The sequence below is a fragment of the Canis lupus genome, chromosome 8 (assembly GCF_011100685.1).
Source record: "Canis lupus familiaris isolate Mischka breed German Shepherd chromosome 8, alternate assembly UU_Cfam_GSD_1.0, whole genome shotgun sequence".
Taxonomy (NCBI): Eukaryota; Metazoa; Chordata; class Mammalia; order Carnivora; family Canidae; genus Canis; species Canis lupus.
In genome coordinates, this window is record NC_049229.1 from 64258322 (window position 1) to 64401367 (window position 143046).

At 44.0% G+C, this 143046-nt stretch overlaps 1 protein-coding gene across 6 annotated transcripts; it reads right to left on the minus strand.

The window, feature by feature from the left end:
• Positions 1 to 37202: 37202 nt before the first annotated feature.
• Positions 37203 to 109830, minus strand: DICER1 (dicer 1, ribonuclease III). 6 transcript variants are annotated; one of them, XM_038545644.1, is made up of 31 exons: positions 109735 to 109830; positions 96256 to 96389; positions 87752 to 87815; positions 86741 to 86841; positions 85973 to 86046; positions 82942 to 83129; positions 82128 to 82290; positions 81013 to 81143; positions 79890 to 80024; positions 79283 to 79443; positions 77065 to 77233; positions 75175 to 75647; positions 68757 to 68889; positions 67268 to 67510; positions 66532 to 66686; positions 63603 to 63735; positions 62781 to 62856; positions 61799 to 61938; positions 59877 to 60056; positions 59420 to 59633; positions 59062 to 59215; positions 57480 to 57662; positions 57088 to 57193; positions 56519 to 56694; positions 54778 to 55561; positions 51174 to 51329; positions 47160 to 48048; positions 44948 to 45216; positions 42262 to 42424; positions 42096 to 42171; positions 41575 to 41740 (listed from the first exon to the last, which is right to left on the minus strand). In XM_038545644.1, the coding sequence occupies exons 6-31, from the start codon at positions 83083 to 83085 to the stop codon at positions 41575 to 41577; spliced, it is 5772 nt and encodes a 1923-aa protein (XP_038401572.1). In that variant the 5' UTR covers positions 83086 to 83129; positions 85973 to 86046; positions 86741 to 86841; positions 87752 to 87815; positions 96256 to 96389; positions 109735 to 109830. The 6 variants fall into 6 exon arrangements, with proteins under 6 accessions (XP_038401575.1, XP_038401572.1, XP_038401570.1 ...); XM_038545642.1 differs by lacking the exon at positions 85973 to 86046; XM_038545643.1 differs by lacking the exons at positions 85973 to 86046; positions 96256 to 96389 and having other exon boundaries at positions 109735 to 109825.
• Between the last annotated feature and the right edge of the window lie 33216 nt (positions 109831 to 143046).

Sequence of the window (143046 nt, forward strand, 5' to 3'; positions counted from 1 at the left end):
CTTTCTTTCTTTCTTTCTTTCTTTCTTTCTTTCTTTCTTTTTCTTTCTTTCTTTTTTTGCGAAAGAGACAGTACATATGCACCCATGAGGCAGCACAGTGGGGGAAAAGGGGAGGGCAGAGAGAGAGGGTGAGAATCCTAAGCAGGCTCCACACCCAGCATGGAGCCCCATGTGGGGCTGGATCTCACACCCCTGAGATCATGACCTGAGCCAAAATCAAGAGCCAGATGTCCAAACAACTGAGCCACCCAGGTGCCCCAACATGAGCCAATTGCTTAAATGTCTCAATGGTATAGATAGATGATTGATAGATGAGAGACAGTTACAGATATGTATGAACATGAACACACACACATACATGCGCATGTACACATTATATCCCATTGGTCTGCTTCTCTAGAGAACCCTAATACATGAAGGGTCAGTCTCACTTTGGAAGTGCTAATCATATTACTTGAAGGCAGGAACCATAATATGCCGCTTTGTCTGGTTCTCCACATCTCCCCAGCACCCAGGGTGATATTGGGCATACAAAAGCTCCTCCCTGAGGCCTTGGTGACTTCACTATTAAGCAGTGAACAGCTCTGGGTCTCCTTGCATTTAGACCCTTCCCAGTTGTGCAAGAAAGAAAAAAACAAAACCTATCTGTGCCCCAGGTTTCCAATCTGTTTCCTTTAAAACCAATGAAGTTTATATTATATAGGAGCCTCTTAAAGAGAGCAGACTTTATCCCATTGAAATTGAGTCTGTAAATGTGAAACATTAAAAAAATAACGAATTGGTACTTGATATTCCTATATTTCAATATTCCTTTGATATTCCAATATGAAACTTAAACTTTTGGGGTTTTATGCATTCTTCATTTTTCCTTTGATTCGGTGCAACTCGTTGCTTTGAATATGTTTGCTTTAATCACTGGACCATGGAGCAGGAGGGACGTGCATCTTGTTTGGGGAGGGGCTGGAGGCGCAGCCATCTGGGCCCAGAGAATGACTGACTGCCTTCTGCAAATCATGGAATCTTCCTGCTGGAGCTGGCTGGAGGGGATTGCCAGGCCCACAGGGACGGCTCCCCTGGCCTTGCTCTAAGAGGGGCACTTGAACCTCTACCTTACAGTTCAAAGGCGGAAAAGGAAAAAGCAGCCACAGCAGGACTCCCAGCAGGTGCCAGGACCAGGGACAGGTTCCCAGGACATCTGATTGGCAGCCGATCTGCAACATGAACTTACCGAGCTCTGCTGCCAGGTTCTGTGCAGGAGAATGGGGGGGCGGAGGGTAGGAATATGTGCGAAATCTGTCCTCCTTTGGTTAGGCAGCGCTGGCCTCAAGAAAAGACATGACTTTGATGATCACGGTGATGGTGACGGTGTGGGTGACGTTTAACAAGAGGAATGATAGAACTGCAACGGCCCACATGTTTCAAGCACGTACGGACGCAGGAATCTGTCTTCAGACACTGCCTCACTGCACCATCGAAATAACTGCCTCCATTTGCTTTCTCCAAAAGCAGACCCCGAGGTGGGACTTGGGTGCAATTGTTTATTTGGAGGCTGTGCTATAAGGAACAAGAGGCTGAGGAGCAGAGGGAGTGCTAGTGAGTTAGTCACGTCTGGGGGCATTGGGCTTCCCTTGGAGGGGGACCGCGCCATCTGGGAAATTGCTGAATGTCCCTAGGAACTGTCCCATCGGAGGACATGGAGGCTGGTGCATTTACCCTCTGACCCCTGTCTCCATTGGGTGAGGGTTCCCCCAGGGCAGCAGTTCCCCTGCCATTCTGAGTCGCAATGTGCATCTGGGAACAGACCATCGCTGTGACCTGGAGCCCCAGGGTGTCCTTGGGCGGAGCAGCAGAGAGACCTGGGCCCTTGAGAAGGGGAACCGTCCTCTGCTGGAAATGGTACAGCTGCCAGGGACTCGGAGATGAGCGCAGGAGGTACGGGGCCCGGCAGAAACCGAATCCGCTCAACGCTCTGCTCTTCGGGTAAGTGTTCTCCACTAACCCCATCTGCCTTAGAGAAAGCTGCAGCATAGAGACGTGGCCAGATCTTGTGCAAATGTGACCGGCTAAGAAATGTCCCCAAACCTCAGCAAGATATTACTCACCACCTATGATGTGTGTGATGTGGTCTGAATGCCAAGCAACAGATCCGATCAAGACACAGTGGTGTCCCCAGGAATGTCCCTAAGGACGTCCTGCAGGATCTAAGCAAACAAGCGCCCAGGCCTGAACTATGAAAGTAAGCACAGAAGTAGCAGGGGGTGGGGGGCCCCTACCCTGCCTGTGGGAGCAGGAAAAGCTCCCTGTATTGATGACGTCTATTTTGGGGGTTGATTTTTGTAGTCTTGTTCATTAAAGAATGATTAGAAATATCTATAAGCAGGACGCCTGGGTGGCTCAATGGTTGAGCGTCTGCCTTTGGCTCAGGTCGTGATCCCGGGGTCCTGGGATCAAGTCCTGCATTGGGCTCCCCGCAGGGAGCCTGCTTCTCCCTCTGCCTCTGTCTCTACCTCTCTGTGTCTCCCATGAATAAGTAAATAAAATCTTTAAAAAAAAAAAAAAAGAAATATCTATAAGCAAAATGAAGCTGGTGCTGTACCTGTGTGCCCTGACTTGTGTGCAGATGCTACCGAGGTGCCCACAATCCCCCTGCCTTGGGTCAGAGTCACTCTGGGGGCCATCTGAGAAGAGGAGCTGGTGGCTCAGGTCACTGAGGTACCTCCACACCTAAGTCCAGTACATCTCAGGTACTCTCCAAGGGACCCCAAAAAACCTGATAGGCTGGTGGGAGGTCCCCAAAGGGAACAGACAGAGGAAGAGAGAGGACATAGAGCACAAAACCTTGGCTTCCAGGCCTGACTCTTCCTTTTTAAGCAGCCAGGTGACGGGGCTCCTCCCACCCAGCCTCACCACGCAGCTCTTACTGCGCAACAAGCACCCTGGGGCCAGCATCACCCCAATGCATGCCCGCCCCGCTCACTGCTCCAGATGCCCTTGGGTGCAAGGGAGGTGGCCCAAGCCGAACTAATTTGCACAGAGGGTTGACTGGGCCTGTAAGGGACTTCAAGGACGGCTCTGGCCCTGAGCACAGGGTGTGACAAGAATGTACCCCTCAGTCTGGGCTCTGTTTCCCCCTGTGGGGGTTCATTGCATGCAGCTCTGGACTCTTGGTCTACCTGTAAGGGAACAGCTATCTTCTGGAAAGTTCTAGCCAAGGGCTCCCCTTGGCCCAACTGGGTCATGTACCTGTCCTGCACTGTGGCTGTGGCCAGAAGGACACTGTCCTCTGCTTTCCTGTGGCTGGCTCGCTCCTTCGGGTCCACAGTGAGCTCGGCCCCTGCTGATCCCTGCTCACGGAGACCGCAGAGGGACAGGTCCCACCCAAGTACCCCCACCCCTTAGATAGACAAGATAGAGAAGGACGTGAGCCAGGCCGGCCTAGGGGCTCCAGGACAGAGATGTGGCCCTGCCACAGTGTACCCCCAGGACCATGTCCTTGGGAGTGGAACAGGGCATCACACACCCCGTCCCAGAAGAGGGGCCCCACGTGGAGCTGGAGCTCAGACTCCAGGCCAGGCCCCCACCCTCCACCGCCTCCCGGGGCCCGTGACCCTCCCTCTTCCCACGAGGGGGCTCAGCCTCTGCTGGCAGGGCCGGCTCCCGCCTGATCCCCTCCTGAGCTGAAGACGCAGCCTTCGCTTCTCTTTAAACAGCTCTCACCGAGCCCTCGGGCTCCTCCAGTGTTTATGGGGCAGAAGAAAAATCAAACAAACATTCGAGGAAAGGAATCTGGTGCAGGCCGGGCCTGGGGGTCCAGAAGCCTCCGGCCTCCCAGACAGTTGGGGCACAGGGAGTGCGCCCTGGGCTGCTGCGTGCACGGCGTGCATGTGTCGGGCCATTTGGCAGAAGTGGATGGGGCGGGGGTGCTGGGGCAGTGGTCTGGGGACCAGCCCCCACACCCCCACGGCCCTGGACCTGCGTCCTTCCCAGGCGAGGGCACAGAAGAGAGCAGCGCAAGCATCGCGTCTGTTGGCCAGTCGGGGTTTCCTGCCTGGCGCGATCAAAGAGGTTTGGGGGCAGCAGGAAGGCACATGCTGCGTAAATAGAAACCATGTGACAAAACCAACCTGAGGGGAACAGGGCAGGAAGCACAAGGGGAAGCCCAGAGGCAGGTCAGTGGCAACAGGTGACACCCGGACCGGGCGTGGAGGACGGCAGGTGAGGGCCCCCGCATTCACGGGGCCGACCTTCCTCAGAAGCCTTTCACCCAGAGCCGCGACATAGAAAACAGATGGGGGTGCAGACCGGGGGGCCCAGCGGTTTAGCGCCGCCTTCAGCCCGGGCCATGATCCCGGGGTCCCAGGATCGAGCCCCGCGTCGGGCTCCCTGCATGGAGCCTGCTTCTCCCTCTGCCTGTGTCTCTGCCTCTCTCTCTGTGTCTCCCATGAATAAATAAAATAAAATAAAATAAAATAAAATAAAATAAAATAAAATAAAATAAAATAAAATAAATAAATAAAATAAAATAAAGAGAAAGAGAAAGAAGAAAGAAAAAAAGAAAGAAAGAAAGAAAGAAAGAAAAGAAAAAAGAAAGAAAGAAAACAGGTGGACGTGGGCCTGGGCAGGGGCAGGAACACTCAGGAGCCTGAGCTCCCCCACTCCGTGCCCTGCACCCCCACAGCAGCCCTGAGTCACCCTCAGACCCAGGCCCTGGGGCCCATTGTCGGGAAACCCCTGTGCTGGTCCTCGGGTCCCCGTGCATCAGAGCGAGCCCAGCAGGGGCCGGGGAACCCCAAGCTCTGCCAGGACGGAGGCAGTGGGGAACGGGCTGCTGGCCCCTCGCGGGACATGGCCCACAGTGTCCCCACAGCATCCTGACCACCCTGAAGTAGCTTCCAGGGCTGCTCCTCTGTCCTGCGGGGCCCACCCAGCACCAAGCCCCCGGCCCAGCACCAAGCCCCCGGCCCACGCTGCCCGACGGGCTCCATGCATCCCAGTGGAGGGTACAGAGGTGACAGCTCGGGGCTCAGACCTCTCTGAGGGGCGTCCTTACGGGGAGGGAGGGGCAGTCCAGTGTGTCCCCAAACCACAGAATGGGCCCCAGGAGCGCCAGCTTGGCGGACAACCGTGTCCCCAATCAGAGCGGCCCACGCACCAGTGGGCTCCCGTAGCGCCCCGGCGAGCGACACCAGGTGGCCGGGCCACGGCGTGCAAGGCCATTGCTCCCCGGGGCGGCGGGCCTTGCAAGGCCACCTCGCGTGCACGTGCTTCCCGCCATGTGCGCGGCCCAGACGGCGTCCTTCTGCCGTGGCTGGCGCCGTCCAGGGCCAAAATCCGATGCTAGCGAATGTCTCTGAGCCCAGCGGTAACGACCCCCGGGAGGCCGCGCTGAGGAAGTTATTTGCTACCAAATAATAAAACATCTCCCCGTGCTCTCAGAAGCCTCGGGCAGCAAAGACAGACCACCGGGGACTCCGAAAACCTTCAGACGGCATCTGTCTGGCTCGTCCAGGCCAACTCCCGGTGACTTCATACATCACCGGGAAGGGGCGGCGGGACCAGGGAGCCCAGCGCAGCCAGATTTCCTCGGCATGAAACACCAGCGACTGAAAGATTTAACGACGGCCCTGGAGGGGACAACATCCGCACAACGCCGAGTGGACGACTCGCAGATGCAGGATCCAGCCTGGCTTCACGAAGCCAGAGAAGGAGGGAGAAGGAGAGACAACATCCATTTCAGATGAAGGAAATACGGCAGGTTGTTGGCCCTTGGGACCCGCAGAGTCTTGGTTTCCAACCCCTTCCCCGGGGGCGTGAGGCTTAAAGCTCCGATGGCCAACGTATGTAGGAATCACGCACACTCGGGGTGAAACACGACAGGCCCTACACGTCTAAGGGCCCCGGGCGGTCCCACCTGCCCCCTGTGCCGCCTGCACCACCACCTCCGGGCCCCACAGCCACCCCGCGCTCTCCATGTGTCCCTGGACAAGCAGCCGCCAGAGGAAACTCAAGGAAAGGGGAGAAATTCAGGAGTCTTTTCGCAGCACCTGCCGCCCATCAGGCGTTTGCTAGGGGCTGGCGTGAGCGGGCGTGAGCGGGCGTGAGCGGGCGTGAGCGGGCGTGAGCGGGCTAGCCAACACCCAGATCGCGTCCTCGATGAGAAGGGGGGAGCAGATGGTTATAAACTGATGAAGTGCCTGCTGGGTGCCGGAGACATGCCGCCCCATTCGGGCCTTGCAGCCCCCCACCAGGCGAGGGGGAAGTAGAGGTTGGGTGAAGCTAAGTCACTTCAGGCACACGGGAGATGCACAATCTGCACTCGGCCGCTCTGCCCGGGGCCCACCTGTGCGCCCTCCGCCGCCTCTGGTGGCCCTCTCCCATGACCTGAAGCCCAGGGCAGCGTCAGCAGGCCCACGACAGGGAGGGGCCTGGTGCGTCCCCCGTCTCCGCACGCGGACCACGTCGGGCCCACCTCCTGACCATCAACCTCTCACCTGTCCACTTCTCGTAGTTCCCACTGCCAAAGGTTTGGACCAGGCCACCACCAGGTGGCCATGACCAGGTCATGGCCGTAGGAGGCAACCAGGACCTCCCGACGGCTCTCCCGGCTTCCGTCCTCACCCACTGTGGTCCAGTACCCAATATCGGTGCGATCTTTGTAAGACACAGTCATACAACGCCTCCGTGCTGTTTAAAATGCTCTAACGGCTTCCCCTTGCCCCAGAGATCAAATGCTCCCCCTACGAGGACCGGCAAGATCCAGCCCCACCTCAGCCCAGACCCTGGGTCCTGCCCTGGCGCCTCTGCCTTCCTTCCCTTCTTCCGTATGCACCTCTTCTCGGGCTCAGCGTCCACGCACATGCTGTTCCCAGGTCTCGAATGCCACTCTGTTCCATGAACCCATGCCTCTTCGTCTTGCCCGGATGAGACGGCTCCTCTCTTCGAAGCCCCCGTCGCAAATTATAACTATTAATTTACCTGTTGATTCATTAACCGGTGGCCTCCTCTCCCGAGCCATAAGCTCAAGGACATCCAGAACCGGGGCCATTTTGTTCACCGTTTTTGGTGCTCGTGTGGCACACAGATGGTGCCAAATAAATGTGCTGAGTTGAACGCGTGAATTGCTGAACGGGGACGAAACTGCTGATCACAGTGGTGTCCCCTCCAAAGACCAGGACGTGTTGTGCCAAATGATGTCCTGATTCTGGTACTGCGCTGTGGTCACACGTGTTGTCACCATGGGGGGGAAGCTCACACAGGACCTCTCAGTACTGTTTTTGCAACTTCTTGTGAGTCTACAATTATTTCAAAATAAAGCATAAAGAAAGACAAAATTCATGTACCCTCCCCCTCCCCAGGCTCAGACCCTTCCCCCCTTGCCCTCCCTTGCCCTCCTCCCTCCATCGTTGGGACCCTATCCAGGTGACACCTGCACCAGGTGGCTGCCTCCCCGCTGGGAAACCCCATGGGCCAGTCGCCCACACTCCTGTGCCTGGAAGGGCCCGGAACCCGCAGCCTCTCCAGCGAGGCCAGGTAACACACACACATGCGTCAGGCCCCCAACCCAGTGTCTCTGTTTTGCACCAGATTCTGAGGGACGACCCTGTATGTTTCCAGTGTGATCTGTGACATAATAAGAGAAAACGTTACCCTGATGAGCCGTTGCTCACACGCACAGCCCGGCACCCGGCCTCACAAGAGGCGTGCAGAGAGATGGCGGCTGGAGACTCCACGCTGGAGCCTTCCTTGTGAACCCGGCCCCAGCAGTCTGGGGAAGAGGAATCTTTCGTTGCTCTGCTCTGTCCCAAAGAGGCCAATTTTATCTGTTAGTCGGGCCACGGGCCACAGGCAGAAGAGCCGCTGGTTTTCGTTAAGGGTGGAAGCCTTGCCAGTGTCAGACCATGAGCTGGATGCACCAGGAGGCCCGCGCGGGTTTGCGGCTCAGGGATGAGATGGCAAGTCTTCTTTGAGTGCAGTCCAGATTCTAGCGGGGGGAAGAAAAAAAAAGAAAAGAAAGAAAGAAAGTTCCCGTCTTGTGGCCACACAGTGAGCAGGAACTGTGTCTGCCCGAAAACAAAGCTGTGGGCACCGTGTTGTCTTAACCCTTGGCTTGCCCTCAGCACTGACTGTCTACACAGGCAAAGGGCTGGCAGGGATCCGGGGTCTCCGAGGTGAGCCAGGTGCTGACTGGGCCCGGGCTGGGGAAACGGGCACTGGATGGGGAGCGAGTGGGGTCCTCGTCCTGGCTCCGCCCTGATTCACCCCGTGAGAGCCTTCCCCTCCCAGGGCCTCAAGGAAAGGGAGGGGGAGATGCTTCTCTGGTCACCTGCGGCCCACCCCGAAGGCCCAGCACCCCCCTCTGCATCATAAAAGAGGTATTTAGGGCGCTGGCCACATGCACGTCTACCTTCAAAGTTTCCTGACTCACGAGGTCCTCATCAGAACGAAGCGTTTATCTCCACCAGGGTTTTTCAGCCACTGTTCTGTGAACACTTCGAGCCAGATAGTTCTTTGCTGTGGGGGCTGGAGTGAGCTTTGTAGGCCGTTTAGCAGCATCCCCGGCCTCTACCCATACAGGCCAGGAGCGGTGCCCCAGCCCCCCACACAGCATAGCCACCAAAAATGTCTCTAGACCTTGCCAAATGTCCCCTGGGGGGGGGGGGGGTAAGATCACACCCTCCCCCGTGGAAAACCATTGGCCTAGACTCACAACTCTCAAAGCAAGGAGGAGCAAGTTGTCTGCACTCTCATTGATGGAAGAGGCCCCCGGGCCCCTTCTCCATCAGGCTGTCCCCCATGGGACATTGTTCCAATGTCTTCTGTGTTGGGAGCTCTGGAGCAGGGTCCTTCCCTCCAGGGCAGCAGTCCTCATTCACAAGTTCTCTCTGGCTTGAGCAACAGGTTCTATTGCTGTTTGGAACCATCCAGAACTGGCCCGAGCTTCCCCCGTGTTCCAGGTCAGTGGCTATTTTTTAAAAGAACGAGGATTTCCCTTCTCTTCTCAAACAACACACCCATGGAGGGCAGGTGCCCACCCATGGGAGGACAGAAAGGGAGGAGGAACAGGTGACCCACATCAGGCTCTGAGAATCTGACCCTGCTCCGTCTTTCTCCTTAGCCACCACCACCTGGCACGGAGCAGACATCACGTTTTTGCACCTCACTCATGGTCAGGCATCCCTTCGACGTCAGCAACTTGAGGTGGGTTCTTCGCCTTGCTTGCAGCTGTCTGCCTAACAACCCCACAGCACCACACCAAACAGATGCACAATATACTTTGCTGCACAAATGTGGGGCCACCAGCGAGTGGTGAGGGCCTGAGCACTTGTAGACCAAATGTGTAGAACCCTGATGCTCAGGGCTAGAGACACCAGGCCAGGAGAGGTGAGTAAATGCTTGTGTTGACCGCAGACTTAGAGGTTACAGCAGCCACCCCACATGGATGTGGTCAGAGATTTATCAACCACTACGCTAATATAAATTAGTACATTAATCAATATGTAAGCACAACTTTGCAAAATATTTAATTTATTCCAACATGCACATGTGTATACAAACAAGATGATTGGAATTATAGTAGAAGTTGCTCAAGCATCTGTTCTAACAATTCCCCCAACAGGTGGCTGGCTTTTAGGGACCATCCTTTGCCATGGCTGTTACTAACTAAACGCCATTGCCGTCTGAGCCGTGGTTTGAGATGGGGAGCCCTTGTCTGCATCCGCTTGGGCTGCTCTAATGGGATGCCACGGACTAGTGGTGAAAACACAGACATTAATTTCTCACAGTTCTGGAGGCTGGAAATCTGAGGTGGAAGTATCAGTAGATTTGGTTCCTGATGAGGCCTCTTCCTGGCGGGCAGGCGGCAAATTTCTCACCGTGTCCTCACCTGACCTGTTCGTGTGTGAGCACAGAGAGAGCTCTGCTCTCTCTTCCTCTTCTCATAAGGGCACTAATCCCATCATGGGGGCTCCACCCTGATTGCCTCATCTAAACCTACCACGTCTCAAAGCCCCCACCTCCTAACACGTCACATCGGGGGTTAGAGCTTCAACCTACAGATTTGTGGGGGACACAGACAATTGGTCCGTAACACCCCCCAAATGCTTCTAGCAGCCTGCCCTTTGAGAGCCACTGGGGTGCTGGTGCCCAGCCCTGTGCTGCCCCCAGCAGGTGGGGGGTGACCCGGCCACACACTCAACTGGACACCCGACCCCACCTGCCCGCACCATGTCTCTGACCTCATCCCCATCGCTGTCCCCTCCCTCCAGCCTCAAACAGCTTTGGCTCTGCTGCTCCTCCTGCCCAGAGCCCTTATGTAGAGTTCACGGGGAGAACTACTTTGGGTTTTTACTCAAAGGTTAATTTCTCAGTTAAAGTTTCCTTGGCCGGCCTTTCCTCACTCCTGGCACCCCATTTCCCTCTTCCGTCTTGTTTCCTCTTGGCCCTTGGCCCTAGCTGGCCTCCTGTGCATTGTGAGCTAGGACATAAGGAGCCCAGGGCGGGCCTCTGCCCTGGGGAGGCCGGCTAACTGGGCTCCATACAGCGGCCTGTGACACCCCCCCCCCGCCCCCCGCCCCAGAAGACCAGTCGCGGAGAGCCCGCAGGCCACCATCACACAAACATAACGGGCTTTTAAAGGAAAGAGGCAGGGCGATGGGAAGGAACTTTCTCAACTGCCCAGAGCCTTCTATTAGCTCACTTGTTCCTCACAACGACCTGGAAGACAGGTGTTTTCACTCCCGTGTTCCAGACGTGCAAACTGACGGCGGGAGGCTTTAAGTCAAGGTCACAGCAGCATTAAGCACGGAGCCCAGGACCAGCCCCAGGTCGGCCCTGCCCCAAAGCCTGTGACCTCTCTCTGCACAGCCTCCGTGTCTAGGAGGCAACAGAAATGCAAGACACACCCCCGACCCTCTGGGCCCGAGAGCCTGCTTCTGCTTCTCCCCCACATCCAGCCCGGGGACCCCAGCAGCCTGGAGCCTTCGGAAGGAGGGTGGCGTCCAGGACCGGCCCCTGTGTCGCCAGTGGCTCGCGTCCTCCCCGCCGAGAGGAACCGTGCCCCACTCTGCGTTCCTGCCCATCAAAGCTGTCCGCTCCCATCAGGACGGGGCCTCTGACGTACAAAACCCAGGCCCTGCCTCGGGCTGGTTTCAGGTTTCTACAACACAGTAAAGCGGCGGTGTTTTTATTTCTCCATCTGTAAACATCTCTCCTCCTAACACGGTAACTGCTGTTTATACAGAGCTATAAAAACAGAGGTCAGAGCACAATAAGATTATAGTCTTACTTCAATACATCCAATCCATAATAAAATAAAATCTTACAAACGATCCAGAGGACCCGTTTAGGGGTTCTCGAAGAATTAATGTCTGTCGTACGTAAGGATTCTATTTGGGCATAATATTTTCCACAGCTGTCAGGGCCTATTTAAAAGGCAATATCCTTTCACTGGCATTTGATTTAGACTCTGTTTATACCATGCGGAGGATTGTTAATTCTGCAACATCTGACTCAGGGGTGTTTGATTACACGGAGGCCACCGCCAAGGGGACGACACACGAGGTAGTGTGGGGTCGGGGAGCGGGGCTCTGGTCTGCAGGGCCAGACCCCAGCCACGGGAAATGAGGTGCCGGGCTCCCCCGGCAGCCTGAGCGGGTGGTGAGCACTGTGGTCTGAGAAGGCCTGGCCATGGTCGCAGAGCAAGCACGCGCAGAGGTGGGCCTGGTGGCGGGCATCCTGGCCCCTCCCCACCGCACCGCCCCCCTGCTACGCTCCTTCCTGCTCTGGAGCCCACCTCGCCCCTCGCAGCTCGCTGGCTTGCCCCCCCTGCCCGGGCCATCTTGGATGCCCAGAAGGTTCCACTCCACTGCATCTCTGGTTGTCCAGTCTTGGGCTCTTGTCCTGACCTGCACTCCCGAGAAAGCGTATTGATTAGTTAAGGTTCTCCGTTGGAACAGAACCATCACGAGATTTGGTTTAAGGAATTGGTTATGGAGAAGTGGCAGGTGTCAAGTCCGCGGGGTGGGCTGGTTCAAGGCCATCTGCTGCCAGAAGTGTGTCGCGCTCAGCGGAGGTCAGTCTCCTGGGCTCGTCGGGCCAGTCAACTGATGAGAAGAGGCCCACCCACTTGATGGAGGGTCATCTGCTTTACTCAGAGTCTACCCATTTAAATGTTAGTCTCATGCAAAAACGCTGCCAGAGAAACATCCAGAACAATGTTTGACCACCTAGCTGGACATCGTAGCCCAGCCAAGTTGAGAGGTAAATTAGCCATCACAGAAGTGAAGACGTCCATGCGACCACGCAGCCCCTTGGGTCCCCAGACAGCACAGCAGCTGGAGCTGAGGGGTCGCTGGCAGCTCCGGACAAGTCACCTCCCGTGTCTGGGGTCACGCCCTCTGCTGACCACGGGGGTCAGAGTTCTGACCCTGGAGGCTGGGGCTCGGACTGGATGGGCCGGTGTCCGTAAGGGCTCGGCGGGGTGGCCGGCACGCAGGGGTGTCTGGAAATGGTCTTCTGTGGCGGCGGCAGCAGTACGGCCCCCCTGGCTGCCTGGCTGAGGGCCTGGCCTCCCCCCTGCACCCCCGCCCTGCGCAGCTGTCACTCACCTGCCCTCTCCACTGTCTCTCCCTCTCCGGTCACTCGTCTGCTCCCAGCACTAGAGGCTGACTCGGCTGGGCCCGTGGACCCCTCCTGGGCACCAGTCCCTGTGGCTGCCAGTGCAGCCCCCAAGCGCTGATCTTGGTTCCCCCCCTACCGCACATGGATGTGCACAACGCACACAGACACACACACACGCACACAAGCACCCAACACATACACACACGCACCCCAACGCACACAAGCATACGTGCACCCCAATATACACACATGTGCCCCAACACACACGCACCCAACACATGCACACATACCCAAATTTGCGCACAGACATGCACCTTAACACACATATGCACATGGACCTCAACACATACACAGCATGCACCCCAACGCACACATGCATATGTGCACCCCAACATACACACATGTACCCCAACACATGCACACGTACCCAAATGTGTGCACAGACATGCACCTTAACACACATATGCACATGGACCTCCACATGCCTCCAACGCACGCACCCCACTAACATACACACGCGCACGCGCTCCAGGATTGGGCAGCTCCCCTGATCTGCAAAGAAAATGTGTGGTGCGCAAGGTCCCATTTGTGCGCTGACGTGAGAGCCAGCCCCCTCTCAGAGGGACACCATCCTGGACCAAACGGTTCTAAATATTGTGCAACTTTGTCCAAATGCTGTTTACAGAGACCCCCTCGGTGTCCGCCCTGTGCCGTGTTCCGGGTCGACAGAGACCGTAGTGCAAATGCGGGACGTGTCCTCCGGCACCGCGACGGTGTCTGCGGGGATGACGCGGCTCGGGGCGGATGGCCAAGGCCTCTCCTGCCCTCCGGGTTACCGAGCGCCCCGGCTTGCTGGGGGCTTCACTGACCCCCTGGCAGCTTCCATCTGAGGATGTCACTGCCCTAGCTGTGAGCTGCCCCGACACCCCCAGGGGCCGACCCCCCTGCCCCTCCCACTCCCTCCACTGAGGCCTGTGACCCCCCAGAATACCTCTCCACGGAGCCAGAGGCAGGGCTCCATCGCTCTGAGGCCAGCAGGCCCCTGGCGCCACGCCATCTGTCACCGATCACCCATGAGCGGCGAATCTGTGCCAGGCCCGGGGACACCGAGAGGGATCACCATGGCCCTGTCCTCAACGAGGCAGTTGGTCAACCCACACAGGGGTTCTCGTCCCCCCAGGTTAGAGGCCATGGCAGCACCGACGATAAGAATCATGAGAGCCCACAGAGACACCCCGCCGTCCCTCCCCGCACCTCGGGGTGCCCCTGAGTCACCGCCGCCTCCCGGCCAGCCCAGCCCCGCCCTTTCCCTACCTGCACCCCAACGGCTCACACTTCCCCACCTGAGTTGGCTGCCAGCTGGAGCTGCATTTGAGGAGAAAGATGCAACGTGTCTGCGAGTTCCGGGGAGCCGGTGCGGAGGCGGGGCTGGTGGCCGTCACATCACCCGGGCCTGCATTGCTTAACTTGCCATTTACTCCTGTTATTTCGCTGGCTGCACATAGCTGGAGAGGAACGGAAGGTGGGTCCCCAGATCACGGCTCAGAGGGACGCCTTCTAGGACATGGGACGTGGTTCTGTGCGGGCCTGCGACACATTCCGCAACATTTTTGGTGTATAAACACGTGCATCGAGCACGTCAGCTGTGCACCAAAGCTGCATGGGCTGCATTTATGTAAGGTATCTGGCCTCACGGAGCCGGGCACCACGGACAGCCTGCCTAGCGCCCGGGGGGCCCAGTGCAGGGGTGGCCCTGCCCCTGTCCCTCACCTCGTCAGCGCTGACACCGAAGCAGATTGCAGGGGGCAACCTTCAAAGCCTCTCTGGCTCTAACAGTCCTACACACGTGGAATGTTCTGGGCCCTCTCAAGAATGGCAACAAGCTGTAGTTGAGAAACCTTTTACAGATAACTACATCCTGGAAACCACAGGGCCCGAAAGGCTTGAGGCGTGCCTCACACTTGAATTAGGGCCTCCGAGGGGTAAGAACCCAGACTCTGGAGTCCGACAGACCGGGATTGTGACCCTGGCTCTGCGCCGGGCAGGCTGTGTGGCCTTGAGGGAGTCCCTCAGCCTCTCTGGGCTTCGTTTCTTTCATCTGCAACATGGAACTGATGACAATCACACTGATGACCACACGGGGTGGGGGGTGGGGGTGAAACCATCCCGTAGAACTTACTGGCAAAACTCCAGACAGTAAGTGTTTTGCACATGTTTGTTGCTTCTATTATTAAAATGTGTACCTGGGCTGCGCCTCCACAGCCACACCCCCGGCGGCGGCTGGGCCCGGGGCTGAGCAGCACAGCAGCCTTGTGCCTGTGAAAACATTTTGGTGCAATTTTCTGACCCGCAAAAATATTTTTACAATGAAAACGCACGTCTGGTGTGGAGCTGCTCAGTCTCACTGGCTTACTTAGCTTTTCAGGAAAATAAACAAAAGCCAATTTGTGGACACCGGGGGATGGGCTCCAATCAAACAGTCATGGCACCAACCTGCCCCCAGCGCGCCCCCCGGCCTGCCCAGCAGAGCAGCTGCATCTCAGGCCGGGCCACCCCACCAGTCTGTCCCTCGTCCGGGAGGCCAGTGGGCCCGAGCCTCGCAGTCTGGAGGAGCGGGGGGCAGCCGGGACCCCCAGGCCACCTGCCCACTTCTCATTGCTCAGAGGAGGTGACGGCCTGCAGTGGGAAGGGGACCAGCCCAGGATCTCGCAGCAAGTTGGTGTCTGCTCACTTGTTAGCGTGTTTAGGTATTTGCTGCGACTTACCGAGCGCGCCAATTCTTTAAGGGAAGCCATCCCATCCCCGTTTTCATAGGAGGCAAATGGGAGGTTTGGAGAGGTGGCCTGATGTGACCAAGGTGAGCGGGCTCTAGGACTCGATTGCTTAACTGGAGCGAAAAGGCCCTAGGGAAAGGCTGTGCCCTGTCCGGGTGACTGTACTCCAGTCAACGGCCTTTGTCCGGCAAGGTGGTGGGACATCGTGGCAGCATCCGGGGCTCCCAGCGTGGCCATTTATTAAATGTGCAACCCTGGACACCCTGGTAAATGTCCCCAAGGTCCACCTCAGTCCCCCATGAGATGACGGGTCCGTGCAAGGGTGGGCTGCCAGCCGCGAGGGGATCGGACCACTCCCCCGGGTAGGGAAGGCCACAGGCCACGTGGGCAGAGGTGCCAGGCGGAGAAGCCATCTCCGGGTGAGTCCATCTGTGTGACGTGCGGGGACAGACAAAAGGCCTAGGGTGAGAGGCCAGAACGGCATTTGCCTCCGCAAGTGGGGGCTGGGAGGGGGCATGAGGGAGCCCGCGGGGGCTGCAGACACCTCACCCCTTGGTCTGGGGGGTGGTTACCTGGGTGTCCACGCCTGTAAAACTCCATCTGGCTGCACCCCAAAGTTGTGTGCACTTTATGCACACCAGGCCTCGGCACAACCGAAATAAAACACAATGAGGATGTCAGACGTGCCATGTCACAGAGGCGTGCTGTCCGGGCGGTACGTGGTTGGTTAGCCACGGTGACACTTCTTGTCTCGATTGGTTGGAAAGCACACGCTTAGGTCCCCTCGCTTCTAGGGGGAGTAACCGTGTGGATGCATTTGTAACTCAGCCGCCCCTTCATCCACCCGGCGCACCTGGGGATCCACGAAGGGAGTCCCTCACCCGCCCCCCCATTTGCTCAGCGAGGTCTGCTCACCGCAGAGGCACCAGTAGGCACCACGGTCCTCGCATTTTCCCAGGCAGAGGCCTCTCTCCTGGGCCTGCAGCCGTTTGAAGACTTGACAGACCCCCAAGAAATCTTGGAGTCAAGTCTGGGCCCCAGAATGGAGAACAGGTGGAGAGTTGTCTCTGCACGAAATGCCAGCGCTGCCAGTTTTCCTTCTCGTTAACTGGGTGACGCAGCAGCGACACGGGCACACCTGGCCCCTGACCTCCGGCAAGCGCGCGTGGCGCTGCACCCACGATCACCCCTGCGACAGGTGCCAGGGACGAAAGGCATGGGGCACATGGGCACAGATGTTGGGGAAGCCCGGCCTTATCTGGGGTGCACGGAGGCCTCCCCGGGGAAGGCAGCATCTCAAGGGTGAGGTAGCAATGAGCCCGAGAAAGGAGCGGGCGGGGAGGGCGTCCTAGGGGGAGGAAGCTGTGTAGACAGAGGTGCTGGGAGGGAAGGGGCTCGGACCAGAGGACGCTAGAGCCCCTAGGAACAGGGAGTAGGGCAGAGCCACAGAAGATGGGCCAGGCCAACTTGGGCCAGGCCCCCAGGCCTCAGAAAGGATGGGCACTGAGGGGGGCACTTGGCAGGATGAGCACTGGGTGTTATGCTAAATGTTGGCAAATTGAACTCCAATAAAATAAATAAATAAATAAATAAATAAATAAATAAATAAATAAATAATAAATAAAATAAAATAAAATAAAATAAAATAAAATAATGATGTTGGAAACTAAAAAAAAAAAAAAAAAAGAAAGGACCTTCTGTAAGACGGCCAGGAGGTGGGGGCTCTGAGGGTCAAGCAGGAGCCTGACCTGGTAGGAATTAAGTGTGTTCACCATCATTCTGGCAGCTGGGCGGAGAGAGGCTTAGAGGAGGCAGGTATGGGAGGGGACAGGCAAGAGGCGGAAGAGACTGGCCCCAGGGATGGAGTGACAACAGGTCGCCTGCCTTGCTGGGCTTGGTGACCAGACCAGCGTGGAGGGTCACAAGAAGGAAGGATTCTGGGTGACCCGGGCTGCTGCCTGGAGCACTGGCTGGCAGCCCGCGGGCCCTGAAAGTGCAGAATGTCCTCTTCTCTTCTTGACGCAGCACCGGCACCTGCACCTGCCGGCTCCCGTGGAAAGCCCAGCAGAGCCCAGAGGCCCGGGGAAAGCAGGTCCGGCCACCTGGCCACGCTCCCCGCACGTGTGGCGTGCACGCGGGGCCCCAGGCGTCCTGGCCCAGTGCAGCTCCGGGCTGGGGGGCCCAGGGCCTGCGGGGACACAGCCAGGTGGCGTCGAAGGTGTATGTGGGGCTGGAGTGCGGGGACAGCGGATCCTAGCAGAGGGCCTGGGCCGCGACGGGCGCCCTCATTTCCACGGGAGGCCACGGTAGCAGCCACACACCAGGCGCCGGGCACCGTGGAAATGCGTCCTCGCGGGGTGCTGCCGGCCGGAGGGCCAACAACGTCAGGGTGGCCGGGAGAGGAGGCTTCCTGGCCTCCAGCCCCCGGGGGCTCCCCTGCGTCCACGGCGGCGCGGGCCTCGCTGTGCGCGTCTGGGTCTCCGTGTGGCCTCAGTGGGCCGCGGTCGTCGCAGGTCAGGGCCAGCTCGGCCGCATGGGCGAAGGCCCCGCTGCCAAGTCGGGTCACGCTCCCGGGGATCTGCTTTAGGGTTCAGCGTATCTTTCGAGGGGACGCGGCTCGGCGCACAACAGTGGGGGAGCCCCGAGAGGCGCCCAGCGAGGCAGGAGCCGGCCCGGCGCGGCCAGTGGGGCCCTGGGCAGGCACCCCCCGCCGGCTCCCCGTCCGCCCTCCTGCAGCCCCGCTGGCCGCTCCGCCCTGAGGTCTCCGCCTGGCAACTGTGCTCCACTGGCTGTAAACTGTTTGTAGGGTTTTAAATAAACACCGACAGCCCTTCTGAAGTCTGCTGGCTTCCCGCTCACCCTGGCTTGGGCGGTTGTCAGCAAACCCCACAGCCCCACACTCTGCAAACTAACCGACGGGCAGAGCCACCCACAGAGGCCAGCAGGGAGGTTCCTGCGGCAGCGGCCCAAGCCGGGGCGCCTCCTGCTCGGGGGCCAGACGGCCCGGGGGGCCGGGGAAGGGGGCGCTTCTTCCCGGGCCCAGACGCCGTCTGGAGGCAGGGAACGCGGCACAGCATCTCCCCCGTCAGCCTCGGTGTCCCCGGGCTCTTTCCCCAGGCCGTATCTCAGTGGAAAGCCCTCACCCCCTCCGACAGGCTGGGCCCAAGAACGGGTCCCTGCCTTTGCCGTAATGGAAGTCGGGGGACCTTGGTTCCCCTGCGGGAAAGACAGCCGGCCTGTTTACCCTGGTAGCTTCCTGCTGGTATCTCGTCCCGGCCAGGGCCACTCGCTGTCACTCGCTGGTGGCCCGTGAGCAAACTACAGCCTCCTCAAGGGGTTAACCAAAGGGTGGTTTTTAAGCAGTGGCCCGTATTTTAAGGTGAGGAGATTGCCAATAGAGATCTGGCTTTCTGGGATCCCTGGGTGGCCCAGTGGTTTGGTGCCTGCCTTTGGCCCAGGGCATGATCCTGGAGACCCGGGATCGAATCCTGCGTTGGGCTCCCTGCATGGAGCCTGCTTCTCCCTCTGCCTGTGTCTCTGCCTCTCTCTCTCTCTCTCTCTCTCTCTCTCTGTGTCTATCATGAATAAATAAATAAAATCTTTAAAAAAAAAGAGAAAGATCTGGCTTTCGAGCTGTCCTTGAACATGCCACGTGGCAGTATGGTGCCGACATTGCCTTCTGGAAGGGAGGCCACAGGCCTTTGCTCTCGGGCCGCTGTCTGCTTCTAGCAAGGTGAGAGGTGGTAACCTGGTTCTGGCGCCCAATATTTAGCCAGTGGGAAAATGAGAGATCAATTAAAAAGTCAAAGTGTCTCAAAAAGAGCAAGTGAGACATAGGTGGAATTTAAGAAACAAAACAGAGGATCATAGGGGAAGGGAAGGAAAAGTAAAATAAGATGAAAATTGAGAGGGAGACAAACCGTAAGAGACTCTTAACTCCAGGAAACACTGTGGGTTGCTGGAGGGGAGGTGGGGGATGGGGTAACCGGGTGATGGGCATGAAGGAGGGAGGGTATGTGATGCCATGAGCCCTGGGTGTTGTATGCAACTGATGAATCACTGAACTCTACCTCTGAAACTAATAGTAAAGAAATACATAAATAAACACATAAAAAACAAACAAACAAACAAATATCAGATATGTTACTGGAGGAAAAGATTTCTATTTCTTCTTTCAGAATGCTCACAGTTGTTGAATCTATGGATGTTTGGCAAATGTAATTATTTGCTTTGACTGAAGGGGTTTTATAGTTTGTATCATAAAAATAACTGATTCCAAGAAAATAAAGCTCAATAACACTGAAAAAAAAAAAAAGAGCAGGGAGATGGGAGGGACAGCCTAGAGATTTGCTGGGCTCATCAGACTCTTCAGCAGCTGCCTGGCCCACCCAGACCTCCGGGATTACAGGCCACCAGTGCTTTCCCCAGCATCAAGCTTCTGGATGCTTCCACCAAAGGGCACCAACTAACACGACTATCTGCCTAGAGGTTAGAACGCAGGTGCCAAACTCTTCCAGAGCCAGAATCCCAGCGTTGCATTCATGAGCTGTGAGGCCTGGGCCAGCCAAGTAACCTCCCTCAGCCTCAGGACCCTCATCTGGAAATAGAGCTCCTGCTGGGGAAATGAAAGGTTAAGTGAGGATGATGCGTGAAAAACGATTAGCGTGCTAATTGGAATCTATTTTTATTGTCGTTATGGTTGTTTCTCTTGCTGCTGCTGTTGGTAGTTATCTCGTGTCTTAGGTTCATGTTCCCAGAAACAGACTCTGAGGCCAGGAGGCAGTGCAGAGGTTTGTTTGTGGGAGAGGACGGACCCCAGGATACACCAGCAGGGAGTGGAAAAATGAGCCAAGGAAGGGAAGGTAGCCCCAAAAGTGTATGTGGGGAAGCCTGTTGCCACTGTGGGCAATTGCACCCCAATCCTGCTGGAGGCTCTGGAGCCAATGCAGTCCACATGCCTCGGAGCTTACACACCTGAGTACATACACCTCAGAGCCCACACACCTCAGAGCCTTACGTCTATCCTACGGCCTACCCCTACCAACGTGAGAGCTGTAGCTCTGATAGAGTTGTTCCCAGAGGCTGTTCACCTCCAGGCCCTCTGGCCTGCATGGGGCAGGAGGAGTGAGCTTCTGCAGCCACAGAAATGCTGGTGCCAGCATTTGGGAGATAAATGGTGACACCTAAAGTTCTCTGGGTGAAGAGATGTGGGTACCAGTGGTGGTACCAGAGCTCATATTTCTCCTTTTGGTGGATGCAAAATCTGCATTTGATTCCATGATGTGTTCGTGTTTGTTTTAATATAAAAATATATTGGAAAGGGTCGCCCAGGTGGCTCCGTCAGTTAAACGTCTGCCTCCAGCTCAGGTCGTGATCTCTGGGTCCTGGGATCAAGACCCACATCAGGGTTCCTGTTTCTCTCTCTCTTTCCCTCTGCGCCTTCCCACTGCTCATTCTCTCTCCCTTTCTGTCTCTCAAATAAATAAAATCTCAAATAAATATATATATATTTGATAAATAGATGATAGACATTGGCCCTTAAGAATTAAGTAAAAGTAATATTATAAAAATGTGCCTCATGTTTACCCTGCAATTCTTTGTACTCTCCAGCGTGCACATACACACTGAGATGGCCAGAACCCTGTTTGTGGAATTGAACCTACTTGACTTCATGCAAACCTCACAACAACCCTGTGCATTAAGCACATATTAACCCCATTTCACAGATGAGGAAATTAAGGCCTAGGGTGCTCAGTGACTTGTTGAGACCTAAACCAGTAAGTGGGTGGAAACCACTGGAAGGTGGCCCTTCAGCAGTGAGACCCCATGGAGCCCAGGCTTCGGAGGGGGCCTCCCTTACGTGAGGAAAGAGCCTATAGGACCAGAGGTCTCCTGGAAGTGAGGGGCGGTGGAATCAGACTTGCACTTCAGCAACATCATTGTGCAACTTGCAGAGAAGGACTCGGTAAAGGCTGAAGTGGGCCGGAGAGCAGTGACGACGCTGCGGAGATGTGCCCTGGTGGGGCTGAGAAAGACAAGCCAAACCAGGAGCTCTGATAGAAGAAGAACCGGCAGGACCAGGACTCCCTGGGAGGCAGGTGGGGAGCAGGGAGGGAGGTGAGGAGTGTGCTTTGGGTTTCTGATTGGGGCAATTGGGTGAAAGGTGGTGGCCTTTACTAAGACAGGAAGCCCAGGAGCAGGAGTGCTGCGGAGGACCTGGGAAGATGATCTGTTCTCTAGGAGTCCCTGTTAAGGGCCATCCGCGGGGGAGCCCCGAGATACACGAGACCAGAGGGGAGCACGACTGCTCCGAACCGGAGATTCAGGCCTGGGGAACCATCTGCACCGAGCGATCAAGGCCATGGAAGTAGAAGATGTCAGGAGAGAATGAGGAGAGGGGAGGAGGGAGGGCAGAGCTCAAAGACCCCTCACATCCAGGGTCAGGCAGAGGAAGAGCCAGTGCGGGAGCCTATGCTATGGTCACAAAGGCCAGAGGAGAACCCGAAGGAAGGGGACCGTGATGGCCTAGGCCTGGACGGTCGGGGCCTGCGGCCTCCCTGGGGCTGGAGCACAGGGGGTGCTCTAGGAGGACCTTCTTGATGCGAGGAGAGCAGGAATGCACAGCATTTCCTTAGTGCTTTGCAGCCTGCAAAGTCCTGCCACCGCTCTGGACCCAAGTGCCCCCTGCAGGGGGCGGGCAAGACTGACCCCCTGCTATAGGTCGAAAGCCGGAGCCATCAAAAACTTCCGCAGTTGGTGGAGAACTGAACTTGTAGGTTCTTTGCAGGGTAATTTCTCTCCCCTGGCTCCCCATGGCTCTGTCTGGCCCTGAGGGCAACTAATTGGTGCCCTGGGGTTAAGCGCTTTCCCAGAGCCCCCTCCGTACCCCTCCCGCTGCCTCTCACACCCCTAAACGCCAGGCTGGTTGCCTGCACCAAGCAGGGATATTTGGTGTGTGAGAGTTGATTGGTTTTTGACAAATCCAGCTTGGCCTCTTTTTAGCACCTACTCATCCCCCAGAGGCTGGAAACCTGATATTTTAATGATTTGCTCCAGACCCTCTGGGGGTGGGGCAGAGATTCTGTGAGGCCAAATTTGGTGGAGGCAGGCCTGGTAGATGTAATTAGCAGGTGAGGGCTCGCTGGGCTGGGAAATAAGGGACAGTCAGCACACAGTGGGGTGTGCTGTGCACCCACCTCCATTCCAGCAGGAGCAACTCCTGGTTTCCCAGAAGCATCGGAGCAGCCTTCCCAGGCCAGGGGTGAGAGAGGCTTCAGCAGAGGTCGCTCTTTTGTCTGGTGACTGAACAAATGTTTCCCTCTGCCCCTATCTGGTCCCAATTGGTGTGTCTTCCTACGATCCCTTTTCTTTCCTTCCTAAAAGATTTTTCTACATCCTTGGAGCCTCTCTTTGGACAACAGAATCTCACAGGAGGAAGGAGGATGAAGTTCCACCTCTTCCTTTTATAAATGGAGAAACTGAGTCCCAGTGAACATAAAAGTCTTACCCAAGGTCACACAGTGAATTAGTGGCATCTTTATCATCATCGTCTTGTCATCACCCTCACCTCCATCATCACCATCACCACTACCACCATCACCATTAGCACCAGTATCATCATCGTCATCACCATTACCACATCACTACCACCATCATTACCATCATCACCAACATCACCACCACCACCAACACTGCCATCAACATAGTAACTATCATCACCACCATCACCATCATGACCACAACCACCACCAGCACCATCGTCATCACCACAACCACCGCCACCACCATCAATCATCACCATCACCACCACCACCAACAACAACAAACAGGTCTTTTACTGTCTAAGTCCCATCCATGTCTTGAAGACAATTATGCATCCACTGCCAGCTGGGCCCTGACCCCAAGCAAGGGGAAAGAGTGCTGCTCTTGGCTGTACCCCCATTTATTTTGGGGCTACTTTGCATTCCTTTTTCTGAAAGGAAATTCAGACCTTGGAGACATGAACACCAGAGTAGTTGGGAATCGCCAGGCCAGGCTGGGGATTAATTGCTGGACTGCGGCATGGCAAGGCATGGGGAAGCCAGTTGTTCCATAGGACAGCCATGCCCTCTATGGCTGTCACACTGCGTGGTTGTTCCATGTTCCATGAGCTTGTTTCCTGGATGTCATCATTGTCATGGCCTCACCTCCTAACAACTGATCCCTAGAAGGGCATCGTGCTGGGCATGGAGTCTGCTTGGGATTCTCTCCCTCCCTCTCTCCCCTCCCTCTCCCTCTTCCTCTCCCTCTCCCTCTCCCTCTCCCTCTGCCTCTGCCCTTTCAGGGTGTCTTTGTTTCACCTGCACTGTCTGGCCCTGTGCTAAGAAACAGAAGAATCCTACAGTGGTGTGGCCATGGTCACTTTTGTGCGACAAGGTCATCTAGGTGCTAAGTGGCACAATCCAGGTGCAAACCCAGCCCTGCCTGACTCACCAAGGCTTAACTGCTGTGAAAGCCAAATAATGAAATAAACAGGAATGTGACAGGAATTTCCTTCCCTCCATTTCTCAAGTCTCTGAACTGGAGGGAGGTGGAAGGTGGGTGAGGGAAGAGAGCTGGAGACAGGTGATAGCTGTGATGGGCCCGCTGAGGAGCCAAGTGAGAAGAGTGGGAGGCAGGGAGTGGAGAAACAGAAGACGAAGCCACCTGAGGGCTGGGCATGGTGTGAACTACTTTTGCCTGACCGCTGCACAGAACAGGGATGGCAGGACAGGAAGGCTGAAGATGGGGCTAGGGGCCAGGAGAAAGGTCCAGGCAGGCCAGTAGGAGAGGCAGAAGCCCTATGATGGTCACGGCGGGATGGCAAGGCGAGGCAGTTCTAAGGGAAAGCGGGCAGAAGGGAGGAGGAGGAAGGGGACCTGATATTTGCAGAGCAGGAGAAAAACAGGTGCATCAACCAAGCAAAGAAAAGCAGAGGAAGCAGTGAGTCCGCTGTGCCCAAACTGGGCCTGGAAAAAGCTGGGTAGGCTTGGGAAAATCAGGGCTAAAGTCAGAGCTGGAATGTCAACCCAGGATCCACTCTGCACACTCGGGGTTATCCATTCATTGAATATACATGTACTGGAAACCTCCAGTTTGGGGCTCTGGACCAGACACTCAGGGAGGCAATGATGATTCGTAACGGTCCTTGCACTGCAGGAGTTCAGACTGCGCCCATCCTGAGCACCAGGGATGATGGCAAAAGAGACTCCTCATTTTTTCCTTCCTCTGAGGTAAGATCCAGGATGCCCATCTCCCCACTCGTACTCTCTCTCTCCCTCTCAAAGAAAAAAAAATGAATGAAAAAAAATAGTCTGAGGGCGGGAAGGAAGGATTATGCTGGAAGATCTGAATGCCCTATATGGCTGTCACACTGCGTGGTTGCAAGAGCATGAGGATTAGGGAGAGAGAAGGAAGGAGCTCTAGTCTCCTAGAGCTTCAGGCATTCCCTGAAGAGGGCAGAGGAAACGCTCATCACAGCCCCAGCCCCTAAAATCTGACCAATCCCAGAGTCTGGGCTGCATCTCCACACCCCACTGGGGGATTAGGGTTTTAGCTGCCAACTCTCCTGACAGGCACTCCTTCTTCCAGATGCCTCTCACTGGAGCCCCTTAGGTGGAGTCCAACAGGCTCATACATGGGAGGTACCAGTGCCCTGATCTCTGCGGGAACAGCCACACTGGCAGTGCCACCCCCAGGCTGTGCTCTCCTAGGCAAACTCCCGAGTACATAATTCCCCAGCCTCCCCTCTTCCAGTCCACCACCCCCTTGCCATGTCCTCTTCCCCTCCCACCCACCACCTTGCCATTTGCAGCCTGGTACTTTGAAATGCAGGTCCAACTTCAGCTGGGTTTGACCAGAAAATATCCATCCTTCGCAGCTGCACCTTTGGAAGGAGAATTCACAAACCCTCCTCCAGGAGCCTCCCAGGAAGAGGCTGCTTCCACTGCCCTCGCCAGAGTGATGAGCAAAGGGACATAGATGACTCCAAGTCATCCAAGGGCCCTCATGCCTGGCAAAGTGAGTCTGACAACACAGCCAGGCTGCCTTCCCCACCATCACCATCATCATTATTATCATCCTCATCATCACCATCAACCACCACTGCCATCAATATAATCACCATCATTACCATGATTATCATCACCACCATCACCACCACCGCCGCCGCCATCAATATAGTCACTGTCATTACCACTATCACCACCACGATCATCACCACCACCACTGTCACTATCATTCCCACCATCACCATGATCATCATCATCACCGTCATCACCATCATGACCGGCACCACTGCCATCAACATAATCATTACCACCATCACCTCCTTCTCTTTGATCCAAGGTGAGTTTCTTTTCACTGCATTGCTCTGTTTGCCTCTGTCCACCACTTCCCAACTGGACTTGCATCACCTCCGTGGCAGGAGCCACCAACCCCCGCAGGATCCATTGTGCAGCAGATGTTCAGCAGTCAAGTAAGACACGCGTGATTACTATACTTACCGGTTATTCAATAAAGATACTCATTGTCAAATATTTATTAAAGTTCTAATTAAAAATAAATATCAAGCAACATAACTTTGAAAACTTGTGGATGAAGCTTTGGGATCTGTTTCTCCATTCTGCTTTCTCATTCATTCCATAGACCGTGGCCACCCCAGGCCAATCAGAGATGACCCGGAGGTCAGCCCCAGAGTAGCTCACAGTAGGGTTCTAGGAACGCAGAGGAAGACTAGGAACACGTGACAGATGCGTATGGTAGGCAAACTCAGGAGATGGTTTTACCAAAATGAGGAATCCAGGAAGACTTCCCAGAGGAGGGGTTGCCTTGTGAGCTGACCAGGGTGGGCCAGGTGGAGACAGAAGGGGGTTCAGCTGAGCAGGGGCAGGAAGACTGAGGCCATGACAGTGAGAGTGTGTGGGGAGGCTGGAGTGTATGGATTTGCTTGTTTGGGGGCTAAGGGTCAACCACTAACCTGTTCATAACTCAGACCAAGCCACTCTGTTAGGCTGACAGGGTCCTGGAGTTTCCTAATCACATCATCGTTTCAAATCAGAAGTCCTTCTGGAACCACTTCCAGCCCTTAAACCATCCAGCACTGGTGCCCAATGGCCTATGAGAGTCCAAGCTCTGTCAGGGAAAGCAAGCTGCCACCGCTGTCCCAGAGTCCTGCCCAGCCTCCAGGGCCACTTCCCTTCCAAAGTAACCCCCCTGATTCCACCCCTACCCGCCTCCCCCAAAACCCAGCTCTGCCTTTGCTCTAACTTTGTGACTCCCGTGATCCCTTCCTTGGGGTGTCAATTGTGTTCTGGTCAGTCGGACATTCACATGCTTCCTCATCCATCTGCAGGAGATGACAGCGGAGAGGGTGGGCGTGCAGGCTCTGGAGGCAGAAGGCCTGGGGAGGGCGCAGAGGAACCGCCAAGTTCCCTGGAGGAGGTGACCAAACTCTGCGCAGGCTAACCAGGAGCTTGGGAGAGGAGGGAGGGGCAAGCAGGGGGAATTCAGGCAGAGAAAGTAACACAGGCAAAGGCTGGAGGCAGGAGAACACTTGGCATGTTGGCATTGAGGTGGGAAGTTGGGTGAGGTGAAGTGGAGGTGCCTGGGGGTGCAGTGGGCGGGGGTTGAAGAGGACGTGGAGTTCCTGGGGCTGGGTCAGGACAGACCGCCCATACAGTGTCCAAGAAGGTGAGTACGGGCCCTCCCAGCCCCGAGCACGCAGCGCACACGGGAGGCCGTCAGTACATGTGGGCCACGGCCCCACCTGGATGACACACGCCTTTAGGTGACCCAACCCTCCAACACCCCAGCACATCTCCTAAAGGGTTTCCTCCCGGGCCCGGGCCCTACCGTGAGGTTTCTGGCTGGACCCAGCTCAGCCGTGCCCACCCCCACCTTCCCCCTCCAGCTCCTTTCCCAGGGCTCCAAGGCTGCCATCCTATCAGCCATCAATTGTTTTTTTTTTTTTTTTTCATTCATTTGCTCACTGATCATTATCCTCCGCCCTTCCGACGCTTCAGACAGGCCGTCCGTTTAATTTTGTAAAACTAAACAGCGCACCTCAGTCCTTTCAGGACGCGTGATATGTTCTGGGGAATGTTTTTCAGAGCGGTGAAAAATTTAATTTTTTCCCCCAGCATCGAGATGTGTCAAACATAATTTATGCCTGGACATAATTCATCCCTAAAGATAAATATTGAAACCCAGGAGAGGAGAGACGGCTGCAGAATTTCCAGGGGCAGGCGGGTAGGAAAGGGGGTCTCCCTTCCTGATCCCACCACCGGAGGGGTGAAAAAAGTGTAAACGAAACGAAAGTAAAGTAGCTAACTCCAGGTCTGTTCCCAGTCTCCTCCTAGAACTGCTGCAGACTACTTCTTCTTCTTCTTCTTCTTCTTCTTCTTCTTTTTTTTTTTTTTTTTACAGGCCTCTTTTGTGTCTGTTGAACTGTTGCTCTGTCTTGCATAAAATCTCTTGCAATAGAAGTCCTCAATTAAAGTCACCTGCTGGTCTTTGTCAGCTGAGCTTGACGCTGTCAAATCATGCAGAGCTCCTTAAGCCAATACAAGTCATTAAGGAGGAGGTGAATTAGAGACCCGCCATGGCGGACAGGAGCCATCCATAATCAATTGATATCTTCCTCTGCTGGAGGCGGGGTCTCGGGGAGCCCCCTCCCCACTCGCCTCCTCTGCAGGGGCCGCTACCCCTGGATCTAATTAGGCTGAGGCTCAGCAGGTCCGAGGCTGTGCTGAAAGGCCATCAGTAGGCGAGCCCATTAATAACTCGCCGGTGCCCTGCGGATTGTAATTGTCAGGCTGCAATTTACAGTAATCCTCCGATGCAAAAGTCTAAACCGCTGCAGCTGATTGGAAATTCATACGCCCATTTGAAAGAGAAAAACACAAGATGCACGGGTTAAAAGGTCAAAGCATGCAAGTGTGTGTGCTGAGTGACAGACATTTTAGTACTAGCCTGGGACCATATTTTAAAAGGTCACTGAAAACTCTTGGCTTGGGCCCTCTGACAAACAATGAACGTTCCATATATTTATTTGCCATCTCTTTGTTTTTACAGCAAGCAGAATAAATGAGTTAAATGACGTTGTGCGGGCCTGCATATTGTCAGCACAGGTTATAAGTCACTATTAAACTCCATCAAATCAAACCAAACCCGGTCAAGGCAATGAGACTAAAAGTTATTTGCATTCCTTCTGTCATAAAAAATCATATCCCCTTACTCAAGACTTTCGTTTCTTTATTAAATGCAGCCACAAGAGTATTTCAGGTCTGGCAATATAAGCTCAGGAAAACCTTCTCGGTATAACTCAGTGTAACAGCTTAGACCCGATTCCACTAAAAAGTCCCAGTTGAGCGTATCTGGGCACTCAATCAAGACATACATATTACTTTTAAATAAGATTAGCCTTTATATTTTGCTGCTTAAGTTAAAACTTTTCATGTCATTCTCTACTTTTATGTAAACTCCAACATAATTCTGTTTTAGCAAAATACTTCAAACAAATTAAAAACCTCAAGTCGAACGTGTCCTTAACAAAAACTTTCTTAATGGCATCGCAATGTGTTTGCTGACACTAAAACACTTTTAAATAAGATGGATTTTCCCTCCATTTCCCTGCATTTGTAATTATGGCTGCGCGGAGCGCGCCTTTGGTTACGATGGCAAAAGCAGTTATCTGTGCTCCAAGTGTTATTTGACCAATAGCTTACTGGTGACCCACAGCAACTGTGTCAAAATGTGTCTTTCCCTATCTGCCTCCTGTGGGGTTCTACGTTAGTGGAGAAATGGAAAGGGATCAACGGGGACTCCTGGGGAGGAGTACCAGGAAGTCAAAGTCAACCACTGGACGCCGCATCCATTCCTAATCCGAAAAACATGTCCGTGGCCATCGTTAAGAGTGTGGGGATTTGGAAAGGCGACTGTTTTCAAAAGTGAACCATAAGCAATGTCGGTGCCCGCTCGGGTCACTGATCAAATCAAAGGGGATGGAAAATTTGTCTGTGGTGTCTTCACTTCTACAAGCACTCAGGGTATTCGGTGGTATTCGGTGGTAGAGCCGCAGATTAACAGTACGCCCCACATCCGGAGCACTGCTTTTCACTCAAGTGCTTCCTGCCTGCCCGAGGCACGTGGCACAATGCACCCAAGGCTTTCCAGGGACCCCCCCGATTTCCCACACGTTATCTCATCGAGGACAAGATCCTTCCAAGATGGGTAGGAATGACCCTTCCTATTCGACAGCCATCAAAGGTAAAGCTCGAAAGTATGGAACGTGCCTAAAGTCACATCTGTGGTGTGGCACACAGAATTCTCCGACGGTCCTGACGATTCCCACCCCTCGGTGTACACGCTGTGTATTATGTAACACCCTCCCCTTGAGTGTGGGCAATATGATGGGATGTCATTGTCACGGTCATAGTTAGGCCATGTTATATGACAAAGGTGAAATGATTTTGCAGATGTCATAAGGTCCCTGATCAGCTGACCTTAAGTTAATCAAAGTGCACATTATCCTAGGTGGGCCTGACCTAATCAGGCGAACTCTCAACATCAGAGCCAAGCCTTCCCTGAAAAGAAACTGAAGTGGGAAAGAAGCTCTCCTGCCAGGCCTGAAGAAGCAAACTCCCAGAAGTTCTGCACCTGAAAGAAATGAATTCTGCCAACAACCATGTGAGCTTGGAAGGATCCCGAGCCTAGATGAGACCGTGGCCTAGCCAACACTTTGATCGTGGCCTTGTGAGATCCTGAGCAGGGAACCCAGCTAGGCTGGGCCTAGACTCTGGACCAGGGGGGTGACAAATGCATACCATTTTGAGCCATCAAAGGTATTTTAATCTGTTACCCAGCACAAGTCCACATGGCTTGTAATGTCCTCGGGGCCTTCACCCCAACATTCACACCGTGGCCATATTTCAACCCCATATGTATATTCCCTTCTAATACTTGCAGTCTAAACATTGAATATAAGCTTACTTTTAAGTAGCTTGTATCCTACCATTTTCTAATCCTAAAATATATTTTTAAATATACTAAAATCTACTTCTTGATTTGGCTATTACTATGAAATTGTCTAAGACCTGTCTTATTATACAAAAAAAAAAAAGAGAGAGAGAGAGAGAGCGCCAAAGAGAGAGCGAGCCTATAATACCATTTCCTTTTTCATTTCAAAGTTCCGCAAACAGCAGCGTACTTGACACCAATATGAAATTTTCTCGGTAAGCCCATAAAAATTAGTACCTTATGAGAGAAGTCGTACCTTTAAAAACACCTGACTAAATATTTCATAAATGCAACACACAGCAAATTCCTACAGTAGATTCACTGGATTTACAACCATCAAACTATATTAAACTTACAATATCAAGATTTATCACCTATTAAATGGAGTCTCGTTTTAGTAATATCTCGCATTTGATCCCAAAGGATCTCAAATACCTTCAACCCTTCACCAGGGCACTCCACCGTAATTCATAATGAGGTAACAGAAACCCTCCGTGTAAGGCTGCCACTGCCACATTTGGGGATTAGCTCACCTATCCAAGAAAGGTAGCCAGGTCTGGGATGGAAGGCAGCGGCCGCTTTATGGACTGCAAAAAGGGTACCAAGATCCAGACCGTGGGGGGAAGCCCGCCAGGGAACCACAGATGTGGAGTTGCAGGGTCCTAGCAGGCTGTCCCAGGGGTTTTCAAACATCAATTTTTGGCAGTAGAACCCCTTCTTCCAACACGATGTTGTAAGGAGGTGCAATAAATAAAACAGATAAAACTGGAATGGCTCTGGCTGAGGTGGGAAGAGAGGAGACTGCAGCCCCACCAGGCTTCCGCAGCACAAAGTTGGAGACCGTTCCCCCTCCCGCAATTCCTCACGCCGGCTACACGTTAGGATCCACCTGGGCCTCACCCCAGAGATTCTGATTTTGTTGTGATTCTAACTCAGATTTGCTGGTCTGGCCTTGTGTGTGAGGAACCCGAGACTCAGAGCAGAAGAGATGTGCTTAAGGAAGTAACGATTTAAAACTACAGCCCAGAAAAATACAGCCTGCTCTTAGAATGTGTGCCAGGATGTCATCATCCGCGTTGAAACTGTAAATTTGGGTTAAAGTGTGAGCTAATTTTGAAGATTTATAGTGATCGCTTACCTTAAATAATTCCTCAAGAAACATTCAGGGCTTTATGATGTAGGCAAGTAACATGAACAAGAAAGAGTAACGTGATCTACTGAAAAGCCTGCACATGTCCATGGTACCATGGGCCAACAATTACTGTTGGTCCTTTATAGACACCCTGTAAAAACTTCTACTCATCCCTCAAAACCCAGTTCAAGCACTTCCCTCTCAGTAAACCTTTCCTTAATCCTCCAGTCTTCTTCTTCTGTGCCTGGTCAGCCCTTTGTCAAAGGGACACTGGATTGAAATCGTTTGGTTATACACCACGGTCGCCACCATAACTTGAGCCCTGAATGCAGGCCCTGTGTTTTGTTCGTTTTCAGGGACGTCTTCGGCATCCCTGCTTTTCTCTACTCATCTGTAAAATGAGAGCAGCAGTAGTACCTACTCCTCCATGAGACACAGGGAAAGTGCTCAGGGACTGTAAGCACTCGATAAATGTTATCCATCACTATTATTTAAACTTGGCCACGCCACTCCGCCTTGCACTCGATTACATTACCCCGTTTTATGGTCTTCCCAGCAAGTACCGTTCTCCAAAACAATCCGCTTTCTTTGAGTAAGATCTGTCTCCCCTCTACACTCCCACCCCCCTGGAATGTAAGCTTCCATGTACACGAACGTGACCAACTTGTCCGGCTGGACCTCACTCACTTCACGGTGCCCAGAGGCCCCTGACCACAGGGGGTGCTGAATCAATGTTCATGGATGAATGCACAAATGATGTGTTAAGCAAAAGAAAGAGCAAGGCCATGAGCTCGGCTTCTAGGAATCTATGGTCTGAACCAGCCATGATTCAACTCTCTCTTGCTTCAGCGTTTATAAATGAAATGTTTGTGGCTTTGAATATCAACTGTTAGCCAGATCCCATGGGCCAACTCCTTCAACAGTATAGGAGTCAGAGGTCGTGGGAGGCTAATGACCTGGCCAGGGAGGGGCAGGCCCAGGGCAATGCCATGGTGCAGGCTCCCGGACCCTGGCTGCCCGACTCGTTTTAGGCATCCTTGGTACATGAGGGTTAATGCTGTATCGCCTTGGGGGCGTGTCTGGGACTCCGGAATGCCAGATGCCTAGAAATGCTCAGACCACTAGTTGACAGTACCTCCCCTTTGTCAACAAAACTGGTTTTAGTGAGCCTTACTTCTGGAAAGCCTAGATTTTCTATTTATAAACATAACCTCAAGTTGGAATTCTGGCTTGTTAAGAGGACTGATTCAGCCCTTTATTCCCAAATAGGTAAATATAAGTAAAAATAACTAACCACCAAACAAAACCCAGAGTGGCCTTACAGCTCTTAAAAGAACTTAAAGCTCAAACACACTTTCCCATAAAAGCAACTCTGTCCCGCTGTGTCTGTCCACGTTGGAGCCTGGGCTCTCAAAGGGAGAAAACAAAGAGTGCCACGCCCCCTGTCACACAGAGAGCCGGGCGGGCTGTCAACTTGTCTTCATGAAACTGTGTGTGAAGTGTGGCTGTTCCCATTTATCACACTGGCCCATAGGCCTCGGCAGCAAAAACCAGCGCCAAGTTCAAAGATGTGACTCGAGTGCTAGCGGCCTCTTTAGGAACCACCTTACTCCTCTAGGTCAGCCCCACGTCAAATACTTACTAGCTGCATAATAAATATATCCTGGACCAAGGAATGCCGATGCGTTCATTACAGCCCATCTAATTTCCCAAAGCATCTGTGGCAACAACACGACAGTGACAGAAGAGACGCTGTTACAGGACAGGGTGGAGATGTGGGGGAGACAAGAAGCTGCACACACTAGGATTTGTCCCCAGGTAACAAGCGGTCGATGTGGCCATGGCCTGTCTTCCCCACTAAGATCCACTAGAACGTAACTGCCTGTAATGAGGGCAAAAACTTCATAGTATTCATTGCTCTGCCCCCAGCACCCAGAAGAGGGTCTGCACATAGAAGGTGCTGGATGACTATTTGAGTGAACAGATGAACTAGATAGAGGTCTACCAGAAATCTGGCTCAGAGTTGCCCAGGAGTCCAAGGGAAAAGGGGAAAAGATCAACTACAGGATTCAGTGTCCATTTAAACCAAATCTTCAGGAAAAGTGCAGGCTCTGTCGGTTAGGTCTCTACTAGGTCTGTAACTCTATGTGAACCAGGTGCGCCTAGCCCTTATCTGAGACTATGGCATAGTATTTAGGAGAGATCCAGGTCCAGGGTGCCTGGGTGGCTCAGTGGGTTGAGCATCTGGCTCTTGATTTCAGCTCAGGTCATGAGATCGAGCCCCATGTCCAGCTCCCCAAATCTCCTTGAGTTTCTGCCCCCCTCTCGTGCTTGCACACACACACACACACACACACGTTCTCTAAAATAAAAATCTTAAAAAAAAAAAAAAGAGAGAGAGAGAGAGAGAGAGACACCCAGGTCCTTTCCTCCTCAGAGAAAACATTGTAAAAAGCAGGGATGTTTCCCACACTGTGATGCTGGCACCACTCCCCCACTCCCACTCCCCTCCTGATCCTGGACTTCATCTGTTTCCTGAAGAATCGCTGATGTCTGTGGCTGGCAGGTCAAGAGCAGCACAGCTCTGGACGGACATTAGTATCTGCTGTAGTCCAGAAGCTTTCGGGACTCAGGCTGTGGAGTGGAGGGTGGGGACCAAAGGGAGGGCACAAGCTGCAAGGTGGCAGGAAGGAGGTGTCCCGGGAGGCTCAGTGCCCAGCTATGCCAAGGAAGGGTGATGCTGGAGGAGCAGAGGAGGAGGTGGGGAGGGCCAGAATAGTTTTAGGCAGAGTCAGCAACACCTAGAAAGGCTCTCTGAAAATTGCAGACTTGGGATTGCAGGGAAGACAATGTCCATAAACTTGAGACAAGGTGCACCCCTCCAAGGGAGGTGAACTTCATTTTTCTTGCCTCCTTTTCCCCGTCTGTAAAAGGGCAATCACAGCCTAACAACTCGCAATCATTATAGGCTAGTGACATGGGGTGCTGCACCCAGCACTGTACACAAACTGTCACTGAATCCAAATGATGCTGTTCCTTACTGTAGAGGCAAGGACGTGAGGCTAAGGGTGGTTAACTTACCCGAAGTCACACAGTGCTAGAAACCAGGCAAACTGACTCCAGTTCTCAACGTGTACCTCCAAAAATAGTCATTTCCATACTTGCAGTGAGGAGTAAATGGCATACAATGCATTCAGCACAGATCAGGCACCTAGCAAATGTTCAATAAACCTTGGCCATCATGGGCTCAGAAGCTCTAGAAGTCCTTGAGGTCAATGTGTTTTGCAATTTAGAATGTTTCCAGAGAGTAAAAGGCAACCCACAGAAGGGAAGAACATACTTGCAAATCACAAATCTGCGTTAAGAGCCTAATATCCAGAATATATAGGGAACTCTCACAAGTCAACACTGCCCAAAAAACCAACTCAGAAATTGGCAAAGGACCTGAAGAGACATTTCTCCAACGCAGATATATGGATGGCCAATAAGCACATGAAAAGATGCCCCATATCACTAAAAATTAGGGAGAGGCAAATCAAAACTACGAGATGGGGATCCCTGGGTGGCGCAGCAGTTTGGCGCCTGCCTTCGGCCCAGGGCGCGATCCTGGAGACCCGGGATCGAATCCCACGTCGGGCTCCCGGTGCATGGAGCCTGCTTCTCCCTCTGCCTATGTCTCTGCCTCTCTCTCTCTCTCTCTGTGACTATCATAAATAACAAACAAACAAACAAACAAAACAAAACTAGGAGATGCTTCCTCATACCCATTGGGAAGATATTACTGAAAACAGGTATTGGTGAGGATGTGGAGACACTAGAACCCTTCACTGCAAATGGTGCAGTACTGTTATGAAAAGCCGTATGGGGATCCCTGGGTGGTGCAGCGGTTTGGCGCCTGCCTTTGGCCCAGGGCGCGATCCTGGAGACCCGGGATCGAATCCCACATCGGGCTCCCGGTGCATGGAGCCTGCTTCTCCCTCTGCCTGTGTCTCTGCCTCTCTCTCTCTCTCTCTGTGACTATCATAAATAAAAATTTAAAAAAAAAAAAAAAAAGAAAAGCCGTATGGCAGCTCCTCGAAAAATTAAATATACAATACCATATGATCCAGCAATTCTACTTCTGGGTACAGACACTAAAGAACTGAAAGCTGGGATTCAAGCAGGTGTGCGCGCACCGGTATTCAAAGCACTGTTGTTATTCACAACAGGCAACAGGTGGAAGCAACCCAAGCATCCACCAGGAGATGAATGGGTAAACAAAATGTGGTGTATATATACACTAGTATACTACTTAGGAAGGAAATTCTGGCACCTGCTACAGTATGGATGGAGCTTGACGCCCTTATACTGAGTGAAATAAGTCAATGAGATGTCAAAGTACAAATACTGTCCGAACCTCTATCAAGTACCTAGAATAGTGAAATTCGTAGAGTGTGGCCACCAGGAGCTCAGGGAGGAAGGCAAAGGAAACAAGCTAGTGTTTCGTGGATGCAAATTTCAGTTTGGGATGAAGAAAAAGTTCTGGGATGGATGGTAATAATGGATGCATGACAATGTCGATATGTTTAGCACTACTAAACTGTATGCTTTGGAAAAATGGCCGAAATGTTAAGTTTTATAAGTGACCACAAAACAAAGAAAAAAGACTGAAGGGTTCTCTGCATAGTGCCTTGCAGGCAGCTAGAAAAGCAAGCTTCTGGCCTGCACATGTCTACCGTAAATGCACTCCCTTGCTCCCAGCGACTTCGCATGGACCATGAGCCAGTTCACATCCCAGCCAGTTCTGAACCAGCATCTACTACCCCATCGTTATGCTTATGGACCTGCAAAAAGAAAAAAAAATTCACCTCCATCTGGATTCTTTTCACTGATCTGCATGGCCTGGCTGTGCTCTCTGCTGCTAGTCAGGGAGGGCAGGGTCATGGCGGCATGAAGGAGCTGTGGCCTGAACCTGTCAGTGAATCCCGGGCTCTAACACCAGCATGCACAGGCCTGTGCTGCTGAAGCAAATTCCTCAGGATTGAAATACATGGGCTTTTTCTCCTTTAGTTTAGAAAAGTTGGAAGGAAGGAAAAGGAAAGGATTAATTTGGACTTGTAACAGAAGAAAACTAAAAATTTTTTTTTTTTCTTGTTCTAAAAGACTTATACTCACCATCTTGTTCCTACGGCCAAGTCATTTCCATTAGTCCTTAGTTTACTAAGTTACAAAAAAAGACTGGGTCAAATCTTGAAAAACAGAATTCTGGCTTAACCAACGATATTAGGAGTATGTCCTAAAAACCTGGAAGCTGAACATTCTGTCTACTTGATTTTAGAATAACCAAATTCACTTAAGGAATGTGTCAAATGTATTTGTGTATAATCCAGGACCTGGAATGCATCAGTCAATGTGGCAGGTTTTCGGAAAAACACGCTGGTATTACTGAAACCTTGAAAAGAAAAAAGGCAACTGCTACTATACAACTCTGCCAGCAAATGGGAAGCAGAGCTCGGTGAGCAAAATTTTTATCATATTAAAATAGATATTTTCATATGACCATGAAGTTAAAAAACTTTACAGATCATGTGTGCTACAACCATTTAAGTATCATCACCCACATGAACAGAACCAAAATAAGAAAAAGATAGGAGGACACAACATGAACAGACCATGACTTTATTGGAGCTTGACTCTGCTACAATTATTACAAAACAAACAACTAAAGGTAATTGGGGCCTATAAGGTGCAGGCTGCGTGTTCCCGCAGCACGATTACGTATGAACGCGTTACAGTATGTTCCTTAGAACAGCTGCAGCATGTGATGGTGAATAGGTTACTTTCAATCAAATTGGGTTAGTTTTTTCTTGATTTTAGTCATTTTCCTTCACTCTATTTACAGCAGAAAAGCCAGAAAGTTTACTTGCTGTTCACCTTTGCGTTTTTGCTAAGTAACCTGCTGATGCAGTGAATTCTGAGTGCATCTGTAAGATTTAAATTGTCTGTGGTTGATGTCCAAATAAAAATGGACCAGGAAGGAAAAAAAGAAAAAAAGCAATGAATGACTGAAATATATTTACAAGTTAGCTTTGAAAGACCATTTTCACTGCTGGTGGAAAACAGCAATGTGAGTCTCCATGGATGTTCCCGCAAGATCACTCCTGGCGGCTCCGACAATGGGTAAAATCGCTTTCATATTCTTGGTCGTAAACATATCTTAAAAACTTCTCGTGTACAAGATAAAATAAGGAAATTTATTTGGAAATAATTAAATTAAAAGTAATCAGTGGTTGAAAAAAATAGACCTATTGAAATGCGATTAAACTGCCCATATAGGTATAGACCGCAGGGTACACAAGCTGGGCAAGGGCTCTAACAGAATCTTGGATGTGGTTTCAATAGAGATATCCAGGTCTCAGCTTGGTGGCTTAGATCCTGTGGGAAAGGATTAAAGACCCTAACAGAGGAAGATGGAGAGTGCCCTGCATTGTGGTAGGGCTGGGGGGCAGGCAGCCCCGCACTCCAGTATCCATCTGACCCAGAAAGACCTGGCAGGGTGTGGTGCTGGGTGAAGGGCCGAACTGATGAGCCGCAGAGCAGCCTCAGGCCTCCGGCTATTTAGGGAGGGTAGTCTGAATCTTTCTGAGGGCAAGCTATTAGGAAGAACAGTATAATATATTAGTATTTTAAGAGATCATTACAGGAGTGTTAGAGGTCATTCTAAATTTAATTACTTCACATGACATAAAAGAAAGAGGGAAAAAAAAGTAACATTTTTTTTTAAAACATAATTAAGAGTTCGGTTAACAAATCGTTGTCATACTTTCACAAACAGTAAAAATGCCACAGACAAAAATGACCTATTTAAGTTGTGCAAGTATATGACACATTGCAGGCATTATAATTATCTTTTTCAAATCCGGTAAATCAAAACAGCAGCGAGGCCAAACCACATTTTTTCCTCTCCATTAAGCATATTTTCCTTGAAATGAGGTAAAGCATGGTACCAAGTGCAATGCTTATCTGTGCTACACGAACAGAACAGAAGGGGAACAAAGCTATTACACAACGCAGCATAGTTAGGACTATTGAAAGTATATTATAAGAGAAATTAAAAATCTTTACAACGAAGGTTCATGCCGACTAACCTCCACACAATCATCATAAAGGAACTTCGTAGTTGCTTCAAGACACACTTCCCCAGTCCCTCACACACGTGCCTGCAGCACCACACACCTCCCACTAGCAGGGCTTCCATATTACATTCGGTCTCACGTTGCAATCACAGGAACAAAAGGATGACACACACAGGGACAGGAAGGGGGGGCCACATAGAGTGATTTTCTTCCTCAGTTAATGGATGCGAAACATTTCAACAAGCTAAACTGGGGGAACTTTACAGCATTAAAAATCAGCAGCACTAAAGCGTTCATAACCATCTTGTATGTCTCACTCAGAGTTTTTATTTTTTAACTTAGTAACCAGGGGATCACAGAATGCGTCCAAGTGTGAGTCACAATTTAAAATTAGCTATCTTTCTCCAACAACAAAAAAAATGAAATCGCTAAAGTTTGCTGTTGATAAAATGTTTTGAATGGTAGCAGGAAATTTGAACCCCTGAGAATGTATGACCTAATCATATCCAAGTCTGAACTTTTTCATATTAACAAAAAAATATTCTTCTTAAGGTTACAAAATATATTGAGGCATTTTTCTCCCAACGGGAATGGTAACTGTGAAACAATCTGGTTTTGGTGCCAGGAGGCAAGAGGATCCCTTAACGCTGGGATTAGTGCATTCGACACAATGCAAAGCCCTAAGCTCCTGGCATCAGGTAGTTTATAAATTAAGAAGAGATCTGCGATCTAACTTTATCACAAATCACCCTCACAAGTAAAATTCACATCCAGCCTTACTTGTTAATTATACACGTTTACAGTTAATATAATTCAAGAATTGCTTGGCTTTAACTTGCTAGGAGATCTTACGCTGAGGTTTTTGAAAAAAAAAAAAAAAAAAAAAAAATCTAAGGTTTCCAATCAGAAACAAGTATTTTAAAAATGAGTCTACCCAAATTAATTTGCTCAAAAACTCTTTTAATAATTTAGATTGCAATTTAAATTTAAGACTGGAGACAACAAATAACGTTGGAGAAGCTTAACATCCCCTTCACTCAGGTCTCCTTAGAAAAAGCAGCGGACAGCTCTCTCCATGCACACATGCAGAGGTGTTTCTCTGGGGGTGAGTGGTGCAGATAAAGCAAGAAGTACAGTATTCCACTGTAATGTAAAACAAAAAATGCAGCATTATATGAAGCATCAAGTAAAGAACGATGTGCTGGAAAACATTAGACACCTCTGCTCAGCTTTCTTCGACTTCAAGCATAATTAATGGGGCAAATTGCAGCAAACCTCTACTGGTGTGTTGGTGGGAGCGCAAGACCGACCCACAGCTTTTAAAAAGGTAAATTAAGAGGTATTATAGTTACAGTGCAAAAAAAAAAAATTAAAATTTCAAGCATAATACATAAAACATAGCACCAAACAGGAGGGAAATGCATGCAAAAGAAAAGAAGAACTGAGGTATTTAAGTGAAGAGTGCCTACAAGTCTAATTAAAGAAACTTCGGCAAATGCCTAAAAATGTCTTTTTTTTCTTTTCCAAAGATGGAAATCATGAGCTTGTTTTCCTAAATTAATGACCTAAATCACAGATGTATCAAAATTACGGCAGTTTATCGCAAACGTTACACTCCCATGGCATTAACAGCACAGCTTTGGTAGGTGAAGAATGCACACGACACTGGGACAAGTATAGTAAGACATTTAAGTGAGAAGACTAAGGGTAAAGGTGCTCTGTTTTGCTTCTTTAAATAAGTAACCAGTCAATTATAAAATCTGCAGCATATTTTAGGTGTGATATGTCTAGAGTTTATCTTGTTAGAGCAACAGCCTCCAGGGCAAAACTGTTTGCCACAAACAATTTCCATCAGTGGAACTACCTAGCAGGAGGTTTTTAGTAAAATCAGGTATTTAACCAGAGATTATTTTTATTATGGTGCTTAAAAAAACCCATAGACTACATATATAATATTCTGGTTTTCAAAATGCCTTCAGGACACGTATGACAGAAACTCTAATATAATCCTGTAATAAGTTAAGTCACAACTACACTAGTGAGTTGCAAACATCACGCTGTCTCAACATCTCAATGCATAATAAAATGAAGGGAATGTAAAACAGTTTGTTCCAAAAAGATCAGAAATTAAAGAACGTCCATGAGGGTTTCACTTTTAAGGCAAGAACCTTTTGTATGTAGGACTATGTGGCATGAGAAAACGAAAATTTGATTCACCAACATGCCAGCCAATGTTCATTAAAAACCTGTCCCTAAAAAAAAAACAAAAAACAAAAACAACAAACAAAAAAAACCCACCTGTCCCTTACTATATTAAGTGCAATGACGACCGGGAGACAACATCTTACATGACAGAATGTAGAAAGAAAAGACAGCACAGGCATTTTCTCCCCCGGCCAACCGCACCATTCTCCTGGGCGCACCCGCCAAGGCCAGACAGGTGCCAGCGCCCACGAAGAAGAGGGGAGGGCGCTCGCAGAACCTAGGGGCTGTCTCAGCTGTAAGCTCCTTGGCCTCCTGGCGCTATGCAAAGCTGACGGAAATTAAACTAAAAAAACAAAACCCCAAAACAAAAAATAACTGTCAATCATTATTTGAACACTTGCTAAATGTCATCATTAAAGCACTCTTGTGATTTTAAACAAAGCAGAAGTGAGGAAAGAAGACAAGATTGTGTTTGCGCAAAAAACTAAAACTACAATTAGTTCCAAAATTTTTATACATATGTTAAATGTTTTATTCTGTAATCTATCTCGTTATCAAACAAACTTTAAATTTTGCCTTCGATTCATTCCGCTCACTGTGGACTTTAAATCATCCTTCTCAATTTAAATAGTTTTCCCCCTTAATTCTGCTTTATGTTTTTTTGTTTTGTTTTGTTTTGTTTTAAAAAGGGGTTTCAGCTGTTGGGAACCTGAGGTTGATTGGCTTTGAGGCTGCGTAGGGCTCTTCTTGCTGCTGCAGACTTGGCGATCCTGTAGCTCCGGCCGACGCCTTTAAATTTCCCCTTCCCTACCACTTCCACCGTGACTCTGACCTTGCCGTCATACGTCCTCTCAGCCGGGCTGTAAAAAAAGCCAAACAGCTGGAATCAGAAGTCAGAACTATTTATTATTATTGTCAATCAGCACTGGGCACGCGCTCTGAGGTGGAGGGCCCGGGTATGAGCTGACGGCACACAAAGGAAACGTGCATTACACGGTGGCGCGGACGCCAGCAGACCGGGCTGAGTTTTCCTCTTTAACCCAGCATTACTTTATAAAAGCGAAAGGAAAAGTCAATCAGACTATAAACGGAGAGTACATAGTGCATGCCCCAGTATAAATACTTCTCCGTATCATTAGTTGATGGCATCTTTGACAACTCTTCCAACTCTTGTTTTTAAGTAACTTAATTTTTTCCATGCACAGTTTTGCTTACCTAAATTTGGCAGTTTCTGGTTCCATTTCAAGCAATTCTCGCACAGGGGAACGGGGCACGTTTGCAGAAAATTTTTCTGTAATCAAAATGAAAGAGCAATGTGAATAATATCCTTATAGTTGTTTTTAATTATGATTTTGTTTCTTTCAAAGGGAGCACACAGTACCTATCAGCGGCCGCATCATAGGATAGTACACCTGCCAAACCATCTCCAGTGACATCCCACTATCCATGTAAATGGCACCAGCAAGCGACTCAAAAATGTCCCCCATGGCCTTTGGAACTTCAATGTCCTCTTCTTTCTCTTCATCCTCCTCAGACCTCCTAAGCTATTTACACAGAGAAAAGTGATTTGTAAGGAACAAGGCCATCTTAAAAGGCATTCCACAGCAGTATGTATCTTTTCTTGGATAGGACTTTTATTATACCTTTAACAAGGGTAACAATACCAACCATTTATAGCAACCACCTAGTACATTGTAGTAAGTTCTTTGCAAACATCTTATCTAGAAAAAAATTTTTTTTCCAACTTCTCAAGGGATAAAAAAACTCTTCCCAATTTAGTATGATTCTATTCTCAGTGAAGGGAAAAAAGAGTACTTCTAAATGAAAACAGAAACAACACAAAATTAGAAATAGTTAATAAATGTATTAAGCAAAGTTCAAATTCACTCGTAATCAAAGAACTGTATCTTTAAACAGTTCTACCCCCTAGCGGCTCCGCAGGCATTAGGCTGAATACTAACTAGTACAGCAGTGACAAGGGTGTACAAACTGCTTCGGCAAGTATAAACTGTCACTTTATGACTGAGAAATTCTACTAGAAGATAGATTCCACTGAGTTCCCTTTTTATTAAACCCCTTAATACGCATTCACTATTAAGAGAGGACTGATACACAGTATTCAAATTAATGTAATAAAAAACTTAGGTATGTTATCAAATGTCTTTTTAAAATTTCCTAACTCGTTGATGCAGTAATCCCATCCCTAGGAATTTATCTTAAGGAAGTATTGGATATAGTCACCACACCCATGTTTACTAAAAACCCGAAATAAAAAGAACTTAAATATCTAGCCACAAAGGACTGTTTAAATATGTTTCATTATAGCCATAAACTGACTAGTGAGCAGCCACTGAAAGTCATAATGCCAATGGATACACGGAAAATGGTCCTCAAAATATGAAGTGAAAAGAACAGGTTATGTATACTATGCATAATATAATTCCATCTTATGTTTTAGGTATGCTTATGTTTATATACATTAGCAAAAAAAAAAATCACAGAATGTTCATTTGGTTATTTCTAAGGTAGTATATTTGCATAACTTTAGTATTTCTTTTTGCTTATTTGTATTTTCTAAAATACTATTTACTTGTGAAAGAAAGAAAAAAGAAAGAGAAGGGGGCACTTGTTTTTTGTTTTTTTTGTTTTTTTTAATTTCTAAATGGATTGTTTAGCCACACAGAACTCTATATAAACCACTTATAATGCTGGCAGCTGAGAAAAAAAGACATTGGTCATACATCACAGTTTTGAGGTAGAAAGGAATTTTAAAACTTATCGAATTTAATTCTCTCCTTTCATGGATGAAGAAACTGAGGCCCAGAGAAGTGGAGAGACTTGCTTAAGATCCGACAGTAAGTTAGAAAAGCCAGACCACTGACATTTCCAATCAGTTTTTGTAACTTCTAATACCTATGTTTACACAAAGGAAAAGAATGAACAAAAATGAACAGAGTCACCATGTCCCACTGCCATCAAAAGAGAACTTAAAACTAATTTTAGCTAATTCCTCAAATTCTTAGCTTAAACATTTCTAAAGAATGAGACGAGAAATAATCCTAAGTACACGAGATGGTTCTCATTCCTAGTCCCACTGGTAGCTGTGCTCCACCTCGGACCATTAACCTTGGAGGAGTACACACGGGGCAGAGTGGGTTCTCCCTCAGCACAGGTTCTGCATTGTTTACAGGGTAGGACACTTCGCCTTGAGGCTATACTTCAAATCTCTCTCACAGCAAGTCAAGGAAATGCACTAGTCTCCAGCCACAGTTTGGTGTGATCATAAAAAGGGAAGGTATAAAAGTAACCAGAGCAATTAAAACAGCCACTAGAATTATGAATAAATTCCGACTCCTAGTAAGAAATCTCCAAAAGTAAGGAAAACAAAGGGATCGGAATGGGGAGAAGCGGACCTGGGAGTGCTCTCCTGGGTACACAGGTATGCAGACGGATGGCAGCGAAGCATCAGAGGAGAGTGGAAAGATCTAAGTGAAATTCTTGCTACAACACTTCCAAATAGCTCACAAACACATTAAAATTAGCTCCATCACCAAAGAACCTTTGGCTGAACTTACAACAGAAGCCTCTCAAATTCCAATGGTTAAGATTTTAGAAGGTGGGTTTTTAAAAGAGATTTTCCTATTTTCAAGTCGAAGCAGACCATACATTTGTGAGGCTTACCTGAGACAGTACCAGCGAATGTTTTCTGCCCCATTTTAACAGAAAGAAAGGCAGAACAAACAGCAAGGAGCCCTCACCAAGGTTCCAGCACCGCTGGGGGCAGGGGCAGGGGCAGGGGGAGGCTGAGCTGCTTTGGCTGCCGATCAGGTGGCGGGAGCAGAAGAGAACCGAGCTGACGGCCCCTGGTCCCTCCTCTGCCCTGGAAGGGCACATGCACCATCGCACCATCCCACCATCCTGGGGCAGTCAGGTTTAGACCCAGAGAGGGCAGCCATCCCTCGGTGGTCCCTCCCCCATCCCGAAGGCCGGAGCCCCCTGGGGCAGGTGACCCCCCTGGGCCAGCTCCTGCCAGCAGAGCAGTGACCATGCACTCCAGCAGCACTAACCTCGGAGTCCATGCCCTGCATCTCATTCTTCTCCAGCTGGAACTGCACGAAGTCATCAATGACATGGAAGAGCTCAGGGGAGACAGCTTTGAAGTACTTGTGGTAGTCGTACTTGACCGCCAGCGACGCGAAGATGGTGTTGTTGACCAGTGCGGACCGCAGGTCGGTCAGGACGCCCGGGGAGTGCTGCCGCGGGTCTTCGTAAAGGTGCTTGGTTATGAGGTAGTCCAAGATCGCATCTCCCAGGAACTCCAGGCGCTGGTAACAATCTGTGGGCGGCCCAGAGCGCAGGCGTCAGCTCACACAAAATGGTAACCCACGGTGTGCCTTGCCCAGGCCCACCCTGAGAATGTTGGTGGGCTATGTTTTCGTGAATATTCTTCAGTGACAAACCATGTGACGTGTCACACTAACTACAGCCTCTGGAAATTAGGTTTGATTGGCAAATTAAGCATATTTCTTATCTATAAGTTAGACTCATAAAAGCCTTTGGTGGCCCAAAGGCTACTGCTCCTACAGACAAGACACTGGCTTGGGGGGGCTCATCAGGATGGGCCCCCTCCCTTGAGCACACTGCTGGCCAAGCAGATAGTGGGTGCCGCCGAAGCCACAGCCTCACTCACATGCTGGCGGTGGGGGCCAGACGCTGTGTGTGCACCCCACACTCAGCCCTCAAACACCCCATGCACCCCGTGCTCTGGCCCTGCGCACCCATGAACCCCCACACACCCATGTACCCTGCGCTCTGGCCCTGCGCACCCACGCACCCCCACATACCGGCCTGTATACCCCATGCACTCTGCACTCTGGCCCCACACACCCGGTGCTCTGGCCCTGCACACCCACGCACTCCCCACACACCGGCCTTGTGTACCCCATGCACCCTGTGCTCTGCCCCTCACTCTGCTCCTGCACACCCCATACACCCAGCATTCTGGCCCCATGCTCTGCCCCCACACGGCCCACCCTCTGCTTTCCTACACTTCCATGCACCCTGCGCTCTGGCCCCGCGCACCACTCCCACACTCTGCTGTGGCCTCTACGTGCCGCCTTACCCCCACTTGGGAGTGAGCGCTCCAGCAGCTATGCCTCATCACCCCAGGTCACAGCTGCCACCTGGGATGCCCAGTCAGTAATAGAAAACCCTCTTCTCCACCTGAGAACAGAATCTGACACAAACAAGGGCCTGACAAAGGAGAGCTGGGGCCGTGCACAAAGGCCTGAGCCGGCATGGGTGGGCTGCCCACCCTGGCCAGCACCCATCTCCTCACCGTGCCGAGCAGAGCCCACTCAGGCCAGGAGGCTGGGGCAGGCACAGATGAAGTGGTGCGTCCGGGGCACCCAGAAGTCCGAGGCAGAGGCCTCACGCCGCAGAGGCAGGAGGAACCATGCATAGCGGCTGCTCCACAAAGAGAAACAGCGCTCCGTTCCGCCAGTCCTCCCAGTCCAGAGCCAGATCAGTTTTCACTTTTTGGTTTTATCCTCTTCTGATCATCTTTTCTCATACAAAATTTATGCTCAGCTTTGGTATTCTAGATTCAAGCACTTCTTACTGATAGAGATAAAACTACACAGCCTTTTCACAAGCTGAAGCTGACTGCAGTTCCAGGCGCCTCATCTCCCTTCTCATCTAATGGACTGGCCGCCTGCCACACAACAGAAGAGGAAAACCTGGAGGGTGATGCCAAGTGAAAGATGGCAGCAGAATCAGAGGAAGCACGCTGAACCTTCCCCCAAAGAAGTTTCTTTTAACCCACTCATCTTTAGATTAACAAAGACCTTAAGAAAGGGGTCTTAGGGAAGAACAATAAAAGCTGTGGAAACACACCCAGGATATACAAATAAATCAAGAATCATAAATACCACTACACAGGCATCAGGAAGACACTAGGGAGGACACCAATGGGAAAAACACAACAAAATACGAAGGTCCAAATTTCTCCAGCTGTGCAGCGTGTGAAATGACATCTCTTGAGAGTAGTGGGTGGCCATGCTGCCAGCTATTGAGGGTAAGGAGCGGTGTGTGCTCCCAGAGAGAAGAGGGAAATAAAGCCACCTTCATTTTTCCTTTGCTCCCTCCCTCCACCATGCATTTTAAGCACCAAGTCTGTACATGCACAGGTCGCTTTTTTTTTTTTTAACAAGACAAAATAATGCAGTTAACACGAGGTCACAGTTTCAGAGCAATGGAGTTTGGTCTGGGGCTCCTTACCAGTAATAGTATTGTAGTGGTAGGAGGCATGGGTAAAAGCCTGTAGAAGATAAGCCTTATTCTTGAATCTGTAGTTGATTTTCTTTTCAAAATTCTCAAAACCCGATATAAGGTGATTCAGTGTTTTATCTGCGTCCGGATGATCAAACATACACCTCGGTGGAATCTTCAAACAGCCATACTCCAAGTCTTTCAACACAGAGGGACGTAAACTGGCCACAGAGGCAGCAGCGCGGCCCCCTGAAAGGTTCTTTTGTTGGCTGCTGAAATTCTCCCTAGGAGGGCACATGGTCTTTTCCCGATCGGTCCTTTTCATGACCGGGAGCACCTTGAGCCCCAGTGAGCAGAGGAAGAGCTGAGCAGCCCTCTCGCCGCAGCTGGTTAAATAGCAGCCCAGCAGGGCTTCCACGCAGTCGGCTATGCTTTTGTCCGCAATACACTGCTCAGTGTGCAAGTCGTAAGAAATGGACTGTTTCCCCGTGTCAACACCACAGTTTTCTTCTGATGGATTCCAGAACCCCACCACAAAGTCATCCTCTTCCACAGCTTTGCTAGGATCCAGATAGCACATGGCATCCCAAGAGCTATAGTCAAAATCCTCAAAATCTGATGAAAATGGCATACTACCTAAGGAGGATTTTTTGGGCATTTTCCATTCGTATGCAGAATCAGTGGTTGAAAAAGGAGAGAGAGAAATTTTCTTTACAAAAGCTCCTGATCCCATTAACATGTTATCTATAAATTTGATATGTTCCTGATCATACTCCAGGAAATCATCTTCATAATCGGCGTCCTCCTTCGGAGCCCTCCACATTAGATCCTCCTCCTCCTCGTCGTCCTCCTCAAAGTCCTCGTCCAGCTTGCCATTAGCCAACATGCAGTCTTTTGTCTGAAACGAGGAGGAATGGGGAAGGAGGGGAGAGACATAGCTGCTGTTTTTAAAAGGGTTTGAAACTCAATAAAAGCAAGGGTTATGGATAATTTCAAATGACAACCACAAATACTAAAAGGCAACTTTAAAATCACGGCCATTTGTTTTCAATTAACATAAAATAAGTTATTTAATCATATAAACAAAGTAAAACATGTTCTTTGAATGTTCATTTTCTAAGTTATAAAATGACCTTTATCCAGTATGAAGCTTTAAGTCAGGGATTTTGAACATGGGTATAAAGTTAAAATTAATGTCCATGAGGCAAAACTTCAGCTAAGAAGTCTTACTCCAGCAGACACACAATAAAAGCACTCACATGCCGATCACAGAGGTCTATTTTGCTGACAAAGTTTTAAAATGTTTCAAAAAGATTTTCAAATTAATAAAATTAAATTCCAGATGCAGAAAAAGCATTATCTGTGCAATAAAGAGTATAAATATGAAAAAAAGATAAATTACTTTAGAAATCTGTAGAATATTAAATATAGGCAAGAGGGTTTCACACAAAAGGTTTTCTCCCCATTTCCATTTCAAATTCAAGTACATTTGCTATAATGTAAAACTAGATTGCCTGCTTGAAAACTAAAAGTGATCACTGAACTAAGCTATGAATCTGGGAAATTATGCTTTCCCCTCCACTGTGCTACAGTAATCAGAGGAACAGATTATAGCATAAATGACAAAAATAGAAGAAAATTTAGACTAACATGAAACACAACAATCCAATTTCTGTCAGAAGATCTTTGCTAATTCCAATTTCTTTGGCAAAAGCTTATTTGTGAATGACAACCTTAATAATGGGCTAGGATTCAGTAATGATGTAACTTTTTTGCAATGCTAAAAGATGCCAAATTTCAATAGTGCAAGAAATAAAAAAAAAAAAAAAAAAGTCAAAGTAAAAAAAGACTTTACTTTGTGGGAGAAAAGGCAAGAGAGTGTGCTTCAATTCTGGTAGTGACAGCTTTCCAGAGATTTCCTGACACAAAAAGTCTTCAAACTTGGTCAGGCATTTTTTAAATATTGCAAATATTTCATTTTAAGCCAGACTCAAAAGGGATAGAGTATTTGTTTGAAGGTAAAGAGCAGTGAATCAAGCCATGTATCTACAACTATGTACCTTTATGGGCTGGTTTGGAGTTTTTTATGAAAAAAAGTTTGTAAAACTTTCCCAAGAACGTGGAAGAGTATGAAGAGAACCTGTAGTGGCAGATCTCTAGGAACCATTTCCTGTTAAAAATCCTGTACTTTCCCAAGGTAACATGAGATGTTTTGGACTACTGTTTGGTCCTTAACATAAAAAAGGCAAATTATAATTAAAAAAAATTAGAGTGAATAATTCTTTAATTAGAAAAATCCTTATGTATCTTTAGTTTTAGTAAGATGCTGCCATAGTCTAAGATTGACAGTACACACACACACACACACACACACACACACACACACACACAATCCCAGGAGAGTAGGTTCTCTCACTAATAAGCTATGTGATCTTGGACAGAGTTCTTTAATGTCTCTGGGTTTCAGTTTCTCTATCTGCAAAATAGCGGGATGCTACTTCATTAAATGGTTTCTGAGAATGCTTCAAGCTCCTAAAAAAACCACCCGCATAAAATGCTTCTCTCCTACTGTTCAAGTCAACCTGAGTCATTAGCCACTTCGGCATTCGTATGCAAAGGTTTCTCTTAAACCTGTTTGCTGAGGAGTGAGGCAGGCAGAACAGGAAAGCGAGCACACTCTTTCCTATATCATTCATCATTCAAGGCCTTATTTCAACTAAGTATAAACTACTGAGTGAAAATATGAATGTGTTTTCAATGTTTTACCAAAACCAAAGTGCCAGGTCATCTGAAATGTTAAGGAAAACACGAAATTTGTTTCATTTTTTTTTTTTTAATCAAAGGGACTTGTCAATGTCACTTTCATGTCAATTTTTTACAAAGCCAATTATATTATGAAACTTCAAGGCAGAATAATTATTACCAAGATGTTTTTCATAGCTTTGCAATATTTTCTCTGAAGTCCTCCAAATCTACACATTTTCCCCCAAGCTTATACCTATTTCTAAGTTATTTAACAAATGTATTTTTCTGCATTAAAATATTCTCTTAATGCTTTTCTGGAGAAGTTCAATTTCTGGAGAAGTTCAATTTCTTTAAACATCAAACGCTGCATGAGTTAAAAATGTACTCCATAAAGGGGTAAAAATCAAAAATCAGGTCGGAGAGCAGTGGACCTGGGGAAAACTTGAGACCAAGAATTAATTAGCACAGGCATATCAGAAAGAGGACACAAAAGCCTGTCTACTTAGAAAGGATACTCTGTGAAAGAAACCCTAGCCTCACTGTTGGCCTGAGGTAAAAATTAGTAACAACGATGCAGTCTCTAATGCAAAATCAACGGCCGCAAAATGAAAGCGGCCACAAGATCGCCTTCGGCTTTGGCAGAGGCACCAGTGCTTTCCAGCGGCCCACCTCTGGGTGGACGGCTTTTCCAGCTCTGAGGCCCTCCGAGGTGCCCTCTGGTGGCCTTCAAGACAAGACAAAACGAAGCAGCTGCATCTAATATTTGGCCCTTAAGCCACTGGCAAGATTTAAACTATTTCCAGAAAACTACAATCTTTATGATTTTTTTTTAAGGTCATCAGAGAAGACCTAGTCCTAACTGAGAAAACCCTGACCTGCAGAGCAAGGCTTTACTGAAATTATTTCACAGACTGAAGATCACAAGTCATTACTGAAGAGTCATCTTACTGAACAGAGCGCTAAGGATAGATGACAGATTCTTACACATAACAGTGAAATGAAATGTTAAGGGAGTTTTGCTTTTTTTCTTGTTTTGAGTCACAGCATCATATATATTTATGCTCCTGAAAAAAAAAAAAAAAGGAGACAGAATCCTCTCCCCGTCAAAATAACAGTTTCTAAAATTCAATGAAGAGACGGTCTATTTAAAGGAATTAATTCACTATACCAAATACCTACTCTACTATAAATACACCATGGAAAGGAAACACAAAAGTTAATAGCACAAAATTCTCCAGTTCACCAAGAAATAAATGCTTCCAGTTACCAAAAACTTACCATTTCATCTTTTTCCCATTTATCTGCGTTACTTTTGTCTTGGTTTACTACATAACCAGGAGGAAGCCAATTCACAGGGGGATCAAATATTGATACCACCATGCGGCTGGGCAGTCCCTTCTTTTTTCCAAGCCGATACAGATTACAGTTGCTGACCTTTAGCAGAAAAAATTTTAAGATGCTTATCTGCATATGATCACTGCTGGAATTCATACCAGGCAAATAAACATATTTTTAGCTCAATGCTCTTCATATTATTGTATCTGATCATCAATTTATTCACGACAGCAAATATTATATTCCCATATATTCTACATCCTTCAGTGTAGATGAGAATTTCTGATTTTAAATGCAGATTAGAAAAAACTGATATGCAAATTCCTTACAAAGTCAGAACAAATAGTTCATACAATTTCAAACATTTGGAAATACAACCTAATGATATTAAATGCAAACTGCCAACTGGGACTATCAGAATAGAAAAAAATCCACATAAAAAGTCTAAGATGTCACAATATTTTCAAAGACATAAACGGGAGGGAATGCCACAACTCTGGCTATAAAGTGGAAGTTGGCACTGAACAGAGCTAAAATAATTTCATACTCCTAGAATCTAAGCCACAAACATAACTTTAATTACAATTATTTTCTCAAATATCATTCCTTTGTTTTGGATGGCATTTCAAGATATTTTTATTCAACCATTTTAAAACAGAGCAAAAGGTAATATTACTCACAACAATAAAATAGCTTCATTGTTTACCCTCTGGTGTGTTTTTCCTATGGACTCCATGTCCTCCCTAACTTATTCAAACTGTAACATTTTTATCCAGAGATGTCTAGTGAAAACCTGGAAATGAGGATCTAGAACTGTCAATCTCATTTTCATTTTCTACAAATGGGGTTCCTTTTTATGCAAATACTTCATAAGCCCCTTTTCCAGGGGAGCTCAACACCACTGAACAGGCACCTGCCACGGGAGAAACACCTGGTCGGGTGCCCCTGAAAGAACAGAGTCCACGAGACTGAGGAGCAGTCCCTGCAGACGACCCAACTGGGAGGGACAGGCATCTACCCGTGGCACCACATGCAGCATGCTATCGGAACAGCTCTGGTAAATGCCAGCATCCCTGTGCCTATATGGGATCACAGTGTCACAGAAGGCAACGAGAGGATGAAGATGGCAATCATGTTCAAAGTTAGATGGAATCGTGGGCAGGAAGGAACAGGAAGCAAAAGCTAAGGGCTCTGAGGTGCAATATGGGTTGGGCAGAAACGGGAAGAGCACTGGGAGAGGAACAGAGTGGGTGTGCACGTGCAGAGCCCATATGGAGACTAGCCAGGGGCTTAGATTTGGTCGGGACACAGGACGTGTCTGGAGTGTGAGCACAGACAAGGCCTTCCTTTGACACTGGGCTGAGGGAGTAACAACGATCTCTACAGGAAATAAGGAGTCAAAGCTTTCCCAGGAGACAAACAGATGAAATTTTTGAAATGTACATGAACTTCTTTCTTACCTAACAGAAAACATGTACTATTCCTTCCTACTCATCCTCAGGCTCTGACATTTTCTTCCTACACCTTATGGAAATCTCGTTTGTTCTGACAGTTTGATTATCACTCTTACAGAGACTATTCCCCCAAACCTTATCTAAATTATCTCAATACTTCAGTGAATATTCCACTTCATTTTCTACGAAGTCTGAAAACGCTACACCTATGTCACCACGAGCACCACCATTGCCCTAATTTCCCAGCTTACACACAGTCACCCTGGCATCAGAGGCCTCTCTGCCCTTCATTACACTGACAGGCAGCAAGGAGGGTGAAGGGTATGGGCTCTCACCTCCATCACCCCCAACTCTCTGATTAGTTAGGTAACCTTGCAGGAACTAATTAGTCTCTGGGTAGAGTTTCTCCATCTGCAAAATGGAGACACAATGTCTATCCCCCAGGGGCTCTCTCAGAAGACTGTACATGCGAGGTCTATAAAACACCCGAGGTAGTGTCTGCTGCTATAGCGTGACATCGGAGATTGAGGAGTGTGGTGGTGAAGAGCTAGGTCCCTAAGCCCAGACTCTCTGGGCTCGGCCACATAGTCTCATGTGACCCGCGTCAAGCGATCGTCTCTTGCCTCAGTACCCTCATCTAGCAACTATGGATAATAGAAGTATATACAACTATAAATAAAATTACAGAATAAAAGTGTACAGAACTACATCAGGCAATTTACAGAAGGTGGCAAGAGTAGTGTCTGGCTAAAGGAGGCACTTGCTGTGAGCTACAACTCGCATTCCCTCTGAAATACTACTCACCTCAGCCCTCTCCTCACTGCCAGAACTCCACAACTAACCCATTTTCCGCTTGCATAGATTCAAAGCCCCAACTGATCGCTCAGCTTGGTTTGGTTTCGCTTTTCCACTCAGGCTGCACTCTGCTGTCAGAGCCATCGTTTACAACCACCACTTCATGAACATTAAGAGCCACTCATGGGGCACCTGGGTGGCATAGTCGGTTGAGCGGCCGATTCTTGATTTTGGCTCAGGTAATGATCTCAGGGTCGTGAGATTGAGCCCTGCATCAGGCTCCGCACTGGGCATGGAGCCTGCTAGGATTCTCTCCCTCTGCCCCTCCTCCCAATATCTCTCTCTCTCTCCCTCTCAAAAAAAAAAGTAGAGGCTCTTGAGCTAAAGTGTCTTCAACATTCAAAATAAGTGCAAACTCCTTTGCCTAGTGAGACTAAAGATTTTCCACAAGAGCTTCACCCACCTGCCTTTTTAATCTTTTCTCAGGTATTTCCACACTTCTGACTGCTGCCACAGTCTAGTCAGAGTGCTAACACGCTCTGCCATTTGTTCATTGTGTTTACACACTATAAATCCACCTCTTCCATCAACGCCCTCTGATTACATGTGATACTCCTTCCTTCTAAGTGTTTAGGGCAAATAGCAGCTTTCTAAGTTATTTGTCAAGCAGGTACAGGTAGCCTTGTGATACCTCTTCTATCATCACTTAAATAGTGTGACTTTGTTGCTTTTCTTCCTTAAATCTTAATTCGCACTGGTTTCAGAACACACTCTTCCTTTGGCCTCTCAAGCACTGCTTGCTTGGAGCTCTGGCATCACTTCCTTTATACTGAAGAGTCACTGAGCTAGAGCACTGCTACTCTTTCCCTTCCTCACTCTCCAAAACCTCAAAGATGAGCTCCTCAATACAAGACTTGTGTTTTATTGATGTCTGTTTGCCTTGTGTGCCAGAATAGCATTCTCCTAAATAAATGCTAAACTGGATAAAATTAAAGCATGAGTAACTATGCCACATATTTCTTTATATCTCCCTCAGGATCTAGTAAGCATGCACACTCTCACAATGGTCCTAGGAGAACTGAATTCCTACCAATAAATAAGGCAGATACGGATCAGCTAACACTCGCCCAAAACCCAAGTGCCTCATCAGTGAAAAAGAGATCTCAGTCAACTCCTGGGTGGGTGTGCCACAGGCTCTAAGCAATCTCTCATCCTCTAAAACCATCCAACAACTTAAGCCACTTTTAGGCACAATGAATAGTTGGCTTGAACCATTCAGAAAAAAAACAGTATCTTACCTTTTTGCTTCTCATATATGAAAGGCGGCCCTCATGAGCATCAGGATAAGTGCAAAATAGATATGTGGTGATGGCATGCTTTAAAAAGGAGTCACCAAGCATTTCAAGCCGCTCCAGGTTAAATCCATCACTAGCATTTGAAAGGGTCAAAGCCTGCAGAATAAGTCCAGGATTTGGGCCAAGAGTCCTCGAGGAGTACCCAGGACAAGGGCTCTGCTCAGAACCCATCTTGTCCTTGAGCGCTCGAACAGCTTCGGTAGTACCAGGCATTGCGGCCGTCGTGGGACTTCCATCTGAGGTAGATTTGTTAGCATTTCCATCAAGGTATTTATTACTCAGTAGAGTACATTCATCGCTGGGCTTGGGCTGGTTCTCGTAATTGTATAAATTCTGAATGGGATATGAGGTAGTTGGTTGTACAGGTATTTCCTGCTTGTAGTAATTCAGCTGATTTCCTTGGCAAAAGTCTCTGTTAGCTAAATCATAACTGCCATTGGCAAGATTTTTATTATAAGAAAGACCATTAATTGCTGTAAGATCTGTTACAACTTCAATCTGGAGCTTACCAGGTGACTCACTGAATAACGTTCTGCAGTTCACAGACATTTGGTCATGATTTTCTAGAGAGGAGGTTCTATTAGCACCTTGACGTGCAGCATTTTCAGGGACGACAATTGTGCTGTGCTTACAGTAATTTTCATTTTCAGCTGAAGAGGAGTTAGCAACTGAGATGAAAGATTTGCTGTCAATAGATTTTTTCCACCCAAAGTCTAGGTTAGGGTATCTGAAAAGACATTTTTATGACTTCATCAGATCCTTCAGAAGAGCTAGGCTCAGAACAAGAACAATGGGAATAAAATAAAGACATAAAATAAAGATCCCTATAAATCAGTTCCTACTTTAGAACAGAAACAAGTTTATAAGGCAGAAATCAACATTACTGGACTTCTGCACAATGTGAATCAGGGAGTGGGACTGTTCATTCACTCTTCTGCTTTCATCCACTGCTACGGCAAGCATGCTGTGGAGGTTAGGCTTGGGGTTGGCCATGGGGCCTGGACCCACTGTGTGGGCTGGAATCCCAGGCCCTCCAGCTGACCAGATGGTCCTTTATGGAACCTCCCCTGCTCCCTGGCTTCCCACACTTGGAAGAGGAGCTAATAGCTTAGGAGACTCACAGGGTTGTTCTAATGATTAAGTGACCTAATAAAGGCTCCAGCATTTAAAACTAGTGTTGGACATTATAATAAGTACGCAATAAACGCAGTTGTGACTATTATTATTTTATTTTCACGTTCCTTAATCCCTAGAACCATCATGTCTTGACAACTAGATAACCAAAATTAATCAAAATGGTTAAGCCAATAATTTCCTGAGGATGTGGCCACTTTCCTAGTGGGAAGAAAATGAAAAAGATAAAGAACATACTGAGGCAATTGCCATTTTATATATATACATTTATAAAAGAGGAAAGCAGGCTTAAAAGGTGAGCAAGTTACAAAGAACTGTTTCCATTTTCACTCTGACTGTCATCACTAGAGAAGGAACCCCTAGCCCTCTGTGACTTCACAAGGACACAGGAGTCAAAGGATGCATTTATTACATGTATTTAGACATCCGTGCTTTCTTTTTAACCTTGTAAGAATTATTTTATATAAAATTAAAACTTGAAATTAATCCAGTTGTTTTGCAAATAGGATTTCATGACCCATATTCTTTCTGGCTGACAGCACAGGCATACCTAAAATCCACGGGAAGTGATCGGACTCCCACGCCAGCATCGCTGGCCGTCTGGGCTCTTAGCTCCTCTGCGGTCAAAAGGCAGTGAAGGCGATAGAGTATACTAGGGAGACAGACTGCTTTTCGCCACAGTGACGCTGGAATTGGGTGTATAGCACAGAGCTCTGGAACCAGTATCTTTGAATAAGGAAAAATATGGATAATATAAAGCAAACACACAAAAGAACAAAAAATTAAATTTAAGACTAATTTCACTAATGGATAAAGACAAAAATCATAAATACTAGTAAAAATCTTATTTATAAAAATAATCCTTTAAGGCCAAATGGGATTTATCCTAGGATTTATAGGGATGAATTGTATCAACAGACCAAGTATAAAAGCAAACCTTTCATACTTCCAAAAAGACATTTGAAAACATGTTAACACACAATACTACCTCTAACATATCAAATCCTAAGAGTTGGGGAACTTTTAAGAAATTCAGATGTCACTCAGTTAACTTGATAATATAAAAGCCAAACTTACCTCACGAAATATTAAATTATCTAATAACAAAGAACATATTACCTGTTTATTCTGCAGACTTTCCCACTTGGCTTTTCTCTTTTCAGCACTGCTAAGAGGAAGCGCTTTCCCCTTCTGATTCAAATGACGAGGTGTCAAAAGATTAAGTCTATAAAAATGTCAAAATAATTTTATCAAACAAAAAGTAAAAATAAGTACATTCTTCACAGTGGATCTACACCTTCAGTGTGCCTACAAGTCACCTGAAGAGCTCATGTAAACTGCAGACTTCTGGACTCCTGGACCCCATTCTGGGCAGTTCTACGTAGAAAGGATCTCCTGATATCAGAGAGTCTACAGGTAGCAGTGGGGACAGTGAACCTGTACATCTGTCTATGGACCTCTACAGATAATGCCTCGAGCAAAATTCAGATGTCATTTCTGAAACCCCTTACCTTGAAGATGTGTGGTCCACATCCAGCAGTGGCTGGTTGAGATTGGTCAGGTCAAGGTTGTATTTTGTTTTATAATATTCTGCAAAAGTTTCATACTCAGGGGAAGGAAATTTACTCAGTGGGGTAAGATCAGTGTATACATCAGCTACATAGAATCGATGAGGCTGATCAAAATTACGATATCTAAAAAAGAAAAATAATACACTTAAGACAACTACTCTCAACAAATTTTTTTTTTTTTTAAAGATTTTATTTATTTATTCATGATAGTCACAGAGAGAGAGAGAGAGAGGCAGAGACACAGGCAGAGGGAGAAGCAGGCTCCATGCACCGGGAGCCCGATGCGGGACTCGATCCCAGGTCTCCAGGATCGCGCCCTGAGCCAAAGGCAGGCACCAAACCGCTGCGCCACCCAGGGATCCCTCAACAAATATTTTTAATATGAAAATGCAAATTATGATTTTAAAGTAAGTTCAAAGATTAAATATAAACAGCATTACTGAAAACTTTGATTCCAAATAATATATTTCAAGTGGATTCACAATGAAAAGTATATTTAGGTTACGAGAAAACTGACTCTTCACTCTACTATCATCCACATTCTAAATATCTGTGCTTCAAAAAAATAAGTAAGTAAGTAAATAAATAAATAAATAAATAAATATCTGTGCTTCACTGACATACTAATGCTAAATAGTACCTTTAAATATCCCTTAATTTCACCAGTACAAACAGGGTAAAAAAACTTTCAATGTCCCACCAACTGAGCAAGCATGCACCCTGCGTAACTAATATGCTAACTGTGAAAGGTACTGACCTCATAAATGCACTGAGGGACCACTTACGGTATTAAGTTGATGATAGCTAACATTTAAAATACGGCTTTAGGGATCCCTGGGTGGCACAGCGGTTTAGCGCCTGCCTTTGGCCCAGGGCGCGATCCTGGAGACCCGGGATCGAATCCCACGTCAGGCTCCCGGTGCATGGAGCCTGCTTCTCCCTCTGCCTATGTCTCTGCCTCTCTCTCTCTCTCTCTCTCTCTGTGACTATCATAAATAAATTAAAAAAAAATTAAAATATGGCTTTAACAAAAAAAAAAAATCAAGAAAGACTGAATTACAGATAGTACTCTAATTTTATGAGAAGTTCCTATATTTAAATTTATTGCTCAAAAACTCTATCCCCTAAGTTTTTACAAAATAAGAAAAAAGCATTCTGATTTACTACTTCATTGTACATAACGCCATTCATTATTCCTTATAAAAAGTTTGGGAAGCTATTATTTGCAATCAAATCCTTTAAGACTTTGGGGAGTAAGAAGATTTTAAGAAAGTCTTTCAACATCACTTAGATTATCTGAGCTGCACAAGGTAAAAAAAAAAAAACCCTCACACCAACAGTGTGCCAGGTATTGTTTCTTGCAAGACAAAGTCAACCAGGGAGAACAAGCCCACCAGGAAGAGACACCTAAACTTCCTATTAAGTGACCTCAATGCTAGAGCCCACTGACATTTCCACGTGAACAAGTGAATCTCTGAAAACAAAATACCACCACCCCTTTACTTTCCCCTTCAATACCCACCTTGGAATGATAACTGCATCCTGGTAATCTTCTAATTTAAAAACAAAAGGTGTTTCTTTTGAATACTTGGTACTGGGAATGCCTATGCGAGCTTCAGATTTCTCAATATCTTCCATGAATTTAAAGTCAATGTCCAAAGTGCTGGAGTCATTCACTTAGGGAAGGAAAAAGACTCTTTAGCTTGTTAAAATGTACCACAGAGAAGATTCTTACTTAAGCCATATAGTCATGTATGTGTCTAATGTAGAGCTTTTTCTAGTAAGAGAGTTCTCTAGTATCCACAATAAACTATTGGTAAGCAAACTTCCCTCTTTTCAGATAGCATCACCGAACACTTTAGAGCCTGGGCTCTTCTTACCAACATTAAGAGGTAGAACACAGTATGCTGAATCAGCGTCTGTGGGTTTAAATTCTAGTGCAGGTTTTTCAAGCCGAAGAATATGTGAGAATATATACTGGTGAAGTCTTGTAATCAACTCAAGCATTTGTAGAGACAATGTGAAACCAGACTTCTTCAACTCAATGGATATGGTAACCTCTCCAGAGCGCGTGTACACAGGAAAGTGCGGGATCTTAGCAAAAAGGGGGGGGGGGGGGAGAAAAAGAGCATCCCCAAAGTTAACAGGTATTTTATGCCATTATAAATATTTAACTTCAGAGGAGGAATGATGCTTTCAATCCAGGAAATAGAAGGGACACCTTGATTTTTAAATATATTAAACATTCTGAGGTAACAAGATAGTTACTATTAAATGGTCATTCTCTTTTCTTAAAAAAACCAGGTATCTGTATCTTAGTCATAAGAAACCGACTACCTGAGGTATAGGTTTGGCTGTTAGTATTCCAAAGCATCGTGTGGTATCCTCAGGGGGATAGAGCTTGCGCCTTCTGAAGTTGAGTTCATCAGGTAAGGGCGTCGTCAGAACCATTCCTATCACATACAGGTAACAGGGCTGATCAGGTTTGGGATAGCTATCCCTTAAACATTCTGGAATCTAGAATTGGAAAAAGAAAACCTAAGCATCAAGATCCAGGGTTAACAGCCTCTTTTCCAGATATTGGCAAGAAAACAAATTTCTTCCTAGCTTTACTAAAAGCTGATGAGAAAAAGGTAAGAAAATACCCAGGGCAGGAGACATAATTACTTAACCCTGGTGGACAGCAAGCACTTCTCAGGTCTGGGCTGCAAGGTGGTCTAAGGTCACCCACCTTAAAACGCACTGCTGACTATACAACTAATACCAAAACTATATACAACAATTGAGCCGTATAGGGTCTTCTCTTAGAGACACTATTCATTTGGGTTACTTCTTATTATTAGAAAGCTCTTTTCTCCCTTGGGACTTTTGGTCTTTCAACACCATAGAATATCAGAAAACAAATGCAAAATTTTCAAATCCCACATAATTTTACTGCTCACATATAACCTTTACTAACTTCCTTCCAATACACTGTATTGGACTTCTTCCTGTGTATAAACGTATATAAACATATTATGCACATGTGTTTTTTCACTACAAATGGAATGGCATAACAAAGACTGTCCTCACCTGATCTTTCCACTTACTACAATGAGAATACCTTTCTCTGTATCATTTTTAATGGCTATCTGATTATATGAGTCAACCGGAATTTAACGAATCTGAGATTGTTTCTTAACTTTCAATATTCATACAAGCCCACTCAGTAGAATCATGCGGTTTCTGAGGTGCAGGGACATTAATGATCGCATCTGTAGTTAAAAGGCACAGAAACACCGGCTAGGAAATGGTTACAGTTAATAGAATATCAGATAATCCAGAAGGTATCTGTTAGTTAAAACACTTCTTGTGAACGACGATGTCTGTCCTATGAAATGAGTCCAGTGGCCTTTGGGGTAAATGTTAGAGTAGGAAGGCTGGGAAATGGGTCATATTCCTAATTTTTAAACAGCCAATGTGCTTCTGAATCTTGAAAATGCTCAAGTGAAACTGAGTGAAAACTTTTTTAAAAGTATAAACTCAACATAACTGCAAAAATGAGACAAAAGAACCATACTTTTAGGCTAAGAAGAAAATACACAGGAAAGTTTTGCTTTTGTTTGTGATCCTTACAGGGGACAAACATCAGCAAATATTTTAAGGCAAATATTCAAGTACCTCAACCCAGTGTGGCTCTAATGAGCAGTCAGACTCAGAGGGACATCGTAGCACATGCATCCTGCCAGGATGCGGCACATCCAGCCAGACCCAGCACGCTGAAGAAACTGGTTCTGACTGCTGGCAGGCTACCACCTTGTTCCTGACAGACCCTGGCTGTCACAATCCTTACACAGGCCACTGAGCCTGCGTGTGGAGGCAGCACTCTTTCGCCTGTCTCTTTTATCATGCAAATCCTCCTTTGTCTTAGCCCCAAACACAAGTAAAACCAAAATCTTACGGCTAATGTGAATGAAACAAAAAAATGTCTCTTTAAAGGAAACACTCATTCTGGGTAGAATCTGACAAATGAGTCCAAACTCCTTTTGAGAAGGAAAATAAAAGCCTGTCCTAAGTAGGAAAGAGCTCACAGTGCACGTGGGAAGGAGGAATGGCTGTCTGATCTGAAAGAAAAGCTGTCATGGGAGGACATGAGCTGAGATCCCAAGTGGCCAAGTGACAAGGTCTGGGAAGCCAAGCAGAGGAATGTCGAGTTGATGTAGCAGGAAATAAAAAGTCAGAAAAGGCTAGATTTGTATGTGGTTCTAACCAATACTAACTGCTTTTGGGTAGCACTGTCTTCGTTTTGTGGAACCTGGTCTTCCTGGAACACTGGTCTCTTCTTCATCATGTAAATCAAGCTCTTCTTCATATTTAACGGTCTCTTTCCCAACTGGCATCAAATGGTCATCCAGTTCACCTAAAAAATTTAAAGAGAATTAATATAAGCAGCCCAGATTTTGCCTCTCTAATGACTAACGAATCCAGAGCAAAGTGTTCTGTTAGAAAGCAGCAAGAAGGGTAATGGAAACTAAAGCATCTGTACTTTTAATAACACAAAGTGACCAGACATGATGCGTCAGGCAGTCTATTTTGGCATTCATATACTCAGTGCAAGCAGGGTTACAGATTCCATTCTAAGATGCAAACATATCATCTAAACAAGGCACAACATGAGGAATGTGGTGCAAGGGACTGTGATAACACCATATGGTAACAGATGGCAGCTGCACTGCTAGTGAGCAGAGCCTAATGTCTGAACTCGTGGAATCACTACGTTGTACACCTGCCACCAACGTTAACATTGCATGCCAACTATACTCCAATCAAAAAAAAAAAAAAAAAACTTCTCAAAATAATACTGAAACAGAAAAACAGCCCATAACCATTGTTTTACAAAATCTATGGAAAACAAAACTTCCCGTTTAAAAAAAAATGGATAAATTTGAGAGACTGACCCACTAAAACAAATGTTCGTGATTCAACAGTTACAAGAAGGCCTTTCCGTACTGACAAGGAGTCAGTACAGGAAGCAAATATGCTATATGCTACAGTTGTTCACAGCAGAGCTCAAAGAGCTGGAACATGTTACAGGACCTTCGAGTTATATCATAGTTACATCAGTCTTCGCCAAAGCAGAGAGAGCAAGGAGTTCAGAATGCCACAAAATCCTCAGAGACTTGTAAAGTCCTTGATATGCTTTTGTTTTACAATGTTTTCAACTTTATTTTTATTTGCATGTGCTTTTTCAAACACTCTTACCAATTTTGTGCAGTTTTTCACAGCAAATGAGAGCTACGACTCTTTCGGCCAATCGTACACAGCTCATTGGTGGACCCTGAAAGTCACAAAAAACATTTCCACTGTACGGGCACATAGCTATCTATCATTAACACATAAAACTTCTATGAAACCAGTATCTTTAAAGCTGAACTTTATGAGAACAAAGTGCTTTATTTTGAAAAATGCCAGCAAGTCTGTTAAAACCATAATCTCCACAGTTGAAATGCCATTTTTAAAAGTCCTGCCCAGTTAAGCCTAGATAAATCATAATGAAGATTTGGCAATTTTAATGATTATAAATTTCAGTTAAGATTTTAATGTAGCTTATTTTCACTAATCTAAAAATAAGAAAAAAAAAAGATTATCAAAATGTGGCTGTAACTTACAGGTTAATAGTACTGACAAATTTTCATGTGCAACAGAAGTTAGTCATCTCATAATATCTGGAAATCAGTACTGGGACCAAGGACGGCAGTTACACAAAGGGAGATATTCAAGTGAACAACAAAACAGCTAGAGAAGCCCAAATATATTTAATAAATTCTGTCCCTCTATGTGTCTAAGCCACAGCTGAATGTTGATATTACTAAGATCCTAGAGAGAACTACAGGTCATCTACTCATATAGTCTACTGAAAGTCTGAACATGTGGCTGACCACAAAAGAGATTTATAAACCTACTCTTAAGGAACAGATTTAAAAAGCTAAATTTCCCTGTTACTTGTGCTGGCATAGAGAAGCTGAAAAACAATCCATTAATGACATACTTTAAAGGCACAATCATTTCTTTTTCTAAACTTACAACAATGGAGGCTCGGAGAGGTGAGTTAATTGGCAGATAAAGAGTTGAATAAAATGTACCATCAGGCAACTCTCGGGTTCTACATTTAGGAGCTAGATGAGTAAACGGATCACTTGGTAATCTAGCACAGTATCTGTGAAGAAAAAGAAATTCTGATGCTAAATCTACACCTGAGAAATGGAGGAAAAAAATCTGTATTGATATTCACAGCCTCAAGTTTAATTTTTCATGTCCCTCTTCCCCTCTACTAGATTGGTATTTAATATGTGAAGTTTGAGCTTCATTGCTTTGAACTTTCAATAAGATGGAACAGTGTTGTCCAACAGAATCTTTTGCAATTATGTTCTGTGTCTACACTAGTCCAATGGGACAGCCACTGAGTGAGTGCTTGAAATGTGGCGAGGCATCTAGGAAACTAAAATTTATTTAATTTTAATTAAAATTAAAATGAGTTTAAATAGATGCGTATGTCCAGTGCTACTCTACAGTGCAGAAAATCCTGTTTAGAATCCATTAAGAGAACACATCACCAATGTTTGTTCCTTAAATCGTATATGCACCCGCAGATTATATCAGGGCCTGTGCAAGAAAGGCATCAGAAGAGGCTGGAAGCACAGCTCAGTACTGACACAACGGAAAGGCATCAAAACAAGATGATCACTCCCACTCCCCCACCACACACCCCCCAGCAGCACAAGGAGAGTGTTTCAGGGCAGGAAGCTAGCTTCAAAGGTGCCGAAACTGAGCAAAGGTGGGTGCTGGGACAGGAAGGCAATCGGTGGGCAAGTAATTGGGCAGGACTCACAGGGAGGGCGCTGGAATGACAGCCGCCCTGTAAGTTCAAGACCTGCGCAGTCAGGACACCCAAATGGTGGCAGCCCTGCAGATAGAGGGCTAGATGTAAGAGTAACAATTTTGGAGGACAATGTGAGTCCTACCTCTCACTATTGAAGAAGCCAGAAATAAAGACGGAAGAAAGGAGAGCTAGAATGAACCCAGTAGTGTGACAGTGAAAGCAGAGGTAACACATAGGCAGTCAGATACAGAAATAAATCTGACCATAAATGTGTATGTGAATATGCACACATATACACATAAATGTAGTTTCTAGCTCTGTCTACCGAGGAGCCTAGAAGCAGCAATACTCCAAAGGCAATGAGTATACCTAGCACTCAGCACCCAGATTTTGGTTTCTGAACACCACTCATCTGCCACTAAAAGAATTTTCTTTTGGAAAAAGAGCCAATATCTAGGCTGGGGGAGAGAAAACATAAGTTGTGTCTAAAAATCTTAGTATGCCATAAAATAATGAAGTGATCAAAGAATAATGGTGATGTAAAAAGAACTAGCTTGAAGGGGTTTCTACTGGCCAAATTTGAGATAATTTTAACATGAAAATAAATAATAAACAATAGTAACCAGACTATAACCCACTGAATAAAACAGAACTCCATCGGTTCATATTAGATTTAAAAAAAAAACAATAAAGAGAATAAATAAATGGAGAAAAGAGAAAGCTCTATCTTCCAGTAGAATGCCAACAAATAGGAAGAATAATGGAATTAGAAGATCACCATTTTGCAGACACCACAGCAAAAATCAATTCAGGCAAGAAATACCAATGGATACTTTTCACTAATGGGTAAAACTGGGAAGAGAGAATAAATTTTATATTGTTCCAAAATATCTCCCCAGGAAATACGCACTCATAAAGGGAGAAAAGGCAACTCTATAGCGGAAAAGCTGGCAGACCTTTCAGATCAGAGCCACCACCACCAGTTAAGAGCACAAACTGACATCAAGTATACCCAGTAGGACAAAATGAGAACACAGCACCACTTCTGTGATGTGCAGGCCCCAGTGCATAACCTTGGGTTAATTATCAGAAAGTATCAGATAAAGCCAAACTGAGAGACAGACTACAAAATGACCGGTCTGTAATTTTCAACAGTGGCAAGGTCATCCAGGTCAGGGAAAGACAAGAACGGTTCCAGGTTGAAGGAGACTAGAGAGATGAGAAAAATGCATACAATCCTTGATCCTGGCTTGGATCCTTTCACTATAAAAACACATTCTCGTGACACCTGAATAGGTCTCTCTAGTGAGGGGTAAATAGGAGTTCTCTGCAGTATTCCTGCAACACTTTAAAGTTTGAAATGGTTTCAAAATAAAACATTAAAAAGAAAATCTTATGTGAATTGCTCTTTATTTTGCCTCTGCACAAAATTTATTCAAATACATAGTCTAGGTATGTATCTGCTTTTCTTGGTCCTTGGAAATGTTATTATCAGTTCAGACAAAGTAAATTAGAACATAATTAAAAACACAAATTAAGGGCCGCCTGGGTAGCTCAGTCAGTTAAGCATCTGCCTTCAGCTCAGGTCATGATCCTGAGGTCCTGGAATTGAGTCCCGAGTTGGGATCCCTGCTTAGCAGGTAGCTCCTCCTCCCTATCCCTCTGCCATTCCTCCCACTTGTGCTCTCTGGCTCTATCTCTCTGTCAAATAAATAAATAAAGTCTTAAAAAAATACAAGTTAATATATCATAATCTTATATTGTAGTTAATGAAAATTTAACATCCCTCAACATTCATGGCGCAAAACAACAAATACCAAAATTAAAAAAAAAAAAAACTAGTGAGTACTATATAAGTAAAATCTAATTAAAATAAGCATGCCTTCATTAAGTCAGCCTTGCCAACAAAAACTAAACATTTATCATTACACAATACTGTTTTTGCCTTCTGATGAAAAAGAAGAATGAATGGGGAAAAAACACTTCTTTTCTTTCTCTCATCAAAATAGTACCAAGCCATAAACAGAGAGACTGGTGAATATTTGCAAAAGGAAAACACTACAATACTCACACGTTTAGACTTAGATCTTGCAATACTCCTAGGCTTTCCATGCAAATGATTTCATATCATACCTATTGATGTGTCCAATGGCCGTGTTGATTGTGACTCGTGGACCACCATCATCAGGCCTCAACACGTATGGTGGGAACACGTCGTCATCATCCACAACAGGTTCAATGTCAGTCTCACCAGTGTCAACTGACTTGGAACACTTGTTTCTTAAGATCTGAACATTGCAGAAACAGGTATTATGATGAGAATAAATATTTTCTTTGTCATTTATCAGTTGTCTGCCTCTGTACCTACAGAAAAAGCTCTCTTGACAAAAAACAGCTCTCTCTCCTAAACACACTGTAATACTCCAAGTCACCTGATGCAGAAACTCCCTCCCAAAGTAGTCCCCCCCAGCTCCAATCATGGGAGACACTCACCATACATGCACAGGGTTTGCATGGTACCATACCCACACACACATACACACACGTGTGCAAACACACACACACACATACAGGGGCTGTGTCATCACCCTCCAATCACTCCACAACTCAGTCATTCAACTGTGACTGCACTGTCCACACTAACAGGTTACTTTCCAGGCTTCTTCCCCTACAATCCATATGACCATTTTCACCAGGAGCTTTCAAAAACTTTGTAAAATACTGCTGGCTCTGTAACTATTTGACTTTTTTATAATGTGCACATTGCACACCCCTGGCTGAGACTATTCTCTGTAGATAAAGCTATTTTTATCTATTTTTCTGCACATAAAAAATAACTCAAAGATACCCTATTGACTTTTGGACTTACCTTTTCAATAGCTTTGTATGTTTTAAGGTCTTCTTCAAAACTTTTTATTTTGTCTGTATCTGCTAACATTATATAATTAGAGATCGGTGCCCTTGCTCTTCCCTTAGATTGAACATAGGATCGATACTCTGTGGGCAAATCAAATCGAACCACCAAGTTGCATTTTGGTATATCAACACCCTCTTCCACAATACTTGTTGCAATGAGAAGGTTGGTCTCATGTGCTCGAAATTTCCTAAGTACCTGAAAAAAGTCCATCAAGAAAAGCAAAGAACTTCTAAGAAATTTCCAAAGGAACAGCATAGTATAAATAAATGACAACTGTCCTTTCTGATACATGCTCCAGATACACTAAATCTTTAAGTCCAGGCTAAAGATGACAACACTACACAAAACTCAGGATGCATGAACACATGGGCAAAGAGAAACTTTAATAACAATTTTTAGCTGAATAGGACTTGAAAAATCAAAGTGACTTTCTACCATACAGAAGTATATACAAATCACAAAAAGCCTTCAGATTGAAAAGGCTGGTTTCTTTGATGGCCACAAAAGAATCTAACCAACAAAGTGACCAAACGAATCCACTTCTGGAGTCCTATTGATACTCTGACCCGTCATGGTGGTAATCTTGCATCTCTGAGACTGTGCCAACAATCCTCCAAAGATGTCAAAACTTTCACTAAAATCCCTAATGCTTGTAATTAAAAATTACAAGGAAGGCACTATGTATTTTCTGGTATCTTGGGACATTTTCATTTTAAGGAATCAGAGCTACCGATTAAAAATAAAGTGAAAATTTTTTTCATTTAAGATTTAAAATAACACCATTTCTCAATCCAGGATAAGTAAAGTAAGGTGGCTTTTAAATAATCTACCACATTGGTTATTGGACTCCCCAGATTTGGAATATTCAAAAAGCTATGACAAAAATGAACTTCAACGTGAATTATTCTACCTCTAACTTAAATATTAAATAACAAACTTCAAATAAAAAGTTTTTGTTTGCCAGCCAGACACTATATTAGGTTTCATATCTTTATGATTGCTGTCTCTCATATTAAAATCTTAAGATGCATGAAAAAAATTAAGCCAAATCTTTTAACGTATCCAACCAAGGCAGGACTTTAAACCGAACACAAAACAATTTCTAGGAAAAAAAATTCATTTTTTTTTTTGCTCAGTCACATGGAGTCAATAGAAGTTATGGTTACACATGCTTGGTTTTTCTATGAAATGCCATCAGTCCAATAAAGGAAAATGAAATGGTTGATGGCAATTAAGAGAAAATTGATTTACCAGACAGCTATTCTAATTCTGAACATATGAATCACTATACAGCTACTTCATAGGAGACAGCTAGTCTATCTACAAGCAAGTATTCTATATTACAAAAAACACCAAGCAATTCTGAAGAAAAGGAGTTCCTATGAGCAGTTTATATATATTCTGAAAATTGTTATTGTACAACGATTTCAACTTAAGTTACCTCTTCCTGTTTTCTGAATTCTGCTTCCATCTGTTTGTTCCGAGGCTGATTCTTTCCAATGCCATGTCCAGTTATAAAATTGCTGCTGATGTAAGCCAGCTCTGGATCTTGTTTGCCAGCTTCCTTTATCAATCTAAAAAAATTATATACGTTTGGAAGTTAAGCATTGATGAGGGAAAAAAAATTTAAACTTTTGTTTGTAAGGTCTCCCTTAAAATGGAAATACACGTATGTTTTGCCAACATACCTAACAAAATGGTCTTGGTGTTTTTTCCTAACTAGCTTAAACAGAAATCACTGCCACTCTTCCCCGTGTAGATCTGTGGACTGAACACTTACAGCATCAGATACAGGGTTGATTTATAATGACGAACACAGTGGTCACAGTACTTCAAACTTTCTAATTTGGCAGTCATGACTTACTAGAAATGTGGCCCAGGAGGGGACAGAGCTAAGCAGAGAGAAACATGGAATCCCTATATACCCTGGCTTCAGGCCAGGATCTATAATGAAAAAGCACATGCACTTCTCCAAACACACACACAACTTGCGGTGGCCATCACACCCTTGTCTCCACGGCCAAGCTTATACACAATGAGTACCAACACCAGATGCCAAGGGGTGATTCTATAGCAAGGGAAACCTTATTCTCCTGCTACAGGTACTAAGAGAGCTCCTGCTGTGTGTGAAATATATGGCATGGTTGTTTCTTTTAGTCTTCCGCAACACCCTTTATCACTGGAAGCAGAGCTCCAGGGCAAGAAATGCCTGTCTACTGAGAAGCACCTCCATTCCCGACACTTTCCTGCCTCCTAGGCCGCCGTCCACAGTTCTGCACAACATGGCAGTGCCAGAGTCCTCATCCCCTCCTGTCATGGAAGAGAGAGGCTTCCCAGCTTGTGCCACTTCCTGCCTGTTCCTCTGTATTAATCCAGAACGCTAGTAACCGAAAGCTGGCCTTCTAGCTACGAAATGGAAAAGAGCTACAGGATGGGATCACATTACACGGGTACAGAAGGTTAACAGTTAGTGTTGCCATTACAGCTATTTTGGAAATATTCACATTCAAAAACTCAGCACACAGGATAAATGGTTCCACACCTGACATAAGTGACTCCAGATGGTTCCTCTGAAGTCATACACATAGTATAAATTCCTAATAGAAAATTGCATTTTTTAAGTCAAACCATTCTTTTTTTTTTTTTTTTAATACATGAAACAGACTAATATCAAAGAGTTGGAAGAAACCTTGAGTGGCCATCTAGAATATCTTCCTGCCTCCAAATGAGCCAAACACTTGCATGTCTAGGTTAGTTTCAGAGTCTGTTCTACATTCAAATACTTAAAATGTTCAAAATCAGGAACTTCTTTAATATGTTCCAAGCTTTGTTTAGTTATTAGAATAAACTTACGATGTCAGTAGCAGGAAGCAATGCTACATGCAAACAAATCTCATGCCCCAAAGTCTAAATTATAAAATTAATTATCTTAGAAATATGTACTTCCAAATGTTAGTTTATGTAAATAAGCATCAATGTGAATGTAACAGAGGCTAAAACAAAATGCATTTCATGGCAAGCATCAGGCTTATTAATTGGCAAAGAATGTATTTTTCTTTGCCAAAATGATCAGCCTAGCAGATTTTAATTAACTAAGAGGCAAAAGCACTAAAGAGTAAATGCGTTTCTCCTTTAGTGAAACTCGCATCGTTACTGAAGAGAAGAGAAAAAGAGAATACACACATTAACGACCCAAATCTCTGGTAAGCAGTAATTAAATGCTATATACCCAGGCTAATGATGATTAGAGGGAAAAATTTCTCTATCTGATAAATTAAGGGATGTCTAAGCACACTCTTCAAAACTACAGGCTTCCAGAAAAACAACAAGGTCTCCAGTGGTCAAGGAGTTTACAAGTAACACAAACTGCTTACAGATTTCATGGTACCATGAACTGATAGGACAAAGTCTTACTTGTTTCTTTTGATTTTTACACTGAGTTTATGTGAGCTGTTCCACAAGCAAGCGGTTCCACAAACCCAGCTGATCTCTAGCGCACAGAGATTCTGAAACTATCAGCAGCTAAGAACCAATTTGTTTTCCTAATTTCAAATCCATCAGAGACCAGCATTTTAAAAAAATTCCATGAAAATTTACAAAGAAAATGAAACTTAAAAGCATTCAAATTCAAGAGTCAATTATATAATATTCAGCAGACATAACTTGCTGTCAAAAATAAGAGTTTCTAGATGTTTACCCTCAATCTGTGTACCTAACTCACTCATCTGGCACCAGTGCACAGATTGTATTGTGTGTGTGCACACATTACCTCCCTGATTACATTAGAAAATGCAAGGCCAGAAATAGGAAATATGCCTTCTAAAAGAGTGGACATATCATGGGAAACTGGAATTTAACTAAATGTGCAAATTTATGCAGACAACCGTTAAGGGGAAAATAATTCAAACACATCATTTGAAACGTCTGCCAAGTACGAAAGCATGTTATCAACAATAGCTTTTAATAGCATCCTTACTCCTTACGTTTGCTCATCAATGTGAGAAAATCCAATGTAATTCCTGTGATCTTACCAAAAAAAATAAAAAATAAATAAATAAAAAAACCCTATGACTGATAGAGTACATGAATCCTATATGCCCTAAATGTGTGCATAAAGCAAATAGCACCTACTATATAGGTGATAAAACACTATTTTTATATATATTGTCAAGAGACAGAAATTATTACAATTTTACAAATGAAGATGCTGAGAGAGAAAAATTTCTCTTTAAAGCTTTAAAAAGTTTAATAACTTTCAGAAAATAAACATCTAAAGCAGTGGGTAGAAAAGAAAGGAACCGGGGATCCTTGGAGAAATGAGTGATTCCATGGCAGGAACAGGGAATATACAAGAGCCTGGAGCATCTTGCAATTCTAGAAGTCAGGAAGCTCTCAAAAACAAAAAACAAAAACAAAAAAAAAACCAGGATGAGGACATGTCCAAGGGACACAGGCACTAACCTTAAAGAACCCCCTCTGTGGCCTAGAGTGGAACAATGTGAACAACAAAACAAATCACCTACTCTCAGATTATTCTAAGTGAAGAATAAACAACTATGAGTCCACAGTGATAAAAAAAAAAAGAACATGAGTCAATAAATATAAATAGAGTATCAAAGAGGTAAGTTTTTCTTATAGAAGAACTCCAGTAATAAACATAAATACACCCCTCTCCAGGAAGAGTTCAAGCCCTCCCTGCCAGGATGAGCTAGTGACTTGCTTCAAGAAAATAGTGAGGAATAAAACAATAGCAATATCACAGTAAAGAAAGCAAACACTATCATAATCATGCAATGAAGTTTCCCATCACGAGTGATGTCTCATGTCCACACCATGAGTCCCCCTGATACAATGTGATGGGAAGGAGGTGCTTCATTTCCATGGTGTTTTTCCACATCCTAAAACCTGAGAAATTTAATCCTGAGCAAAACATCAGGCAAATTCAAACTTAGAGCCGATCCACCAAACTCTTGACCAATACTCCTCAAGACTGTCAAGGTCATCAAAGCCAAGGAAAAGCAGAAAATATAGAGGACCAGAGGAGATCAGGGAAATGCAACAACTAGATGCAGTATGGTACCTGGGTTAAGAAGATGACATTAATGGGAAAATTGAGAAATGAAAATAAAGTCTGAGGTCTGGTTAATAGTAATGCACCAATGCTAGTCTCCCATGTGACAAATGCACATGGTAACTAAAATGTTAACAACAGGTGGGAAGGGATCCCTGGGTGGCTCAACAGTTTAGCATCTGCCTTTGGCCCAGGGCGTGATCCTGGAGACCCAGGATCGAGTCCCCCGTCAGGCTCCCGGCGTGGAGCCTGCTTCTCCCTCTGCCTGTGTCTCTGCCTCTCTCTATCATGAATGAATGAATGAACAAACAAACAAATAAATAAATCTTAAAAAAAAAAAGAAAAAAAACAGGTGGGGAGACCAAGGGAGGGAGACCGGGAAGCTCTGTATTCTCTTTGCAGCTTTTCTGTAAACAAAGTAAGGAGGGAAACAGTGGAAGGGGTAGACCAAGGCTGTGAACTAGGCTGGTCCGACAACAGCACCACACAAGACTAGTAAATTACACAGTGAAAAGAAGACAACTTGGGAGACTGGAAGCCCTTTTTTCTGCCTCTTGATATCTGTGTGACTTGGGGAGGGTCACAAACTGAGTCTTTGCTTCCTCATCTATAATATAACAAAAAACGTCTACCTTCCACCCTCATGGAGTGTTGTAAAACTTTAAAAAGATATCTAAACATAAGTTATAAACTGTATAGCTCTACACACATACATAAGGCAAAAAGGGAAACTATAAACGTAAGACTATACACTAGCTACATTATCTACAGAGAGAGCTATGATTTATTTTTTTAATTAGGAGAGGACAAAATTGCCCATGTATCACAATAGCTTAGACTCCCATGAAACCGTTCACTGAGGGTTTTTCCTATTAAATTGATGGAAGGAAAGAATCTGGATTTCAGGAAGTTTTTCTAAGCTTATTAAAAAGCTTACTGGAACAAGACCTCTATTGTATATTTAATTAGCTGCCCATAAAGTCAACCCTCAAACGGCTCTTGATTCATCATCCGACAATAAATTCCAGCCCCATGTTATGAAAGTTGATCACAATTAATCTGGTCCTCAAAGTCAATAGGAAGTAACTGATTTTTGATAAACCTTCTCAGGCTAATATTCCCACAATGAAAACTGGCACATCTCTACATTTAAGAGCATGTGTAGAGAAGAGGGAAAGAAAAGAAAATATGCCATTTCTTCTTGCTAAGCCCTATAAAATGTATTTAATTCTTAAACCATCCTGTATGGGGGCAAGGAGCATGTCTCTAATGAGGCTTGGAACTGTGCTGATATTAAACTTTTCTGACTCCTGAAATGCCTTTTCTCCCATTCTAAGAAATAATTCCGACGGTCCCTGGTCTCTCTCTGGTCTGTCATGCTCTCCCTGGTCTGTCTCCTGGTCGACTTTCTACTGGAAAGCACAGGTTTTTAGAGTTCTCTGATGCCCAGGGGCATTATGATTGCAGAAGGAACTTGGAAACTCAAAAGTAGGATATCAGGATTCTAGAACTGTCTCTGCCACTGCCTAGTAATTTAACTCAGAGCAAATCACTTTTACTCCTGAGGCCCTTTCTCTTTTTTTGTAAAAATAAGTGCGCTGGATTAGTCAATGAGTCCCTTTCCAACCTTAAACTCCTGATTCCAGTGTAATTCACTACCTAAAGTTATTCTACCTTGTATTCATCATACGGATCAGGCCCAATGACTATGAAAATTACCAGACTAAAAACCACCAGATGACAACCCCAGAGTCCAATTTCTTATTACTCCAGTAAGTTTTCAAAGCCCCCAAAACAGTCAGAAGCAGTTTAGAAAAAGGAACAAAAAAATCCCAAATTACCACAGGAAACAAAGCTGAATTTCTCCTCAGAGATCACTACTTGCATAACTGGCTCTTATAGATCAACTCTGGCCAATTAATGGATCCCACAGAGAAACAGATCTATTATCTGAAGAACCATCGTGAGGACCCTTTCTGGCCCTGCTGTAGACACACTACAGCATCTGTACACACACCAGAAGAACCGTACATTACCTATTTGACACAAATTTGGAGTACAGCTCCTTGGCCGGGTCTATGTTCAGGAACATGGAGTTGGGAATTCATAGCCTAATTTAGATGCACTGCCCTCTTTTGCCAATATTCTCTGAATTCTTCTTTAACATTTATTTTCTTCTGATTCAGAAAATTTTAATATATAGCCTACAAACCAATCCAAATTGCAAATCCAATTGTTCTGAACTTTTTCCACTTCAAATTGGCAAATTTGAATCAATATTGGTTAAGATAAAAAAAAAAAAAAAAGCTAACAACAACAAAAAAGACAGCCACAATAATTCCCAGGTAACATTTATCCTAAGATTACCTGAAGGAGAAAGGTTGGTGTGAAATGATCAACACAACACCTAACACACAGTCACAGATGAACAATATCTGAATCGAATCTAACAAAACAAAACAAAACAAACAAAAAAAAAAGCTTTCCTTTAATGTAACTTCATCTTTCTACACTTACTATTTTAAATGGATTAAAATAGATTAGCATCCTTTGAGAAAAAAACAACCCAGGTCCTGTCAAATCCAGCCTTCAGGAAAGCTATGGAAATACACAAATGTCCACCCTGTGATTCTAGCAGAGCATTACACGTAAATTACGGGGGCCCACACAGAGGACACTTCCCCAAGCCTCTGCCAGGCTCACAGCTATGACAGCTCAGCACTCCACGAAGCACAGGGCTGCCCTGCTCTATCACAGAAAAGCAGGTTAGTTGATCTTAGAGACTTACCTGTTTAAGACAACAGCCGTGTATCTTCTTTCCACAAAAATGATTCCACATAAAATATTGGTAAATGGAGAAGGAAAGTTGGTCTCTGGCTTCTCTTTTTCTTCAATTTCTTCATCCTCATCATCATCCTCAGAATCACTCCAAGACACATAATTATCCTGATTCCTATTATTATACCACTCGACACTTTCAAACTGCTGTCGCTCGTACGGTTTATATTTGCGTAGGATTTCAAGCAGTTTTATTACTTTAGGAGTTACAAATTTCAGGTCAAGTGAGGCAGGAGAGAAGTGCTCTTCACATAGTGCATGTATTTTCCTTAGGAAGGTGTCTGTAAACAATAGAAATTTCCTGTGCAGCTCTTCCTGTTCATGTTTGATATACTTTTGCAGTTCTCTTACCATCATCCCAGCTACTTTATCTGCACACCAGGGGCCCAGGACTACCAATACCGCACGACAGTCTGACAGTATCTACAAAAAAAATGTAAAGAGCCAAATGCCAAACAGTAATCATGTAGCATTTTCATATGAGGTTTAACTGGGATTTAAGTGGTCTTCAGCCTGCCCCTTCAAAATAAATTCTCCTCACTAATATAAACACTGAGGTCAATTCCTCAAGGTTGGGGGAATGGCTCACCCACTGGCCTTTTCAGTCTCTACTTTCTCATATGAGAGAGTGTATATAAATATATCTAGATATATCTATATATATCTAGAACCATTCTTTTGTTGTCCCAGAAAATAATAATAGAAAATAAAAGACAATGGTATAATGTTAATAAAATTTAATTTCGGGTCTGTCATTAGTTATAAGTAGAACAGAGTCATTTACTTCCAGGTAAATATGCAAGGAATTATGTAGCAGAGTAATTTTATTTTAGATATCAAAGAAGAGCAAGACAATTTTCTTTGCACTTTACACCCAGAGTGCCACATCTTACAACTCTAGCTCAGAGCAGAATGTAAATCCATAAAGGGGCTATAGGAATTGTCAGTTCCACAGGCAAGTATAAGAACACAAACTTTATGAGAAACCAAAGATGGAAGAGTCTAGGCATTGCTGCTCCAGAACAGATGAGCAGGAGAGAAACTGAGTCTCAGATTCAACAGCATTATTCACAAATGATTGCAAAGTCCCAGGACGGTGGTTCTCAAATTTTAATGCATTGAGATAACTGGAGTACTTGTCAAACCTCGGACAGCTGGAGCCCTCTACCGGGGCTTGAGCAGGTGAAGGATGGGACCCCTGGTCTGCTTTTCTAACAAGTTCCAGGGGGAATGCTTACACAGCTGAACTAGAGTCCACGCTTGGAGGACCAAAGATCTAAGGGATCTCCTCCCAAAGCTGCGCCACTCAGGAATGATGGGCTCATAATCAGTTATATACAAGGTAACAAGAGAATCCCTTCAGTCCAAGGATTCAAGCAGGGACTAACTCACAAAATGAACCCAACCCATCTTCAATCACGGATGTCTATACTTAATCATTGGATGGGTTACCATAAACTCAACCCAGTATGATCTGTCCAATGAAAACTGTCCAAAGAGATTAAGAAGATAAGACCTTAAAGTAAAACATACAATAGCCCCATTAGAAACATGTTTTCAGGGCAACCCGGGTGGCTCAGCGGCTTACCGCTGCCTTCAGCCCAGGGCATGATCCTGGAGACCAGGGATCGAGTCCCACGTCAGACTAACTGCGGTGGAGCCTACTTCTCACTCTACCTGTGTCTCTGCCTACCCCTCTCTCTCTGTGCCTCTCATGAATAAATAAATAAAATCTTAAAAAAAAAATTAAAACCTTTAAAAAAAATAGGTTTTCATTTCAATATTAAGAATAAACAGCTGCCTTTTATTATGCTTTCTCTACTGACTTGTACATGCTTACCTGTTTAGAAATTAGAGTAGAATCTCTTTCTTTCGAATGCACAGATATGTTACAGTCGTTGATAAAGTTAAGTGCTTCCTCTAGCTCCACCAGCAGTCTGCCATAGAGGCCACTTCTGTCCGTGAATGGCCCACAGTCCACCACAATCTCACAGGGTTGAGAAGTGTATCTTTAACAGGAAACAGAAGTTGTCACTGCCACCAGAAACTCCCTACAGCACTGCGATCCATTATTACGTGTCTGCACCTGGGATCTCAGGCAGGCAGTGGTCTTCCTAACGGGCACTCACTTTTATCCATGCTATGCTTGCTCGGCAGGGCTCAAGGAAAGACTGCTTAATGACATTCAAAGAACTTTTTGAGTCTTGTCATTACCTTATTACCTCAGGGTTTTTGGTTTCAGTTTTTAGGTTTCAACTTTCAACTTTTGCCTCCTTGGGCATCAAGTTATTCAAACTCAATAACAATTATAACAATTACTTCTAAGAAGCAGAAATAGGGATGGGAGGGCAGATCCTAGAGGGAAAGTGTTACCATTAAATCTATCTGCTTCCATACTATTGAAATTTTTAGTATTTGCAAATGTCAGTTTTATTTTAATGTGTTTTTAACATATCCTTGTAAGGAAAGCTCACCTAACTGTCAAACAATTACGGTGTCATTCTTGGATCTCTTACGTCTTTCATGAAATCTGACAACCAGAACAGCACATAATATTCTAAAAGCACTAACAGTGATTAAGGAGAAGAAATATACTAAAGACATATTTAAATACTACAGTTCCATTATTTTTTTTTTTAGTTCCATTATTCTCAATCAGAATTTATACTTAACCAGAGTCAAGCTTAGAGAACTAGGAAGAGCCAGATTCAATAGCTCACTTATCAGTTTTACTTAAATGTTCTAATACCTATACTTCTGAAAATTCCAGGTAGTACAGGCCTACCAATCTAATTGGGGGCAGATAAAAGCGTAAGTACAGCCTTTTACTTCTACCTCAGATCATTTAGGCTCAAGAAAGTCAAAAACAGCATGTTGGGAAGGTCCTGAGATTTGTACTTCATATAGCCATTTGAATCCTTAAGTTCCATGAATATGAAACATCACAATTTAATTTCATTCTACAAAGAGAACTTTCCTTGAGTTCCTATTAAATGGCAGGCACACTGCAAGATGTTTTCCATGTATCACTGTGACTGATGAACAAAGAATCCCCTGAAACCACGTCAATGCCATTTTGCAGGTTCCAGGGCAGTAAACGACTCACCTGAAGTTACACAGCCTTCAGTTAGTGGAACCAATATTTCAAAACCCATCTGACTGGACTCCATAACCTGAGAAATCAGCTTCCTAAGTTGTTGTAACTGTTCCAAGAACCACCACTTGATAACCATTAGCCCTTCTAAAGACTGTATCTAATAAAGACATAAGGATACTTTAATATGAATTGAATCATATTTACTTAAAAACCTAATTTAGGGCACCCAGTGGCTCAGTGGTTGAGCATCTGCCTTTGGCTCAGGTTGTGATCCCGGGGTCCTGGGATGGAGTCCCACATCGGGCTCCCTGCAGGGTGTCTGCTTCTCCCTCTGTCTGTGTCTCTGCCTCTCTCTCCGTGTCTCTCATGAACAAATAAATACAATCTTTAAAAAAAAAAAAAAAACAAACACCTAATTTTATTTAGGCTCCCTTCCACCAACTCAAATCAGAAAGTATGTATGTGTGCACCTTTTACTTAAATTCAAAACAGCCACCTTCTCAAAAAGAGACAAACAGGGAATCAGACACACACACCCATTTTCAGAACTATAGGGTGTTTCCAACCATTTTAAGACATACTGTAAAATACTAAATTCTGTCAATAAGTTAGTGTTCTAAGTATCACATGGGACACAAAGGGCAGAACAACCAAGCACACACAGTGACAGGAAAGAACACAAATTTCCTGTCCGAGTTCCTGGTGCTCATCAACATCAGCAAACAGGAGGGGCTCGCGCTTATGCAATCTTGTCTCCGAATGAAGAAAACCTCCATTCGCTCTCTGTGGAAACAAGGTTAGATCCTTGCCCTCGAGGGTAAGTGTCCCGACAGTTCTCTGACTGGCTCATTCCTTGCAACAGCCATCCGCTCTCTTGAATGGCTACTCTCCTATGGAAGATACCAAAGGCTGCAACTCAGGGGCACTGGCTACACAGAAGCCGCCGAGCCCAGGCACATACCTGTCCAATACCACCAGGTCAGTTGCAGTTTCAGCATTACTCTTCAGAATTTTCTCCAGTTTCTGAATCTTTTCTTCCAATTCCTCGGGATCGCATTTCCCATTTAAAATGGAAGCAGTGAGTCCCAAAATACGAGGACACGATGGACAATTTTCACAGAGCTAACACAATAAAAGAGATTGACAATAAGGAATCATTCTGTGAGGCCGGAACACGAGAGATACCACCATGCTAACACATGTCATGAAGATGGACGGGTACTATAAATAAGACTTATGGCATTACTGTAGCTTGTGTAAAAGATCTGTTTATCAAAAGGCACATTTAAATATGCTAGGAGAGATCATATCATTAATTATAGATTATGTACTTCATTTATTTGTATCATATTTAAAATTTTATTCTAGATTTCAATTTACTATGTAGGTTATTTACTATAGTTCATTATCACAGATTTAAGTGAAAATTAATTTAATATTCATTAATTCATACATAGAACCAAGTTCCCAAAATTGGTAACTAATGGTGCTGCTCTTGATACATAAAAACACTGCTTATTCTCAGTAATTTGACCTGAATTAAAAATGATAAAAATCTAAACATTTACCTTCATAATTTCTCGGTAGGGGTGGTCTAGGATTGCAAGATGACACTCATCAAACACCAAAAGGTTAATGTCTGACAGAGATAAGTAACCATTTTTCAAAACATTCAAGGCGACATAGCAAGTCATAACGAGAACCTAAAAGGAAAACTGGCATCAGTATACAAATATGCCTTTTACCTGCCTGGATATACTTACATCAAATCACATTATGGGACCATTATATTGTGGGTGAGAATTAAGAAATTCATTAGTCAGAATTACAGCAAAAATTCTAAATGTATGGAAGCTTCTATTTTGGAACCAAGAAGCAGAATTAGGAAAATATGGAAACAGAATATGAGAAAAATAATCCTTGATAATAGAGACCATGTCTTTCTGATAAATCTACTAAATTGACTTCAGGTTTTCAGGTTCCTATGGCCATATTTTGATTGATGAGACCTATCATTTTAATCAACTTACAAAACAATTCACACCGAGTTTTCCTCTTTTTTTCTCATTAAACTGACAAGGTTTTCTGGAAGAAGGCATAAACTCAATGTTCTTTTTATAGCATCATCACTCATCACTGTGTGGACATGTAAGTGCTTTACTGACAAGGACTCAACCCTGTGGGTGAGACACAGTCGTCACTGTGGACTGCTCCAAGTTTGTGAGGAAGCAACTCTTAACCACTTCAGACCCACCGACACCAAAGAAGCCCCTCAACCCATGCTGGGTCTGCAAAAGCAGGCCAGTTAGAGGAATTCTCTCAAAGACCCAGGGATCTCAACCAAGAAATGTCTCTAGTTTCAAGACCTTCAACTCAAGCATAAATTTTCGAAAAAGCAGGTTATCTACGAGTTGGAGATAGGTCATCAGAATTTGTATTTTTCAACCAAGCAAATCACAGCATAAAGCTGTTTCTCTTCTATGAAGTAAGAGCAACATACATGACTCCTTCCTTGGTTTTGGCATGAGACCTCCAGTGAGAAAGGATGTAAGGGCTAGTTTCTAGTGTAGTGAAATACAGGGAAGTAGAGTTTTCAAACCTAAGAGAGACAGCCAATGCCAGAGATGATCTCTCGAATGAAGGCAAGAACTTGTAGGGATTTAAACAGTGAAATTTCTCTACAACTCTTACCTGGTGCTTAGTAAACTCTTGGTTCCATTTCTCTTTTGTCCAAGATGCATTTACTTCTAGGTTTGAGTATTCCCCAACCTTGAGATCTGAATGAGTTCTGACAGCTGACACTTGTTGAGCAACCTGGTTTGCTGATTACAAACACAATACTCCATGTAAATATGACAAATCTTACCTAGTTGACTCTCTGGACTACTAATGAGTAAGACAGCTAAGGAAATCCTTATTACTATACATTATACCTAACCCCCAATTTCTTAGATAGCCAATTTCAAATCCTATTTCCAAGGTTATCCACCAGAATGCATTTACTACACTGAAGACCCTACAGTCATTTACTTCAGAGAAACCTATACCACCTTTCTTCTTTACAGTTGATTTTCCCCAACTGAAGAATATAACCTCTAAGCTAGAATGTTAACTACTCCAGATCCACCCCGCCTGTTTTCTGCAGTGAAATCAGATCATTTCACTATGAAATAAGACAGTTTCATATATATTTCAAGTACAGGAGAACATGTACATATCACACACTGCAACAATCTAAAACAAACTAGAGAGCAATGGCAGGATTATTTTAGTGCCCTGGCTGTTTAGGTTCACATTTTATACTTTTTAATATATAATCCCAAACACATAAAAACTAGTATTGTAAACTCTTAGTGAATATCTAACTTTTAAAAAGCATCTAACTTCCCTTCTGTAACTGGCATAGCAAAATCATATATCATAAAATTACTGATCTCATAATCTTTTTGACACAACTTTGCAAAGTTAAAACATCAAAAACAAAAAAACTGTCACAATCTAGATTAGATTATATTTGGAAAAGTCAATCAAGCAAAAAATGCCGAATCAGAATTAAATGCAATTCCATTTAAGGAAAAAGCTGAAGTTTAACACCTGTGAAATAAAATGGCTGACTCTTAAAAAAGGCATACTATTAAGAAATAAGACAAAATGATATTCCTTCTACCAGCATTTCAACAAATACATTATTTCTCAAACTCTCTATGCTTTCAATAATCTAACTTAATACAGAGAGAAAACGTGCTTAACCATAAAATCTAATCCAATTTCCTCCAGGCAATTTCATAAAATAATTTTTTTATTACCAGAGTTGACCAAGAACACCGTCCTTTTTCCATTTCTGTTGAAGTCTCCCCTGATCTGATAGGACAGCTCTTTAGTGAGTAGTACTGCAATAAACGTCTTCCCTGAGCCAGTGTTTAAACAGACTATGGTATTATGATCCAGAGCTGCTTCAAGCAGTTCAACCTAGAAATACAGTGGAAAAAAGATTACACACTTCTTATCAAAGTACAAAGTTCGGGAAATAGGATTTTATTTCAATTCAGGAAATTTTACTGATTTCTAAAATGTCCCTGTGATAAATTTGCCAAAAAAAAAAAAAAAAAAAAAACAGACTTTATCTTCACATAAAAATAATCATCACAGGTGTTGAAATGCCTGTTATTTTATAGCTGTGTTTGTAATTATGCGTGGAATGACATTTACAATTTCTTTACGAATTATTTTTGCAGGGGAAAGGAAACTTCTCAAAAATAATATGAATGACTGAGCCTAGAAGTAACCATGGTCCTGCCAGTTCATGGTTGTTCAAATCAATTTCAATTCCTACCCAGCTCATGAGGATAGACACACCCAAGTGGATATTAAGGAGCAGTGAGGTTTTTTCAGAGGGGAAAAAACAAGAAGGAACTTCACAAATAAAACTATCAAATCAATTACCCGGCAGATGTTAGAAAAGAAAAGGACTATTAAGAACAAAAGTATTTGGAATGAGAAAATTAATCAGAAGAGGAGAGCTTAAAAAGGTAAAATGGGTTTTATATAAGTCGTGTCAACTATATGCTAATTTATTCCATTTTAGTGAAAATGCTCCCGTATTAGTGTTCTCATTAGTACCTGATATTTTCTTGGCGTATAAATGTTATCATGAATTGCTTCTTGTTGCCATGGCAGTCCAAAGAAAGGACCCATTGGTGAGGAGGCAGGGGTCATGAGCTGCAGGCCTGCCATGCTGAGGGGCTGCAAAGCAGGGCTTTTCATTCATCCAGTGCTTCTTTCATTGCATTTTGCTCTAGCACAGCTTACTACAAAAGGGAAAAAGAATACCATTACACCACCATGCAGGGTTAAGAACAAAAGAAAGCACAGAAACAAGAGAAACATCAGAATATCATTCCTATGGACCCTTTCAAACTTTTCCTATAATTGTTTTAGCTTTTCCTTGATCTAAGAGGATCATTTTAAAAAGTCAAGTGTTCTACACTCTCCAACCCAGCAATTCTACACCTAGAAACTTATCTGAAAGAATGAGGTGACTACAAATATGTACTGCTGCATTACTCAAAAGCAAGAAATACCTTTCAAAAATATTAATAAAAATATGAGCCACATAAATTATAGTATAGTTATATAAAGAATACTTTGAACCATGAAGAAAACCCATATCTATATTTAGTGATATAAAACTATGCTTTTTCTCATATATCTTTAAAAGAAAACATGACTATGATGCCTTTTTAAATATATATATACAAAATATGTAGATATATACATAAATATATTTCAAACATCCTTTGTCAATTCTATGATGCCATTATTGATAAACTTATGAGATAATGTATGGAAGGTGCTTAGCACCGTGCCTGAATATAAGATTCAAATGCCTGCCAACATTTTGTGGTTTTATCAACAGACCATAAACACATGAGGTCTTTTTCTCAATTGACAACCAATCACAAATGCATGGCTGACCAACTATTTAAATATGTATCTTTAAAATTACACACATCCTAGATAAATTAAGACAGTGTACCATTCTGTGAGTTTTTTCATGATATGTAAGCACTCTTTTGTGTCTCATGTATACTTTCCCAAAGATTAATCTGATTCTGTAAAAGGACAGAGCAAACTTGAGTCTTTTTAAAACTCCTAACCTGCAGATAAAGGGTTCAGGTCTCAAATCTCAACACGAAAACCGAATTTCTGACTGCCAGCAGAATTTACTTGCCCCCAAAAGAAATTTTCACCCTTGTGTTCACTGTTATCACTCTATGAAACTGGAAAGAAAGAAGCCCAGTCTTTGTTCCTTGACAAGAACCTCTGAATCTCCTGACTCGGGAAATGTACAACTCTGATACAGCACAGTAACTTAAGTGATCTCACCTAATCCAACAAGAAGTCTCAAGTGGTCTCTTTCAGACACAGGCACGATACCAAGTCCAGATTTCAGAGATTAGCCCCACTGACAACAACTCCATATCCAGCTAACAGCAGTGCGGCCCCAGGTAAGCAGTAGGGGGCATGGGCTGCAGGAGCGCAGGACTTCAACAGGGCAGGTGCCACTGGACCAGACACTACAGCCATTCTCATCATCATTCTCAGCGAAGGATTCCAGAGTCCACTCTGACAACTACCAACTCCGTTCCTCACAAGACACATGTGCTCTTTCTCTACCCAACCAAAGCTCAAACAGCCATCTTTTTATCCCACACTTGGCATTCACTTTGCTCAATTCCTCAGGCCCACTGATTGCACACCCTCAGGTTCATCACTCAAGCTTTTTATTCTATATGGATGCCCAGAACCTAAAGTGAAATCCATTTTACCTACCCTCCTAAGACCCAGGCAGGCCTCCTGGGGCCCAGGCAGATCATTCTGGAGGCACATGGCTGAAACTGCAGGCACTTCTTACCTGCCTACCGTCCTTGGGATTGCTCCTCTACATCTTCATTATTATAGGCTGCCTGCTGTCCAGAATTCTTTATGCCAAAACCTGACCTGCTCACTTTTCCTCCAAGCCACATGCTAATCCAAGACCAACCCAAAACAGGGCCAAAGGTATCAGGAAGTAAGCCTAAATCCTGGTAGCTGAAGAGAATAAAACAGGAAGAAGGCAGCAATGTAAGTCCCCAAATACCATTTCCTCTACTATTAAACACCATGTACAGCCAGGAACCTGCAGCATTCCTCCTCCTGCCACTGTCACTGGGGTCACCACTTCTTCTCATAGAGAGAACAGTGAGAATAATATTAATTACTCCAGAGTGATAGTCTTTAAAAATGAGAAAAATGCTCTATTTTTTAAAAGGGATTCTATAATCTTCAAAAATGTACAAAATACAAAGAGAAACTATAGGAATGTTCCAGATTAAAGAAGACTACAAAGACACCCAACAGCTAAATGCAGTGAGTGATCTCAGGCTGGGTCTTGTACTGCAGGACAACACCATAAAGGGCATCATAGAGCCCCTGATAAAACTGTTCAAAGTCACTGAAGCCAATAACTACACTGTGGCTATTTTAAAGAGTATCCTTATTCCTAAGAAACATACCCCAAAGTATCAAGGGGTAAAGTGCCATGAGATGTATACAACTTATTCTCAAATAAAAAGAAACTACAGACACAGAGAATGTGTGGAACCAGTAAAGCAAATGGGGCAAAGTACATATCCTTTGTCCTATTCATGTAACTTTGCTGTACGTTTGAAATTATTTCCAAATAAAGGCTTTTTAATAAAAGCAAATGAATAAAAATGACTGATTAGTCTGGGATTCCCTTGCACACAGGAGCTGTAGGTCTCACACACTTGGATAACCCAAAGTACCAAACCACACCCAGAACATGGCAAGCAAGCAGTGCAAGTGTATAGAATGAAAACAGCGTCCATGTGAATGACATAAAAACCTTTCAAAAGGGGTGCTTGGGTGGCTCAGTTGGTTAAGCATCTGCCTTTGGCTCAGGTCAGGTTCCCAGGGTCCTGGGATCCAGCCCCACATCAGGCTCTCTGCTCAACGGGGAGTCTGCTTCTCCCTCTCTCAAATAAATATACAAAATCTTTATAAAACAAAAAACCTTCCAACAGCTTCTGTCTGCCTTTCAAATTTTATGTCCTCACACACATATGTGCAGAAACACACACGTACACACCTTATTCTTCTACCAGCATGCGTGCTCCCTATAAGCAAGACGCAGGTCATTTTCTGCAGCTCTTCAATTTCCTGCTACAATGTACCATACATACATTTACATAAATATCTGATAAATTCAAGGAGAGAGTCATGAAAGTTGCACAACATACAGAACAGAATCGTCACAGTTCAAAAGATAATTTATGTTTGGGAAATCCGGACCCTCTCCATTTCTACTCCCCGTAAGAGTGGTGGAGGAGAGGACCTGCAAGGGAATGAGGACAGCAACTTGAAACCTCTCAATGAACTTCTCCATAAGGTACTAACAGCCAAGGTTATCTTCACTCATTTCATACCCAGTGGCTGGCCCCAGAAACATACTTTCTATTTAGAGAACACAAATCCAAGATGAAAAAAATTCAAAAGGTAATCCAATAATGTGAAAACCGAAAAATCTACAATTTTGCCAACTTTTACTTTCTTTGACATGTTTAAATATAATTTTTTTTCTTAACTTGGTCTTAATGAAAAGCTCTGAATCCCTGCTGGCCAGTGGAAGTCCTGTAGTCTCACAGAACTATCGTTTGGCTGCTTTCGCAGAGCCGACAGACAATTCCTTGTGACTGTTTTTCAATCACAGATTTTATATTTCTTGCCAGACAATTTACATTCATGAAATCGGCGAGGCTGTTTCATAACTTCCATATATTAGTCACTCAGAAATAATTGAGTAAAACACACAAATAAACTCTCTTCCTCTTTCTATGTAGATAAATCACAGATTTACCGTTTTAATGTTTGAGATCTCTGTGTTGCTGTTGTCTGAACTGCATTGTGACATTGTGATAGCAGTTTATTGGAAAATCACAGCATGCCCAAGCTTCTGCTCTAAAAATAAATGCAAAAATAGCCAAGTGTAAGATTCCCGTACTTAAACTGAATATAAACACATCTACAAGAAAGCCCTATTGATATGAAGAGTTAAATAAAAGCCCATTATTTTGTATTAAATTTTAAACAAAAGACATTTGGATTATTTTAGTGTACGAAGGCTTACTCTCTAAAACAAAGAACAAGAGAACGAGATTCAACAATAGCATGCCTAATTCCCAGAGATCTGGGGGAAAGAAAAAGTTCAGAGGCAAGTCCAAGAAAAGATTTCAAAATGAATACAAGAAAACCCAAAGACAGGGGCTAGGATAATGGGGGAGGGAGAGAGAAGAAGACAAGTATGTGTTATTTCCTGAATGCACACACACAAAAGGAATAACGATCACCAGACGAGGCGCTTGGCTGAGAAATCCAAATCACCTCAATACATGTATGTACTTGGTGAATAATTTCAATTTCTCCAAATGGAATTAAAAGCACCACAGTTAAATCCACACCATAAACTCTTTTACACAATTCATTCATGAATAAAAGAATGCAGAACACAATTCAACAATATTGTTTTAAAGAAACATAAATTTAGTGTGGTTCAACCTCAGAGATTATAAATCAAAAACGAGGAAACCATGAAATACTGAGATGGAAAGCTTCATTTAATCACCCAGCATTGATTTTGTTAGATCTGACCCCAAATCTTGCTTGTGCTCATTTCGCTTGACCACAGTACCTCCACTACCACCAGCTCGGGGAAGGCAACGGTTATACACATCTCTGTCTGGGCTAGTCGGTTCAAAGACATGCAAGCACAGGTTACACTTAGTCATTTCAGAGACAAATTCGGTTTGCTAGAAGGTTAACAAAGCAGAATGGGGAAACCTTAGCACTATTTTAGTATGTACATATTTACCTCAAAATGCTGATTCTAAGTTCTTTCAGTTTCCAAGTCTGTATTAATTCATACCCTAGGTAACCTAAAAGCAATCAGAGAGAATATTTTAGAACATAAAACTCATTTTTAAAAACCAACTTTAAGAAAATTCCTACTTGACAAAATTTTTACATTTGACTTATCAGAATAAGATTCCTGATAACTTATTTTTCTACCGAAAGTCAAGAAGACAGCACATGCCTGAAAGCGCTGCCTTTAAAATTAGTATTTATTATGTTCTGATACAACTGAAAATGTTTGAAAGTTGTTACTACAATCCAATTAGCTATAAGGGAGAATTCTTGAAAGTAAATTACATTTTTCCCTATTAAAATCTAGCTTTAAAACTACTCGAACACTATGTAAGTCCTAAGTCAGGACGGTGCTTCACGTAAACAGATCTTCTCTCTCCTAGTGTCAGTCTGTTTCCCAAGCCTCATGCTTTGACGCTTAATTCCATTCTATACTGCTACCTAATCAGATGCAAACTCAAGACATCAACAGGGCCTGATGTGTCATGCCCTACACCAGTCGAATTCACATTCATATCTTTTTTAGAAACACCATAACCAAAATAGTAACACTGATAATCCTTTAAACTTCAATGCAATTCCACTAGTACAAAATTACTGGTGAGTTATCCAAATTATTTCCCTAGACTATTCTGCACAGATATGCGGGAGAGAATTAACATCCAAGTACAATGACAATTTATGTTCATAAATACAGAATAGGTCAAATCTTCTCATTTTAATTGATGATCATAACTTAGATTGCAAAAATGCAAATTCCTGCTTGATAAGCCCTTTCAGGATAACTGAAAAAGATGTGCCACATCCCAGACACTCAGCCAAGTTTTAGTACAAATCAACAAACTTTACCCACATTAGCACCTAAATCCAGTATCCCCCTATAGCCCTTTAGACAAAGCCCTGTAGCAACAGACAACTTACCCCTGCTCATCTGAAGTCTAAAAGCATCTAGAACTTCAGGGTACACATTTCCAAAACTAGTAACAAAACATTCAATTCAGTCATTTTATCATAATGTGTCACAGATGCTGATACTATAAACTTTGTAAGCATCACTGCTCAGATTTCCTTCCTACTCTCATGAAGCCCAGGCATGACTACCATAAAGTCTCAAGGTAAACAAAAGACACAACACACAGGCACACATAACAGTAACACTGTGACATTAAAAAAAGTATCAAAAGTACTTGGGGGGGGGGGGGGGATCCCTGGGTGGCTCAGCGGTTTGGCGCCTGCCTTCGACCCAGGGCATGGTCCTGGGGTCCTGGGATCAAGTCCCACATCGGGCTCACGCTGCTTCTCCCTCTGCCTGTTTCTCTGCCCCCCCCTCTCTCTCTCTCTGTGTGTCTCTCATGAATAAATAATTAAAATCTTTATATAAAAAAAAAGTACTTCTGTAAGCTAACAGATAAAACTAAGAAATGTTTGAAAAGCCTTCAGTTCATAGTAACAAATATGCTACGGAGACCAGGGCATTATTTTAACCAACCAAGGTTAAAATCACTAGGGGAATCTTTGGCTATAGATGCAAACAGGTTTATACATTGGCATAAAGGCAAATCAAAAATTAGAGGCTTGGGGATCCGTGGGTGGCTCAGTGGTTTAGCGCCTGCCTTCAGCCCAGGGCGTGATCCTGAAGTCCTGGGATGGAGTCCCACATAGGGCTCCCTGTATGGAGCTTGCTTCTCCCTCTGCCGGTGTCTCTGCCTCTCTCTCTCTCTTTCTCTGTCTCTCGTGAATAAAGAAATAAATAAAATCTTTTTAAAAAAAATTAGAGGCTTAATTCTCCTAGTTGATAATAAAGGGAAAAGCCTCCTTCCTTCTCCCCTTTGTTCTCGATTTCTTTCTTAATCCTTTCCAAATATAAGTGAATCTTTTTAAAAGCTTAATAGCCTCTAGCCCATCTCACATCTCAGGAATGTCTCCCTAAGGACCTGAAAGCCACCTCTGAAACATAATCATCAAGAAAGACAATGCCCAATTACTCAGTTTCCTAGAAGAGATGGGCCTAGTCAGTCACTTGATTCCAAACCACAAAACCTACCTCATAAAGGGGTGAGGAAATAAGCAATTCTACCTTGAAAACGTGGATGTCAAGTGTCTAACCACTTAGCTGTACAGAAAAAGTATTTCTTTCTGTTTTTGGAATCTCTTCAGTGGACAGCCTGTGACTCACATCACACTCTGGTTTAATGCTCACCCAGTAATAAAACTGTTTTCCTCCCTCTACCTTTGTGGATAGGTTTCTGGGTGGGGAGGAAATTCTGTTTTTAATTTCCTCAAGACTGGCCTTTAAAAATAAAAAAAGACAGGGGCACCTGGGTTGCTCAGTGGTTAAGCGTCTGCCTTCAGCTCAGGGATGGGGATCGGCTCAGGTTGTGATCCCAGGGTCCTGGGATCAAGTGCCACATCAGGCTCCCCGCAGGGAGCCTGCTTCTCCCTCTGCCTGTGTCCCTGCCTCTCTCTGTGTCTCTCATGAATAAAGAAATATAATCTTAAGAAAAAAAAAGACATAAAATATATTCTCAAATAATATTCATGCCAAATAACAAATTTCCATTTCTTGGAATTTGAATACTAGAGAAATCTTAAAATATGCTGCCCATCTATATTAGGGAGATGAGCTTTTAAGATGAAGATGGAGCTAAGTGTGCAAATACTTAACTGTATTAAAAAGGAATCTGCACACAGAAAGGATCCAAGTTGTTTAAAAACTACTCCCACCAATCTTCCTTTTTCTAAATTAAAGTTGGAGCAGGAGGAGTCTCAGCTGTTTTACCCTCAGAAGCCAAGGTGATACCGTCACCCCTTAATACTTTCTCATATACAGTCACTCCTCAGAGAGGCCTTCTGTGTAGGAGGGGCCCAGAGGAAGGCCACTGGGGATCTGGAAAGCAAACCTTTTTTTTTTTTTTTTTAAGTATCCTTCATTTAAAAATCATCTGAAAGTCAGCAAGGGGTCCTGTGTCAAAAAGATCACGGCTTATCAGGCTACCTATGAGATGGTTTCTGTGCTTGTAAAATAACCTCTGGCTATTTTGAGAATTCAGTAAGATCATGTATGTTAGTTAAGCTCAGTAGGAAAAAAGTCCTCACAACACAAAAAATGCCCAATACATGATAGTATTTACAAAACCACACTTATCTCTATCTAGAACCTTTGTTTTCAAGCAATTCCTAAGACTTCAAGAAACTTCTTAAAGAAAATCTAAAATGCACTATTGATCCTAAGATTCAGCATGGAAAATGCATTACCATTTAAAGTACACAAGATCTTATACAGTATTTTTAGCCAGATAAACCCGAAAACCACCAACCACAAACTACCTAATCATCATGAATTTACCGTAGAATGAAAATCAAGGTTAAATCACAAAACACAATATACAATGTGAAATGAAATCAAATAGCTTTGTGTCCACTAGTTCTCTTTAAAAGCAAAAACTGAAAAATACTATGCTTCTGTTCGGCTCCACAGACATCACTGAAAACATTACTTCACTTAACTGCTGCCAGGCAATGAGATGGTATACTATGGGCAAGAAATCATTAAAGTTTGAGAAGATAAAAATACAGCAAATAGCCAAAATATCCATGGTATATAAAATAAGTATTTCAAGGATTTCTCAACTACCATTTGGTGAATACAGGTTATGAAAAGACTAAGGTTAAACAAAAGATTGAGAGACCAAAGAGAAAAGAAAAGGTATAATAGTTTCAAGAATTTAAATACTGATATCTTCAGATAATGAAATACACAGCACGAGAGAAACGTTCCCACTTTTCATTGTTATGTAGGGGCCAACACAGGACGCATAGAGATGGGCCACTTTGGAGGAGAGATTATTCTGAACTGAAGGCAACTGAGACCGTGTGGGCTCAAAAGAAACTTTTGCCTCTCCATTAAGTACATAAAAGAATCTAAAGCAAGGGTCTTTCTCAGAATCAGGGTTATTAGCAGAGATCAATTTTATTTAATTGACCCATCTGTTTGGCAGGGCAAACATCTAATTACCAAACATCTGCTCTTCTCCCTACGCCCCAGGAAGAGCGCTCCTTTCCTCTGAAGTCCTGGCCCCTTTCCTTCCCATTGGTTCTGGACCACCTACGCACCTCTCCCTCTGCCTTCCTGTCTGTGGAACTTCCATGTCTGTGCAGATTCCCCGTATGTACACTGTGGTATTTGATTTTCTCCTGTTAATCTCTTTCACTCAGCATGAGTCTTAGCCCAGCTTGAAGGACCTTAAAGAACACAGGAATTCCTGCTCCCTGACAGATCTGTCGTTATTAATTTAAAATCCTTGCATATTATCTATCCTAAAATATTTTGGTTTTGTTGGTTTGTTTTTAACCTAAAAGAGAATCATTTCTCTCTAGATTTAAATAATCTCTACACCCAACGTGGGACTCAAACTCATGACCCTGATATCAAAAAAATTTCATACAGAAATGCTCCTTCCATCTTTACCATTTATAAATAGCAGAAAGTGCTCCATGTCTAATACTGAATGAGGAGATGGTGTGGTAAACCGGGGTTCATTTTACCGGATACAATGCAACTGAACCATTAAAAATGATGAGTTTAAAAAAAAAAATGATGAGTTTATAATGAACAAAAAAAAATACTTATGGTCCAACATACAATGCAAAAAAAGCACAGCATTTTTATTTAGAGGACGATCATGACTAAGTCAAGATAAAAACTGAACAAAAGAAGAAAAGGAGGAAGGAGAGAGAGAAAATTCACCCCAAAAATGAGGATGGGATTGGACTATTAACATGAGCAATTAATTCCTTCTTTCCTTAAAACTTTTCCGCATTCTAAAATTTCCCACAATTTGAACAGTTTGTGACTTTAAAACTGGAAAACAAACTTTCACACTGAAAATGATTTGTAGGAAGACAATAGTTAGAGAAAAACGATTCTGGGGGTGCCTGGCTGCCTCAGTTCATAGAGCATGTGACTCTTGATCCCAGGTTTTAGGTTAAAAACAAACCAACAAAAACAGAAAACAAAAACAAAATTTTAAAACTTCTCCAGTAAGCCTTTAAATGTGGCTAAAACTTACCCCAGTTTCTATAACTTAAACCACAAATTCACTAGCCTTCTTTTCTTACACTACTCTATTAACCAAATAAATTTCCGGGCTTCTGTAAATCTGTAACAAATATATTGTGTTTATATTTCAACATCATTATGCCTAAAATTAGATTTATCCTAAACTGAAATTGAATACAGGTTAAACAGCATTTTAACAAGTATCATCCATCAAAATCTCCATACAAGAAATATCTCTAGGCTGCCAGCCAATGGTCCACGTACTTGGAATACTTCTTAAAAGACAATATTCCAACGCACCAAAATGGCACCCAGAACCATCCTACCAAGTTCTCTATAATGACATTTACCCTTCAGTTTTGTTTCAAGAGAGATAAATACTTAATACACCGCTAACTTTCAAGATGAGTTTTAAGGTTAATGTTTGATTCCAAGTTTCTGTATTTTACTCAATAAAAATACTGTTCAACAAATGCTAAAATCTACTCAATTCTTGACCATCTTTTTTTTTTTTTTTAAGATTTTTTATTTATTTATTTATTCATAGAGACACAGAGAGAGAGAGAGAAGCAGAGACACAGGCAGAGGGAGAAGCAGGCTCCCTGCAACAAGCCCGATGTGGGACTCGATTCCGGGTCTCCAGGATCACACCCCGGGCTGCAGGCGGCGCTAAACCGCTGCGCCACCAGGGCTGCCTTTGACCATCTTTTATATACCACGGTCTATCTTCTCGCTTATCCTTTATATACCATGTAAGGATATCTATGAGGGGGGAATAAAAGACCACTATTCTATGTTAAGCTATTTTAATACAATATAATGCATGCACATTAATTTTAATACTAAAATTAGTGGTCAGTCCTGAGACAAAAGGAGTCTGAGAGACTGCTGAATATAATGAGTCTGGAAAGCAAATATATTAAAAGTTCCAGGCAAGGGGTAAAACGCCACAATGTAGCTATGTGCAAGACATTCAACCACCCCTGTTATCTGCTTTCCCTAAAATGCTGTAACAATTATATCCTGACCTTCACATGAGCCTCTGCTTCTGGGCCCCAACTGCCACTCACCCTCACCCCCCAAGGACCTAAAAACCTCTATTATTTGATTCTGCTCTCATACAGCACACAGGGGCCATCTGTACCACCTAAATCAGGGCTTATCTGTATCTTCTGTCCCATAGAAGACAGTATTACTATTGCCTATTTTTTCCTCCAAAATTGTAAGATTTTTCAAAGGAGAGATAATCTCATCCTTGACTTACTTGGAATTGAAGGAAAGTTGGAAATATCCATAAGTATAGATATTTAATTCTATGTTGAGTATAAACCTTATTGATCTAACCTTACGTTAATATGTTATCTTTTTGTAGGTCAGATAAAAATTCAATTTAGATACTTCTTACTTTCAAAAGACTTGAAACAACCCAAGTTATTTTAACAAGTTTAAGACCCCCCATCATTAGCCCCTCCTCTAACAAAGTAAAGTTCAGAGCTGACCTGAAACCACCAAAGTTAGAGGCACCCACTGCACCAGGATAATTCTGATAGCATCCTGCTATGCCGTCTCTCCAGCCTAGTCCTCCCAGATCTCCCAACATCTGCAAAATCCTCTTCCAAGCTAATGCAATCTGATACAAACCTTGAAAATGCTTCAGCAACAATATATAGTTCTATTACAACATAACTAGGGAAACCCAAAGACTCATTTTAGAAATGGTTTTATTAGATTTAAAATCCAGTTAAAATTCTATTCAACATAAACTAATAAATCTGGGGGGAATGACAAAAAAAAAAAATCACCATTTTTAACCATGTTAGTAACTGAGGCAAGACTCATTAATGGATGCTAAAACTACTGGATGACATTTACAAAAGAATATTCACATCACTTCAAAGTATTTCTGCACCGATGCCCTATGAACCCTTGTGAAAAGTGATATATTCACCTTGGGCAAACTTGACAGATAACCACAAAAGTGACCTCACCAATACTGGGACAGACTGACATGTATCTCCTAAACGTTGATGAACTGAGAAGGAAATATCATTTATGTAGTTTTCCAAGTTTGCATTTTCCAAAAGTGCAAACCCTGAATCTAATCATGAGGGAGCATAAAAACCAAATCAGAGATGCAATTTACAAAACTGGCTGTGCTCCTCAAAAATGTCAGTATCACAGACACTAAAGGCTGAGAAGCCATTCCAGATTACAAGAGTAAATAACCATGTCAACCAAATGCAATGTACATTACATTCCTGGACTGAATCCTGGATTAGAGAAGGAACACTGCTATGAAGGACATTACTGGAATGAAGGGTGATCAGAATACGCCACCTGAAAATATGCCACCTTGGCCTAAGAATTACTCTGAGCTGAAGGCAACAGAGAAATAGCAGATACCGGAGAAATTCTCTGCCCCTTCCCTTTCTGTGTAAAAGCAGGACATAAATGTCGCTTTGTGAGTGTCCCTCCTCCGCACTCCAGTACCAGGAAGAGGAGAGGATAATTATCACTACAGACGGCATTGATTTGCATCTGCACAAACAAACCTTGCTAAAATAATCCCTATTATTTTCCATCATCTATTCACCTTCCCACAATTTACCACCCCTAGAAGCCCCAATTCTCCCGTTCTTTTGTCACTTGTCCACGATACATGGCCCTTTACTAAAATGGTATATAAGCTCTCTCAAATCTAACCACTTCCTTGGGTTTCCACTCCTTCAGGGTGAATCTCCAGTGTGCATGCAAAATAAATCTTTCCTCTCATTAATCTGTCCTTTGTTAATTTAATTCACAGGCTCCACCCACTAAAAGCACAGAGGGAAACCTTTTTCCTCCCCCTGTAGGGACACTGATGAAATTTAACTATCACCATCAATGCTAAATTCTCTGCATTCAATAACTATATTGTAATAATATAAGAGAATGTTCTCATTCTTAGAAGATACACCTTGAAAATACTCAGTAGTGAAGAGCATAATACCTGCTACTTATTCTTAAAAGGTTCAGAAAAATAATGATATGCGGAGAAACATCCAAATGTGTGGCAAAATGTTACCTACTGGTAAATTTAAGTAATGACATGGGAATTCTTTATGCTATTCTGACAACGCTTAAGTTTGAAAGTATTATAAACAAAGTTAAAAATAAAACTCTGCTAAATATTGATATATATCTATATATATCTATATATCTATATAGATATATAGAGACATATATCTGTTTGACTATCAGAACACAGAAAAATGGGTATTATCCAATTGTGTTTCGGGGTAGTATAAAAACTGATACTTAAGGTGATTTTCCCCCCCTTAAAAGACCTTTGTTTTAACTCCTGCCCCTTATTCATTCATTCAACAAATATTTATTGAGCAAGACATACGTACTGCAAACTTGTACTCTGGAGAAGGTGAGAAGCGGACTGGAGGGCAGTTCTGAAGGATGAGCGGTGACAGCACCAGTCAGGGAAGGGACAGTAACAGGGCATCATGGGGGTGAGGAGCCAGCATGTAGAGAAGCACTAAAAGGAAACCAGGCAAGTCAAGTTGCAGAAATGACAAGCAGTGTGCTGAAGCACTCGTCCCACACTGAGAGAGGAGCTACATCCTAAAGGACCTTAATATACAGCTCCGCAGGGATCTGAAGCTCATCCTGGGCAATTCAAGCAAGATTTGGGCCTCTACCTTTCTAATCTCAGCATACACCTAGGGCTCTCCCCTCGTTCGTCTCAGCCAAGATCAAATCTCTATACAAGGCCCACAGACAGGTACAGAAAAAGACTATACAATAAGTAAGAGGCTTCTGAAGTTTAACTCTTTCCTTTAGAGAAGACGTTCCTTTTCCTGGTTATTATCATTGGATTATACTGGAACTCCCCCTGTTTGCACATTCAAAGTCCCCTGTCCCAGGCACTACCCACCCACTTACCCCAATCGTGGAGGAACCCAGATGGTTGGTTACCCTATCTCTAGCAACGATTCTCTGTACTTAGCTGCCTGTTGCACATTTCCACGTAGAGATCCACATTCAGCTATCAAGGGAACTTGGAACTGTTCCAAAAACTGAACTAATCTACTAAGAAAGATGAAGATTCATTACTGCTAAATACAATTTCAAAGAATATATCCATTACGGGAATTAGAGATTTGTTTCAAAAAGTAGAGAATAAATGCAGCCTCCTAAGGTCACCACCCTTGTTTTGCTCAGTTTTGTCACAATTAAACCCAGTACACACATATTAAAGAATCCAGATGAGAGAGGAAAAGAGGGGGCTCCAAAGGCAGTGCTGACAGAGTCCTTTTGTGGGCCACAAGATCCTGAAATGACCTCATCTGCCTTTCCACCTCAGCCTCACGTCTACCACAGGACCTGCGAACATGCCAGCTTCTGGCTCCTTCCTCTTCCTCCCCAACAGAATCCCACAACATATCCATGTAATTCATTAACTAAGTAAAATACGCAAATCACTAAGAACAGGGGTACGATGTTCGGTGTGAAAAAGAGAACTTCGTGTACCAGAGGGAGGAGGTGAGCCCCTGCAAGAGCCCTGCTAAAGGATGCTTGGCTGAAGGGACAACTGAGAGCACTTGGCATTACTGCCATATTTTGGGACTATAAAGAGTGGGAAAGGAGCAGGAACCAAAACTACAACCTCAGGCTCATCTTTCTCAGGGTATTTATAACCCTCTTATGAAAAAAAAAAAAAAAAAAAGAACGAACACAGGGAAGAATCCACACTAGACCAAAGGCCAAAACTGGCAGCTACCATACCCTGCAAAGCCAGCGTGTTGTTAGTATCCGACACTGCCCGAACACCAGCACAGGTGCAAGGACGCTCAATAGGTTTCAGAATTCTCCACACCTGCTTACACCTTACTGCATGGATAAAGTTTGGCATCTGTAAGGGACCTACCTACACAATAAGTAAACTGTCTGAATGGCAATGGACAATGAGACACACACAGTATGCAACGCTAAAAGCATAAGTAAGTATTTGTCATCTGCCAGACTCAACCTCTTGCCCAGGCTACCAAGCATCAGTCCCAGGGGGAAAAAAAGTGATTAAAAACAAAAAAAGAGTACTAATGGGAGCTCAAAGAAGCATATAACTAGGTATGGAGAACATGAATCAAACCAAGATATAGCAAGATGGCTCAAAATCTTTAACGGATTCCCTTGGCACATAGGATAAAATCCAAAATCCTTACTACATATGGCCCTGCATCTATCTCTAACTGGGGTTTAGGTAACTCTGCTACCTCCCTGCAGCTCTGAGAATCTCTCAGCACCTCCACCAACTCCTTCCTACACCCCAGAGCCTTTGTACTTACCATCCCCCAGCTAACTGCTCCTCAGCCTGTAGGTCTCATCACCACTGTCCCTTTTTCAGAAAGTCAACAGTTTCAGTGAAAAGATAGTAAATCTGTGCATCCAGAACAAACTACCAAATGAGGTGCCTGGCATAAGTGGGATCTTTTTGAATAAATGAATAAATGCCAACAATTCTCACTACTAATAAGTAATACTTAGGTAAAGTTTAATTGAATACTGACTGCCCCACTCCCAAAGAATTCTTAAGATACTATTATTTCCTACTTTAATTACTTATTTTTATTTTTACTATCCCTTAAAAACAATCCTGCAATTACTTATTTTTATTTTTACTATCCCTTAAAAACAATCCTGCAACAATCCCTTAAAAACAATCCAAGAACAGGTTAAATTGTAATTCACTAGTCAAATTAATCCAAAATGAATTCAAGTCTTTAGAAAACAATCCAAACTGTAGCAAAGTTAAAAATTTAGCTCCAAGAGGCACCTGGGTGGCTAAGGCAGTTAAGTGTTCAACTCTTGGTTGCAGTTCAGGTCGTGATCTAGGGTTGTGAGATCGAGCCCTGTGTGGAGTTCTGTGCTGGGTGTAGAGCCTGCTTAAGATTCTCTCTCTCCCTCTGCCCCTACTCCCCTTCTAATTAAAAAAAAAAAAAAAAAAATAGGTCCAAATCTAATTACAGATTTCACATAGCAATAGCTTTTGGATATAATTTGTTTTCGGGGAACTAACTTGATTCATATAAATCACACTTATGCCTAAATTCTAAGAGTATAAAAAACCTAATTTGAGTGGCATTAACCACAGTTTATTCTCCCACAAACCACAACAAAGAGTACTCTTTATATTAAATCACTTAACAATCTCTTAAAAAGTTGTAGTTTTTCCAAATGGAGCAAAGTTTTATCTGATTATCTTTAGTATCAATTACTTCTTAGTAGCCACTCAAGAAAGTATTTTAGGAGAAGTGAGCAAATTCCTTGAAAAACACAATCTAAAGAAACAGAACATTTGAAGAGGCCTATAGCTTTTAAAGAAGATGGATTATTAAAAACTCCCAAGCCCAGATGGCTTCACTAGAGTGAATGCTTCTAAACCTTTAAAGAAATAACTACAATCTTAAAAACAAACCCTTCAGGAGGACTGAAATGAGAGGGGATACTTTCCACCCCTTCTATGAGACTAGTATAAAGTTGACACCAAAATCTGACAAGGGCATTACAATAAAGAAAATTATAGACCTATGTCTCAAACTAAAAATGTGAAAATTTCCTCCTAACCAAAATAGGAGGAAACTGAATCCAGGAATATATAAAAGGAAAATGGATCATGACCAGTGTGGTTTATCACAGGAATGCAAGGATGGCTTAACATGCAAAAGTCAACTGATTTTCTGATATTTAATATAAAGTGTCAATACTTAAAGACAGAGTGAGTAACGGCACAAGAAGAGACAATGCAACAGAACAGACTATGAAAAGAGACTCACCTATATGAGGTTATTTAATTAGTGGATTAACTGTGTATCCAGATGGAAAAAGTGAGTCGTTAACTCCATCCTCAAGTCATACACAAAAATCAATGTCAGTTGAGGGGTGCCTGGGTGGCTCAGTCAGTTAAGTGTCTACCTTTGGCTCAAGTCATGATCTCAAGGTCCTGAGATTGAGCCCCACATCAGGCTCCCCACTCAGTGGGGAGTCTGCTTCTCCCTCTCCCTCTTCCCCTGCTCATGCTCTTTCTCTCAAATAAAAAAAAAAAAATCTTTTTAAAAAAAGAAAAGGAAATTCCTCCATGTTCCTGGAATGAGTTAAAATTTCTTAGACAAGACACTAAAAGTAGTAACTATAAAGGGAAAAAATTGACAAACTGGATTAGATTAATATTTAAAATGTCTATTTATTACATGAACTGATTATGTGAGTGAAAAGGCGAGGCAGGGTTGGAGACACATAAACAATTTCTACAAATCAGTAAGGAACAGGGAGACAAGTACACAGGGACGCTGAGCAGAGGACTTTAACTCACAGGACATCAAATGATCTATAATCTCCATAAGCAATTAGAAGGATACAAATTAAACCACAAGGACCTGCTACCACACCCATCAGAATGGCCGAAATGAAGAGGACACACAGTATCAAGTGTGAGAAAGGATGTGGAGCAGAAAGAACATATCTGCTCTGAATATACACATACTCTATAACCCAAATAATTCCATTCTACATGTATACCTGACTGATACACATATATTCACCAAAAAAATCCACAAGAACTAAGAACTGCACTATCCCTAACAGCCAAAAATGAAACAAACCAAATGTCCATCAGCAATACACAGACAAGTTAATACTGACATATTCATATAACAGAATGCCATACATCATCAGTTGATGCAATGGAATGGATCTCACACACTTAAGATGTTAAGTGAAGAAACTCAACACAAAATCATACCATATAACTTCAACTACATAGAGTTAAAAATAAGGAAAAGTCAGTATGGTGTGTCCCCCCCCACCTTTTTTTTTTTTTTTTTTGGCCAGGGGGTGGAGGGGTGTGAATGCCTGGATACACTTTGCATTTCCTTGTAATTTATGCACTTTCCTGTTTATCAGCTGAAACTGATGCCATTTAAAAGTTTATTTTGAAAGAGAAGTAAACAACCCTCAATGCAATACGTAAAAATTCTTTTTTTGCCATGGTGCATATGTGAGGACGAAGATTTACCTTTACTGAGCACTCAAATTCTGTTACCTAATTTCATTCTCAAAACCCTGAAACAAATCTCATCTTCATTTTACAGGATTTGAAATAGTTTACCCAATGCCATTTGACCAATAAATGGGAGAAGTGGAATTACACTTAAGAGTCTGACTCCAAACGTATTTCCACGATATGCGATAAACTATGGTCTCAGAGGAGGTGTCTATTTACACTGATATGCCAGTCAAAATAAGCTACTTCTGGATACATTCCTTTTGATCTCACCAGGCGGTTGAAAAAAGAGTAAATCCATTCAAAATCAAGAGAAGTAAACTGAGTATTTTAATTTTAGCTGAAACTGCATACACATATAAATAAATACTGCCTTAATTTTAAAGCCTTTGGCAGTTGAAATCAGCTCTGTCCGTGACCTCTCCCTTGGCCCTTCTAGTCTAGGAACATAGGTGCTCATTAAATGCGCAATAACTGACTATATAGCTCACCATTTTTTCTAGTATCTTGACTCCATACAGCTGATGACGAAACATGCAAATACTACATAATGACTTCTCCAGTGAAATGAAAAGTACTACCTTAAAAGAGATCACTATCATAAAGGGAGTTCAGACATGGTGAAATAAACTAAATTAAAATTACAGAAACTACAACATTCCATGCAACTGTCTTCGCTCAGTACAGACCACACAAGTAAGCATTTTACCAGAACATTTGCTGCAGATACAGATAATACAGATCCCATACATGTACATGTGTATTGTGTGTATATGTATGCAAGTATGTGTGTGCATGCATGTCCACATGCTTAAAAAAGGCTTTAAGAAAATTATTTATTTCCCTCTTCTTGGCCAAAGTACAGACCCAACTCACAAGTTAAAAAAACTTCCCAGATTTCTCCCAATGTTCAGCAACACAAAAACTAGCTATTTACAAAGATTTGAGTGTAAAAACAATATCCTCCTTCAGTACCACATCATATGTCAGTGGAGATTTTTTACAAACATATCCCAAAAGGATAGCACTATTTGGCAATATTTTATTTTTCATATTTTACTGAAGAAGGGCTGAAAACTGAAGGCCATATATTGAATAAGCAAAAAATAATTATTCTTTTGAAGAAACTGTTTAGACAAGAAATTATAGCTTGCCTTTTCAGTTCAATTTACAGACTGCATTCAAATGCCCAAGGTAAAAAAAAGGTAAAAAAAAAAAAAAATGCCTAAGGTAGGTTGTTCTGTCATTTGTTCATATGTTTTTTATCAACAAAATCCTGCCTTTTTCTGAAAATATCCAAAATTATGTTCGGTCTAAGATTAACAAATTTCTTGAGTTTATTATATGCAGCAGGTACGTATAACGATTTAGAAGTCATGGATTTCTCCTTTTTAATGCTTAGCTATACAAACAAGACTGAGAAAAGCTGGGTAATCTCAGTATAGTGTTATGTACGAAATAAAAGCCTTTAAAATTAAAATGCCAGGGTGTCTGTTAGACACTTTTCTCCTCCTGATGGCCTCTCGATGGGTTACCTGCTCTTCCCCATACTGATCGGATAGAAGGCTTTAGAAGGTTTATCAGATTTTCCCTCGTTAACAAGTATTTACTAAGCTGTACTAGAAGCAGAAACAGGAAATGAAGACTCCACTGTATCCAAACGACTCTGCCACCCGTTCAAGGCAAAATCTAGCTCTTTCTACTTTTCAAGACGACTTCCCAGGGGTTTCCATCCTGCTCAGAAAAGCTCACAATTCCACCGTCTCCTTTCTCATGGTCACTGTACAGAAACCTTAATACGCAGAGAAATGTAGCCTCTCTTTTCCATGCCTCATATTTAGTTAAGGTTCTCAGCCTGAAAAACGGAGAGGTCCCAGAATTGTGAGTTCAAAGATTACTGACTATAAGATATTTAGAGACTGATAAATGTTCTCATTTTACTAGTGAGAAAATTAAAGCTAAGTCTAGAAAGGCAAGGTGACCTGCCCTTAACACTCAGCTAGTTACTTAGAAGTAAAGCCAGGTTTCTTAACCACACATTACTTTGCACTGTTCATTACATTTCATCTATCATGTGGAACTTGCGTCTCAGTCATTCAGAACTGTGTCAGTGTTGCTCGGTTAACCTATAGTTTGTGTTAAATGCATAGACATATCCTAATCAAGCATCTACAAATGGGATGCAGGAGGGGGTCCCTGCAACTCCCATAATGGTATGTAAAATTATAAGCATGTACATTTTTCTGGAAATCAGATTCACATCTTTCATCAAATCAGTAGTCTCCAAAGAGTGGGAACCACTAGCCGACACTAAGGACATGTGATAGATACATAAAAAGTTCATGACAGTTTGAAATATAGATTCAAGGATCTTGCATTTACTCAGGTCTAATAGAAGAATAATGTGGGAGGAGGTGCCTGTGTGGCTCAGTCAGTTAAGTATTCAGGTCACCGGGATCCCTGGGTGGCGCAGCGGTTTGGTGCCTGCCTTTGGCCCAGGGCGTGATCCTGGAGACCTGGGATCGAATCCCACGTCGGGCTCCCAGTGCATGGAGCCTGCTTCTCCCTCTGCCTGTGTCTCTGCCTCTCTCTCTCTCTGTGTGTGACTATCATAAATAAAAATAAAAAAAAAATTAATAAAAAAAAAAAGTATTCAGGTCACGATCCTGAGGTCCTGGGATCGAGTTGGAGTCAGGCTCCCCACTCAGCAGGGAGTCTACTTCTCCCTCTCCCCCTCCTTTGTGTTCTCTCTCTCTCTCAAATATAAATAAAGTCTTTAGAAAAAAGAAGAAGAATGGTTATTAAGGGAGAGCTAGCAATATTAAGGCACTATTACACTTGGTATCACTGTTAGAGACCCAATTAGACAGCTGGACCATTTGATACAGTGTAGACCATTCTCAGTATAGAAACTTTCCTATGAAATATTGCTGTCAAGCCCTCCTCTCTTTCATCTTCCATTATAAATGTACTGGACATACATCTCTATAGTAATAATTTGGGGGGAATCACAATACAATCACATTAGGAACATAAGCAAGATTTTCTGTAATGCAGATAAATGAAAAATAGTATCAGCGAAATGTTATCAAATAGTAGTTTATGTGCCAGACATGGGCTGAAGGTTTAAGAAACTCATTTTTTCCTCACAACCTCAAGAGGTAATATGACCAGTCTACCAATGAGGGAGCGACACTCAGAAAGATTGTCATATGCCCTAGGCTCCTCAGCTACAAACTGGAAGAAATCAACATTTGAACCCTGGTCTCTCTGACATCAAACACTTGCTCTTCCAACATCTTTATAATGCTCTGATAAAATATTAATATTTAATTTTGCAAGGTGGCAAAAGCTTAAAAGATCACTGGTCAGAGCTCCTCATGAGCCACAGTTGGGCAGCAGGATGTGTGAGAGAAGGAGAGGCCATTCAAACCTTTGGGTTCATCATGTTAATTTTGCCTTCCTGGGCTGTTACCAATAGAAAGACAGAAATCCTGGAATCCCAAAGTATTAGACAAGTCTACTGCTTTTCTTTTCCCCTTCAAATATGGTTACTGATCCAACTCCTTAGTCAAAGAACCTTTCTAACATCATTTCAAAGATCAATTTTTAAATTGAGATCCTTCTCTTATTATTTCAGTTAAGTACATTCTTTTTAAAATTCTGAACAGGTATGCTGACATTTTCTAATTCCCAGGGGACTTTCCAAATGTTTTTTAAATCGCTACTTTATTATATACATTGAGCTAGCAGATAAAACAAAACCACCATACAACTATCAGCGAGGCTAAACTCACTTCAACACTGAGAAAGCTTTCAATACCAGCAAAACTCCCAATTCTTATAGCACTTTTCCTCTACGAAATTCTTAATATTTGTCTTGGTCAACAATGTTCCTATGTACCTAGTCATGTGGACATCACAAATGAAGGGGAAACAATAGTCAGCATGATTTGTCCGAAATCAGAAGTATAATGATTTTTTTAAAGATTTATTTATTTATTCATGAGAAACAGAGAGAGGCAGAGACACAGGCAGAGGGAGAAGCAGGCTCCCCACAGGGAGCTCAATGCGGATCTCAGTCCCAGGACGTGGGGATCACGCCCCAGGGCCCAAGGCAGATACTCAAAGACTAAGCCACCAGTAATAATTTTTTTAAAAAGCTTTAATATATAAGCAATATTATTCTCCAAAAATCCATCTTAGCTTATAAATACTTTTATTTTAAAAGTGAAATATAAACTAATCTATTCATTCAACAAATCTGAATTTGTTGACATCCTTCCTGTCTTAAAAACCTTTACACAGCCAAGACATTTAGTATCACCCATGAGCTCAAAAATGAAACACTATGACCAAAATGTAATTATTTCTTCCTAGTAACAGTCCTCCTGACATCCTCAGACAATGCTTTCTTGTAGCATCTTCTTAGTCACTTATTTAAAATGTAAAGCAACTTTGTATTCTAAAAGTAGCAACAATTCATTGACAATTTCAGATAAACAGGAGAGCCACTTTGTACTTGGATTTATTTTAACAAAGGCCTTTTTACATGACTGAAAATTTAAATTTCATCTGCTAGATCTCAAAAATACTGCTTTTCTCTCTGAATTCACTCACTGAGTATACACCACCACATAAGAAAGGCAAACAACACGCATTCCTAAAGACTGGCAGAAAGGTGGTGGAAAATCCTGACTGCCTATACTGTCCAGAAAGGAAGAAAGGAGTTCATTTGTGAATGGATTGTTATTCAGCATCTGTCAAAAGCCTGAATGAGACAAGTGATATTTCAGGGACATCAGCTCAAAGATAAATTAACTAAACTCTAATGAATCAAATTACCAGAACAATGCACACCTATATTACTGAGGCTTTTCTATTATGCCTAAGGCTTTCACACACTTTCTGTAAAATGGCAGGTGAAAAATGTTTCTCTATCATTTGTAAAACATTTTCTCTATATATTGTTAATGTCATTTTGTGCAAGAATCCAAACGATTAATTATTCTTCGTACAAGAGAAAAGTCTGCTTCTCCTGGTATACTTCCTCTCATAAATCAATGCCAACTATAATTAGTCTTATTTCCTCTTTTGCTTTGACTAATAAAAATTAAAAAAAAGAAAAACATCTTTAGTTACGCACCAATGCTGAGCCATCCTTGCCCTAAGCCTCTCCTCTAATTACCCTCTAGCACCTTCCATACTCTACCCCTCAACCTCTGCCATTACATTTAGTCTTCTCAAACCTATTATTTTAAGACAATCTCAAATCCTTTCTCAAAGTAGACAAAAAATAAAGTAATAAACAGTTGTCTCTACATAATCTGTACTAATACTAGAATCACTTTAGCAGAAATCAGTTGTAACTAAAAATCAGCCTGTATCATGCAAACAATGTGGTACACATCAAAGAATCAGAAAATAAGAACTGAAATAAGATCCACCTCACAGGCTAAGGAGGTAAACTCTCAAAGAGATAATGCCGCCTCCTTAGATTCTTGTCTACTTTGGCAAGTCATTAGTGCATAATGATAGGAAAAAAAAATATTACAAAGAAACCTGTGAATAACAGCTAGTATAATATATATACATCCATTGGGGTTTCTGAAAAAAGTAAACTCTTGAGTGTCCAAAAAGCAGGGCATAAGGTAAACAAGATACATCACTTGGCTTCAACTTAATATTTACACAAGTTAAACACGGACCTTCCCAGTCTTTTCTAGCATCCCCCAGAGCACAACAAAACCTCACGATGAAGCAACTGAATGACCTCAGTTACTTGAACATCCACTTGTCAGTGACAGGAAGTAAGACCATAAAAAAATGAGTAAATCCTGGGCCTCAAGGAGATTGAAGTCTTTTATTGACACGGAGGAGTGGTTTATAGTCTAGTATAACTGCCTGGAACAACCCTCAGAAAACTCATATTGCAATAAATTCTGAGTCTAGTGTTTTGATGACTGAGAAACAGTCTGACGGCTACTAAGGATAGATCCAAAAGTGGTGAAAGCAGGCACTCAAACGGATACCTGTATATCTATGTTCAGAGGAGCATTATTCACAAAGCCAAAAGGTAAAAGCAACCCAAGTGTCCATCCACAGAAATATAGACAAAATGCGTGTGTGTAATGAATATTATTTGGCCTTAAAAAAGACGGAAATTCTGGCACATGCTACAACATGAATGAACCCTGAAGACTATGCTAGGTCAAATAAGGCAGTCGCAAAAGGACATTATCTTAGGACTCCACTTAAATGAGTTCCCAGAGCAGTCAGATCACCAGAGACAGAAGAGTGGAGGTTGCCCAGGTCTGGGAGGAGGGTGGAACAGGGCATTAGTGGTTAATGCGGGCAGGCCTCCGGTTGAAGATGATGAAAAAGTTTTGAAGATGGATGGTGGTGATGGTTACAAAACCACACGTATATACTTAATGTCACCAAGCTGCTCACTTAAAAAATGGTTAAAATGGTAAACTTTGTAATACATATTTTACCACAAAAAAAAGGGAAAAAAATCTGAATTATTCAGATAATCAGAGGTCACCAAAATATTGAAGGTTAGGACTTTCATTCATTCAATAGATATTAACTAAGGACTTGCCTGCATGTTATGCAGTTTTTTCTCCTAAAATCCATTTGGCACAACAATGCTTAGAGCCCCCACACAAGGACTCTGAAATCACACCATGAGTGAATCCTGACTGCCACTTCCAGATTCATATCTCAGGTCAATAAGCTGAGTCTTAGTTTCCTTACATGTAAAATAAGGACAATATTGAATCTGCCTCATGGTCACAGTGAAGATTAAATGGACAATGTATATGAAAACAGTTGAAACATCTTGGCACATAATAAGGAGGCACGTTTTATTAAAAAAACTGTCCCTTCTTTCCTGTGCCACAAGTAACGACCACAGGATGTTATGGTCACGGAGCGAGAGAACCCCTAATGAAATACCTACTTTCTGAAACGAAACCAGCATCTCAAATGTCAGATAGTGGCAGGGGATAAATTATCTCAGTGTCATAAAAGTCATCTTTCCTAGAAGGTAGCACTACACCAAAAGAACCACCGGCTATGTAACACCACAGAAATCACTATCAAATAAGAATCATGAGCCACATCAAAACAAACAGTCTTCTAAAACCAAGACAAGACAACTTCGCAACAGCAAGACAACTTTGCTCTACAATTCCTACAAAGAGCCACAGGCGTACTACGGTAGGCAGTCTTAACCTTTAACGATCAGATGATATCATGAGCCTAAAATGATGGCAGGAAGAGAAAAAGATCTTTTCTCCCCGAATTAAATTCACTAATACACCTTTTCTTAAAACAGCCTGTTGATGCTGTGAATAAACCTGTTAACCCACGTGACCACTTAAACGTTCATAGTGACCATATTAAAGACAATCTTTATAGTATTTCTAACCTATACACAGAGCAAGTTTGATATGGCCTAAAATGAAGTTCTGAGCTAAGTATATGCACATGCACGTGTATGTGTGTGTGTCTGGCATATGTTCCACAGTACACGTGTGCCACAGGTAGGAGCTGGCTCTAAAGACCACGCTATGCGATAACAGACTTGATTATTCCAGAGCCTAGATATTAATAACATTCCCCAGAATACGACTAGTGCTAAAATCACTATTCCCTAGCAGTCTCATTCACAATCCTGTGATACCATCTGCCCTCTAACAAATTGCTGGAGCTCTTGGGCTAAGACGCCTATTCTTACTCAGGTCGCTTCATGCTTTAGGGCAATCCAGTCTCGGCCTAGCACACCTTTTATTAATATGCACGTTTAAAAAAACACAAAACTTCCGAAGTTCCTCAACTCCTAACCACCCCCCCCCCCCCGCCCTTTTCCATTCCCTGAGCCTGCTGCAACTTGCAGAACAAGTGCCAGAAGACGCAGCTGAAAACACTGAGTTCGTAAAAGATTGAGGAAACAATGCAAAAAGGCCGGAGAAGCACCTCCAGGCAGCGCCGACCTCGAAGCAACCGCTCTTTAATAAGAGCGCAGGCTTCTTAAAAGTGGGATAGTCCTGAGAATGCTCGAGGCTTTGCAGGCGGATCTGTTAACACGTCGCCGAAAGGAAGGACTCCCTCCCTCCCTCCTTCCCTCCCTCCCTCGCACGGAAGCCCTGGCTGCACACCACGGGGCACCGCTCCTCGCTCATCCGCGTTCCTGCAGATCCCCGGGCTGCGTGAGACGTACACGGGGGGCGGCGTGGTCCGTGAGCTCTGCTTCGGGCCAGAGCCTGGATTCCAGGCGGCTCAGCTTTTTTTTTTTTTTTTCCTCCTCTTCCATGCAATCCACGTCAATCAGCTGTGCTCCCCTACAAACCTACACCGACTTCCCCAAGATTTAAGGAAAAAAAAATATATATATATATATGCAATAAATAAATAAATAAGTAAATAAACCCTCCAGAAAGAAAAGCTCGTTTTTGCAGGGTTCGAGAGGCATTCCGGGCACATTAAAAAAAAAAAAAAAAATCGGAGGGGAGGGGAGGGGAGGGGAGGGGAGGGGCGGAAGGATGGCCCCGCCGCCACCCGCCCCCGGGGTCGCGGCGGGGGTGGGGGGGGGCTGACCTGGGCACCTGCCAGCGGGCGCGGGCAGTCCTGGGCGGGCCTCCGGGGTGCGCGGCGCGGGACCTGTCAACGCCCGCCGGCCCCGGGGGCCCCCCCAGGCCCCCCCCGCCGCCCCGGGAGCCCCGCCAGGCCGCGCCCTCCGCCCCTCCCCCGCCCGCGCGCCCGGCCGCCCCCCCGCGCCCCGCACACAAAGCGCCGCCGCGGGAGCCCGCCTCACCTGCAGCACGGGCCGCCGCGGGCCTTCGAGAACCATCGGCCCCCGCTCCGGCGCGCGCGCGTCACAGCCCAGGCCTCCCGGTGCCGCCCGGCGCCGCCGCCGCCGCCGCCATTTCCCCCCGCTCGCCGGCGTCGCCTCGTCGCCGCTGTCAGGTTACTCCATTCACCTGGGCCTGCAGCCGCCCGCGCCGCGCCGCGCCGCGCCTCCGCCTCGACCCCTCCCGCCGGCGCCTGCGGAGACTGCGCAGAGCCCGGCCCGCCCGCAGCCCGCGCACGGCCCGCGGCGACGGCGCACAGCCGCTCGGAGAATCCCCCGCCCCCCGCGCGCGTGCGCGCCCCCACGCTCCGCTCGCCGCGCTCCGGCATGAGAGCGAGCCCCTGATTGGACGGACGGCGGCGGTGAAAGGTCAACCGGGGCGCCGCAGCCACTCAGGAGGCGGGACACAGCGGCGCGGGAGGCGGAAGCCAGGCGGCGCGTGCGGCCCGGCGCTCACGGCGGACCGGGGGCGTCCCGGCCCCTTCGCCGCCGGCTCGGGGGCTCAGGGGCGCCGGCTCCTCTCGGAATTCGTCCGGCTCCATTGTGACCCCTCTGGCTGCCCCCCCGGCGGCCCCCCTTCCTAAAGGGCCCTCCTGCTCGCCCGCTGCTCCCGCCCCTCCCGCCCCGCGGGCGCGCGGCCCTCGGCATTTGGGGAGACCCCACCCCCACCCCCCGGAACTGGGACGGCCGGAGCGCGCGTGCGCGGCCCCACTTATGCAAATTACTCATTTGCATAGGTCGCCAACCTCTGCCGACTACAGTGCGGCTGGACGCCGAGGCAGGGATTGGCTTAAAGAGCATCCTGTCAATGGGTCCCGAAACGTAGACCTCTCCTGCAGGGGACGCTGCCCCCCTCCCCCCCCCCCCCCGCTGTAACATGGGCTTTATTAGGAAAAAAAAAATTAAATGCAGAGAAACTGTACCGCAGAGGAGACGTGGGAACAAGGACCGTGTTGCACACCTGCAGCCTTCACGCTTAGCACCTACCGCGTGGTTAGAGACCTCGCTGCGTACGGGGCCCGCCAGCGCCCTGGGGGCTCTTGGGCGCTTGAAAGTTGGCCTGTCCCGGCTCAGATGTGCTGGTTGGAACTCCTGCAGGTGTTCTTTACCCCGGGGAGGTGGGGAGGGGGATGTAGGATATCGCACACTGATCATTTATCCTATTTTTTTTTTGATAATAAATTTATTTTTTATTGGTGTTCAATTTGCCAACATACAGGATAACACCCAGTGCTCATCCCGTCAAGTGCCCCGCTCGGTGCCCGCCGCCACCCAGTCACCCCCACCCCTCCCCGCCCTCCTCCTCCCCTTCCACCACCCCTAGTTCGTTTCCCAGAGTTAGGAGTCTTCCATGTTCTGTCATTTATCTTATCAAATACATGTTGAAGTGGTGATCTTTGTGTACGTTGGGATGAACATCGGGTTCACTCGTTTCTTTTTCTTTCCTTTGTTAAATGCGAGTGATGGAAGCATTTTAATGTCCTGCGTGGCCCGCATTTCATTGCGGTTGGACAGGCGGCTCTAGGGCTCACAGGCCTGTGATAAGAGTGTGGGGCTGCCTGGGGGGCTCAGCGGTTTAGGGCCGCCTTGACCTAGGGCGTGACCCTGGAGACCCAGGATAGAGACCCACGTCCGGCTCCCTGCATGGAGCCTGCTTCTCCCTCTACCTGTGTCTCTGCCTCTCTCTCTCTCTCATGAATGAATAAAATCTTTAAAAAAGGGGGGGGGGGGCAGCCCTGGTGGCTCAACGGTTTAGCGCCGCCTTCAGCCCAGGGTGTGATGCTGGAGACCCAGGATCAAGTCCCACGTTGGGCTCCCTGCATGGAGCCTGCTTCTCCCTCTACCTGTGTCTCTCGTCAATAAATAAATAAAATCTAAAAAAAAAAAAAAGAATGTGGACCTTGTGGGATGGGCGAGGTGAGGTAACTGCACCCATTTTAACCGCTGGAGAAACTGGTTCACCTCCAGCAAGCAAGCAGCTAAAGGTGAACAACGGAGGTTAGAACCCCACCCAGGTCGTCTGGCTTGTGGACTAGTGTGTTGTCAAAACGGTACTCAGATTCTGATCGTTTTTCTACCGTAAATTGGCTTGAAGTTTCACCCAAACTTAGACCATGCATAGGCAAAAACGAGGAAACAGAATGCTTTGGGCAGACCTCCATAAGAGCATTTCTTGTATGTTAAGCTTGTGGACAACAGACCTCCCCAGGAACACATATTAAGGCTTTGGGGAGGTAATGCTCTGTGAGAAGGATGGCTTCTCAGGGTGAAGATAGGCTGAGATCCACTAGCAGTGGAAGTTTGTGGGCAGGTAAAACTTCTAGCCCCTCCTGCTGTCTTTTCAATCTGTCCAGACTAGCTGGGCTTCTCCATCGGCAGGTTTGTCAGATTTTGTTCACTTATTTTTTTTAATTTTAAAAATAAGTGGCACATACATATGGTTCATCCATCAAACAGCATAAAAATACATGTAGTAGAAAGAATCTCTTTCCCACATCTGTCCCCAAACAGGTAACTGGTGCTTCTTATTCTTTTGCAGAAATTTTTTATGCATCTACAAGCCAAGGCTTCCTCATTTACAAAAATGGTAACATGCTATACATACCTACCATACTTTACTTTTTTTAAACATAATATATCAAGAATATACTTCATAGCAATATATACAGAGCTCCTTGCTATTTTTTTTCAATCACCATTACATTTATGCTGGGGTGTGCCATAATTTATTTAACCAAATCTCTATTGGTAGACATTTAACTTCCGGTCTTTTGCAATTAAACATTGATCCACTTGGAACTGATTCAGTATATGGGATAAGGGATGTATCCAAATTATTTTTCTTTCCAGATGGCTACACAGTTTGCCACTTATTAGCCATTTGTTGAAGAGTTCGCTTCTACACTCTGCATTTTGTTCCAATGATCTATCTATTCATGCTCCAGTTGCTGGTTTGTTTTCAAATCTGGAGACATATACTCTTGTAAGGGATAGAGTTTCACACTTTGTTTGGATCACTAGAAATCTTAGAGCTAGTATTTCAGCCATGGTAAGCAATAGTACATTACCATGTGGTATGCATTTTCTGTGGGCTAATTTTTATTTTCTCTTTGCCCTGATTGTTTCCATAGTTTGTTTTAATTTTTGGTAGAACAGGCCAGGGTATAAATATACCTTTGTTTAACACTCTCTATTTGCAAGTAAAAGAGACCAACCTGAAGTAGCTTCACCAAAAGGCAAGAATTTTATCATAAGGCTATAGGAGTTTCTCACAAAAGCTGGGAGCAGGAATACAGCTACAGCAAAGAATGAGACCCAGGAGTTGGAAAGCTTTCAGGAATTCAAAAGTACTGTCTGTGTCCTTCTTCTGTGATTTTTCCCCTCCGTATCTGCTTATCTGTGTATCTTTCTCTGCTATCTGGTTTCTCTCTGCTTTTCCATCTACACAGAAGAATACAGTCATTCCCCTATTCAGCTAAAAAGTCAGCCCCGTGTGGAGGTCAGAGCCCAAATAAAGGAAGATGGGGTGCAGTCCTGTAAAGTCAGGTGGCTGATTAACTACACAAATTAAAACTCTGTTGAGAAAAAAAAAAAAAAAACCTGTTGAGGATAATGGAAGCCAGGTTTCTCACTGTTGGAGAATGGGGTTACAAATACAGAAAGTGGAAAAGCAAGGAAGCTTGAGTGGTCAGATTGGAATTGGAGGTACTGACGTGAACTGAAGGCTTTCGGTATATATTAAAGTATACATATATATACTTCCTAGCTCTGTCCACTGAAAGAGCATTGGAGCAGCAGCACTGCAATAGCCAGAAGATCACCTAACACCCAGATCTAAGCACTATTTGCCCCTAAAACGAAATGATGAATCACTGAATTATCCTGAAACCAATATTGCACCTGTATGTTAACTAACTAGAATTTAAATAAAAATTTGGGGGAAGGGATCCCTGGGTGGCTCAGCGGTTTAGCGCCTGCCTTCGGCCCAGGGCGTGATCCTGGAGTCCCGGGATTGAGTCCCACATCAGGGTCCCTGCATGGAGCCTGCTTCTCCCTCTGCCTGTGTCTCTGCCTCGCCCTCTGTCTCCCATGAATAAATAAATACACAATCTTAAAAAAATTGGGGTGAAAAATCACCATTTGGCAATCATCAGACAAAAACTACCAGTGTTTGCTAACTCTAGTGGGTAAAAGTTGGAGAAGAAATGAGAGAGTTACATAAGTTCAAAGGGTCTCCCCATAAAATTCTCATGTTAAAACAAGAACATTACAAAAGAGAATCTAGCAGACATCACCTTACTCAAGTATACAATGTTAACTATCATGCAAAATGTCACAGACACACCCCCACTAGTGGTACATGGTGCAGCTATAATATGGGCTTTATTGGGGGATACTTACATGCAGAAAAGTGGCAGAGTGCACACTATCCCCTAACTGCCATTAGGACAAAGCACAGGCCAAGCATGACTATTGCGTGTGTACCATGTCAAAGTTTCCTGCAGGATGAGGCCTGCTCCAGCCAGCCAGGGATACGACAAACAGAGCCACAGTCCAACACAGAAAGTGGGCCTTGCCCCACGCTGCATTACATATTTATGTGTTAGCCTAGTTGGGGTGGAGAAAGTCCTAGTTTCTTCAGATAATAAGAAATATATCAAGGACAACCCCAAAATAGAGTGCTAAGGAGCAAGCTTACGAAGGACCAAGGTCTACTCAGAAGACCTCTGGGAACAGCCTTGCTCACCAGGAACACTGACCCTAACCCAAGGTCTTGTCTCTCCACAGACCTGCTCTGTCCAGCTTAGCAAGCTCCTAGCTCTGCTACCAAAAAAGGGAAGGAAATGAGCTTCCGGGGCCATACAGATTTGTCTCCCATCACTCTCATTGCCAGTGATGTGACAAATTAACATCAGGTGCTACAGTATCGCTTCTTTAGTCTTGCTGCCAAAAATGGGTATCTTGAATCTTATGAGGAAGCATCAGACAAACCTGAGTTGAGGGATAACCTACAATATGACTGGCCTATATTCTGGAAAATTTTTAAGATTATGAAGGTCAAAGAAGGACTAAAAACCAGTTTCAGAATGAAGGAAATTGAAGATCTATGACAAGTAAGTACAATGTGTAATCTTGGTTTGGTTTGGATCTTTTTGCCCTAAAAGGTATCCTTGATATAGTTGGTGAAAAGTGAATGGAGTATCAGGGTGAAGGGCATATGGGAGTTCTTTGTACTTTTGTATTAATCAGGGAAACAGGAGATATATATATATATAGAGAGAGAGAGAGAATTATGAGTTCTTTTAAAATATTTATTTATTTATTAGAGAGAGAGAGAGAGAGAGAGAGAGAGAGAGAGTGTGTGTGTGTGTGTATACTTGGCAGGAATAGCAGAGGGGAAGAATTGCCAAACAGACTCCTCACTGAGCGAGGAGCCTAACATGGGTCTCAATCCACAACCTTAAGATCATGACCTGAGCCAAAACCAAGAGTTGGACGCCCAACCAAATGAGCCACCCAGGTGCCCCAAGAGGAGATTTTTTTTTTTTTTTTTTTTGTAATAGGAATTAGCTCACCCTGTTATAGAGGCCAAAAAATCTCATAGTCTTCCATCTGCAGAACCAGGAAAGCTGTAATTCAGTCTGAGGCCAAAGGCCTGACCAAGGGCCCAACTCCCAGGATCCAAAGGCCTGAGAACCAGGAGCTCTGGTGGCCCAAAGCAGAAAATGGACATCCCAACTCAAGAAAAGAGAGAGAATTTATAGTTCTTTTGCCTTTTTGTTCCATTCAGAACCCCAGTGGATTGGATAATGTCTGTCCACATTGGTGCTGGTGGTGAAGTTTTTGCTCAGTCTACTGAGCCAAATGCATCTTCCAGAAACATCCTCACAGACATAGCCAGAAATAATCTTTTACCAGTTATCTAGGCATCTCTTAGGCTAGTAGAGACATAAAATTAACCATCAAAACTTTCTTGCAACTTTTTTTTGAAATTATTTTCAAATAAAAAGTGAAATTAAAAACAAGAAAAAGAAATGACACTAAATAATAAAGAAAGAATCTGCAAAAGACCTACTGGAACTAGTATAAGAATTTACCAAGATCACTGGATATATATGTTAATATGCAAAAATCATTTATATTTCTATAAATAAATCATTGGCAATTGGAATTTTTAAATATAATGACATCAAAAGATATGAAGTATTTAAGGATAAATGTAACAAAATATGCACAAGAATTTTACATTGAAAACTAGAAAACGCTGATGAAAGAACGTAAAGAAGACCTAAATAAATCAAGGGGTATACTATGTTCTCAGTATCATAAAGATGTCAGTTCTCCACAAACTAACCTATAGATTCTATGCAATTCCAGTCAAAACCCCAGCAGACATTTTGGTAAAAACTTATAAGTTGGAAGACGCAACTACCTGACTTCAAGATTTACTATAAGGCTACAATAATCCAGATGGTATGGTAATAGTATAAGGACAAATACAGATCAGTGTAAAATAACAATATTAAAAAAATCTGCCCCTTATCAGTGAAAATAACTTCAGTTGAACAGAGGCATTGTCATCTTCAAAATGACTTCTGAACACCCCATCACTGTAGAGTTCTTTTGTGTCTTCACCTTGCTCCACTCTTTCCCTGTCTCCTCTTTGGTGGCATTTCTCTTCTTCCCTTGGGGTCTGAGGATAAAACTTCTCACCCTCCAACCTCTTAGAACAACTTACTGTTTTTTCTCTAGTACAACACGGGCCTCCCAGAAATAGTCTAAATTGATCTATTCCACATGAATACACATGCTCCTAAAAACCAGTGACAGCCCCTACTTTCTGAAAGTCAACAAGCCTCAGTCCAATAACCACATCTCCACAGCTAATGATCCATCAACCCCTAGACACTCCGGTTTCTGAAAGTCCAGCAATCTCTGAACTCCACACTTCCCACTGCCTGTTTAAGATCAGCAGTTTGCTCTGGTCATAAAGACTGTGCCAAATACAACTCTTCATCTCTCTTAAGTCAACAATAAATTCACTCTTTAAACTCAAACATTGAGAGGTGGCCTCTTCCTCAAACAAGTTTTAGAGCTTGCTGACATTCATATCTAGCAAGGGCTCACCCACCCCCATCAGCTTAGTCAGAGTATTTCTCTCCCTGCCAGGACAGTTCCTTTCCTAAAAGGAATTCTGAGTGTCAGCTCTTACAGTGTTTTCTCTCACGTTATTAAAAACACCCATTTATTCACTAAATATTCAGTGAGCACTTCCTTTATAGGAGACACTATTTTGGTGCTAAAACAATAGAGTTGAAAAAGTAGACATGGTTCCTATTCTCATGGAACTTACCTTCCAACAGGAGAAATTTTCAAATAATACCAATAAAACTCGATGATTGCCATAATGACAGACACATATGGATATGGGGCCCTACAATAGGGGAGCCTAACTTAGTCCATGGGGTCAAGGGCATTCTTCCTAAGTAAGAAATCTACTTATAAGCTGAGATATGAAGTACTAGTAGCCAGGTAAAGAGGAGGGTGATTTCTAGGTAGAAAGAACAGGATTCCCAAACCTAGAGGCAAGGAGGCATGGCTCATTCCAGGAGCTGAAAGAAGTACAGTAATGACCCACACATAGAGCAACAGATGAGGAAAGAGGAAAATGGCACCAGAACACAAAGGAACTTGTGTATCATGTTAAGGAGTTGCTGTCTCATCTCAAAGATGGAGAAGACATAGAAAGGTTTTTCAGCCAAAGGTGATAAGGTCAGATACATATTTTTTTTAAGTTAAAACTCCAGCCTGTGTAGAAAATGGAAAAGAGCAAAATTGGGGTGTTCATTTGCAATAATGTAAAAGATGTGATGGTGTGGGGCACCTGAATGGCTCAGTCAGTCAAGCGTCTGCCTTCCGCTCAGGTCATGATCTCAGGGTCCTGGGATCCAGCCCCATGTCAGGCTTTCTGCTCAGTGGGGAACCTGCTTCTCCCTCTCTCTCTCTCTTTCTTTCTGACATTTCCCCTGTTTGTGCTCTCTTAGTCTCTCTCTCAAATAAACAGATGAAATCTTAAAAAAAAAAAAAAAGAAAGAAAAGAAAAGATGTGATGGCTTTGACCAAGATAGTCCTAGAGGGGAGAGAGATATAGCTGAATTAGAGATATCTGGAAGGTAAAAATGTACGTGTTTTACTGTCCTCTTTTATAGTTGTGGTTTCAAGCTCACCAAGAGTCTGTTTCCTGGAAAGTAGAAGGTGTGATTTGGACGAAGCACCTGCGGGGATCAGAGCTTTGCTATCCAAGCAAGGGCTTGTTACCTCGATGAAGATTAGCAGTCTTTACCTCAAGGTTAAACTTTTGTTGTTATTTTACTTTATTTTTTTAATCAAAATAAAACAGCTAAACATAAACCTTCATCTGTTCAAGTAGCATTATCAGATGGAATAAAATGTGGAGAAAAATACAGCAGTCAGGCACACTCCATACCTTTTCTCACTGTCCCAGATTGTCAATCACTCCTCTCTTTAGACTTGAGTAAAATGAAATCAATATCTCCTGGCATCTCCTTTTTCAAGAATCACTTTTGCTCAATCATGTCATTTGCCCTCACATCAGTCCTAAATCCTTGAGGCTTGTGGAATTTAGAAGAAAGAACCCCAACATTCAAATATTATTCAGGACTCTACCAGGGAAAGTCACCCAAAACTACCCTCCACTCTTCCCAGTGCCCTCTATAGCTGCCCTGTATAGTTTCCGTGTCTTTTCACTCTGACAAGGGAAAATAAAACAACATAAAGACTACAGCCATGTCGTTACCCTATCAGTGTCACAGTAGTATTCGATTGACTCCCCCCACTCATTGGACGACAACTTTCCCATATCTTGGCATTAGCTCTTTGTCATTTGGAAAAAATATATACTACACTCTTAATTTATGTTGGATTGTTACTAGTAAACAACATTCACACAGCATTAGTACTTGCACAAACCAATTTTTAAAAGAGCTTAGAAAGATAAATTCAGGTTTACCAGGATTTTTTTTAATGCAGTTAAACAGAACTATAGACCTGAACAATGATTTTAGGTAGATTTATTATTCACTCTTTCTTCCTACTAGCATTTGCTTACCTATTCTCCTAGACCCACCAAACTTATCATGGGTTCTCCTTCCAGTTCCCACATTCCAGAGTGTCTTCCAGGCAGTTCTTCTGACAGCTTTCCCATACAAGATGAGCCAAGCAAGTCAGAAAAAGTCAACTGCATGGGTTAGCTCCTTGCTGAGGTCTGAAGATTGGGTCCCCCAAATTCAGATGTTGAGACTCTAATTCCCAAGATGATGGTGCAGGAAGTGGGGCATATGGGAGGTGAGCCCCCAGAGGTGGGGTTAGTGCTCTTGTAAAAGGATCCCCATAGAACTGCTCACCCCTTCCACCACATGAGGACACAGCAGGGAGTCAGTGGTCTCCAACCAGGAAGAGAACTTCACCAGAAGGCGACTGTGCTGACACCCTGCTTTTGGACTTCCAGCCTCCAGAATGGGGAGAAATAAATTTCAGTTACTAGTTGTGGTTTGTGGTATTTTGTTACAAGATCCTGAACAGACTAAGGCACTCCCTATGTACATCCAACATCTGAAGCACTTTAACATATTGAATATATTAGCCTGCTAGAGCTGCCATAACAACATACCACAGATCGGGGACTGAAACAGCAGAATTTAATCTTCTCACAGTTCTGGAGGCTGGAGGTCTGAGATCAAGGTGTCAGCAGGGTCGGTTTCTTGTGAGGCCTCTCTCCTGGGCTTGTAGATGCCTTCTTCCCCGGTGTCTTCACATGATCCTCCCTCTTCACACTCACATCCCTGGTGTCTTTTTGTGCATCTACACTCCCACTTCTTATAAGGACAGACTGGATTAGGCCCATCCATGTGGCCTCTTTTTACCTTAATCACCCTTAATGGCCCTGTCTCCCCCTACAGTCACATTCTGAGGTTAGCAATTAGGGCTTCGAGGTCTGCATTTGGTGGGGACACAACACAGCCCATAACACTCCACAGTGCTTCTGCTGTCACGGGGTCTCCAGATGCATGAAACGGCCCCCTAGAGGGCCATCCCAAGCTGAGCACTGCTGGGAGCCACCATCCTTGTTTGTTGAGTGTCCACTTATGACCTTCTCCCTCACCAAATAATTCAGAAGAAAAAGAGAGGCTGTTGGATGTGAATCTCTTAGATTGGATCATTCCACTGCTCAAAATCTTTTATTGCCCTCATCCAAACTTTTTAATGTGGCATTCAAGCTCTCCCATAACCCAGCTTCTACTAGGGTTTTCCCCTCATGTCTTGCTCCCATATTTTCTCTATATGCTCTGGGAACACTGATCCTCTGACCCTGCCATGAAAATCCTCTCCTTTCCAGAGGGAGGATGCCTGGGCTCCTCTGTTTTGAGTGGAGTCTATAACATAGTTATTTGACAGCTATTTGTTGGAAAGCCTCCCTTGTCCTTGTCTGCAGTGCTCCTTGTCCTTCAAACTTTATGCAAATACCACTTGATCACATCACCGCCCCTGACTCCTCTCCCACCAATAGAGGTAATGCCCACCCTTGGTTTTTCTCACAGCAATTTCACCCCTGAGTATACAGCACTGATCACATTGCGTTTTCTCCCCTCTCTGCCTCCCTACCTTCACCCCCGGCCGCATCCCCACTAAGCAGAGCTTCTTGAGGGCACAAATAGTGGAGTTTGTGTCATACTCATCTCTGTCTCCACAGAGCGTAAGTAAAAAGGAAGAAAGAGAGAGGGAGGTGAAAGGAGGGAAAGAGAGAAAAAAAACCAAGACTGTGTGATTCCCTATGATTACAACACATATTCGTTTAACACACCACTTTTGAGTTATGAAGATCCTTTCCTCTGTTTACAGTTTAGCTAAACATACCTTCTTCATGCAGTTGCAAGGCAAGTCACACCGCATAGTAGCTACCGCAGGAGGTAGTGGCCCATGTTTTATGTAGCATGAACACATATCGTTTTGTCTGTCCTGGTGCAGCACGTGCTTTCTTTCTTTTTTATTTCTTAGATTTCATTTATTTGTTAGAGAGAGAGAGAGAGAGAGAGAACAAGCATAGCAGAGAGAGGGGCAGAGTGACAGGGAGAAGCAGAGTCCCCACTGAGCAGGGACCCTGATGTGGGGCTCCATCCAAGGACCCTGGGATCATGACCTGAGCCAAAGGCAGATGCTTAACCTACTAAGCCACCCAGACACCCCCAGCACATGCTTCCTTAAGTGGTAATTCCTTTTCCTGCAATCCCATCTTCAACAGTGTCATTCTCCCAGACTGCCAGGCACGGACCCTACCCCTGATCTCAGAGTGAGACAGTGTGAAGGCTGGACCAATCACTCTTCACACTTCTCCTGGCCACATGACACCACCACCCTGGGATTTTTCTGGGATTTTTCTGCCTGGAATTGGTGAAGATGAATTCCTTTGCCTTACTAGTCAATGTGTTGTAAGTGTATAGTCCTGGAAGCTGCTGGCAGCCACATTCCCCAAGTGTGGAGATGAATCCATTTCAGGAGAGCAAATGACACCAAAAAAAAAAAAAAAAAAGCCGCAGAAAAACCGAGATGAGAGATGGAAACAGGGAGTGGAGGAGGAAGGAGAGACAGACAGAAGGAGACAGAGACATTGTAAGGTATCCTTAAAACCAGCTTCATCCCATTCTTGCCCCAATATTTTTAAAGCCATTCAAATTGCATTTCTGTCCTTGCAAATAAAAGGGTTATGAAAAATAGTAAGCTTGAAGTTTCTTTTTAAAAAAGATTTATTTATTTATTTATTTATTTATTTATTTATTTGAGAGAGAAAGAGAGAGAGAGCACACAGAAGGAGATGGAGGAGCAGACTCCCACTGATCAGAGAGCCGAATGTGGGGCTCCATCCCAGGACCCTGGGATCATGACCTGAGCCAAAAGCAGACACTTAACTGAGCCACCCAGGTGCCCCTAAGCTTGAATTTTCATTGATCCTTAGCAAATTTTCCATAAAATGTGGTAATAGGACAGTATATAAAGTGAAAGAGGGGTCAGGCTCTGTCTCCAGATAATCAAGATGGGAATCCAGCTCCATCTCTTACTAGATCACCTTACTAAGACTTCAGTTCTGTCTTTCATAATGTGTAGATAATAGTACCTATGACTTGGGATTGCAATGAAATATGTGTAAAGTGTTCACATAACATCCTGCAAGTTGTAGTTATCATGAATATTCAAGATGTGGGAAGAATCATTGAAATCAATTCAATAAAAGCGGCAACACATACTTTTTAAAAAAGATTTTATTTATTTGTTCATGAGTGACACAGAGAGAGAGAGGCAGAGACATAGGCAGAGGGAGAAGTGGGCTCCCTGCGGGGAGCGCAGTGTGCGACCCGATCCCAGGATCCTGGGTGATGACCTGAGCCAAAGGCAGATGCTCAACCACTGAGCCACCCAGGCATCCCTGAAGGAGCAACACATACTTGAGTCTGTCTCAAGTATGGTGATTCTTTACTCTCATAATCCCACGCTGGGCACCCTAGGAAATGAGAGAATTGCACATGGTCTGTGCCCTCCGGATGCTGACGATCTCCTAGGTGAGGGAATTTTCAAAATTCTGAGATGCTTCCTAGAGAAGCAGCGTGTTTCGGTGTCTGACACCTCAGCAATCAGCCCCTGAGAGCAGGAAATGTGTCAAATCCTCTTCGTACCACATGCACTTTGCACCATTCTGGGCACAAAGTAGTAGTCTAGTGGAAGTGTTCTGGATGAATGAGCCCCAAAGTAAAAGACACCTGTTCTTTGGAAGTCACTGTCACCAAACTGGCTTTCGAATGGACACCAAAGATTATGAAGCAGGCTAGTTATAGAAACAAAATCAGTCCCACCCCAGGTTTCAGCTATAATGTTCTCAAAGTGTACACACTTTGGAGAGCTTGATCACCTGCCAGGGTAAGTGCCAGTTTTTTAGACTGAACTATCCATGTTTTGTATTTCTCCCAGAAGTTTGGCAACTGGGCAGCAGGAATGTTTCAATATTCCCCTTGTCACCTCCACCCCAACTGCAATCTCTTAGTAAAAATCCACGAATGTGTCAAGAATATGCAGCTCTACTCAGAATGACATTTCTTTGAGGCTTCCCCCCAAAATGAGCTGCCTCACCTTTGACTATGCCAGCCTTCTCAGCAGCCCTGGTACTTCATCTGTGCGCTATACATTTGTGCTGTGAAGCATCTTCTCAGGGACCATTACTGTCTTTAAAGCCACAAAAGCCTGAATTGGTGCTTCCAGATAGGCCGCAGTCCAATGGCTTGTTGCAGACAAGCTGTTTTCTTAGTTGATTGTTTATTACAGCTTGTCTGTATTGATTAATTTCCTGGGGTGACAACCAAAACCAAAGCTAGCTACTTTATTTTTTTAAGAGTTTATTTATTTTTTTAAGATTTTATTTTATTTATTTTAAGATTTTAATTACTTATTCATGAGAGAGAGAGAGAGAGAGAGAGAGAGAGAGAGGCAGAGACACAGGCAGAGGGAGAAGCAGGCTCCATGCAGAGCCCGATGTGGGACTCTATCCCAGGACTCCAGGATCACACCCTGGTCCGAAGGCAGGCGCTTAACCACTGAGCCACGCAGGGATCCCCAAAGCTAGCTACTTTATTTGATAAAGGGATTTTTTGGGGAAGGATATTGTTCAATCCTACAATGGATCTCTGTTATATAGGAGGGAGAGTTGAATAATCCAAGGGGAGGACAGGAAGCATGACCGGTGTGAAGCTCGTGCACCATCTCTCTGGCATTCCGCCATGGATATGTCTCAACACCCATAAATCTAGATTAAAATTCCAAATGCCTGGGAGAGAGAATCCAATTGGCCCAGCTGAGGTCATGTATCAAGTCTTAGACCAAGTGAGAGAAACAAGGCTGTTGGAATAAGTCATGGAGCTGTAATGCACAGCATAGTGACTACAGTTAATAATATGCTATTGCACATTTGAAAGTTGCTAAGAGAGTAGATCTTCCAAGTTCTCATTACAGGAAAACACATTTTGTAGGTGTGGATGGTGATGGAAGTGAATGGCTTATTATAGTGATCATTTTGCAATATATACAAATACCAAATCATTACGTTGTACCCCTGAAACTAATGTAATGCTACATGTCCATTACATATCAACTTAAAAAAAGAAAGAAAGAAAGAAAGAAAGAAAGAAAGAAAGAAAGAAAGAAAGAAAGAAAGAAAGAAATATGGCAGTCCAGAGACTCCCACCATGGGCAGGTGTCTTCCTTTCTTGTTTCTTTAATGGATTACCACAAATATTATTTTTGAACAACAGAAATGTATTATGTTCCATTTCTGGAGGTCAGGAGTCTGAAATCACTTTCATTGGGCAAGGTTAGTTCCTTCTGGAGGCTCTAAGGGGGGAATCCATTTCCTTGCCTTTTTCTGCTTCTAGGGGCTGCCTGTGTTCTTTAGCTTGAGGTTCCTTCCTCCATCTTCAAAGCACAACATTCTGCTTACAACACTACATCACCTTCTACTCTTCTGGAGTCAAATGTCTCTCTACCTTCCTCTTAAAAGCACACTTGCAATTACCCCTAGCATTTACCTGGATGATCCAGATAATCTTTCCATCTCAGGATACTTAACTTAATCTCATCTGCAAAGTCTCTTTTGCCACATAAGGTAACATTAGTAGGTTCCAGGGATCAGACACGGATATCTTTGGGGGCCAGCTTTATTTGGCCTACTACAGGGGGGCGGGAAGCTTTCAAAGGACAGGTGGACAAATAATCCCTAAGATACCCACTACTGATATCACTTGATGACTTCGTGTGATTGCTGGGCCCCAGCCGTTGTGCTACATACCCTACACACATTTTTTTTTAAAGATTTTATTTATTTATTCATGAGACACACAGAGAGAGGCAGAGACATAGACAGAGGGAGAAGCAGACTCCCTGTAGGGAGCCTGATGCAGGACTTGTCCAGGACCCCGGGATCACAACCTGAGCTGAAGGCAGATGCTCAACCACTGAACCACCCAGGTGCCCCTACCCTACACACATTAATGCATTTAATCTTTAGTACTGGTTTAAAAGTTACCATTATCTTAATTTTACAAATAAAGAAATTAAGGTCAAAGAGACAAGGGACACAGTATATCAATAGAAGGCTCTGTAGATAAGGGACACAGTCACATACCGGTTAGTAATGAATCTGAGATTTAAATCCAAGACTGGCTGACTTCAAGGCCTGTGGCACTAGGCTTGGATTGCTAGGCTGTGCTCCTAAAAAGCCAACCTGTACTATTTCCAGGTGCATTGACAGGTGGGAGCCTAATACATGCAGGGAGATTTGTTAAGGCAGGTTCTTGAGTCAGCAAAGCTTGTTGGCAACACTCTTGGCATTTTCTCTTCTCTGACAACTTTTCCTCAATCCTTCATACTGCTTCCCAGTATAAATTCAGTCTGTCCTCCAGATTTCCCTCCCCTAGATGAAAGCACATGCTCCAGACCCACCCAACTTGGGTTAAGTGACTGATTCACATCTAAACCTAGGCAATAGGGAAATGGGACCCTATTAAACAGAATATTGAGACAGCATACATAAACTGGTACTGTCCTAGGCAAGCCAGATGTGTAGTCGATCCACATCTACATGTTTTGGGACCTATCTCCTCAGGCCCCATTTGTAGACAGCTTATTAAAAGCAAGTAGTAAATAAGACGTTGCAAGGTGTTAATAGGTAATAATGGCCTGTCATCTCTCTCAGGTGTATGTATTAGTAGCTGAAAGCGATTGCAGCAATCTCAATGATTTTGACTCTGAAAGGAAACATCACAAATGGTACTATTTTCAGTATTGACAGAGAGCCTGGAGCTAAGGTATGTGTCTGGGGTGGGGGAAAGAGGGAGCAGGGAACAGAAGAGAGGAAGAAGAATTTTAAGGTGAAGAAGTTTCTAGACTCTTCACACACACACACAAATGTTCCCATGGTGGGGGCAGGGCACCTGGGTGGCTCAGTCAGTTAGGCATCCGAGTCTTGATTTCCGCTCAGGTCCTGATCTCAGTGTCCTGGGATAGAGCCCTGAGCTCAGTGGGGAGTCTGCTTGAGGAGTCTCTCTCTCTCTGCCCCTGCCCCCCTTGTGCTCTCTCTCTCTTTCTCTCTCATGCATAAATAATCTTTTTTAAAAAACCCAAGAAGCAAAACTTTGCATGGGTAAGAACCACCTTTCCACACTCCTAAGGCTAGTCATAGTCTTCCCACATTTGCTGTTGACTGTCTGAAGGCCTTAAACCCCAAGTCCTCGTGGGGCTCAGCAGTGGGACAGCAGTAAAGGGCTGGCACTAGGAACCAGATAGGGCTTTGGGACACTAGAGCAGCTATAAACCAGAGTCAGCAAGGTTCCCAGGATCTAAAAGATGTTGATGGGGCTGAGTCCGAGAAGATTCAGTCTGTCATGCAGGACCCCATAGCAAATGAGGTTCTCAGGAAACATCATGACTTCACCCAATTTTCCAGTTTGTGATACAGTTCAACCTGGTAAGGGAAGATATTTGGATAATAATTTGGGGCTCCAAGTTATGTGCTAGAAAAGGCCGAGCAGAGTATCCAAGTTCCAGCCCAGTAGGCAAGATTCAGGGCCATTCTTGAATCTTTGCTTAGAGAACTAGGAGGCAACCGAGGCTGTGGGCAGAAGCCCAGAAGCATTGGTTGGAGAAACAAGCCTGGAGTAAGAAGGAAAGTTGCAAGTTGGTGGCAAACAGAGGTCATGGACTGGCCATCAGGTGTGAAGCATCCCTAGTTACAGCAGTGCAGCAGCCCCCCTGCCCCCAGCACCTGACTCACACAGGTGCTCAGCTGGCGGTATATATGGCTTTCTGAGAGCCTGGTCTCTGTAGTATATAGCTGTCAGCAGCACCCAGCACCCAGCACCACGAGCTTCTACGTGGTTTCAGAGTGCCTAGAGTGAGATGCCTCTCCAGGAATGGCTTTCCCCAGCACCTAGATGATGCATTGCCAGCAAGTTCCACCAGCAACTACTCTGTCATCCAGTAAGCCACACCCTGCTCTCTAACAATTTCTGGTTGTCAGTCCTCAGCAATTTTTACATCTTCAATTCCTCTATCCTTTAGAGCTCTCTTTACTTCCTGCTAGTCAACTCCTTGTGACATAAATCCTTACTATAGTTAATAATTATATTAAAATTTCCCTTTATCTTTGCTTTTTAAACATTTTTTAAAAGATTTTATTTATTTATTCATGAAGGACACAGAGAGGCAGAGACATAGGCAGAGGGAAAAGCAGGCTCACTGCAGAGAGTCCGATGTGGGACATAATCCCAGGACCCTGGGACCATGACCTGAGCTGAAGGCAGACGCTCAACCACTGAGCCACCCAGATGTCCCTTTGCTCTTTTTTTTTTAAGGTTTATTTATTTATTTTAGAGAAATAAAGCAAGAATGGCAGGGGCAGAAGGAGAGGGAGAGAGAATCTGAAGCAGATCCCTCACTGAGCGTGGAGCCTGATGCAGGGATTTGATCTCACCACCCTAAGATCATGACCTGACTTGAAACCAAGAGTCAGACACTTAACTGACTGAGCCCCCCATGGGCCCCTAAACTTTCCCCTTTCAAGTGTTTCTGTGGTTTCTGTCTCCTCACTGAGTGTTGACCACAGAGCCTGGGCATGGATTGAAATGTAGAGTACGGCCTATACTATGAGTACCACCCAGTCTCCTTTCCTCTTATGTTATTAGTGGGGATGCCTAAAGGAGGTTCACGGACTCCAAGAAGTCTTTGCATAGAATTCAGGGTGTTCATGAACCAGAATAAGAAAAAAAAATCTTTGTTTTTAACTAACCTCTAATTGAAATTTAGCATTTCCTTCAATTACAAATGTAGTATAAGCGATGGCCACTATAAGTTACAGCAGTGATTAGACCTGTTGCCATGCTTGCTGTTAATCCAATAAGCACAAATGCAAATCTTTCACAACTATTTTTAATGTAAATATTTTTAAAGGTTTTGTTTGTTTTGTTGTTGTTTTTCACTTAAAGTTTTAAGAATTCTGAGAAGCAGTTTCAATAGATTGCCAAATGGATCCATAGCCTAAGTAGGTTAAGGGCCTTGTTCCGGTGATGGGAGTTTCAGGCAGGCACACAGGGAGCCAACTAGTTGCTCCATTTCCCAAAATGCCTTGTAGCCAGTGTGGCCACATGACCAACTTTGGCTATTGTAATGCATGCAATTTCTGGGTCATACCCCTAAAACAAAGATGTTCTCCTTCCCTCTTTTATCCCTTTCCTGGGGCTGGAATAAAGACACGGTGGCAGGGAGCTGGATCTGTCAGGTCAGATGAGGTACTAGAATCTGCGTGTTGATTACGCAAGACCTACAAGATAGAAAAAACTTGGAATCCCATCTTGGAGACACTGTAAAAGCCTAAAATTCTTAGGTGAGAAATAGGACCTTGTTTACGACACTAGTCTTTGGGAGTTTGTCCCTGAATCAATAACCTCATATAAAAAGTCTGTGAAGTGTGCAGAAAATCTGGACAAAATTAGAAACTGAATCCAAATTGTTTGGGCTAAAACCTGCTCTCTTTGATGAGTCTATTCATTAAGAAAACTTATAAAGAGGGAGGATGTGGGCAGCTGGACTTTAGCTGTTTCTGGGTGAGAAGCTAGCAGGCCCTTGTTTAACGTGGATTCCAGTATCTACCAGGAGTTCATTCTACTCATCCCCTGCCTGGGTCATTTGGGCAATTTCCAAGTATGATACACATTACATTTAGTCCAAAAGAAGGGATTCCCCCCCCCCCCCAGAATTTCATTCTTTTGTTGCCTCATTCATCCACTAATGCATTTTTCCCTTCATTCTTCAACAAAGGTTTTGGGAACACTGGCCATGACCATGTTCTAAGATTCCCCTAGAGTGTGGGGACATAATGGCAAATAAATTGGCGTCTGATTGGCAGATGCTCTTGGTCCAGTGCGAGAGCAGGAGACAGAGGTAAAGTAGGTGTGGTGATATATTAGTGCTTCAGAGTTGATTAATGGGCAACGTCGAGTGGACTAAGTTACAAAGGTTCTGATTTAAGGGTTAATGATCTTAAATGCAATACAAGTTTTTCTAGTAATCTCTGGCATTTTGCTTAATATGAAGACATTCAATTACCTAACTTTTTAAAAAATTATCCATGGAAATGAGTATCTGAAAAAAGTCAACAAATGAGGACTGCATTTTTAAGATATATAATAGTAATAATAATAAATAATGTGGATAGAGCACTTTTTATGTGCCATTGAGTATGTCCACGGGTGGATATTAATCCTGTGCCTGATTAGCCCTTCTCCCAACTTCTGTCTTGATTAAAGATGCCGCCCAGGTCCAGTTGGTGGCTCCTTATCATCCGTTCCAAAGGTGAATTTGAACTTCCCCTTGTGATTCTGTTTCCTCCTCTTTACACTGCCACTGCCCTGGTGGTGAACTTCCATTTCTCTTCTGAACCCATTCCGATAGCTTCCTAACCAGGCTCTCTCCAAGTCTTTTTTTTTCTCCAAGTCTTAACTCACTACAATCCACCTTATGCTTTGCTTCCAAAAGATTGTTCTCTTGTCTCTGCCCTGCTTCAATGCTCTGAGCATCTGCAGGATTTTCGCTCTGGAGTTTAAGCCCCTCAAGAAGCTGGTCCCCGCTTATGTAACTTCTTGCCCTGACATCTGACTCAGCTTTAGCTGCACCAGGGCTACTCTGTTTCCTAAACACATGATGAAATAAATGTCACACCTCTGTGCAGGTGTCAGTGCTGTTCCCCTTGCCCAAAATGCCCTTCCTGTCTTTCGGTGCCCTTAGAAATCCTACTGCCCCATGTTAATCTCACCTGCCTCCTCCTTTGTGAGGTCACCCATGTGACACCCAGTGCCCCGCTGCTGCTGTCCTTGCTCCCTGCAGCAAAGCCAATGTCTTCCTTCTCTCTACTGTGTGCATACATGCACACTTATTTCAGCACACACCCCAGAGGGTGGCTCATCCTTGAGCATCTTTTCAATCTACTAGACAGTAGTTGCTTGAGGCTTTTTTCCAGTTCAGAACATGCAGTCTGGCCTGTGCGAGGCACACCTGCTCTGAACAGAAGACCTGGTCCATCGTGGAACTGTCACATCTGACCATGTCCTTTCATTGGCTTGAAATGCTGGACAGCTGGGGATTAGTGAGAACACCACTGGCCTCTCTTTGTCCTTGCCCCTACTCACCTCTCCAATCCTTTCTAGAAGTCCATTCCTCTCTTATCACTTAACTTCACAGCCATCAAATGATTGCAACTTTAGGTAAAGCAGAGTAACTCCTCTTAGACCCTAAAATCTTGGTCCTTCCAAGGGTCGGCAGGTCACCAGATGTCAGCCTGGGCCAGGGCCTAGGATGGAGCACCTGGGTGGCTCAGTCCATTAAGTGTCTGCCTTTGGCTTAGGTCATGATCCCAGGGTCCTGGGATAGAGCCTTGCATGGGGCCCCCTGCTGGGCAGGGAGCCTGCTTGTCTTTCTTCCTTTGCCCCTCCCCTTGCTTGTACTCACTCTCTCAAATAAATAAATAAAATAAAATAAAAAATAACCCTTCATCTAAGAGATAGGAAGGATAGCATCCTCATGTTAATTATGTTTATATCCCTTAGAGTCCAGCAAGGTGCTCTGAGCCTGACATTGCTTACAAAACTCCCAAATTAAATTCAGGATGAAAATAGACAAAGGTCCATAAAAAGTACAAAACCCAGAGATAACCAATTCAAAGTACATACAGTAGATGGAGCTATATATTTCATGGTGATCTATTCTGTATTTCATATATCATGTGAAATTATTAACATTTTGGCATCTATTAATCAGTTCATACTTTTTTGCTTAAATATATTAAAGCACCATAGGGACTCACTTGCCCTGGTTATCCTTGTTAGCTATACATTGTCAAAAAATGTTTAATTAAAGAGTTTCCCTAAATTGTACTGTAATTGAAAGCAACAAGTAATAGACATTATTAAGAGTCAGAGATAAACCCTAATGTAAACTGTGAATCTCTAGTGATTACAATGTGTCACCATAGATACATCACTTGTAGCAAATGTTCCACTCTAGTGGGGCATCTTGGTAATGGGGAGGTTAAGTACTATGGGGGGCACAGAGGGAGCATGGGAAATCTCTGTACTTTCCTCTCAATTTTGCCGTGATCCTAAAACTACTCTTAAAAAAAAAAAAAAAAAAGGGATCCCTGGGTGGCGCAGCGGTTTGGCGCCTGCCTTTGGCCCAGGGCGTGATCCTGGAGACCCGGGATCGAATCCCACGTCGGGCTCCCGGTGCATGGAGCCTGCTTCTCCCTCTGCCTGTGTCTCTGCCTCTCTCTCTCTCTCTCTCTCTCTCTCTGTGACTATCATAAATAAATAAAAATTAAAAAAAAAATGAAACCTGAAAAAAAAAAAAAAAGAGCCAGGATACAATGACCATCTTCAAGACCCTATAGCTAACAGTGCAAAGGACAGTTACATTTCACAGAAAGGCAGTCAACTCTCAAATAAAGAGGTCAACTCCCTTGCAATCTTAAAAAAGAAAAAAAGAGATATACTTTTATAAATGTATTTCTAAAAGATATTTTCTAAGTTAACCAAAAATGTATGTGAAAATGCCCAAATGTGGTGATGTTCTGTTAAAACTGCTGTATTCCTAGTAATAATAATTGGTGCAATATTTTTGGGAATCAACTTGGCAGGAAACATAAAAATAATCACTCCTTGAACTGGTGATTTTATTCCTGGGAACTTTTGCTAAGAAATACTCCAAAAGGAAAAGGTTAAATTTATGAAGTTGTTTATTATATCGTTTTTAAAAAATCATAGTAAAATATTCAAAACAACCCAGATAACAAACATTAAGATAGTAACTAAGCAAAATATGCTTAGTCCATCAGAATGATGGAATATTCTGCAGCCATTAAAATATGTATACAGACCATATAAAGATATGAAAATGCTTGAATGAAAGGAAGGTTGGACCAAATATTTTCCAGTATAGTCTTATACATGTCCTCTGGTTAAGCTTTGTAAAAATTGTATATAAATATAAACAAGGGGTGAAGTAAATGGAAAAATTTAAATAGTATGTGTATTAAGTGATTACCAGCAGAATTGTGTCCTTTAAAATATTTTTTGTTGTTATAATGTTTTTGCAGTTAAAAAATTCTGAATACTAACTCCATTCTTTCACTGCTAGATTGAAGCAAGCAGAGATTTGCTGAGATTCACAAATTTATATCTAAACAGAAAGAATAGCATTATACTTGGTCTTGGAAAGATCTTTTTTTTCTTTTTATTGGAGTTCGATTTGCCAACATATAGCATATCACCCAGTGCTCATCCTGTCAAGTTGTCAAGTGCCCCCCTCAGTGCCCGTCACCCAGTTACCCCAACTCCCCGCCCACCTCCCTTTCCATTATCCCTAGTTCGTTTCCCAGAGTTAGGAGTCTCATGTTCTGTCTCCCTTTTTGATATTTCCCACTCATTTTTTCTCCTTTCCCCTTTATCCCCTTTCACTATTTTTTATATTCCCCAAATGAATGAGACCATATAATGTTTGTCCTTCTCCGATTGACTTATTTCACTCAGCATGATACCCTCCAGGTCCATCCACGTTGAAGCAAATGGTGGGTATTTGTCGTTTCTAATGGCTGAGGAATATTCCATTGTATACATAGACCACATCTTCTTTATCCCTTCATCTTTCGATGGACACCGAGGCTCCTTCCATAGTTTGGCTATTGTGGACGTTGCTGCTATCAACATCGGGGTGCAGGTGTCCCGGTGTTTCATTGCATCTGTGTCTTTGGGGTAAACCCTCAGCAGTGCAATTGCTGGGTCGTAGGGCAGATGTATTTTTAACTCTTTGAGGAACCTCCACACAGTTTTCCAGAGTGGCTGCACCAGTTCACATTCCCACCAACAGTGCAAGAGGGTTCCCCTTTTTCCACATCAAATTGGCAAAGAAGAAGTCAAACTCTCCCTCTTTGCAGATGACATGATACTGTACATAGAAAATGCAAAAGACTCCACCCCAAGATTGCTAGAACTCATACAGCAATTCAGCAGTGTGGCAGGATACAAAATCAATGCCCAGAAATCAGTGGCATTTCTATACACTAACAATGAGACTGAAGAAAGAGAAATTAAGGAGTCAATCCCATTTACCATTGTACCCAAAAGCATCAGACACCTAGGAATAAACCTAATCAAAGAGATAAAGGATCTATACCCTAAAAACTACAGAACACTTCTGAAAGAAATTGAGGAAGACACAAAGAGATGGAAAAGTATTCCATATTCATGGATTGGCAGAATTAATATTGTGAAAATATCAATGCTACCCAGGGCAATTTACACATTTAATGCAATCGCTGTCAAAATACCATGCATGGACTTTCTTCAGAGAGTTGGAACAAATCATCTTAAGATTTGTGTGGAATCAGAAAAGACCCCGAATAGCCAGGGGAATATTAAAAAAAAGAAAACCAGAGCCGGGGGGCATTACAATGCCAGATTTCAGTTTGTACTACAAAGCTGTGGTCATCAAGACAGTGTGGTACTGGCACAAAAACAGGCACATAGTGATCTATGGAACAGAATAAAGAGTCCAGAAGTGGACCCTCAACTTTATGGTCAACTAATATTCGACAAAGGAGGAAAGACTATCCACTGGAAAAAGGTCTTGGAAAGATCTATTCTCCATCAATAGTGCACATATTTCTGCCTTTAATCCTATATAAATTAAATCACTGGACTACATGATCTTTAAAAGAGGGAGAAATAATATTTTATTAATCTGTTTTCTTCAGACCTTGCACAGCGGTTGGCACATAGCAGGTGCTGCATACAACATCTTCATAATCTGTATTCACAGAGCAAGTGGCTAAGGAAATTCCTAAATATGCTGACACTAAACGTTCTTAGTTTGTATCTGTGAAGTTCAAGGATGCCCTGTGATTTACTGCACCTAAACTAAGCTAGGGAGAGTGTGTTCAATGATTGACCTTCCCAATGAATGCCCACTTGATGTAGTCCTAGAAATTGGTCCCAAAATGATCCAGGGAGATGAAGTATCCCTCACTCTTATCTTTATGCAATGAAGAATGAACTTCTCAGATTAGGAGGCAACAAAAGGCTCAGGATTCTTTGGTTCCTTCTGATTGTCCCCACCCCATAGGTGTGGGAAATGGCAAAGACCAGGGAAACACCTGTACATGGAGTTTTATGAAGAGCAAGACTCATGAAGAGCACGTGTCACATGTCACTTTTCTTGCATCTTATTGGTCTGAGGTTCATCACATGGCCACGCCTAGCCACAAGGAATGCTGCAAATGGAGTCTTTCCTAGGCCATTTGATGCCCCGCCATCTAGAACTAGTAGTAAGGTACAAATAATAGTCCACTATAATGGGATAGTTTAAAGCTTTTTATTATGGAAATTTTTAAGCCTATATACAATGTATAATAAATATCAATGTACCCGACATAAATCTTCCGCCACTGTCAACACTTACCAATCTTATTTCATTCCCACACCCCTCTTCCCCACCACTACCTACTTTTCATGGATTTTAGAAAATTGTGGTAAACATACATAATATAAAAGTTGGATTATTTTTAGCATGACATTTTACCTATAAATATTTCAAAATGCCTCTCTGATAATGACTTTTTAAAATATAATCATAAAATTACCACAAAATTACCAATAATTTGTCAATATGACCTCATTTCCAGTCCATATTAAAATTTCCCCATAGATATAAAAAAAAATCTTTTAACAATTCATGCAAATCAGAGTCCAGACAAAGTCCATACATTGCATTTGGGTTATATGTCTTCTAACTCTCCTCTATTCTGGAACATCTCCCCACACCCACTTTTTAAAATGTCATCAATTTGAGCACTTGGTGTTATTCTATATGTTGGCAAATTGAGCACCAATAAAAAACAATAAAAAATAATAAAAAAAGATAAAAAGAAAAAAAAAGAGAAAATGTCATCAATTTATTGGAGACACCAGGGCATTTTTCCTGGACAATAATATTCCTCAATAGATTTTTAACTTCTGTAGAATCTGGTTCTCACGAAACATTCCTTAGAATAAATTTTTGGAATTTCCTGGTTGAAAACTCATGAGCATCTTGTTCACCACACCCACAAGTGAGAGTGTTTATCAAGTAGGCTCCCACTAGTCGAGAATTATCCTATAACGCTCCTCATAGCTTTGGTGAATGCCAGGTGGCATTTGAAATTATATGCTGATTTAGGATGTGTAAAACAGCGCCTCAATTTGTATTCTGCTAATTTAAAATGTGTAAAGTAGTACTTTTAGCTTACATTTCTTTAGTTGTCATTTTCACCCATGTGTTCCTTTAAGATTTGTTGTTGGCCTTTTCTGACTCGACTCTTCAGATCTCTCCTCTGGCAAGCAGTGTACCTCTAACCCCTTGAGGTAATTCTGTAATAACTTCCCGTTATAATCATGGTTGCCACTCATCTTTGTTTTCATGAATCCAAAAAAAAAAAATTGAATAGATTTTATTGTATAGAGCAGTTTTAAGCGTAAGGAAAAATTGAGCAGAAAGTACAGAGAGTTCTTGGGTATGCCACTCCCTGGTGCTACAGGTTCCTGATTTTTTTAAAAAATTTTTTAATTTTTATTTATTTATGATAGTCACAGAGAGAGAGAGAGAGAGAGAGAGAGAGAGGCAGAGACATAGGCAGAGGGAGAAGCATGCTCCATGCACCGGGAGCCCGACGTGGGATTCGATCCCCGGTCTCCAGGATCGCGCCCTGGGCCAAAGGCAGGCGCCAAACCGCTGCGCCACCCAGGGATCCCGGTTCCTGATTTTTAAAATCTTGCATTCTTGTGGTACATTTGTTATAATCGACAAATCTTCACTGACACATCATCATAACCCCAAGTCCATACATCATGGTAGGCTTCACTCTTTGTGTTGGGTAGTGCTGGGGGTTTTGATAAATGCATAGACCTGTACCCACGATTACAGAATTGCATAGAATAGTTCCACTGAAAATCCCATGCTCCACCGATTCATCCTGCCACTCTCCCCTGTGCACCTGGGCAACCACAGATATTTCTCTGTCTCCATCGTTTTGCCCTTTTCAGAAGGTCATTACCATAGTTGGAATCACAAGGTGTGTAGCCTATCCGCACTGGCTTTCTTCACTTACCAACTTACATTTAAGTTTCCTCCCTGTATTCTCATGACTTGATAGCTCATTTCTTTGTATCGCGGAAGAACATCTCATTGTATAAATGTATCACGGCTCGTTTATCTATTCATCCATGGAAGGACATCTTGGTTGCTTCCAAGTTTTGGCAATTATGAAGAAAGCTGCTAAACACCGGTGTATGGGTGTTTGTATGGACAGAAGTTTCCATTCATTGGGGTACATACCAAGGAGCATGAGTTTTGGATCATATGGTGAGACAATTGTTAAAAAAGAAAAAACAAGTCCAAATTGGAGTCTTTTGCCCCCCATGATAGCAAATGAAGATTAAGTACGGTTTCAACCTCTTCCAAGAACCTTGTAGAAGTGCCATAAACCCCTCCCCACATTTCCCCGTCAGCAGTAGTGAGTCCTCCGCATGATACAAACCCTGCCTTCCTTCCCTTCCCCCAGCAAAAGAAGATGTTCTGGCTGAAACAGTCCTTCCTTTCTTTTCTTCTTCTAGTAACTTCTTGCATCACCCTCCTTCCTATGAAAACCTTCCGTTTTGTACAACTCCTCTGAATGTCGCTCTACTTGCTGCTTGGGCTGTTGCCCGATTCTGGAGTCGCTTAATAAAACCAATTAGGCCTTCGAATGTACTCAGCTGAATTTTTTTTTTAACACTGTGTTTAGCCTTGTGGAAAACTGCTAAACTATCTTCCAAAGTGGCGATACCATTTTTGTATTCCCAACAGCAATGAGAGAGTTTCTGTTGCTCTGTATTTTCACTGGCATTTGGTGTTGGCAGTGTTCTGGATATTGGCCCGTCTAATAGATGTGAAGTGCTGTCTCGTTGCTTTAATTTGCAATTCCCTAATGACCTATGGATTTGGGCATCCTATCAAATGCTTACTTGCCATCTGTATATTTCTATTGGTAGGGTATCTGTTCAGATCTTTTTTTTTTTTTTTTTTTACTTTCTAATTGGGTTGTTGTCTTACTGAATTTTAAGAGGCTGTTTTTGTTTTTGTTTTGTTTTTGTATATTTTGCTTACGAGTCCTTTATCAGATATGTCTTTCAAATATTTTCTTCCAATCTGAGGCTTGTGTTTTTATTCTCTTAATGATCTTTCAAGGTTAAAGTTTTTACTTATTTTATTTTTTTAAATAAATTTATTTTTTATTGGTGTTCAATTTGTCAACATACAGAATAACACCCAGTGCTCATCCCGTCAAGTGCCCACCTCAGTGACCTGCCTTTATTTTGAGATAATTGTAGATTCACAGGTAGTTGCAAGAAATTGTAGGGGCCAAGGACAAGCTGCTCCGAAATGTTCTACTTTGGCATATTGGTTATTTTATTTTATTTATTTATTTTAAAAGATTTTGTTTATATATTCATGAGAGACACACAGAGAGAGAGAGAGAGAGACAGAGACAGAGACATAGGCAGAGGGAGAAGCAGACCCCAGGCAGGGATCCTGATGTGGGACTCGATTCCGGGTCTCCAGGATCACGCCCTAGGCTGAAGGTGGCGCTAAACTGCTGAGCCACCTGGGCTGCCTGGCACACTGGTTATTTTAAATAAAAAGTCACTTAAGAGACAGCCAGTGCAAGGAGGACACTCAGAACTTCCTCCTTCCTCTTGAAAGCAGGAAATAAATATCCCATGTGAAAGGTACCCTCCTTATACCAGGAAGCAGAGACATCCTTATCACCCACCAGAAGTGGGAATTTAGAGCCAGGAAGGCTGAATAGACAACCCCATGTTACTTCTTACTAATTTACTGCCCTGGTCTTAACTAGAATTCCCTACGAATTAGAGCTCTCAAAGTTCAGCATACTCTTTACTCAGTTTCCCCAATAGTGCTATCTTGCAAATCTGTAGCTTATATATCACAACCAGGAGGATGACATTGTTATAGTCTAATACAAAACACCATGTGGTGGTGGCAGGCACCTGGCTTGGCAGAGGCAGCAGTAGTGGAAGTTTGCAAAATTGAGCTCCTGGTGCTGAAAGGGCATCAGAGGGGTATCCCTGGTGCCCTTTCCCTGGGGCTTGAAGGGGCAGGATAAGTGCAGAGACTTTTCTCATCCGACTTGGGTATTGCTCTTGAAGCTTTAGCTCCAAATTCTGTTCTTTACCTCTGCCAACAATCCTGTGAGCGAGCCCATATCCCATATTGTATTTACTTATTTAGTCGATATAGGGACGAGAATGCACAGCCTTTGATTATACAAACAATAAACAAACAAACAAAAACTCTCCAGCATCATGAACTACCCCACCTCTACTCTTTTCATTTGCTTCTTTCTGCTTCATTGTCCAGAGTCCATTTCTTTTGCTTGGAACTAAGGATTTTGACCGATCAATATCCTTAAGACCCAGTCTCTCTTGGACCCCAAGAAACAGAGGTGAACTTTCAAGCACCCTGTGTTTACAGGAGTTTTGCTACAAAACTATTCGTGGGAACCAAAAGAACGCAGGTGGCCATCTGAGACGATACCAGATTGCTTCTATCAGGGAGTGAACCCATGCGACAGGCAGCCGAGGAGCAAGCAGGGAACGAAAGACACTGAATTTAGAAGACTGATCATCAGCATGAAAATCTCTCAGTACCAGCCCTTCCTTTGAGGCAATAATCAAGATGCATATTGAGCTATAGCAGAAAATTAGATTTTAAAGAGACCTCAGGGTTAAAACTTAGATCTTCTCATCTGTTTCCTGCATGATGCCTTGGACAAGACCCTTGACATTTCTCAGCCTCCATTTCTTCATCTATAAAATGGGGACGATAGTGGCGCCTGGGTGGCTCAGTGGATCGGTTAAGGGGCCGACTCTTGAGTTCAGCCCAGGTCATGATCTCAGTCAGGGTCCTGGAATCAAGCTCCGTGTTGGGCGCTGAGCTCAGCAGGTAATCTGTTTAGGATTCTCCTTCTCCCCTTCTTCCTCATTCTCTTTCTCCCTCTCAAATAAATAAATAAATCTTAAAAAAATAAAAAAGATAAAATGGGGATGATAACAATCTACCTTCAGGGTTATTGCAAAGATTGAAAAAGAACATCAAGGGCCTGACAAACTTCCCAGATCATAATAGATACTTAATAAGTGGTCATTGTTACTGGAAAACAGTGAGCTAACCCCATTCCCCAAGATGGACAAGGGGAGGCTGGAGCAGACACAATAGCTCCCTCTCCACCCAGTGTTCATTCTCACCTCTTCTCTGACAGGTCCTTCTTTTGCACGAGGAGCAACAGTCTTAGCTGCAGAACTGTATTTCCCAACCTCCCTTGCTGCCCAAGGCCTGGTCGCGTCCCACAGTGTCAGCCAACAGGATTTACATGGAAGCCTACCAGGATTGTTCTACTTTCTTCTTGGGGCTTCCTTCTTTTGTCCTAGCACAGAGATGGGAGGCTGGGGCTTCAGAGACCATTTTTGACCAGAGGAGACTATGAGGGCAAAAGTCACATGCTAAGAGTTACAGAATAGAATAAACCCCAAGACACTGGTGACATAATGGAGCCACTGTACCTCAGGACCTCCTACTTCAGTGGCCTGTGGGGAAAATTAAAACCTGTATGGTGAGGCTCCTGTGGCCAGGCTTCTACAACATGCAGCTGAATGGATGCCCTAACTGATGTGGAGACCCTACCTACCTGGCCCACCAATCCCCCGATTTGGCTTTTATTTTATTTTTTTAAGGTTTTATTTATCTATTCATGAGGGACACAGAGAGAGAGAGAGGCAGAGACATAGGCAGAGGGAGAAGCAGGCTCCATGCAGGGAGCCCGATGTGGGATTCAATCCCCAGACCCAGGATCACACCCTGAGTGAAGGCAGATGCTCAATCACTGAGCCACCCAGGTGCCCCGTGAATTTGGCTTTTAGTAATGACTTTAAACCATAGGTCATAGAATGTGCCGGGGAGAAAGGGCAGCCTAGACATTCATCCCACTTATCACATACACAGTAAAGGTGAAAGCTGTTATTATTTTTTTTATAAATTTAGAAAATCTGAAGTTTTCCAAAGCAAACTATGTGATGCAGTGTCTCTCTCTCGTTTGAGGTCTCATTGGTCCCTGGAATGCAGCATTGGCCACCATTTCACATGCTGTACATAAGAGGACATTTGGAGATTTGCCGCCCGCTCCCCTTACCAATTGGTGTCCAGGGCTTCAGGAGTTTTTGAAAGAGGGAAAGAAGTCTGATTTGGTTCAGTTCTGTCTGGTGCTTTGATGCTGCTGGAGGGTGTAGGCTGACTGAAGCCAGGTACTCACCTGTGCCCACATGATCACAGCTGGACAAGACCCACCCCTGGCAGCCATAGGCCCTGGGCAGTGTCTTGCCTTGGCAAGTATTCTTCTAGCGGCAGGTGGACCTACCTGCCAGGGCTGTGCTCAGTGAAGGAGGCTTGAAGCTAAACTGGTCAAGGCCACTTGCAAGAAAGTGCTTACAATTTTGTGGGGGGAGGAGAAATTTCTTTCTACCTTTCAAGGTTCTTGCATGAAACAGATTAAAAGGAGAAAAAAAAAAAAAAACAGTGTATAATTACTTGCACATGGAGGCCCAATAGTGAAATCGGGACCTAAAGAAATGACCCAGGCAGGCAGTTTTTATACTTTTAGACAAAGAGAACATGTTTGCGAGGAATTGATGGGACAAAGAAAACTTAACTTTCGGAGGTTCCATTAGTATGCAATTCTAAACAGACTTTGGGCTGGTGTAGTAAATTAGTAAAAAGTGACTCAGGTTGTCTACACAGCCTTCCTGGCTCTAAATTTCCCACTTCTGGTGATAAAGCTGTCTCTTTACCTGCTGGTACAGGGAGGGTACCTTTCACATGCAACATTTATTTCTTGCTTTCAAGAGGAAAGAGGTAATTCTGAGTGTCCTCCTTGCGCTGGCTGTCTCTTAGGTGACTTTTATTGAAAATAATCGAAAGGCACATTTTTGTGCAGCCTGCAATTCTTTCACCAGCCACTTTCCAGGGCACTTGGGCAGCCCTGCATGGCGGGGATGGGCCTGATGGGTGCAACCCCTTCCGATGTGAGCTGTAGTGCGGCTGCTTCTTCCCCTTCTCCTCATCACCAAATCACCTTTGTCAATCCAGTTAGACCCTCAGTAACAAAAGGAGTAGCACGTGCCTTTAGGAAACATAGAAGAATAGCATGAAGATGAAACTAGACCACATACTGGCAAGTGCCTTGTACTCTCACAAGCAAACTGAAAATTTCTAGAAATAGACCAAGACACTGTGATGTGGCAGTTTAGGTAAGTGGTATTTATTTAGTTAATAATTGCTGTGGTTGCATAAGACAAAGACAAAGGTTATCATTTCCCTTTGGAAGGCGGAAGGTACAGTTGGTTTACGGCGATGCTACTCAAAGTGTGAGCCCTGGCTTCCTGCATGTCCTTGGGCCTCTGTGAGGGGAGTTCAGAAACTGAGAACATTGAGATACTTTTGGGGGATGTGATAGCATCACCGTATGTCCACTGAATCTAATAACAAAAAATCAGGGCTTCTTTTTTTTTTAATGTCCTTTTAAAATTTCAGTTTTTGCTTATTAATTTATACCATATGGTACAAAAGTTGTATGACAGATTGGAAATACATTTTTAAAAAAATGTCCTTTTCCCAAGTAGTTTGGGAAGACCTTGCTGAGAGTTTCTCTCTGTGGACTTTGACTTTAGGGAACCCTGTCCCCAGGTGGGCAAGGCTCCAGTGCACGATCCTAGGCAAGCTCTGTCTTTGGATGCACATTCCTATAAAGAGTGCCAAGTGGGATCCTCTGAGGGTCTCTGGGGACTGAGCTAATGCTTCTTAGCAAGTAATTTTGCCTAAAATGGCACCTATGTGATTTGAAATCTAACTTTATCTAAACCCCAACTCCAAATAGACTATCATAAGGGGGAGATTTAAAACTATGTTCAGCCTCTAGTTCTTCCTGTGGTCACTACACACAGGCCGGTCTTTCCCCCAGTAAGGCTGGATGACTTCCCCCAGGGATTCTCCGTCTGTTGGCAGAGGTGGAGCACCCTCTGTGAATTACTTCTGCCCTTTTACACCAATTTCAGTAGCTGGGGCATTGCTGTCCAGGCCAGACAGACTCATAGTGTGGAAATGCTGCCGTCTGTCTAGAACATTCACAGCTGTCTAGACATCCCAAGGGTTATTGCGATGATAACCAAAGTCTGCAAGTGATAAATATTGGCTGGGTGGGGGTTGAGTTCTAAGAAAATATCATTGGAGCTTTGACTCTTTTTTTAAGAGGGACAGACATAAGGACGCTATTCTCATAACACGACCATCTGTCCTTGGGTCATTTCTTGGGGCTTTTCACAGACAGTAACTCATTTCAATCCTCACAGTGGGACTGTTACGATTTCCATTTCACATCTGAAAGATCTGAGACCCCGGGGATGTTAGAGACCTCCCTGAGGTCTCTAGGAGAACTGACCCCCGGCACAGGGTAGCAGGAGAAGCTCTCCTATCCAGTTTTCTTGCCTGTGGCAGGATGTGGGCCTCAGACCAGAATCTGGGTGGCTGTTGTTTCCCTGTGAGCCTTGTCGGGGAGCAGCCATGGATCCCAGGCCCCAGGCCCGCTCTTGTTGGGGGCCTACAGTTAGGGGCACTAATACAGTGGATGAAGTCTGGTGGCCTAACTTCTTATTCGAACTCCACTGGGCAGCATGTGAGTGAATTTATTTTATCCAACCTCAACCTTCACATGGGCAGGACAGGGCCCCCCGCCTCCTGGGATATTGTGTTTGATGATGGTGTAGAGAGTCTCTACGGCCCTGGATGAGCTCAAGGAATGGTAGCTAATGGTAGCTGTATACACCGCTTTGCTCCTCAGCTATTCGCTGGCTTCCTTCAGGGGCTGGACTTGACCCTATTCCTGTCCTTATCACCAACACTGCACCCGTGTACCCAGGACGCCTTCCACGCAAGAGCATTTAATAGAGAAGCTGTACACACGCGGCCCAACTG

Coding starts and splice junctions, on each gene's coding strand:
- DICER1 (XM_038545647.1), bottom strand. CDS start 83,085: ATGAAAAGCCCTGCTTTGCAGCCCCTCAGCATGGCAGGCCTGCAGCTC. Junction 75,648..77,064: donor CTACTCTAATTTCTAAACAG/GTAAGCATGTAC, acceptor TTTTTTTTGTAG/ATACTGTCAGACTGTCGTGC. Junction 51,330..54,777: donor CATATATGAGAAGCAAAAAG/GTAAGATACTGT, acceptor TTTCTGCTAAAG/GTCAGCAACTGTAATCTGTA.